This window comes from Podarcis filfolensis (assembly GCF_964270895.1).
Source record: "Podarcis filfolensis genome assembly, chromosome: 9".
NCBI classification, from domain to species: domain Eukaryota; kingdom Metazoa; phylum Chordata; class Lepidosauria; order Squamata; family Lacertidae; genus Podarcis; species Podarcis filfolensis.
The window spans coordinates 74,489,047-74,632,255 of record NC_139610.1 but is presented as its reverse complement, the minus strand read 5'-3'; the positions used below and the strand labels follow the sequence as shown (position 1 = coordinate 74,632,255).

Below are 143,209 nucleotides of genomic sequence, written 5' to 3'. Positions count from 1 at the left end.
GATAGATTCCTATTCAAGATATGTTTGGGTCTATGTGTTGCAGAAGAAATCTGAAGCTTTCACTAAATTTCACCAATTTTGTGCATGGCTCAGGAATGTACACAATGAGAACATACATTGTTTGTTTACTGACATGGGTGGAGATTTTTGTTCAAAAGAATTTGAGAGTTTTCTTACTGAACAGGGCATAGAGCATATGACTGCCCCGCCCGGATCTCCCTGGCAAAATGGTTTGTGTGAATGAGTGAACCAAACCTTGCAACAAGGTATAAGAACTCTGTTGCACGATTCGGGCCTACCCAATCCCTTTTGGGCCGAAGCTCTTTCCTGTTTTTCTTATGTGTACAATCGTTTATATCAGTCCGCTATTGATTGCACCCCGTACGAAATGCTTCACAAAAGGAAGTCATATGTAAAACATTTCAAAATTTTTGGTTCAGCGGTATGGGTTCACACTTTGCAGGATAACAAACTGAGCAAACGTGGTGAACACGGTATTTTTCTGGGATATGAGAAGGGTTCCTATTGTGTATTAATCACTGACACGAAAGCAATCAGGTTGACCAGAAGCATGGATTGTAATCCAAAATGGGAAAGAGTTGGCATTTTTCAATGTCATCCCATTTCTGATGATGATGGTGCAAAAGCAGTTAAGAAAGAGGCAGATTCTGTTGTGGCTGTTGATAATGCTGATGCCAAATAGAACACATGTTATCCTCAAAACAGACTCTATAATTATCAGCAACAAGAGCGGCGATGGATAGCAATGCGCAGGACAGTCCAGGAACAACAAACGCCTGTATTGAATCCTGTAAGAAAGAACAAAATAGTAAGCCAGTCTGCGTCAGAGCACACTTAGTCCCATCTGCCAAACAGATTTTCCAGAGACTACAGAGGTGCAGTTCCCCAGAAAACCACCAGAGGGCACGAGATGATGCGACGCTCCTCAATCTGTCACAAAAGACGGCACAGTGTCCTGTTTACAGCTCTGGAATGTTGCCATAGAAGCTGCTAAATGTTTATGTTCAGGGCCGTCTCTGCCAGCTGCCTTCGGCTTTGGTTTCCCACATTTCGAAGAGCTCTTTATCTGGTTGCTCTGGGAGATGACCTTGGGCTGTTCCTGCACCTCCACTGCACAGTCTCTCACGAGATGGGAGGGGGAGCCACAGCGATAACAACGACGTGAAGCGAAAGCTCTCACAGTCTCCCCTCCAGCTCTTCCTGCATTCCCTGCACCCCCACCTTTGGGAGCACAGCCTGGGCCTGCAGCTTGCACCCTAGCTCTCTGTCTGCGAGCCTCCTCATCACAAAGACGCCCCGCAACATAATCCAGACTTAGTTGGTCAGCCGGCATAGCCTCCAAGGTCAAACACAACGTCTCATAGCTCCTGTCCAATGAGCTCAGGAGAATGTACACTTTGAGCTCCTCAGAGAGAGGGACTTGCAGCTGTTGAAGCTTATTAAACGTGGCCAGCATCTGGGTTATATGCTCTCTCATTGAACCACCCGGCATAAGCTTCATCTCAAAAAGACTCCTAGTGGTATGGATCTTGGCCCCAGCAGTCGTTCTCTGATGGACACGCTCCAAAGCGTCCCAGATGGCTTTCACAGTCTTTAAACCGTCAACATGAGGGAGTTGGGAGGAATCCAAGGCAAGGATTAAAAGCCCCAACATTCTTTGGTCCCTTCTCAGTGCAGTAGCTGCCTGCACCCTCGCTGATTCATCAGCACCAGCAGCTGCGGGGTAGGTTCGCGCTGAACACAGTTCCACAGGCCTGAAGGAGCCTTTTTAAAGGCTTCGGAGCGGGGGACGGGGTGAGCGGCGCAGTGCTGAGAGTTGACTGCTTCTCCTGCGGAGTGAAGCTGCATTGCCATGGTCGGAAAGCGCTGACTTCTTTTTGTGAACAATTGGACTTTAAAGCAACAACCCGTGAGTAGTACGGAAATTGGAAAGAAATTTTTTTTTTTTTTTGAATTAGGCACAATCAGGGAAGGCACAAACAGGAAGTCCGTCTCCCCGTCTTGTAAATAATTTAAAGCAAGGACCTGCTAACTAAGGTCGAGAGAACCCTTTCTTTTTTACTTGGTAAAAGACATTAATTTCACGATTTGGCAAGATAAGTAATCTTACTGGAGGATAAAGAGCTAATCTTGGGAGCTGAAGTGCCACCCCCCTGGACCCGGGAGTGCTCCGCGAGAGAGCCTGCTGATGAGGTATTGAAGAGTTTGACAGCTGTCAAATTTAGCTGTCAAGACGGGAAAAGAGAACTTTGTTTCTGTTGTTTCTGCTGGCTATATTTGTTACAATTTGGTTACAATTTGTTGAAAACAAGGAAGAACTGTTACAAACTAACTGTGGAGTGCTGTGTCCCATTTTGGGCACCACAGTTTAAGAAGGATGTTGACAAGCTGGAATGCGTGCAGAGGAGGGCAACCAAGATGATCAAGGGGCTGGAAATCATGCCTTATGAGGACTGACAGAGGGAATTGGGAATATTTAGCATTGGAAAGAGGAGCCATCTTCAAAAACCTCCAGGGTTGTCACAAGAAAGGTGAGACCACTTCCAGAGGGAAGGACACAAACCTACGGTTTCATGTTACAAGAAAGAAGATTCCAACTAAACATTTTTCTGACACTAGGAGCGGTTTGGCAGTGGAACAGTCTCCCTTGGGAGGTTGTGGACTCCTTTAATGGAGGTTTTTAAGCAGAGGTGAGATGGCAATCTGTCCTCAACACAGACCAAGCCATTATTCACACCTTGTAAAGGTCTGATTCAGGACAGCAGAGTCTAGTTGGTTACTTAACTCAGTTGACGGCCACTGTGCATTGGAGCGAACTTCAAGAGGTAGAGTCCCCAATAAAATATTTTAGGGGGCCTCCTCCCCAAAGTTCATGGGCATTGCCATTCAAATGATGTGTGTGCACTGTCTTGTGATCAATTATGCAGGGGGGAGCTTACCAGCTCCACCTCCAATATTTTATTTAAGTTGGCACCCCTGCACCCATGAATGCCATGAAAGCAGCCCCCTGCCAAGTTCTGAAGAAATCAAGGGCAGTTCACAGTGTTTGTTGCCCAATATTAGCCCTATATGAGAATAAGGGCGCTGGAATTTCCCAGTGATAAGGCCAAAATTGTATTTGTGATTAGTCTGCTAGAAGGGGACACCAAACGCTGGGTGGCCCCCATTCTCATTGCCTGGCATGCATGGTTGTTCTTATGTGCCTTGTAAGGTAGCGACCATGGAGATCAGAAGGGGCAATGGAACATCAAACACACAGAATAAGGAAACAAATATTGGTATGCATTGCAAATAAATACATTAAACAGAAAACAAGCTATGACTGGACCCTTCCATTCTTTATTTTCATAGCCATCTACGTTTGAGCTTGCAGAATAAGGTCTTTTCAAGGTGTTTTTGAGTGCTGGTGCCAAAGAGTCCTATAATCTAGATGGCAGAGTGTCGATTGTGCACTAAAACAGTGAGGTGAGGTGATCTCTTGTTTTTGTTTTTGTGTAGTGATCATGCGATCCAGTTTCTTTCATTCTAAATGTCTTCTTAGAGCCAGGTATCATCAGGCACCTTCTTACAAATGTACCCTATGCGTTGCTCACAGTGTAATGCTATCCAGCAATGCATTCCGCAATCAAGGCCTATTGCAGCACAATGGTTTCTGTCTTCGTTTTTAGGCTCACCCGTTTTCCAGTACCTGAAAAGAAAAGAGCAGCACTGATCAATCAGGATTGGATGTCTACTTCCTCACACGCTCCCTATGCCTTCTACCATTAAAAAGATGTTCAGCTCTTTCTCTCTTAACATCCACCCACAACTGGGATGGATTTTTCTCCCCAGATTTTAGAATTCTAACCATGTAAGGAAAACAACAACAACAACTGTGGGTCAAGACTGCTTCTTTTCTTTTCACATGAAGTGATTTCACATAGGAAACTACAAAAAGTGAGGGTGTCACTTTGGAAGGCTCAGAGGTACACACAAGAACTTTCAGTCAATTTAGTTTGGGCAGTATCCAATGCAGTACTTCTGCTATTGCCAGGATTTCCATTTCTGCAAAGGAACTGGCCCTCTCTCCTTTCCATATGCACCCACATCCTCCTCAGATCTGCTTTGGACTCTTGTGGGTGTTGACAGATCCTTACTCTCAAGTAGCAGAGTTAGCACAGTAGTGATTGTTCTGAGCATATTAAAACCATGTTAGATTTGCATCCGCCTTCATCCACCTCATCTCACATCCATCACCCACTCCATGCATGAGGAGAGCAATGACACTATACAGAAACAAAAATAGCTATGTCTTCAAATGAATTACAAAATTCTATAACCACAAAGCCATTATAGGGTTGATTGAAATGACATATCTCTCAAATATATATCTTATCTAAATCTTACATGCTGATTCTAAGTTTACTTTAATCAATTACCCATAGTTGACAAAGGTATCACCCAAGCCTCACTCTTATTGTCACTTGCATTCTCCAGTGTCCATTGTATCCTGAATCAAGTCCCACTACACAGCACTAAAATTTTGTGATAAGCTCATTCTGTGATAACTTCCTCATTTTTAGCTCAATGTAAATCTATTAAATTTATATTACTAGTAATAGTAGGTGTTTTTTACTCCCATGAGATGTTTGGGTGATCAAGTCTAAGATCACATACAGTAGTGGCTCCCAATTGGTGGTCCACGGACCACCCACCCAGGGGTTTCATGGTGTCATTCACATAACTAAAACTAAAACACAGAGATATCAAAATGTTCAAAGGTATGGTGGCCCATGGCGTGGCTTTTGAAAATGAAGGGGTCTGCAGTACTTAGCTAACTGGGAATCGCTGGCATACAGGGTTTAATTTCCCAGCTAGTATTATACAACCCCACTGCCTGTTTGTAAAGTTTATTCAATACCTTTGTCAAAAAGGATTCGTGGTTGGTATTGGGCGCATCAATGAAGATGAATGTCATTGGATTTTGTTCCAGGAGACCTTGCAAAATTGAAAGCAGCCCCCTGTTAATGCAGCCTTGGTAATAAATGCCAGACCAGTTCTCTGTTCTACTACCAAGCTGTGGGTGAGTGAGATCTTACTCTGACCTTGTACATCCATCCACACAAGCTGAAAAGAGTTGTTAGATACAGTGGTGCCTCGCAAGACGAAATTAATCCGTTCCGCAAGTCTCTTCGTCTTGTGATTTTTTCGTCTTGCGAAGCACGGCTATTAGCGGCTTAGCGGCTATTAACGGCTTAGCGGCTATTAATGACTTAGCGGCTTTAAGAAAAAGGAAACAAACCTGCAAGAACTCGCAAGACGTTTTGTCTTGCGAAGCAAGCCCATAGGGAAATTCGTCTTGCGAAGCACCTCAAAAAACAAAAAACCCTTTCGTCTAGCGGGTTTTTCGTCTTGCGAGGCATTCGTCTTGCGGGGCACCACTGTACTTAAAGGGAACCATGAAGTGTCTTAAACTGCCAGCTGGCAGTGTTGCTCAGCTTTAGGTTCCTGCAAGTCCTTTTGAAGCTGAGCTAATCAGCACAAACCATTTAAAAGAATGCCTTCAGCCTCTTCCGAAACACCACATTCACTAGGTTAGAGAAGCAGGAAGAGTAGCCTTCCTGCCTCTCTAACCTAGTGAGAAGCAGCAGCCACTCATCTGGGCAATGATGTGGAGAAGTACATATGTAGATCTTTGGTAGTAGAGAAAATTGCATAGCAAAATATATTTGGAAAGGGAAAGAATGAATTATGTAAACAGAATCTGCAACTTTTGGGAATGCATGCCATTAACATATGTTTCTGCAGAAACTTACGTGATTATAGCCTCTATTCCTGACAGCCATCTCCATTTCTTTGCCTTGTCTTTAAAGACTCCAAACCAAAAAAACTTGTTACGCTTTTGTACTTCCGCGTTGATAAAATTCTAGGGTAGGGGTGTTGAGAAAGAACAAATAAAATCTTTTAAAACAGTGTCCCTTTCTCTGGGAGACTATAGCCCCTTACAGAAATTCAACAGGCATAAAACAAGCACATTTTAAAAGAAGAAGGTATCACATTTGAAGACCCAATCCAAATTTTGGCGGGAAAGTGATCAAAACTATACATTGTATTCCCATCACCAATAATAATTTCATATACTGGATGTGGTATTGTCCCCCTGATCAAAATTATGATGCTGATGGTGATGATGATGATGATGATGAATGATGAAGATGATGGTGATGGAATCAAGGAAGCACCCCTAAGAGGAAATATTGTAGTGAAGGGGAACTTCACCTGCCCTCACCGAGTCTGGCTACATATGTCTTCCAGTCATGACACAGAGTTATAATTTCCAGATACTGTAAATGACTGTGCCAGAGAACAGTTGGTCTTGGAACCACCTAGCAGGACAGTGACCTGTGTGTCAAATACTCCAATTTCTGCATCCATGTTTGATGGTTGGTTCCAGAGACACTGGAATCAGTCCGGTTGTGGTATGCTTGATGGCATGATGATGAGATCTCACCTATGTCTGTGCCCTGCAGCACCCCAGTAGCCCCTCTGCCAGAGCTAAAGGGCTGGGAAAAGGATATACCTTGCAAGCTCCTCTAGAGTCATCTCCATGATACTCTCCTGCCAGAAGCTTAGCGTGGTGAGGGAAACGTTTGTTTCTAAGCACTCAATACATCTCAAAGAGCAGAGGAAGAATTTACAGAGAATCCAAGAGATACCCGGTAGATGCCTCTGAAGTATCTCCTCCTCCTCCTCCTCCTCCTCCTCCTCCTCCTTGACTGCCAGCTTCATTCTATTAGAGCTCAGCAGCTCCAAGAAACCTTACTGAGTCCCAGAGGGTAGCAGCTCTCCCTGCCCCTCCCACCCCTTGGCTTGACTGATGGAGTTGCTGTCTTGGCTGCATACAGGTAGATGTAACCTTCCTAAATGGATAGTCATGATAGGAGCCCTTTGGCTCAAGAAGATCCCCTGCCTTTCCTATACTTAGCTTTGATGCTCACCTGTTCTTGATATGTTTCCATAGAAAGGAGCTGGGCACCTTCCCTCTCACATTTTTTTTTGGAATCTGCCCATGAGTCTTGGTCACGAGAAAGCAAATACATTGTCCTTTGATATATAAACCAACCCTCATTAAAGTTTTCAATAAGGTGCTCTTCGAGTCAAGCCAGATATGCAGGAAGATCAGAAAAAGAAAACAAGATGGGGAATTTAAGGGGAACCACTTTTTATGCCTGTGCAGATTTCAATTATTTTTGTTAAGTTCATTTCTGTCGCCGCATGGTAACATGTATTCATCTAGGAAGCTCAGAAATCTTAAAACAAGAAAAACATTCACTCTTCAACCCATGTTGATGGTGCAGTAAATACCTGGGTGGGCATAGCTGGAACAGGGAGTGCAGTCAAGAACCTCACCTACTTGTTTCCACCTGGATACTTAGGGCAACATCAGGGCAGACTTGAAGGTTGGGAAGGGGGAGTAGTTTATCAAAATTCTCTTTCTCTCTACAGGCTCTCTGTCCAGTTGAGGGGGGGAGGGAGAATCTAGTGTGTGTGTTGCTGGCATTGGGCAACTGGGACAGATGAGGGATTCTGCTGGTTTACCACCCAGTTTGCTGCCAAGCATTCTCCCTGCCGGAGCTGACAGGATGGATCTAGTGGGCTTCCAAATCCAGTGGGCTTCCAAATGGCTCTGGGGGATTTTCCAGCTGATCTGACAGGTGCTACTGCTGAGTTTTGGCTGATCTCTGGAACAACCAAATAACAACAACAACAACAACAACAACAACAACAAAGGATATGCTGCCCATCTGACTGGGTCCCCCCCCCCAACCACTCTGGGCTACTTCCAAAAAATTAAAACACAATCAACTATTTAAAACATCCCTGAACAGGGCTGCCTTCAGATGTCTTCTGAGAGTCAGATAGTAGTTTTCTTCCCCTTGACATCTGGGGGGAGGGAGTGCCACAAGGTGGGCACAGCTACCCAGAAGACCCTTGGCTTGGGCCATGGACACAATTGGCCCTGAGTACCCTCTCCCACTTCATACAGCCTGTTTTGCCCCCTAGTATACTGCAGAGGAGAGGGCGAAAAAAGAAGTTGGGAGATGGCTTGAACGCAAGTGGAGGAAAAATCTGGTTGAATGCATTCAACTACGGGTGAGGGTTCATCCTCGAACCTTCCAAGTGGCAGTGAAGGATACAAAGAAGCCTTGCTTTGCTTCCTCCATTGTGCTATCCAGCAGAGCTTTCCTTCCCAGGTAGTGTGGGGCCTGCTACAGTCTGGCCCAAAGGAGATGATACAACTGAAAGCAGCTTTCTGTGACTTGCTTGCAAAGCATTTGTGGATAAAATTGCTTGCATCCCCTGGCATCTTGACACACCCTGCTATTACAGCAGACAAATCTCTAAGAATGTCCAGAGCAGAGTCTGTTTCCATTGTGTTGGGCATGTTTCAGTCGGTAAGGTTTGGTGGTTATAGGGTTAACCTCTATGTATCCTGCATCTGGGGAGGAGCTTCCTGCATCCAGGAGCTGAGTTCTTTGCCTGTGAAGTTACTTTCACTTCTCAATGGAGAAGAGTCAGAGATGCATGCTGCGGCTCCGGTCTCTGATGGGATTGTTTGTTTTATCTGTCTGTGTAAATGAAGCTGTTTAGATTAGGCACAAACAGCGTTTGGACTCTCTCTTCACTCACACATCAAGCACACACTGCTGCTCTGCTGCCGGCCGGGATTTCTGGCACAGGGAAACGTGCCGGACCCGGGCAGTTATCCAACAAGGTTCAAGAATGTGGACAAGGTCCTTGGATCGGTCAGGACAACCACCTGCACACTGGACCCTGCCCCTTGTGGCTGATACAAACTAGCAGGGAGGGGACAGCTGGCTGGACTAGAAAGGTGATTAATGCCTCTTTATAAGAGGGGCTGGTTCCAACCTGCTTGAAGGCAGGAGTGGTAAAACCACTCCTTAAGAAATCTTCCTTGTGCTCAGAAAATCTAAGTAACTGCCTGCCGGTTGCTAATCTCCCCTTCCTGGGCAAGGTTCTTGAGAGGGTGGTTGTGGACCAGATCCAGATGCTCTTGGAGAAAACTACTTTTCTAGATCCATGTCAATCAGGATTTAGACCTGGTTTTGGAACAATGTCTTTAAAAGCAATCATATTTCCAAAGGTCAAAGAGAAAGAGGGGAAATGGCATTATACGACTCTCACAAAATGTGTGTTTTGGTGCTGAACACCTTTAGCTTGCTTTTTATGTACAAGTGATGTGATATGCATTCATTCCCATTCTTTGCTCTCGCATCTAAAGCTTTATAGACAATTTTATAATCACTTTACACTTTGTGATGATGGGCTTGTGAAACAGGAGAGAGATTTTACTGTTGCACCAACCACCCCACTGCCCAGCAGTCTCTCTGACCAATTTGGCGGAAGTGCTGCTCATGAATCTCTCTCTTTCAGTTGACCTCTTTTGATTGTCTCTGCAGAGGTGGGGCTCTCATGAGTGAAAATAATAAAGGACAGGTCTTTCAGCTGACCTGTTTTGATTGTCTCTGTTATAGCAAAGAATGGCAAAGTCTTTTCTTTCCTAACCATAGAGGCTAAGTCAATTCAAAAGTTCAGGAGAGCTGAACTGAGTGTCTCTGATGTTTCCCTAGGGTGGCCAGGTGCAAAGGAGGGCAGCACTCTGCTCTGGCTCTAAGAGTATTCAGCTAGAGGAGGGGCTTTTAGCTGGGGCAGAATCAGGGCAGGTTCCCACTGTACTACAATTCTTCAGCATCACAGGGTAGCTTACCAATTACTTTTTGCAGTTCATCATTTTTGTTGGCAAGATACCGCATTTCCTCTGATTTGTTTTGTGCTACAGCAAGTATTCCGAAGTCTAAAAGATTTGAAATAGTTCAAGGCAAAAGAGTATCTGAAATAACAATCTGCAAATATTAAGAAACCATTTTCAAACATTCTCAAGCACTCTAGCCTGAAACAAGAAGCAGAGCTGCAGGATCGGGTTCTTATGAATATGAGGACAGACTTGATTCTCTGTGGCTGAGATCACCAATGAAAAGCCTCAGAAGAATCCTGCAGCTGGATCAGACCAAAGACCCATGCAATCCACTATCCTATTCTCATATTAAAACTGCCTCATGAAGTATCTCTAATGTTCCTCTCCTATGTCCTCCTTTTCTGCTGGGAATCACTGGGTCACAAAACAATTCCCACCTCGAGTTCCACAGTAAAGCCGTATATACAAAGAATACTTTGCAGTTTTCTGTTATGCTTTGTGAGATCTAAGAAAATAGAGGCGCCAAAACTCTTTTTCTGATGAATATTGTGTTGCATTCCACATAACTCTAAGGAGGACATTATGTCAGTGCAGGAATTTCTCCTTGTGCAATGCAATCTTACGTCCCTCTCCCTCCAATATGTTCCCCACCCTGGGGAGCAGTTTTGGTGATGGCATGCAGGGAGAAGTGGGGGCAAAGTTCCCTTGTGCTAGTGCTAAAATCTTGCAGCAGCACAAACATTGTGAATTACAGTTTGATGGGGAAGGACAGCATTTCTAGTGGGGGGATGTGAGAATCACAACCATCTGCTTTTCTTCCTGCTGAGCAATGAAACAGTGATAAAAAAATGCTTACCATCCTTGTCTTCATGGATTGTATCAAGCCCAACAACAAAGGTCCGAATCATATCCATTGCCATTTGAAACTCATCTCTTTTTTTTACTTCCTTGTGATCTAAGGATGAAGTAGGTAGAAAAGAAATGATTAAAATGTCTGACTACCTGGGGGAGGGGATACTTGGTTTCAAACTGCTTTTAATATTGAATTTAAATTGATGACTTGTAACGCAGATAAGAAATCAAATCAACAAAACCATGAATATGACTTCTATTAATATTTCCTGCTCTCAGCTCTTGGTAGGACTTCAGACCAGCAGGGCAGCCGCTGTTTCAATTTGGCCTGTTACTTCTGTCATCAGATGGTTTGGCCTTCCTTTGAGAGCTTTAGATTTTTGGTTGTCTAGATAGACCTTTCCTCTTGGTCCTACAGTCTTGCATTTGCCAGGCTGCCTCATGCTCTGCCACATGCTTAAACTATGCAAATTCTTGGATCATTTGATTCCCTCCACTCGAGATTTGCTTACTTTTGACTGCCCTTTAAAAATGAATTAGGTGTGCAAATAGGTCAAGGGCTCATCTATCCAGTGCTATTTTTCTACAAAAAGAGGTGCTGGAACTCAGCATGAATGCCTCCCTTCTTCTCTTAAAATGGCCACAACGCCCATCTGAGAGGGGCCAGAACAGGGTCCTGATGAATTCCAGCTGAAAAAAGCCCTGCATATATCTAGATATTTAGGTAGGCTCTGGACCCACCCACTTTGGCCATGGCCTTATCCTCTGCAGCCTGTTTCCCCCAAGCACTTTCCTTCAAGGGACTGGAGCCCTGGCAGAGGGCAGGGTGGCGAGGATCAGGAATGGGGGCTCTTCCAAATCAAATGAGGATTAGTTGGGAAAGGAGCAAAGAATTGCAACTGGGAAAGGGAATTGCCCAGGGTGTCCCAGGGACTTGTGTTAGCCTGTGCTTCTGTTCCAAGTGCTGGAACTCACTTATTCAGGGAGAACAAAACAGTGTCATTGCTTTCAATGGGTAACAGCTGTAACTCCCTCCCTGATATCAAAGAGAGCGGATAAATGGGGTAAATGGAAACTGGATCCTACCATCTCTTTTTGGAAATGCTATTGGCATTCAAGCAAAGCCCAGGACAGTAGTAGCAAAGTAGGCCAATTATGTACTTACATAGCAGGAAAAGCAGCAGTGTCAACGCAGTAAAGAGGATAATCAGAAATACGACAACGTATTCACCCGTGGGAGATTTCATGAAGGTTACAAACTTCTGAAAACCAGATGCTTGAAGAAAGACAATTCTGCTTTAGCCATCAGTAGCCAACATATCATTGCCACCCCAGAAAAAAGGATTTTCATACACTGTGGTAGCCATTAGCCAGAGACATTCAGTGGTTCAGGAGGTGGGTCCTTGGGATGCTAAGCAGATGGAGAAAGCAAGGCGAGATGCCTTGCTGCGTGACGAAACTTTTCCATCTTTTTTCTTTTTAAAAAAGTTTTAATCGATACTTTTCAAGTTTATAGATTTCATTAGTTTTACAATCATTTTAACATTTCAAAGTTTGACTTCCTTTCTCCTCTTTCTGTGGTTCCTTAAATTTATTTTTTTAATATCTTCTGCATATCCCAATTTATTTAACTTGCTCATTTAATTATCTACTTTAAATACCTGTATATATTCTTATGAAACTGCACATTATTACCATAATCCACCTAATGTTTTTATCTGTTTTCAACTTATCTGTAAATATTCAATAAACCATTTCCATTCCTTTATAAAAAGTTTCTTATCTCGATTTCTTATTCTTCCCGTAACTTTGGCCATTTATGTATATTGTTAGTATTGTAATGTCTCATTCTCACATTGCACAATGTTGCAGGTTGCCTTTAATTACTTAATTGATGTAGGAGTATGGGAACTATTTAAATGTCTCCTCCCTCTCTCTGCTCTCTCTCTCTCTGCTCCTCTGCTGAAGAAGATGGATGTGAGTGTCCTCTTGTTGTTTTGTTATTTGCTTTACAAATAAAACCTTTGGTGTTACTATTCCAACCACAGTTGCTTCTTCTGCATTCTGCTGTAAAGGACTGAATTTACTATCTGCAAATGGGCATTTAATGCTCACATATATTCCATACGTTTTTATAGCCGTTTCTCCTTTCCTGAGACTTCTGCTTCTTTCCACTTTGGGGCAAGTAGCATTCTTCCTGCTGTAGTAGCATACATAAATGAATTTCTATACAATTTGGGTAGTTCTGTCCCCATAATTCCCAAAAGAAAAGCTTCAAAAGGCGAAAGATTTATATGATCTGAGGTGAAACATTGGCACCCGACCCCACCTGACTCACCATTCCCCCCTTCACCTCTTACCCCCTTTTCTTCCTAATGCAACACTAATGTCTCAACAAATGAAACTGATCTGTAGAAAGTGTAACTTGAAAAATAAGAGACATTGCACATACTTTAGTTAACCAAGAAATCTTTAATAAAAATATATATTTGAAAGAAAGAAAGAAAGAAAGAAAGAAAGAAAGAAAGAAAGAAAGAAAGAAAGAAAGAAAGAAAAGCTTCTGGGTTTTTTTTTACAAAAGTTATTTTGATCATCCTTTTCAATTAATTGTAGATCATTTCCAAGTAAGCTTTAACCTTACTACAAGACCACCACATATGATAATAAGAACCTTCTTTCTCGTTACATTGCCAGCACTTGTTGGCAGATTTATACATGTTTACCAGTTTACTCACTGTTAGATACCAACAAGATGTCATTTTCATATAATTTTCTCTTAAACCATAGCATGCTGTGAATTTTATATCCATACTCCACAAGCATTCCCATGCTTCCATGTCTATATTATGACTGATATCAGTTGTCCAGTGTATTACTGAGTATTTTACTTGCTCATCCTTTTTACTTGCTCATCCAATCTGTTACCTCCGAGGATGTGGACAGGCTGCTTGGACGAGTGAAACCAACCACCTGTCTCCTTGATCCTTGCCCATCCTGGCTCATAAAAGTGAGCCGGGAAGGGCTGGGCAATGGGCTCCGTGGGGTGGTGAATGCTTCTCTCTGTGAGGGAGCCTTCTCAGACCCACTGAAAGAGGCAGTTATTAAATCACTTCTTTTAAAAAAATTCTTTAGACTCCTCTACTTGCATCCCATACCACTTTCAAATTGTCTCCTGATTCAGATTGATTTCAAACAATCTCTTAATATTCCCCCCTTTTCTACTATCTCTTGATTAATAAATTCTCATTTAGTCTGAATCAGCAATTTTGCTCTGTTCTTAATTCCATAATAATAGCATTGTGATCTGATAATGTCCTGGGTAAAAATTCTACCTTCTTTACCTTAGTGTACAAATTTCTAGAAGTCCATACAGAGTTGTTCAACTCGCTGAATTATTCTCAGACAAGTAAAATGTAAATTGTCTGTCCAGTGGGTGTTTCTCTCTCCACATGTCAATTAGTCTTAAATATTCTGTCATCTGAAAAAGGCCTTAGGTATCTTCCCTTCTTTTGCATCACTTCCTCTTATAGTGCTGTCCCATTCCAGCAAAGCTACACCATTCATGTCTATCATCAAAATTATCTTTTCATTCGTATATTCAAATAAGATTTCCTTGTCTCTTTTAAAAGTCAGATTTTTTGTCATTTGGTGCATCTACATCTATTAATATTCTTTTTTTCTCTCTCCTTATGATGTTATCTATATTATCAGTATTCTTCCTTACTCATCTTTAAATAATTGTTTTGGATCTAATTCTGGTTTTTGTATACATTACTATGCCTCTTTTCTTTGTACAGTCAGAGGTCACAAAGTCCTTTCAATAATCTTTTATTGATCAGAATTCTTCTGTGTTTCATTGCAATATGCATTTCCTGAGAGCAAATCATGTTCAAATTTATTTATTTTTACCACATGTTCAATCCCAATCCTTGTTGTTTTATTATTGAGTCCATTTACATTCCACATTAAGATTATCAATGCCATTTTGTCCTTTCTTCATTTATCTCTCTTCTCCCCCTCTGTTGATTCTTCTTCATGTTGTGGCTCCAAACCAAATGCTCTTTCTCCTGCTAATTCTTTTCCATATTTTCTCCAGAATTTATCTGCTTCTGTGGGATCTCTACATCTCTACTTTCACCTTTTAAATATAAAGGAGACTCCATCAGGGTATTCCCAATGAAAAGTGATTTTGTTTTATCACGGTGTGTCCATCAGATATTTGTAATTTGCTCCTTTCTGAAGTAGTCCCATCAGGATTTCTTTCAAAATTATTATTCTCTGGTCATCATCCTGAGATTTTTCTGATAGTGCTTCTGTATTATTCTGTCTTTAAATCTCTTTGAATTTTAAAAAAACCAATCACCCGACAGATTTTTTGCTTTAGCATATCTTGATTTTACATGAAAAGATCTATCCACTGCCACTTTAACAGTTTCTTCACCCATTTCAATCAAATTCTCAAGTTCTTTCATTATTTTTTCACTTAATTCCACTGCCGTATCTTCTGGCAAATCTCAAACTAAGAATCAAATCTTTTAGATGTACTTCCAAAACTGTGATCTCATCCAGAGTCTGTTCATAAAGCAATCTGATTGCTTCAGCATCCCCCCTCATTCTTTCTTGCTCCTCTTTGTTTCTCTTACCTCCCCTTCTACTTTCTTAAATGATTCCTCCAAGCTGGATGTTTTCACCTTTAAATCCTGTACGGTTTTCTCTACTTCTGAAGTTTTATGTGACAGTTCTGCAATTTCTGCTGATAAGTTTTGGACTGCCTGCGCATTAAAATCAGCCTTCTGTCCCAGTCTCTGTATACCCTCCCCCATCTCTTTTCTCATTGCTAATGAAATTCTAATGTCAAATCAGTCTTTTTGTCTCCTTCTACAATTGAACCTTTTCTCTGACTTGGTGTTGTGATGGGCCTGGAGGTGGTTTCCTGCCGACTTTAGCCATAGCCATATCATAATGTCACTAGATGGTGATCTTTCCTTTATTATAGGGAAATACTTAAAAAGGAAATAAAAAAGACCCTGCAATTAGTTTTTGGGCCGCACTGTGTCACTATATCACTATATTTCCACCCTTTGTCACCATTTAGTATCTAACCCCATCAGATCCCAATAAAAAAATTGTAAAAATGCACAGAGTGAATAAAAATAATAGTTAATCCTTAGTTTATGTATTACCAAAAAAATAATAATTAAAAAATCAGCAATCCACAAAGTAATTCAGATGAAATTCAGTCTCACAATGTCCATCTCCTTTGGGTTATCAAAAGGAGGCAAAGAAAAATATATATATACAAAATATGTATTTTTAAAAGAGAAAAAGGAAAAAGAAAGGAAAACACAAAGTCCCTCTTTCCTCTCTTCCATTCCACAACATTTAAAGATCTTTGTGATTTGACCCGCTTGCTGGAAGATATTTATAAAGTCACAAAAATTCTGCATCCAGAGATTTAGAGAAATCACAAGTTAATCAAAATTCTTCGCCTGGAATGCTTTTAAAAATAATCACTAGACTGTACTTCTCATTCTCATTCTTAATTCAGTCCCTGCATATTTTTTCCATGCAGATCAACACCCACATCCGGGGGGGGGGGGGAATCCTCTTTGCCACCCTAGTTTACTGACACTACCTTAAATTCTTTTTCTTGCCTTGTTGAATTGGTCTGAATTCCTTTGTTTGGAGATGTCACTGCTTCAACAGAGGCACAAGAAGCAGCTCGCTGTGGGTCTTCGATTGTACCATGTGTTTGAGCTCAATCTGGGATCTTTCTCAGCTCCCTATGGAGCTTTGCGAGAATCCAGAGAGCATGTTTGGACACCACTGGACCCTTCAGAAACTGAACTTTTCCTTCAGGCTCTTTTTGAGAAGGTGCTTTGCCTGAGCCCCATTCTGTGATCCTCACGGCAATCAGGCTGCTCAGAGCGAGCAGTCTCTGTCATCCTCCATTATCCGTATCCAGCAGGAAGTTCTGGAGGAAACTTTTCTGATAACTAGCAAATAAAAATGCTAGCAGAACTAAAGTAAATTCAGCAGCATATAATTAAGTTGGGAGAAAGTGGGAAATAATTTATATGGAGTAAGTTATACTTAAATGGAGTAACATAAGGGGTCTCTATAGTATAGTGTATTTTAAAATGGGGTTTCAGAGTTTTTAGAGCTTTTTGAACATTTTATGTAGTTTTTATGTAGTTTTATGTAGTTTTTATGTAGTTTTGTAGTAGCTTTATGTAGTTTTTCAATTTCATTGTTCTGCATGGGACAATGACAATAAAGATATTGTATATTGTATATCGTATCATTTATATGGAGTAATTAGAATATGCAGTAGCAGGAGGATAATAATTAAAAGGAACCATGGGAGGGGGGAAAGGGTGTTTATGAATAAATGTATTTGGCTGTTTTCTTTTTGTAAATGTGGAAATTTGTATAAGTGTGGCATAGGGCAGGGAGGAGGAGGCAGAGCAAAGGAGGCGATTTTTGCCCTCGCTCATCCCAGCCCCTTCCCGGTTGCCAGGATACCAGGCAGAGGCTGGGAGGAATGAAGGCAAAGATCGTTCTCACTTGCCCCAGGCCCCTCTCGACTCCTGGACTGCCGGGGAGAGTTTGGGGGGAGAGAAGGTGAAAATCCCCTTGCTTGTCCCAGCCCCCTCCTGGCTCCTTGTCTCCCAGCAAGGGTTGGGGTGCACACATAGGGTGCCCAGTGATGGTGGGGGGTGTTAGCCCCTCAGTATTGCAGGAGTTGGGACCCAGGCCTCAACATGTTTACATGGCTGAAGTCCCTTGCACCTCCTATACCCAACGCCCTGGACAAGATACTCCCTCTGTACAAGATATACCTCCTATACCCAACGCCATGGACAAGATACTCCCTCTGCCAAGAGTGTGCTGAATCCTGGGGTTTCTATGGGGCTTAGTGGATCGCTGGCACCCAAAGATCTGTATGGGCTTTTCCCTGCATTCTTCCCTGGCACAACATGTCTGGTTCCACTTTCTACCTGTCTCCCCATCAACTTCCCTTTCCCGTGCATTCCTCTGCTTTAAGAGACACCTCATCCCATATGACTGTGCTGTATACAGACCACCAGTTCCTGGTTGTTCTGCTCCTTCTGGAGCTGCAGCCTTTGCAGGCGCTGCTGGCGCTGCTGGCTTTGCGGGCTTTGCGGGCGCTGGCTTCCCCATCCTCTCAGTCTTGTATGTGAAACAACAAGCTAGAATGAGACAACAACAAATGGAGATTAAGACTATGAGCACGTTAGGTATAGAACGGTGACTGTCAGTCGGGTCGGGACTGCTGATTCTCTTAGATCTGTCAGCAGCCTTCAACATGGTCGATCATGAACTTTTGAACCACTGCCTTGCCGACATGGGGATTCAGGGCACAGTCCAACAATGGCTGTGTTACTTTATCTCAGGTCGGGTACAGAGGGTGGCACTAGGGAGGGTGTTGTGGAGTCCCACAGGGCGCAATCCTTTCCCCAATGCTTTTCAATATCTTTATGTGCCCCCTTGCCCAGATTGTCCAGAGCTTTGGGCTGGGTTGTCATCAATATGTTGATGACACCCAGCTTTATCTTTTGATGGACGGCTGCCCTGAATCAGCCCTGGACACACTGACCAGATGCTTGGAAGCTGTGGCTGGATGGCTGCGTGGGAGCCAGTTGAAGTTAAATCCTTTCAAGACAGAGGTCCTCTGGCTGGGTTGGGACGACATGGGGTTGGGGAGCCAACTCCCATCTTTTGCGGAGGCTCAGTGACTGCTAGTGCCTTCTGTCAAGAGCTTGGGTGTAACCTTCGATGCCTCCCTTTCCATGGAGGCGCAGGTTGCAGCCACAGCAAAGGTGGCATTTTTCCATCTCCGCCGTATTAAGCAGTTGGTCCCTTACTTTCTCGTCCTGATCTGGCCACAGTGATCCATGCGACGGTCACCTCCAGGCTTGATTATTGTAACTCGCTCTACGCGGGGTTGCAGTACCGGCCCCAACTTGTTGGAATGCTCTGTCACAAGAGACTAGGGCCCTGCAGCACTTGACATCTTTCCACAGGGCCTACAAGACAGAGCTGTTCCGCGTGGCCTTTGGTCTGGACTCAGTCTGACCCTTATGTTTCCCTCCCCTTATGGTTTTGATCTATGGGCTACTATTAAAGTGAGGCTGCATTTTAGATTGTATTTTACCCTGGATTTTAAATTTGTGTCCCCCCCACCCTCATGTTTTTATTGTAATTTTACTGGTGCTAGCCGCCCTGAGCCCAGATCTGGCCGGGGAGGGCCGGGTATAAATAAAAAAGTAGTAGTAGTAGTAGTAGTAGACAATCCAACATAAAGTTGTTGTTGAGTCCAATATAACTGAAATGTCTTCCATTTTCTTTTACTGGATCAATCTCAGTTTTAAACCAAAAGAGATGTTCCATATGGATTCCAAGACATTTTTAAAAATTGTTTTAGGTAATATACCACATTCTCATTTTGCAGCCTATCCCTCTCCCTTAACTCCTGGACATTTAGCTTACAGGACTCCAGTACGATGTTCCCCATTTAATAGATAGTGTGGGACCTATGAGGTCTTCAGATGTTTCTGGGTGTCCCTCCATCACAGGACCACATCTTCCCCACCTTTAATGGAAGGTATATTCATTTAATTATATAACTACCTCCTGGTCATCAGAAAAGATGGAGTACTAGATCCGGTCTCAGTTGGACGCATATAAATCCAATTGAATCTAACAAGACTTTGGAGATCATGTGTTGGTCCTGGAAAAGAAGCAGAGGGAAACTGTTACACAGGCTCTCCAGGTGTGTCATTTTGTGTGTTTTTTGCAAAGACGCAGCCTGACATCTGATGCTGTGGCTTCAAGAAAGAATAGAACTGTTGTCTAATCCCATTTCAAAGCCATCTGATCTAGCAGCCCTTGATATGCTAGGAAATGAGTTTTTTCAAGAACTGTATTTTCTGGATCATGATCTGGATCTGGATTTACAACCTGGGACCATGAGTCAGAGCAGGGCACCTGTACACAGCCCTAGAATATACCACCACTCAGTTTCATTGGATGACCCTGGATTCTAGTATTCAAAAGATAAAAACTATCTGAAGTTTTATAAACCTGCTTATCATTTTCCCTCTTAGTGACCTTTTGGCCCTGGAATGAGACCCTGCAAATATCATAGCTTGTAAGGAAAGTAGTCCACCGATCAGACTTATTTCTGTTTGAATACCTTGGTGTTGTCATGGAACAATCTTTTCTCTCCTTTAATTTCTTCTTAAGGTTGTTTCATCCTCCCACTGGCTAAGAACCACCTCCCTTGTGATGTCAGGCATTCCAGAACTCCTCCCCTTTAGGCTATACCATTTCCTGATTGGCTGCTCATCATATCCAATCAGCATGCCACATAAAGCATAAACCCAGAAAAATGTTTATTTCAGATCTTGTATACTACTTATTTTTCCCCAAAAGTTATTACTGTTTTATTTTTGAACCTTTAAAAACTTATCTAGAAGTACATCTAATGGTCATTGTTTTATTCCATTTTTGGAAGGTGTGTCTTTTTCTAATGCCTCTAATTGACCTACTGTGTTTGGTAGACACTCAAGCATTGCTGTATCCCAGTTTTTATTTTCTCATTTGTTCAGGGATATTTCTTTTCTTTTAATAATAATTTTTATTACTTTGCAATTACAATCCAATAATAGCCTCATTATAATAATACCAATTTATAATGAAATTATTAATACCAATCGTTCAAATACCTAATTATATAATTTATATAAAATGGCCCCCGTGTGCTAGAATGTGTCATGGACAGGACTTCCCACAGTCAAGATGAGCAGTCCGCGTGGGTGAGGGGGCAGTCAGTCAAAAGAGGCAGAGAAAGACTTGCATTTTCCACAGCCATCCGAAAGCATTGGGCTAAAACGCCCCTTCTCAGGAGAAGAGAATGTATCTTATCAGCGCAGTGAGAGCGGCCTAGATGAAGGTCAACTCTCTGAGGAGCAGCCGCTAGTGTGCGCGGCTCCGAGGTTAATGACTGTATGCAATAAATCTTCTTGTAATTACAACCACTACATGCTGATTACCTAAGCCAGTGTGCTGTAGTGGTTAAGAGCGGTAGACTCCTAATCTGGTGAACCAGGTTTGCGTCTCCGCTCCTCCACATGCAGCTGCTGGGTGACCTTGGGTTAGTCACACTTCTTTGAAGTCTCTCAGCCCCACTCACCTCACAGAGTGTTTGTTGTGGGGGAGGAAGGGAAAGGAGAATGTTAGCCGCTTTGAGACTCCTTCGGGTAGTGATAAAGTGGGATATCAAATCCAAACTCTTCTCTTCTAAGCCGGCAGTCTGCCAGATCTTGACAGAATTGATGGATTTATTATTTGTTTTATTTCTGCATTTCAAAACCTTTTAAATATCCATTACATTCTGGTCATTATAATAGACCCTTGTACAACGACTGCAATATTAATAACTTCTAGTTGTGTTGACACAGTAAATGATTTATAAAAGGACAAGTGAGCAACTCAAACTATATATTTGTTCTTCCTGTGTGTGGCAATTATTCCGTCTCATGTAAGAATCTATACACAAAGCTTTAAAAATATTCATTGAACGATTGCCCTTTTTTGTAATAATTTGTCCCACATAGTTCTGTAATTTATTTTGCCAATCTTCTTTATCTTCTTTGGCCAAGGCTTCTTCCTTCCATAGTGGTTGGCTGTTGAAGTTTGTGGGTCGTAAATCCTTTGACCCATGGAGTCTGCTGCCTCGGCACTAATTAGTCTCATTTACGAGCACTCTGACACTTTTATGGCGCCCACAAGCTTCCACTGCACGCTGCACTCTCTTCTCAGTTGTCGGACTTTAGCAGAGTTTATACGCAGCATAAAATGGCTTTGTCTGTGTCAACATGGTGTCTTCAATAACTCGACACCAGTGTGTCTATTCTATCAACTGTTTATTTAGAAGCTTACAAAAACAAAAGAAAGCCTACAGAATCTAGCTGCATGTTTGCAGCGTTATGTCTCTACAAAACAAAACTACCGTATTTTTCGCTCTATAGGGTGCACCTGACCATGGGGCTCACCTAGTTTTCAGAGGGGGGAATCAAGGAAAAAATATGGACCCCCCCCCCAGCTCTGGGAGCAGCGGACAGGCTGCACGCAGCCTATGCACTTCTCCCAGACCTTCTCCATGCTATTGCAGGAAGTGGGGGAATTCCCCCATCTCCAGCAAAAGCCCACAGGAGGGAGAAGGGACTGACTCGGCCAGTCAGTCCCTTCTCTCTCCATGGGGAAAAGACCCCAAGAGCGGCAAGCTCTTTAAAGGCTTTTGCTTGCTTTTGCAGGAGGTGGGGGAATTCCCCCATCGCCCGCAAAAGCCCGCAGGAGGGGCTCTGTGAGGAGTAATTTAAGAAATATTGTAAAAATGGAAAGGAAGAAATTATTTGTTAGAAAATGTGAAGGCAATATTAAGAATTGCAGGAGAAATAATTAAGACGGAAGGCTATCAGAGATGCTGAAGGAAGTCCAAATAAGGATATATGTAAAATAATTTGTGTGGTATGTCTAAATTTTTTGTATGTTAAAATTAATAATAATAATAAAAATTTTAAAAGCCCACAGGAGGGAGAAGGGACTGACTCGGCCAGTCAGTCCCTTCTCCCTCCTTGGGGAAAAGCCCCCAAGAGCGGCGTGCTCTTTAAAGGCTCTCACACTTTTTTTTTTTAATCCACCCATGAGTTTTGCTCATGAGAAAAGAAATAGAATGTCCTTTCATATATAACCCAACCATCATTCAAGTTTCCAATAAGGTGGTCTTTGAGTCAAGCCAGATATGGAGGAAGAATAGAAAAAGAAAACAAGATAGGGAATTTAATGGGATAATCTCAAAGGGTGTCCAGAGCAGAGTCTGTTTCCATTGTGTTGGGTGTGTTTCAGTCTGTAAGGTTCAAGAATGCGGACAAGATCATCAGATTGGTCAGGACATCTGGAACTATGGGGATGGCCCTGCCTGGATTCCCTCCACTCTTACCAGGGTGACTGGGCCAGTCTCCTACAAGGCTAACATACTGGAAGTTCAGGTCCACCACCGGCATGTGGTCCAAATGCGCTGCCACCTGGCTAATGCCCCAGCTCCAGCCACTGCTACCACACCAGACCACAGGGACAAGGTGAACGATCAGCCTGGCTCACCAATGAAAAGCCTCAGAAGAATCCTGCAGCTGGATCAGACCAAAGACCCATGCAATACATGCAGCCAGTGTGGTGTAGTGGTTAAGAGCGGTAGACTTGTAATCTGGGGAACTGGGTTTCCTTCCCCGCTCCTCCACGTGCAGCTGCTGGGTGACCTTGGGCTAGTCACACTTCTCTGAAGTCTCTCAGCCTCACTCACCTCACAGAGTGTTTGTTGTGGGGGAGGAAGGGAAAGGAGAATGTTAGCCCCTTTGAGACTCTTTCGCATAGTGACAAAGCGGGATATCAAATCCAAACTCTTCTATCCTATTCTCATATTAAAACTGGCTCATGAAGTATCTCTTATGTTCCCCTCCTATGTCCTCCTTTTCTGCTGGGAATCCCAGGGTCAAAAACCAATTCCCCCCTGAGTCACACAGTAAAGCCAAATATACAAAGAATACTTTGCAGTTTTCAATTATGCTTTGTGAGAGCTAATAAAATAGAGGTGCCCAAACTCTTTTTTGGATGAATTCTGGGTTGCATTTCACATAGAGCTAAGTAGGACATAATGTCAGTGCAGGAATTTCTCCTTGTTCGATGCAATTTTCAGCCCCTTTCCCTGCAATCTGTTCTGAAGTTTTCCCACAACCTGGAGAGCAGTTTTGGTGATGGCATTGTGGTGGGGCAAGGTTCCCTTGTGCCAGCTAAAATCTTGCAGTAGCACAAACATTGTGAATTACAGTGTGATTGGGGAAGACTGCATTTCTAGTGGGGAGATGTGAAAATCACAACTATCTGCTTTTCTTCTTGCTTCCTTCATTCTGCCACTCTGTTGGGTGATGTCAGAGACCAGGCTGTGGAATTTCTCTGATGAGGAATGGTGGGAGCCTCTGCCTCCACCTTCCGATGCTCCTGACCAGGATCTGAACCTGCCCAGGAGCAGTGGAGCAGTATAGATTTGGAGCAGTGGTTTGCAGAAGGGCATAGTTCTGAAGACAAAAGTTGAGAATAACTGGGGTGAACAACAAGGTGAAGAAGAACTGGAAGAGAGAGAGAGCTAACAAACTCTCTCTCTCTCTCTCTCTCTCTCTCTCTCTCTCTCTCTCTCTCTCTCTCAAAAGTGTTGAGCCTATCAGTCCAAGGTCACGTAGAGCTGATAAGGTGGCTACACAAAAAGCAGGTTGCCAGGTCAGGTTGCTAGACATGGAATTGACTAGGGGGGAAGTGGGTGGAAACCTAAATTGGGAACACCTTCATTCCAAGAATGGCTGCTTTGTTCTTTTGCTGTGATCATTAAAGACTCTTTAAATGCTAAGTGACTCTTTTTGCTTTTGTCCTGCAAATCTATGGCTAAAGAGGAGGAGGAAGCTGAATCTCCGCAGCCTGACAGGTTATGAGTTTCATTGAATATATTTATATTTATTGCGTACACAATATGAATCCCAAAGTAAACTACAGAAATTGAAATCTGTTTAAATTAAACATGGGTTTTGAGCCCAGGATATCAATTGTTTTTTATAAAAGTCTGCCATAATTCCATCTAATCCTGGGGATTTCTTACTTTTAAATGATTTATCTACTTTCTCTATTTCTTCCAAAGAAATTTTCTCCTTCAGTCTTAATCTATCACTTTCTTCAATTTTAAACCCTAAACTTTCCCTACTAATATTTTTATTTTCTTCTTTATATAAAGATTGATAGAATTCTGCAGATTTTCTCCTTATTTCTCTAGAGCTTTGTGTAAGTATTTTCCTTCGGGTCTTAATGGCCTTCACCCTCTGTTTAATCCCTTCTTTAAATAGTTTGCCAGTCTCTTATATGATCCTATTGAGGTTCTCTGAAAATCATTTTTGATCATATTATCTCTCTTCCACACTGCAACTATATCCAGCTCATCCAATTCCTGTTTTAACTTTCTTAACTGCTCCTGTCTGCTCCTTAGAAATTGAACCTGTTGCTGTTGCAAAATTTCAGTCTCTTAAATTTTTTCCTGTCTCCACAAGTATCAATCCTTCTTAATCACAATCTCTTTCAGTATACAATGTCCTCTTATAACAGCTTTGAATGTGTCCTATACTACTGGGATCTCGGCCAAACCATTGTTCTCTTTAAAATACCAACCAATTTGTTTTCTGATATATTCCCTGTCAATCTCTTTTGCCATTATTAGGTTATTGTACCGCCATCTCCTGCTTTTTCCATTCTCTTCCAGTCCCAGCTCCACAAATAGTGGAGCATGGTCTGAAATCCATATTCCCATAGTCTTTGCCGTTCTAACACTGATTTCATTCCCTTATTTACTTAGCACACAGTCATTATAAGAGAAAGTCTTATGTCTGTTGGAGAAGAAGGTAGGTTTGGTGTTGGGGTTTCCCCTCTCAAAAACATCCTTTAATCCCCATTTAGATAATCTGAAAGTACTGTCGTTCTTTATATTCCAATTAAAGTCTGCTGTAACGATAGCTTCCCCTTCAACGTAAAGCTGCAGTCTATTCAAGGTTTTCTTTATAACTTTTTTTCTGTCTTGTGTTAGGGCTGTATATATTAGCTATTGTAAAGATTTTTTGTGACACTTTAATTTTTAAGAATATAAATCTACCATCATTATCTTTTTTCCGGCTCAGAACCTCCAGCCTAAGATTTGCAATACATAGTACAGCGACCTTGTATAGCGAGCTTGTAGGGCAGCAGCTGAAGAAGGAACAAAAAGGGTTTTCTTGTGCGTGTTTCTTGTGGCTGATTAGCTGCTCTCCCTGTGCAAAGGTCAGAGGGGGCAGGGCTTCTCTTGAAGTAGGTGATTAGCTGTGGGAGGAGCTTATCAGAGCTTGTAGGGCAGCAGCTGAAGAAGGAACAAAAAGGGTTTTCTTGTGCGTGTTTCTTGTGGCTGATTAGCTGCTCTCCCTGTGCAAAGGTCAGAGGGGGCAGGGCTTCTCTTAAAGTAGGTGATTAGCTGTGGGAGGAGCTTATCAGAGCTTGTAGGGCAGCAGCTGAAGAAGGAACAAAAAGGGTTTTCTTGTGCGTGTTTCTTGTGGCTGATTAGCTGCTCTCCCTGTGCAAAGGTCAGAGGGGGCAGGGCTTCTCTTGAAGTAGGTGATTAGCTATGGGAGGAGCTTATCAAAGCTTGTAGGGCAGCAGCTGAAGAAGGAACAAAAAGGGCTTTCTTGTGCGTGTTTCTTGTGGCTGATTAGCTGCTCTCCCTGTGCAAAGGTCAGAAGTAGGTGATTAGCTGTGGGAGGAGCTTATCAGAGCTTGTAGGGCAGCGGCGCGCGCCTAGCGGCGCGTGCAGTTTGATCCATCTTTTAGATTTAGGGGAGCTAGTCTTAAACGTTTGTTGGGGGAGACCTAGGTTTTTTTGGGGAGGCTTTATTTGGCCTGTCTTCACGCTTTTTATGATGGAGGACCGCTGTAGTCAGCCCCAACGACACGTTCTCAAGATGGAGGGTGAGGGAACAGCTGCAGTCGCCTGTGGTTCCTGTGCAATGTTTGCCATCTTGCCAAAGGTTGCAGGCAGCTTTACCTGCAGCAATTGCATGTTGATTGCCCTCTTAAAAGACAAAGTCCAGCAACTGGAGGAACGTGTAGCTACGCTCCAAAGAATTAGAGAGCTGGAGCTCTTCTTGGAAGCAACAGAGCACACCGTCTCCACCAAGGAGGAGACAGGGGACTCCCCTGAGAAGGAGGCTAGTTCACCAACACAGGAGCCAGATATATGGAGAAACGTGACTCAAAGAAGTAGGAGGCCCAGGGTTCGCGCTGATTGTTTAGAAATACACAATCGCTTTGAGGTCCTCTCCCCTAGCATGGAAGACGAAGAGCAGACTCCATTTGAGGATCTCTCCCTCATTACAGTCGATCAGGTATATGAAGACGAGCAGCAAAGTCAGCCCTCAGGGAATGTGCAGGTGACCTTGGAATGGACAGCTCACAGAAGAACCCCGACCAGACCTAAGAGGAGGCGTGTAGTGGTGATAGGGGATTCCCTACTGAGGGGAACAGAAGCAGTGATCTGTGGGCCTGACAAGATGTCTCGGGAAGTGTGCTGTCTCCCCGGGGCTAAGATCCAAGATGTAACTGAACGACTGCAAGGAATCATAAAACCCACTGACAAATACCCCTTCCTCTTGGTTCATGTGGGAACCAATGACACTGCAAGCAATAGCCTCCAGAAGATCAAAAGAGACTACGAGGCTCTGGGCAGGAAATTGAAGCAATTAAATGCACAAATTGTCATCTCATCTGTCCTCCCAGTTGAACGACGTGGCCCAGGGAGAGAGGGAAAAATAGTGGAAGTGAACAACTGGCTTCGCAAATGGTGTAAACAGGAACGGTTTGGATTCTTAGATCACGGAATGCAGTTTCTTGAAGATGGACTTCTGGCAAGCGATGGGCGGCACCTCACAACGGTTGGGAGGAATGTTTTTGCCAAAAATCTCAGAAACCTCATCAGGAGGGCTTTAAACTGACTAATGTGGGGGAGGGAGACAGTACTCCTGAAGGTAGGAGTCTATCAATTGATGAAGATGATCATCCAAATGTCATAGACCGAATGGAGCAAACAGCACGCAGACCTAGTGGTGGGAGGAAAAAATCCTTAAATAAGAGACACGGGGGAATGATTAATGGACTTCAATGTCTGTACACTAATGCGCAAAGCATGGGAAATAAACAAGATGAGCTTGAGCTCTTGGTACAGCAAACTAAATATGACATAATAGGAATCACTGAAACCTGGTGGGATAAGTCCCACGATTGGAATGTAATAATGGAGGGATACAATCTATTTCAGAGAAACAGACCAGACAAGAAAGGAGGAGGAGTGGCGTTATATGTCAGGGATGTGTATACCTGTGAAGAGATCCAAGATTTAGAACCTCAAAGCCAAAGTGAGAGCATTTGGGTCAAAATTAAGGGAGAGAAGAATAACAGTGACCTCATTGTGGGAGTTTACTATAGATCCCCAAGCCAAACGGAGGACATAGATGATGCCTTCCTGGAACAGATGGCCAAGCATGCAAAAGGAAGGGAGATAGCAGTAATGGGGGACTTCAATTACCCGGATATTTGTTGGATGTCAAACTCAGCCAAGAGCATAAGGTCAAACAGATTCCTCACTGGCCTTGCAGACAACTTCATTGTCCAGAAAGTGGGAGAAGCAACAAGAGGAACAGCCATTTTAGATCTGGTCCTAACCAATGTTGATGACCTGGTTAGTGGGGTAGAACTGGAAGGATCATTAGGCGCGAGTGATCATGCTCTTCTGAAGTTTACTATACAGTGGAAAGGAGCAGCCAAGCATACTAGGACTCAATTTCTCAACTTTAAGAAAGCCGACTTCATAAAACTTAGGGAAGTGCTGGGTGAGATCCCATGGACAGTAATACTAAAAGGAAAGGGAGTTCATGATGGCTGGGAGTTTGTTAAGAGGGAGATAGTAAAAGCACAACTTCAGGCAATACCAATGAGACGGAAACATGGAAGGTGCCTAAAGAAGCCAGGGTGGCTATCTAAAGAACTTTTAACTGAGTTAAGATTAAAAAAGGATGTGTACAAAAAATGGAAAAGGGGGGAAACCACCAAAGAGGAATTCAAACAAATAGCCAGCACGTGTAGACACAAAGTCAGAAAAGCTAAAGCACAGAATGAACTCAGGCTTGCTAGAGAGGTTAAAAGCAACAAAAAAGGCTTTTATGGGTATGTTCGTAGCAAAAGGAAGAACAAAGAAACAGTGGGGTCACTCAGAGGAGAAGATGGTGAAATGCAAACAGGGGACACAGAAAGGGCTGAACTCCTCAATACCTTCTTTGCCTCAGTCTTCTCCGATAAAGAAAACAATGCCCGACCTGAAGAATTTGGAGCAAATGATTCAGCAGAGGAAACACAGCCCAGAATAACTAAGGAGATAGTACAAGAATACTTGGCTAGTCTAGATGTATTCAAGTCTCCAGGGCCAGATGAACTGCATCCAAGAGTATTAAAAGAACTGGCAGATGTGATTTCAGAACCACTGGCAGTCATCTTTGAGAATTCCTGGAGAACAGGCGAAGTCCCGGCAGACTGGAGGAGGGCAAATGTTGTCCCTATTTTCAAAAAGGGGAAAAGAGAGGACCCAAATAATTACCGCCCAGTCAGTCTGACATCAATACCAGGGAAGATTCTGGAGCAGATCATTAAGCAAACAGTCTGTGAGCACCTAGAAAGGAATGCTGTGATCACCAATAGTCAGCATGGATTTCTGAAAAATAAGTCATGTCAGACTAACCTGATCTCGTTTTTTGACAGAATTACAAGCCTGGTAGATGAAGGGAACGCAGTGGATGTAGCCTACCTTGATTTCAGCAAGGCATTTGACAAGGTGCCCCATGATATTCTTGTAAAGAAGTTGGTAAAATGCGGTCTTGACTATGCTACCACTCAGTGGATTTGTAACTAGCTGACTGACCGAACCCAAAGGGTGCTCATCAATGGTTCCTCTTCATCCTGGAGAAGAGTGACTAGTGGGGTGCCACAGGGTTCTGTCTTGGGCCCGGTCTTATTCAACATCTTTATCAACGACTTGGATGATGGACTCAAGGGCATCCTGATCAAATTTGCAGATGACACCAAACTGGGAGGGGTGGCTAACACCCCAGAGGACAGGATCACACTTCAAAATGACCTTGACAGATTAGAGAACTGGGCCAAAACAAACAAGATGAATTTTAACAGGGAGAAATGTAAAGTATTGCACTTGGGCAAAAAAAATGAGAGGCACAAATACAAGATGGGTGACACCTGGCTTGAGAGCAGTACATGTGAAAAGGATCTAGGAGTCTTGGTTGACCACAAACTTGACATGAGCCAACAGTGTGACGTGGCAGCTAAAAAAGCCAATGCAATTCTGGGCTGCATCAATAGGAGTATAGCATCTAGATCAAGGGAAGTAATAGTGCCACTGTATTCTGCTCTGGTCAGACCTCACCTGGAGTACTGTGTCCAGTTCTGGGCACCACAGTTCAAGAAGGACACTGACAAATTGGAACGTGTCCAGAGGAGGGCAACCAAAATGGTCAAAGGCCTGGAAACGATGCCTTATGAGGAACGGCTAAAGGAGCTGGGCATGTTTAGCCTGGAGAAGAGGAGGTTAAGGGGTGATATGATAGCCATGTTCAAATATATAAAAGGATGTCACATAGAGGGAGAAAGGTTGTTTTCTGCTGCTCCAGAGAAGCGGACAAGGAGCAATGGATCCAAACTACAAGAAAGAAGATTCCACCTAAACATTAGGAAGAACTTCCTGACAGTAAGAGCTGTTCGACAGTGGAATTTCCTGCCAAGGAGTGTGGTGGAGTCTCCTTCTTTGGAGGTCTTTAAGCAGAGGCTTGACAACCATATGTCAGGAGTGCTCTGATGGTGTTTCCTGCTTGGCAGGGGGTTGGACTCGATGGCCCTTGTGGTCTCTTCCAACTCTATGATTCTGTGATTCTGTGATTCTGTGACCCCTCTAGCCTTGCTCGTCACTTTTGATTCTGTTATTAGGCCCCAGTGCTGAGAGCATAACAAAGGTCTATTGTTTGCTTTAGCTCTATGTGCCTCCTGAAGGCATACTATATCCACTTTCATTTTCTTTGCCAGTGTCAGTACCCTGTAGCGTTTGGTGTTTGAGGCCAGCCCGTTAACATTTAAAGATAAAACTTTTAAAGATCTATCCATTATCCCGACTACTGTTTATTTTAATGAATCCCTCTGTGTACATATATTATATTTTTAATTCTGGCCCATTCAACCCCCCTCCCCCTTCCCCCCTGAGACTCAGTTAGGGATCTCCAAGATCCCTGTCTCATGGTATCTTGGAGAACCACACTCCTCTCCCTTCGCTCTTGGAAAGTTTATATCAGAATAAAGCAACATATATATATTTACAAAAGCCTATTTTAGATGTCTCTAGTATATATTATTTCTTGCTGTTTCCTTCCTCTCTCGACTTCCGTCTTCTTTTATTCTCTTGTCTCTGCACTGGAGATTCTTGAGATTCTTCACTCGACTCTCCCTGTTGGTCTACCTGTAATTCTTCCGAACTTGAGAGTTCTTGCTCGGTCTGTCCTTGTATTCCAACTCCTAAATGCTTCACCAGGGTTCTTAGCTTAATATTTCCTGTCGTCTTTAAAAACCAGCAGTGTAGCAGGGTAGGCCTAGGTAAAGAGGATTTTATGATTGTAGAGAGCTTGTGCAAACTGCTGCATGCGTTTCCTGTCTTGAAGCGTTTCCTGAGAAAAGTCTCACCTTTTGCTGTTTAAACTGCAGGTCTGCTTTCTGCTGGAGTGATTTATAAATTTGATCTCTTAACTTCTCTCTTGTGAATGCCATAATTACATCCCTGGGAAATCCAGAGCCTCCTCGTGATGTGAACACCCGGTGCACTCTCTCAATTGCATTCTGCTCAATTTCAATTCCTTGCTCTTTGAGCCATTCTAACACCTCCTTTTCCAGGTCCTTATTCCCAATGTCTTCAGAAATACCAGAGAATTTTAAATTCCTTTGTGCTGTCTGTCATTCATTTGTGAAATTCTTTTTGTCAGAGATTTTATTTTGTTTATGTTTGCACCAGCTACCTCTTTTGCATGTTCTGATATTTTTGTAACTTTTTCTACTGTAGCAGTCATTCTTCTCATCTCTCCTTTCAAGTCTTGCATATCAGTGTGGACATTTGCTTCCGAACACTGAATCATTTCACCCAGCTCCTTCAAAGACTTGGCCATCTTAAGTCTTTCTCAAGTCTTTCCCAAATAAATAGATAAACCACCGTTTTAGCCACTAACTCACCACAATCCAGGACTTGGACCTAAGCCCAGTTTTCGGTGAGTTATCTCAGCTATCAGTTTGCAGAGAGTTATTTGTTTTTCAGGCTTTTAATTAGTAAAGTTCCAAGAGCAAGACGGGTGTGCGTCTACCCACGCTGATGCATGCGCAGTTCTCCCCCCCCCCCACCCACTGCCCTTATGACTGCAAGATAGAGTTGGTGCCAGGGGCCCAGATACCCACCAGTCACCTCTATTCCATGTCAGAGACAGAACTAGCTGAGATGAGGGAGTTCTTGCAGAAGAATTTGGCAAGGGGTTTTATTTGGCCACAGTGATCCATGCGACGGTCATCTCCAGGCTTGACTACTGTAATTTGCTCTACGCAGGGCTGCCCTTGAAGCTGACCCAGAAACTCCAGAGGGTGCAGAATGCTGCAGCGAGGCTCCTCACGGGGTCTCTGCCATGGGAGCATATTCACCCAGTGCTTTTCAAGCTGCACTGCCTCCCGGTGGAGTACAGGGTCAGATTTAAGGTGCTGCTTTTGACCTTTAAAGCCCTTCACGGCCTAGGACCCTTCTACCTATGAGACCGCCTCTCCCGTTATGCCCCGCGGAGAGCCTCAAGGTCCATAAATAGCAACACCCTGGTGGTCCCGAGCCCTAAGGAAGTTAGATTGGCTCAACCAGAGCCAGGGCCTTTTCAACTCTGGCTCCGGCCTGGTGAAAAGCTCTGCCTCATGAGACCAGGGCCCTGCAGGATCTGATTTCTTTCCGCAGGGCCTGTAAGACAGAGTTGTTCCGCCTGGCCTTTGGCTTGGAGCCAATTTGATTCCCTCCCTCTCTTTCTTTTTTTCTTTCCTTCTCCTCCTGCGATGAGGTTACATTTTAATATTTTAATGTTCAATATTTTAATGTTGTATTTTAATTTTGTTTTTAAGTTGTAATCATTCAACTTGTTTTTATTATTGCTTGTAAGCTGCTCTGAGCCTGGCCTTGGCTGGGAAGGGCGGGGTATAAATTATTATTATTATTATTATTATTATTATTATTATTATTATCTGACCAACGAAGGCACCAGGGGGAGCCCCAGTTTTCTTTGTAAGCAAGAGGGACACCCCAGAAAAAAGGCTCGTTGTGGATTATAGGAAGACCAACAAGCTCATGATTCCCAGCCGATATCCCTTGCCACGTATTGGGGCTCTGCTGGAGAGGTTGAGATCAGCGAAAATTTTCACCAAGTTGGACCTGAGGGTGGGCTACAACCTGATACATGTGAGGGAAGGTGGCGAGTGGAAGACGGCCTTTAATACAAAATATGGGGCCTTTGAGTACCTACTGATGCTGTTTGGGTTGCAATCGGGCACAGCCATCTTCCAGGCCTTCATCAATCATGTTTTGGCAGACTTGCTAGACAGGAACGTACTATCTTACCTCGATGATCTTTTGATATACTCAGAAAGTCCTGAAGAGCATTTGCGATATGTAAGAGAGGTGTTGCAACGGCTGAGGGTGCATAGACTCTACGCCAAGTTGGAGAAGTGCCAGTTCCATGTGACAGAGGTGGAATTTTGGGGGTATCACGTGTTTCCTGGTGGGGTGCATATGGATGCAATGAAGGTGAGGCGGTGTTGGAGTAGCAGAAGCCTAAGACAAAAAAGGACTTGTAGAGGTTCTTGGGCTTCTCTAACTACTACAGGAAGTTCATGCCTAACTACTCACAACTCACCCCACCTCTGTGAGACTGCTTGAGGGGCAAGAAGCTATTTGTCTGGATGGAGGAGGCTCAGTGAGTGTTTGAGAGGCTCAAGGATATGTTTGCCGTGGAGGAGTACCTGCACCACACAGACTGCAAGACAACTGAAACAGAGACAAATCAGGTGGTCACAGTTTTTTGCTTGCTTCATTTTCCGCTTACAATATGTACCGGGTCACCTGAACTAGGCCCAGGAGTATGTCAGAGCATGTGACACTTGCCAACGAGCAAAAACACCTATAGCAGCACCAGCGGGTCTTCTGCAACCGCTTCTGACTCCGCAAGGACCTTGGGAGGCGATCACGATGGATTTTATCATAGACTTGCCATCTTCTCAAAAGCAGACAATGAACTGGGTCATGGTGGACTTGTTCACGAAAATGGCACACTTCTTGCCATGCCCAAAGCTGCCATTGGCACAGGAAATGGCCCAGATGTTTGTAGACCACATGTTCAAACTGCATGGGCTGCCGTCGCGAGTGATTTCAGACAGAGGAACACAGTTTACCTCACAGTTTTGGAGGAAGCTGATGCAGCTTTTGGAAGTCAAAATATGTCTGACATCAGTGAGACACCCTCAAACCAACGGAGGGTCAGAGAGGACCAATGCTATATTCCAGCAATACCTTCGTTGCTACATGAACTACCAACAAGAGGACTGGTGGACAAATTGGGACTAGCAGAATTCGCGTATAACAAAGCGGTACACGTGTCTACCCAACAAACACTGTTTTTGGACAACTATGAACGGCATCCGAGGGCGTTACCAGAACCAGAGGACACCTTGTTGGTGCTGGCAGCAGAACAGTTCATAGGGGAGATGCAGGCGTTTCATGAACTACTGAGAGAAAAGCTGGACGCAGCTAAAAACACATATAAGAGGAATGCTGATGAACGTAGACAGCAGGGAAAAGAGATCAAGGTGGGGGACAAGGTGTAGTTGTTGGCCAAGGACTTACCAACAAAGGGGAGGTGCAAGAAGTTAGAGGCAAGGCAGTTGGGACCATTTGAAGTGGTAGAACAGGTAAACCCTGTAGCGTTCAAACTGAGATTGCATGCCTCGATGAAGATACACCCTGTATTTCACAGGGCTCTCCTGTCACCATCCGTTCCTGCACATCCCTACCAGGAACCTTAACAGACACCTCCTCCCCCAGTCATGGTGAAGGATCAGGAGGAGTTTGAGATCCAACAGATTTTAGATTCGAGACTGTGTAGAAGACAGTTACAGTATTTCGTGTCATGGAAAGGTTATGGACCTGAAGAAAACTCCTGGGTAAAGGTAAAGGTAAAGGGACCCCTGACCATTAGGTCCAGTCGTGAACGACTCTGGGGTTGCGGTGCTCATCTCGCTTTATTGGCCGAGGGAGCCGGCATACAGCTTCCGGGTAATGTGGCCAGCATGACAAAGCCGCTTCTGGCGAACCAGAGCAGCCCATGGAAATGCAGTTTACCTTCCCACCGGAGCGGTACCTATTTATCTACTTGCACTTTGACGTGCTTTCGAACTGCTAGGTTGGCAGGAGCAGGGACCGAGCAACGGGAGCTCACCCCGTTGCCGGGATTCGAACCGCCGATCTTCTGATCGGCAAGTCCTAGCTCTGTGGTTTAACCCACAGCGCCACCCGCGTCCCAAAACTCCTGGGTAGGAAGCCAGAATTTACACGCCCCAGACCTGCAGTGGCAGTTCCACCTTAGGTTCCCCCACAAGCCCACAAGGTTCCACAAGGAGGAAGAGGACGACCTTAGCGAAGAAGAAGCTGAGGAGAGTGGCACATGGTAGGCACCAGAGCAGAAAGAGCCCTCCGAGACAGGCAACGAAGCCGAGGAGGAGGAAGGGGGTCTTAGAGGAAGGGGTTATGTCAGCTTCGTTCCGGAGCTGACAGAGGCTGAGAATGAGAACAGACAAAGAGAGATAAGGACACTGGAATGTGAGCTAGAATGCGAGAGGGAGGAGGGGCAGCCTAGCGCATGGCTTCAGAGAACAGAGAGCAGGCAGCAGATAGCAATGGTAATTTGATCCCTGAGCATAGTGACCAAGGAAGGGGGAGCCAGAGCAGAGATACACAAAATACCAATCTTAGCTCAGAAACAGATGGAGAGAGGCCAGGAATAGCCAGAGCCAACCCCTAGAGGTAGAGGCCCCAATAAAATATTTTAGGGGGCCGCCTCACCCAAGTTTATGGGCATTGCCATTCAAATGATGTGTGTACACTGTCTTGTGATCAGTTATGCAGGGGGGAGCTTACCTGCTCCACCCCCAAAACTTTATTCAATTTGACACCCCTGCCGCCATGAGTGCCATGAAAGCAGCAGCACATGACTGGTATTGGCCCCAGTCTTGCCCCCTGCCAAGTTCTGAAGAAATTGTCAGGGAGAGGCAAACGGGGAAAGATTTAAGGGGAGAAACCAGCACTTATAGAGAGCCGAAAGAGATCATTAGCAGTCTGTCGTCTGACAGCGAGCCAGAGGCAGGGAGGGAGGAGGATGAGCCTGGAACCAGTCATTTTGTAAACAGAGGAAGTCAGGGGCGTGGTTTCCGCAGACTTGCATGTTGGGTAAAAAAAAGGGGGGGGAAAGCAGACGCGGGAACTGTGCTGGAAGGGTCGGACGTGATTTGAAACACTGGAGATGTACTTTTGAACTTTGTCAATAAATCAAATAGATTGGAACTGCCGTGAGCCCGGAGTTTTATCTATGCCGGCTTGACAGCATAAAGCCTCTGACAGAAATCAAGAGCAGTTCATTCTGTTTGTTGCCCAATGTTATCTCTATATGAGAGTCATGGGTCTGGAATTTCCCAGTGATAAAGCCAAAATTATATTTGTGATTAGTCTGCTAGAAGGGGACACCAGGTGCTGGGTGGCCCCCATTCTCATTGGCTGGCATGCAGGGTTTATGGAGAGAGTCAGAACTTACAGGGTTAAGAAGTTCTGAGTGACGTCTCACATTCTTGGAGGCGTGTTTAGAACTCTGAGAAGTGGGAGTGTTCTGTGTCTCAGAGAGAGACAGAGAATGAGCACAGCTCCGGTTAGGAGCACAGCCGAAATGAGTTGCGTGTCGCCGGGAGATTTATGATCTGTTGATTTGTACGAGATTAAAGCTCTTTGTAAGATAAGGAAGACACCGAGCGTCTGACTGATTTACTGCACAAGGCATCATCGCATTGCTTCTACCGCTGTGTACTTAACTCTGCTAACTGCAGCTGGAGGCCCGGAGCGACAGAGACACGCAGGCGGAAGCGTGTGGGCTCCGTGGGCAAGCAAAGCTGCCAGTCAATTTCACCAAAGGTTATGGGAGGTCAGCTGACGCTGTGAAGCAAGCCAAGTCCGTGCCGGTGTGTGCGTGCTGCAATCTCCTGCCAGGAAGGGCAGTGGAGAAAAGCTGAAAGCCAAGACGCTGGAAAGAAAAGCTGAAAAGACGCTGGAGAGCTGAAGCCAGCTGGGAGCTGTCCCTCGGTCGGGAGGCAAAGGAGCTCACTGGGAAGCAGCTGTGCTGGAACCGGGTGCCGGGAGAAGCTACTACTGTTCGTAAGTAAGCTGGGCCCCGGGGGAGAAGATGGCAGACAGCCATGAATCATGTGCAGTCCCTTTTGAAGAGGTGGACGGGAAGGAGCCCTGGGTCGCGTGGCAGGCACTGAAGATAGTGGGAGCCAGACCAGAAGTGGGGGCCAGATGCTGCACAGAAGCACCGTGTCCAGGAGGGGCTGTGGAAAGCCCGAATAGCCCAGTGGGGGCTGGAGCAGTGTTTGGAAGCCGATGCGATGCTTCAACACGCCAGAGCGATGGGCCGTGTGCTGGAAAGCGGCTGAGAGCTGGGAAGAGGAAAGCAGTGGCTAGCTGTTCCTCTGGAAGCTATGCACCCAGGAATGGTGGTGCAGGCCGGATGGGCCAGTCAAAGGGTCTTGAAAGTGCCCCGGCTGTTTGGCAGGAGCTGGAGAAGGTTTGCAGAGAAACCACCGAGCTGGAAGCCAAAAGCCGCATCCCCAAGTGCAGAAAAGCCTCAAGGAGTGCTGCTGGCAAGAGTGGGGGGGCACAGCAGCCCAAAGGCAAGTTTGTAAAGTTTTCCACTCGTCGTTGTTTTGTTTGCGGTTCCCCTGAGCATCTGCGCAGCTGCTGCCCACAGAGAGCGATGGAGACAGGGCAGGAAAGTCCCAAGGACATTTCCCATGGGAACCAGCCAGGTTTCCATGGCAGCCAGCCCGGCAGGAGAGGCCAGCGTGGGAAGGCGCAGGGACGGCCAGAAGGGGAAGGAGGTGCTTATCAGCTGTCTGCTTCAATGGCTGTTTTGAAAGACACCTGCAAAGGCCCCAAAGAGGGGGGCAGAAGGAACTCTGTTGCTAAGGCAACGAAGGACAGAGTGCTGTGTTGGATAATTGACTCTGCTGCAAATAGACATCTCGTGCCTGAGACACCTGGTGTCCAGATAAAGAACTGCAGAGCTGTTTCAGCTGGGAAATCAGTGTGTTTTGCTGATGGGTCACAGAGGCTTGTAACAAAAGCTGGGAATGTTTTTGTTTCTCTTTTGCAGGCGCAGCTGGAAGTCTATGTGGCGCCGGGAATGAATTGTTGTCTTTTATCTGTACCGTGTCTTTTACAGGAGGGGTATATGGTTTGTTTTGAGAACGATGTCTGTACAATTTCCAGAGGGGGGAAGCAACTGGTACGTGTTGAGAAAAATCAGAACAACCTCTTTGTTCTAGAAACACCTCTGGAAGTGGGAGTGGGGAATGCTGGGAAAGCTAACATTCACACTCATGTTTCATGTGCATGCGTGTGGCACAAGAGGATTGCACATGGGTCTTGTGATGACTTGCAGATGTTATCAGAATGCACCAAAGGGTGCAAGGTAAGAGAATGTGGTGAAACTCTAAATTGCAGGGCTTGCAGGAAAGCCAAGAACAAGGGATACAGTTATCCCAGGGTGGAGAGAGTAACCACAAAGCCTTTTGAGCTTGTGCACGCAGACCTGTTTGGGCCTATGCCTCAGCCAAGTCTGGGCAAAGCCAGGTTTCTGCTGACATTGTTAGATGATTTCAGTCAGAACTCTTGGGCTTTTTCGCTGAGAACGCAGGAGGAAGCAACGCAACTGATCAGGGATTGGGTTGCAGAGGTGGAACAGAGGTTCTCCACCAAGGTGCAGGGATTCAAGTGTGACCGTGGTTCAGAGGTCACTGGGTCTGCTCTAAAGAGTTTCTTTCGCCAGAGGGGGATACGTCACAAGGTGACTTCGCCTCAGGAGAGTGGCGTGGCAGAGCTGAGGAGTAAAGCTCTGGTTCAAGCATCAGAGGTCCTACTGTGTGACTCTGGGTTGCCTCACAGTTTCTGGGGGGAGGCAGTAAAAACGGCCAATTTCACGATGAACAGGTGCTACAATTCAGTGGTAGGTGACACCCCGTATTTCTTGCTCAACGGACAGAAACCACAGGTGCATTTCTTCCGTTCGTTTGGTTGCAGAGCCATGGTGCCTGTACCAAAGTGTTTGCAGCAAGAGGGTGGTCCAAGGTACCAGGAAATGATCTTCTGTGGGTATGAGCCTACGACAAAGGGGTGGAGATTTGCATACCCAGAAGGTGATCAGACCAAGCTTCTGATCAGTAAACATGCTGAGTTCAATGAGCAGCAGGAAAGTAGGGCAAGGCGCAAAATGAGCCATGACGTTGTCTCAGATTGTCTGTCCGAATCTGAGGAGGAGGGAGAGCCAGGTAATGGTGATCTGATCGATGATCAGGATCAGCACCAAGGGGAGGCGTCTCCACAGGTTGTGAAAGGAGTGTCCAAGAGTGAGCCCTCATCTCCTGTTAGAGTAACGGAGAAGGCTCACAGACGGGTCAAGTCAGAGGGGGAGTCGTCTGATGAGAAAGACGCACTTGCTGGCCCCAGTGGGTCAGAAGAAGCACCCCAGTTTGTGCCCAGGCGGTCTTCTCGGGCAACAAAGGGAATTCCACCTGAGAGGTTTCGAGTCACAAATGCGTGGGTTGGTCTCGCACAGTGCGAACCTGAGATTTGTGAGGAGACTCAACAGGCAGGTGGGAAGGTGTGGAACACACAGAGGTCTGTAAAGGTGTGTTCACAAGTCCTCTCAGAATGTGATACGAGAGGGGGTATGGAGAGAGTCAGAACTTACAGGGTTAAGAAGTTCTGAGTGACGTCTCACATTCTTGGAGGCGTGTTTAGAACACTGAGAAGTGGGAGTGTTCTGTGTCTCAGAGAGAGACAGAGAGTGAGCTCAGCTCCGGTTAGGAGCACAGCCGAAATGAGTTGCGTGTCGCCGGGAGATTTATGATCTGTTGATTTGTAAGAGATTAAAGCTCTTTGTAAGATAAGGAAGACACCGAGCGTCTGACTGATTTACTGCACAAGGCATCATCGCATTGCTTCTACCGCTGTGTACTTAACTCTGCTAACTGCAGCTGGAGGCCCGGAGCGACAGAGACACGCAGGCGGAAGCGTGTGGGCTCCGTGGGCAAGCGAAGCTGCCAGTCAATTTCACCAAAGGGTTGTCCTTATGTGCCTTGTAAGGTAGCGACGATGGAGATCAGAAGAGGCAATGGGGCATCAAACACACAAAGTAAGGAAACAAATATTGGTATGCATTGCAAATAAATACATTAAACAGAAAACAGGCTATGACTGGATGCTTCCATTCTTTATTTTTGTAGCCATCTATGTTTGAGTTTGCAGAATAATTTCTTTTCAAGGTGTTTTTGAGTGCTGATGCCAAAGAGTCCTATAATCTAGATGGCAGAGTGTGGATTGTGCATTAAAACAGTGAGGTGGGGTGATCTCTTGTTTTTGTTTTTGTGTAGTGATCATGAGATCCAGTTTCGTTCATCTTAAAGTGTCTTCTTAGAGCCAAGCATCATTTGGCACCTTCTTACAAATGTACCCTATGCGTTGCTCACAGTGTAATGCCATCCAGCAATCCAAGTCACAATCAAGGCCTATTGCAGCACAGTGGTTTTGGTGTGGATGTTTAGGCTCACCTTTTTTCCAGTACCTGAAAAGAAAAGAGCAGCACTGAGCAATCAAGATTGGATGTCTACTTCCTCATGTGCTCCCCGTGCCTTCTACCATTAAAAAGATGTCCAGCTCTTTCTCTCTTAACATCCACCCACAATTGGGATGGATTTTTCTCCCCAGATTTTAGAATTCTAACCATGTAAGGAAAACAACAACAACAACTGTGGGTCAAGACTGTCTCTTTTCTTTTCACATGAAGTGGTTTCTCATAGGAAACTACAAAAAGTGAGGGTGTCACTTTGAAAGGCTCAGTGGTACACACAAGAACTGTCAGTCAGTTTAGTTTGGGCAGTATCCAATGCAGTACTTCTGCTATTGCCAGGGTTTCCATTTCTGCAACAGAACTGGCCCTCTCTCCTTTCCATATGCACCCACATCCTCCTCAGATCTGCTCTGGATCGTTGTGAGTGTTGAGAGATCCTTACTCTCAAGTAGCTGAGTTAGCACAGTAGTGATTGTTCTGAGCATATTAAAACCTTGTTAGATTTGCATCTGTCTTCATCCACCTCATCTCACATCCATCACCCACCCCATGCATGAGGCGAGCAATGACACTATACAGAAACAAAAATGGCTATGTCCTCAAATGAATTAAAAAATTAATTCTATAACCACAGAGGAAGTCAGGGGCGTGGTTTCCGCAGACTTGCATGTTGGGTAAAAAAAAGGAAAAAGAAAGCAGACGCGGCAACTGTGTCGGAAGGGTCGGACGTGATTTGAAACACTGGAGATGTACTTTTGAACTTTGTCAATAAATCAAATAGATTGGAACTGGCCGTGAGCCCGGAGTTTTATCTATGCCGGCTTGACAGCATAAAGCCTCTGACAGCTTGCCGCATCTCAAATTGCTGCTGGAAAGCTGGTGGAATAAGGAATAAGCCTCAGAATGGAAAAGGAGGTGTTGGAGCTGAAAAAGCGAAATGTCGCTCTGGAACAAAGATCGGCCGACCTGCAGAGCCGTCTGGAGGAAGCCAGGGCTGCTCAGAGAGGAACCCCAGGTGGGCTATCGGCAGATGGGGGCAAGCCAGTGTGGGTTGAATGGTTCCATGGGGATCCGGAAAGTTACTTGGATTTCAAGACCGAGATGCAATATTTTTTAGAGCTTGAATCAGCCAAGTTTGGGAACGATGCCCAGAGAGTTGCTCACATCATTAGACACCTGGCGGGAGGGGCTAGAAGCTGGATCAGGCCGTTAATAGCCTCGGGGAATGAAGCCCTCAGAAATGAGGCCAAATTTTGGCAAGCTATGGACTTTATCTATGCAGATCAAAGTTTAATTGACAAAATGCAGGAGGAGCTGCTGGCTTTGAAACAAGGCAAATCCACGGTACGCAGTTACTGGTCCGAATTTGCTATGCTCGTGCAGAAACTGGGTTGGGATTTAGAGACTGAACCTGTACAAGCGTTGTTTAAAAATGGACTTAACCCAGAAATTAAGGATGAGCTTGCAAGGGGGCCACGACCTAAAAATATGGATGAATTAACAAAGGCTGCTCTTGGGGTGGGTTTGAGACAGGAAGCCAGATGGCGGGAAAGGAAGCAAGGCAGAGAGCGGAGTTTCCATGGTGACCGCATTTTTGAGATGCCTGCAGCTGCCTCAGAACGTCAACAAGAGCAGGAGCCTATGGAGATAGGCACAGCACGTGCGCAGGAGAGTTTTAAAGGCCAACGTTCGGGCGGGAAGGAGAAAAAAGACTGGCAAGCGGCAAAAAGATGTTTTGTGTGTCAGAAGACTGGGCACTTTGCCAGAGTGTGTCCAGAGCATCGTAACTGGAAGGGAATGGTGGGGGCCACCCAGCAGGCAGAGGCAGAGGAGCCCCAGCCTTCGGGAAATGAATAAGCCTGGCTGGTGGTGAACCGGGGCAACAGCCAGGCGGGAGCAACACAGAAAGTCCTCGGCTTGGGCACCCCAAAGCAAGCATAATGTTGAAGGTGGTCCTAGAACTCCCAAATGGACAGATGGTGGAGGAGTTGGCACTCGTTGATTCTGGTGCTTCAGCATCCATTTTTAGCAAGGAGTTTGCTGCGCAGCACCAACTGAACCTGAGACCTTTGGATTTTCCGCTGCAAGTGATCACAATTGATGGAAGAGAACTGCTGGGAGGTGAAGTGACGCATCGAACACCTCCAATGCGAATGCGTGTGGCTACCCACTCAGAGGTCATCGCCTTTCACGTGGCCACACTGGCGGGTCCGCCTATCATATTGGGCATGAGCTGGTTGGCGTTGCACGATCCGGTGGTTTCCTGGCACCAACGGTCCCTGACGCTCTCCCGGAAACCCGAGTATATGATGGGGGAAGGTCCTCTGGTGGCAAGACTGATGTTCCCTGAGAGCAAATGGATGTGCGGGGGGACGTCAGTCAAGGACAACGAACTGATGCAACTGCTCAGAGACGATGTCTTTGCCAGACAAAAAATGGGGGAGTTAAGAGAAAAAGGGGGTGCCGAGGGGGTTTTTGAAGTGAAAGGGGGGCTACTGTACCATAAAGGGGCCTTGTATGTTCCAGGAGAAAACCTTTGGGGCAGAATTCTCAAGCAACTCCATGACAGCTGCACGGCAGGGCATTTTGGACAGCATAAGACCATGCTACTGGTCACACGGGAATTTTGGTGGCCAAGGGTGAGAGAGGATGTAAAGGAATATGTGCGAGGGTGCGACACATGCCAGAGGGCCAAAGGGGAAAGGGCGGCGCCAGCAGGGTTGCTGGAACTGTTGCCCACACCAGGGAAGCCATGGGAGGTGGTAGGGGTGGATTTTATCACTGATCTGGCCAGATGTAAGGGTAAGACCGCGGTCATGGTGGTGGTGGATCTCCTGACCAAAATGTGCCATTTCGTGCCCTGTTCACATGCAGTGACGGCGGAAGAAACAGCCAAGCTGTTCGTAGAGCATGTGTTTAGGTTGCATGGGATACCTGCACAGGTGGTTTCAGACCAGGGGGCTCAATTTACCTCACAATTTTGGCGCAAACTCATGAGGCTGCTCCCTCCAGGTGGAAGTGAGTTTCACTACGGCTAGGCACCCCGAGACCAATGGGCAAGCGAAGAGGGCGAATGCTGTTTTACAACAGTATTTGCAGTGTTTTGTAAGTCAGAAACAGAACGATTGGGTGGACAAACTAGCCCTGGCAGAGTTTGCTTACAATAACGTGGAGAATGTATCCACTGGGATGACTCCGTTCTTTGCCAATCACGGGCGTCATCCCAGGGCTTTCCCTGGAAGGGGGGAGGAGTCGTGGAGTGTTCCCACAGCCAAACAGTTTGTGGAGGAGATAGAGGCGATCCACAGACAGCTGCAGTTGAATTTGGAAAGGGCTAAGGAGTTATACAAGAAGGAAGGCGGCCGGGGGAGGTCATCAGGGTTGGGGACAAGGTGTGGTTGTCCACACAAGGGTTGCCTTGGAGAGGGGGCTGCAAAAAGCTCAAGCCCAGGAAGGTGGGGGCTTTTGAAGTTATCCAACAAATAAATCCAGTGGCGTTTAAGCTTAGGTTGCCAGAGAGCATGAGAATCCATCCGGTGTTCCACAGGTCACTGCTGTTCCCCTACAGGGAGGAGGGAAGGAGGCAGGGTAGTGGGGAAGGGGAAAGCCCACCACCTGAAATGGAGGAAAGGGAGCAGTGCAACGAGGTTATGGAAATACTGGACTCTCGTTGGAGAAGGGGGAATCTGGAATATTTGGTGGCTTGGGAAGGGGCCCCGACATCAGAGAATACCCGGAAGACAGTATTTCCGACAAGGAACTGGTGGTGGAGTTCCACAGTTTTTTCCCTGACAAACCCAAAAGCAAGGGTAGGTCTTTTCAACAGGTGCTCGAAACAACAGACGACAAAGAGGAATTCGAAGGTTTCCCAGCATCGGACGAGGAGGAGGAAAAAGATGAAGGCGTAGACTGGGGAACACCAGGAAATGGGGGTTGGAGGGGGGTGTTCGAAGAGACGGATGAGGAAGAGGGTAGTTTTGCTGGCTTCTCCCCTACCAACCCAGAGGAAAGAGATATGGGTACAGTCGGGTCTCCTGAGCGGGAGGGTGAAGGAAAGTCTTGATTCTGCACAAGACTGTGACATGTTTGGGAAAGTCTTGCTCTCACGCTTCGCTCCTGCACATAATGCTGCACAAACCGTCCTAATACTAAAACATTCCTAGAATGTTCAGTTCACATTGAGTTCGTACCTGACTTGTTCTTAATGCGTAGTTGACCACATCTACGGATGAATGCTATATCAATCACTAGTACAAGTTTAATAAGGAGGTTTTCATGCCTGTCCAATTCTGTGTTCCCTTTCCCACCCCTTAATCCATTGGTGATTAATGTAACCTTTGCTTTGTACTTGTGTTAACCAATCAGCAATAAGCACATATGTGGCAATGCTGTAATACTCAATAAAAGAGGCTCCTTGAGACTTGCTCAGGAGATGCCTCCCAGATGACACTCGCTACCTGTCTGTCGTTATTTCAACCCAACAGGAGGGGGCCTTTGAGGAGGGGGTGGATGTCAGGGAGAGGCAAACGGGGAAAGATTTAAGGGGAGAAACCAGCACTTATAGAGAGCCGAAAGAGATCATTAGCAGTCTGTCGTCTGACAGCGAGCCAGAGGCAGGGAGGGAGGAGGATGAGCCTGGAACCAGTCATTTTGTAAACAGAGGAAGTCAGGGGCGTGGTTTCCGCAGACTTGCATGTTGGGTAAAAAAAAGGGGGGGAAAGCAGACGCGGCAACTGTGCTGGAAGGGTCGGACGTGATTTGAAACACTGGAGATGTACTTTTGAACTTTGTCAATAAATCAAATAGATTGGAACTGCCGTGAGCCCGGAGTTTTATCTATGCCGGCTTGACAGCATAAAGCCTCTGACAGAAATCAAGAGCAGTTCATTCTGTTTGTTGCCCAATGTTATCTCTATATGAGAGTCATGGGTCTGGAATTTCCCAGTGATAAAGCCAAAATTATATTTGTGATTAGTCTGCTAGAAGGGGACACCAGGTGCTGGGTGGCCCCCATTCTCATTGGCTGGCATGCAGGGTTGTCCTTAGGTGCCTTGTAAGGTAGCGACCATGGAGATCAGAAGAGGCAATGGGGCATCAAACACACAAAGTAAGGAAACAAATATTGGTATGCATTGCAAATAAATACATTAAACAGAAAACAGGCTATGACTGGACCCTTCCATTCTTTATTTTTGTAGCCATCTACGTTTGAGTTTGCAGAATAATTTCTTTTCAAGGTGTTTTTGAGTGCTGATGCCAAAGAGTCCTATAATCTAGATGGCAGTGTGGATTGTGCATTAAAACAGTGAGGTGGGGTGATCTCTTGTTTTTGTTTTTGTGTAGTGATCATGAGATCCAGTTTCGTTCATCTTAAATTGTCTTCTTAGAGCCAAGCATCATTTGGCACCTTCTTACAAATGTACCCTATGCGTTGCTCACAGTGTAATGCCATCCAGCAATCCAAGTCGCAATTAAGGCCTATTGCAGCACAGTGGTTTTGGTGTGGATGTTTAGGCTCACCTTTTTTCCAGTACCTGAAAAGAAAAGAGCAGCACTGCGCAATCAAGATTGGATGTCTACTTCCTCATGTGCTCCCCATGCCTTCTACCATTAAAAAGATGTTCAGCTCTTTCTCTCTTAACATCCACCCACAATTGGGATGGATTTTTCTCCCCAGATTTTAGAATTCTAACCATGTAAGGAAAACAACAACAACAACTGTGGGTCAAGACTGTCTCTTTTCTTTTCACATGAAGTGGTTTCTCATAGGAAACTACAAAAAGTGAGGGTGTCACTTTGGAAGGCTCAGTGGTACACACAAGAACTGTCAGTCAGTTTAGTTTGGGCAGTATCCAATGCAGTACTTCTGCTATTGCCAGGGTTTCCATTTCTGCAACAGAACTGGCCCTCTCTCCTTTCCATATGCACCCACATCCTCCTCAGATCTCCTCTGGATCGTTGTGAGTGTTGAGAGATCCTTACTCTCAAGTAGCTGAGTTAGCACAGTAGTGATTTTTTCTGAGCATATTAAAACCTTGTTAGATTTGCATCCGTCTTCATCCACCTCATCTCACATCCATCACCCACCCCATGCATGAGGCAAGCAATGACACTATACAGAAACAAAAATGGCTATGTCCTCAAATGAATTACAAAATTAATTCTATAACCACAAAGCCATTATAGGGTTGATTGAAATGACATATCTCTCAAATATATATCTTATCTAAATCTGACATAATGGTTCTAAGTTTACTTTAATCAATTACCCATAGTTGACAAAGGTATTGCCCTAGCCTCACACTTATTGTCACTTGCATTCTCCAGTGTCCATTGTGTACTGAATCAAGTCCCACTACACAGCACTAAAATTCTGTGATAAATGTATTCTATAACTCCCTCATTTTTAGCTCTCTGTGAATCTATTAAATTGATATTACTAGTAATGGTGTAGTAGGTGGTTGTTGTTTTTTACTCCCATGAGATGTTTGGGTGAGATTTGCCCTTTGATCAAGTCTAAGATCACAAACAGCAGTGGTTCCCAATTGGTGGTCCACGGACAACCCACCCAGGGGCTCCATGGTGTCATTCACATAACAAAAACTACTACAGAGATATCAAAATGTTCAAAGGTACGGTGTGGCTTTTGAAAACGAAGGGGTCTGCAGTACTTAGTTAACTCGGAACCGCTGGCATACAGGGTTTAATTTCCCAGCTTGTATTATACAACCCCACGGCCCGTTTGTAAAGTTTACTCAATACCTTTGCCAAAAAGGATTAGTGGTTGGTATTGGGTGCATCAATAGAGAGTCAATGGATTTTATACCAGGAGACATTGCACAAATAGAAGGTGACCCTCTGTTAATCCGGACTACCTGTTCTACTACCAAACTGTGGATGAGCGAGATCTTCTCTGACCTTATCAATGCATCAACACAAGCTGAAAAGAGTTGTTAGATACTTAAAGGGAACCATGAACTATCTTAAACTGCCAGCTGACAGTGTTGCTCAGCTTTAGGTTCCTGCAAGTCCTTTTGAAGCTGAACTAAGCAGCACAAACCATTTAAAAGCCTGCCTTCAGCCTCTTCCGAACCACCACATTCATTAGGTTAGAGAAGCAGGAAGAGTAGCCTTTCTGCCTCTGCAGCCTATTGAAAAGCACCAGTCACTCACCTGGACAATGATGTGGAGGAGTACATATGTAGATCTTTGGTAGTAGAGAAAATTGCATGGCAAAAGATATTTGGAAAGGGAAAGAATCAATTATGTAAACTGAATCTGCAACTTTTTGGAATGCATGCCATTAACAAATGTTTCTGCAGAAACTTACGTGATTATAGCCTCTATTCCTGACAGCCATCTCCATTTCTTTGCCTTGTCTTTAAAGACTCCAAACCAAAAAAACTTGTTACGCTTTTGTACTTGCCTGTTTATAAAATACTAGGGTAGGGGTGTTGAGAAAGAACAAATAAAATATTTTAAGACAATGTCCCTTTCTCTGGGAGACTATAGCCCTTTACAGAAATTCAACAGGCATAAAACAAACACATTTTAAAAGGAGAAGGTATCACATTTGAAGACGCAATCCAAATTTTGGGGGGAAAGTGATCAAAACTATACATTGTATTCCCATCACCAATAATAATTTTGCATAGTGGTTGTGATATTCTCCCCTTAATATAAATTATGATGCTGATGGTAATGACGATAATGATGGATGTTGATGGTGATGGAATCAAGGAAGAATCCCAAAGAGGAAATATTGTAGTGAAGGGGAACTTCACCTGCCCTCACCGAGTCTGGCTACATATGTGTTCCAGTCATGACACAGAGTTATAATTTCCAGATACTTTAAATGACTGTGCCAGAGAACAGTTGGTCTTGGAACCACCTAGCAGGACAGTGACCTGTGTGTCAAATACTCCAATTTCTGCATCCATGTTTGATGGTTGGTTCCAGAGACACTGGAATCAGTCCAGTTGTGGTATGCTTGATGGCATGATGATGGGATCTCACACATGTCTGTGCCTTGCAGCACCCCAGTAGCCCCTCTGCCAGGGCTAAGGGGCTGGGAGAGGGATATACCTTGCAAGCTCCTCTAGAGTCATCTCCATGATACTCTCCTGCCATGTTAGCGTGGTGAGGGAAGCCATTTTTTTCTGAGCACTCAATACATCTCAAAAAGCAGAGGAAGAATTTACAGAGAATCCAAGAGATACATGCCTCCGAAGTATCTACACCTCCTCCTCCTCCTCCTCCTCCTTGAAGATCTCCATCCGGACTGCCATTTTCATTCTATTAGAGCTCAGCAGCTCCAAGAAACCTTAGTTAGCCCCAGATGGTAGCAGCTGCTCCCTGCCCCACCCACCCTTGGCTTGACTGATGGAGTTGCTGTCTTGGCTGCATACAGGTAGATGTAACCTTCTTAATTGGATAGTGATGATAAGAACCCTTTGACTCAAGGAGATCCCCTACCTTTTCAATACTTGGCTTTGATGCTCACCTGTTCTTGATATGTTTCCATAGAAAGGAGCTGGGCGCCTTCCCTCTCACATTTTTTTTTGGAATCTGCCCATGAATCTTGGTCAAGAGAAAGGAAATACATTGTCCTTTGATATACAAACCAACCCTCATTCAAGTTTTCAGTAAGGTGCTCTTCGAGTCAAGCCAGATATGCAGGGAGATCAGAAAAAGAAAACAAGATAGGGAATTTAATGGGAACCACCTTGTATGTCTGTGCAGATTTCAATTATTTTTGTTAAATTCATTTCTGTCGCCGCATGGTAACATATATTCATCTAGGAAGCTCAGAAATCTTAAAACAAGAAAAACATTAACTCTTCAACCCATGTTGATGCTGCAGTAAATACCTGGGTGGTCATAGCTGGAACAGGGAGCACAGTCAAGAACCTCACCTACTTGTTTCCACCTGGATACTTAGGGCAGCATCAGGGCAGACTTGAAGGTTGGGAAGGGGGAGTAGCTGTGGTTTATCAAAATTCTCTTTCTCTCTACAGGCTCTCTGTCCAGTTGTGGGGGGGGGGGCGGGAATCTAGAGTGTGTGTTCCTGGCATTGGGCAACTGGGACAGAGGAGGGATTCTGCTGGTTTACCACCCGCTATGCTGCCAAGCAGTCTCCCTGCCTGAGCTGACAGGATGGATCCAGTGGGCTTCCATATCCAGTGGGCTTCCAAATGGCTCTGGGGGATTTTCCAACTGCTCTGACAGGTGCTCCTGCTGAGCTTTGGCTGATCTCTGGAACATCCGAATAATAATAATAATAATAATAATAATAATAATAATAATAATATGCTGCCTGTTGTTGTTGTTGTTGTTAATATGCTGCCCATCTCACTGGGTTGCCCCCAACCACTCTGGGTGAATTTCAAAAAATTAAAACACAATTGAACACCAACCATTTAAAACTTGCCTGAACAGGGCTGCCTTCAGATGTCTTCTGAGAGTAAGATAGTTCTTTCCCCCCCTTGACATCTGGTGGGAGGGAGTGCCATAAGAAGAGCGCAACCACCCAGAAGGCCCCCTGCCTTGGCTTGGGCCATGGACACAATTGGCCCTGAGTGCCCTTTCGGTTGACCTCTTTTGATTGTCTCTGCAAAGGCGGGGCTCTCATGGGTGAATATAATAAAGGACAGGTCTTTTAGCTGACCTGTTTTGATTGTCTCTATTATAGCAATGAATGACGAAGTCTTTTCTTTCCTCCTTATAGAACTAAATCAATTCAAAAGGTCAGGAGAACTGAACTGAATATATCTGAAGTTTCAGCACTTCCGGTGGAGTGCGATCCTCCCGCAAGCGGGGATTTTGCCAGGAGGCAAATCCTGTGCTATTTCGGACAAGGAAAGGGTGCTACAGGGCGCAGTAGCCCCTAAATTTAATCTCTGGAGGGTGTCCAGAGAGTCAGGTTCCCGGCGACGCCAAAAGCTACCCGCCCGGCCGTCAGGTAACTCCAAAAAGGAGCAAAGAGTACGGCGGAGCGGGGATAGCGGGCTAAGGGAAGCCATTGTCTACAGCCGAATAGCGAAGCCCCGAGCTTGCAGGGAAAGCGCTCCGCTCTCAAATATAAGAAATTCGGACCTAAAAATTACAGATTGGATGGTGGTTAATAAAGGAAGGATTCGGGGAAAAAAGAGAGAAGATTACGGAGTTCAGCTGTCATCTGGAATCAGCTCAGACGCAGCGCTTTACACAGAGCTGGGAAAAGGAAAGTGAGTTGCCGCTAGCAGTTACTGTTGCTTTCTATCCTTTAACTTGTTTCTTTTTAAAAGTATCTCCTTAAGGAGCTACAAAGAAATAAAAGACTAAGTTAAAGGGGGAACAGAGAGATACTATTTTGAAAATTGGCAGTCTTTTGATGTAACAGAGGGTAAAAGAAAGATCGAAGCTCCTGCTTACTTTTGGTTTTAAAAGACAAAGAATTGCGTAGCGGAAAAGGAGCTTCTGACGCCACTGGCATTTTTAAAAGTAGTGACAAAGACAAAAGACAGAACGGTGATGGTAGTGGATAAAAGTTGTTTATCTGGCTTTTCTTTCTTTCTTTTTTTTTTTTTACTTTGAGTTTTATTGACACAATAGATATTAGGGACCCTAGCCAAACAAAATTACTGTTATTTGGACTTGGGAAAACTCTTATTTGGAGTATTTTTAACGTGTCTCAGATTTGGATTTATGACCCCTAGTGGATGGAAAACATCACTACAATTTATTTTTTTTCTAAGATCTTCTCATTGAAAGACTGATTATAATTGGAAAGAGACTTTGGCTCCTGTTTACATTTGGAATTTCCTGTTTTCTTCCTACATTGGCGATTTTGGAGTTTCGCTCTGGGAATTTTGGTTCGATACTTGGATTGATTTTGGAATATGGATCTAATGCAGACTTAAACTTCTGAATTGGCTTTCGGATCATTTGTTTATGTCAGGGAACTGCCATCGGAACTAGAGAAGGAGGCGAGGCTCCACAGCGATGCTGGAGAGGGGCCAAGCAGGAAGAGAGGCAGGTCTCCGGCTGGGGAAGAAAATCAGCACAACACCAGGGATAGAGGGGGGCTGATGGGGGAAGCAGAGAGGAGGCTCCAGGACTCTTCGCAGGAGACCAGCGAGGAGAGCACAGGTCCTCCGCTGCCCACACCCGCCCTGCGCAGAAGACTTCCGCGCAGGGAAAGTAGGCGGCGACTTGGCGTCAAAGAACTTCTTTGCTGGAAGAGGTTCAAGAAATGCCCACTGATGGATTCTGCTAGCGACTGAACAGCCACGGAGTGGATGGCTGTCCAGACAGAAACGGTTTAACCAGGCAACCTAGCCCAGAGCGGCGGTAACTTACGCACAAGCAACCCCTAAAGCCATTACAGTTTATTACCAGTTTATTATTATTATTATTATTATTATTATTATTATTATTATTTATTTCACTTTTACTGAAGACTAACTGTTGGGTTTGGGGACTTTCTGGATTAATTTGGAGGGAGTGCTTTGCTCTCTTTCTTCTTTTTTTGAGGGAATTTTTGTGCTTGCCAAACGTATAACTAAAATATAATTGGATTACAAACGGTACAAAGGAATTTCAGAAGATTAGCTGAATAAGGATTTAGCCTAATTGGTGGCAAGAAGATTGGTCATATTCTGGCCCCTGTTTTGGTCCTCTACTCCTTTTAAATAGTTTTGCTTTTTTACTGCTTTTCAATAGTTAAATTTACTGTTGGGCTGAAAATAGAAAATAGACAATTTACAAACTATAAACTACAAATCAGAAACCTGAACAAAAGATAAAATTGGACTTGACCAATATTTAGAAACTGAATTTCTGTAATTTGGGACATTTGTTGGATTTGTTTTTAGGGTGGCTGGTGGTGTTATAAAACGGTGTTGTGGAGAATTTGTCTGATAATGTTTATAAGATGACACACCAGCAGAAGAAAGGGATAGAAGGGGGGTCCACAACAGATAGGAGGGCTTCTAAACAAGAAGCAGATTTCAAAGCAGAAATTTTGAAAATGTTTGCTGAAAGTAAGCAAAGTGAAAAGAATTTAGAAACTAAATTAGAACAAGTTGATAATAAGATTGGGAAAATGGACAAAAAAATTGATGAGACAGTTAATGAACTTAAAGGGCAAATAAAAGAGGTATCTAAGAGAACACTATCTTTAGAGGAGGGGATGAAGAAGACAAAATTGGAAATGAAGGAAGTGAAGCGAGAGGAAGAGAGGATCAGGGTGGAGATGTCGGAACTAAATAAATCACAGGAAGAAATTAAAGATGCGATTGCCATGAACGAACTGAGACAGAGGGAAGTTAATCTGAGGCTGAGAGCCGTGCCAGAGATTCAGACGGAAAATATCAAAGAAAGATTGATAACAGAATTAGCACAGTGGCTGGAGTTACCAATAGAAGAGGTCTCAAAAACAGTACAAAGTGCATTCAGAATGAGAGTTAGAACAACCAAAGCAAGAAAATTTCCAGATGACTGCTTAATAACTTTCAAGGATAGAGAAATGAGAAATCTGATATTGCAGAACAGAGAGAAAAGATTGAATATAGATGGAAACTACATAATTATCTTTAAAGAGATACCAATAAGATTGCTGAAATGAAGGGACCCATACAAGCCACTGGTGCAGATTTTAAAGAAAAATAACATTGATTTTAAATGGGAATTTCCAGAGGGAATTTCGTTTTTTTACAAAAGTAAAAAGCACAGACTGACGAGCCCAGAAGAAACAGGGAAATTTCTGAGAAGGTACAAGGAATTGAAAGTAGAGAAGGAAGAAGTTAAAGGAGCAGAAGGAGGAGCAGGAGCCAGAGGAGAGTTGGAATCAGGGGAAGAAGAAGAAGAGAATGGAAGGAAAACAGATGAAGAAGAAGAAGAAGAAGAAGAAGAGGTAGAAAGGTTATAGAAAAGTAAACCAAACTTATTTAAGCGGAATTACCATGGCGTTAAAATGATGGAATTGGAATATAAATGGAATGAATGAGAAGAAAAAACGGAATAAAATTGAACAATTTCTAAAAAAGAAAAATTTGGACATTATATGTTTACAAGAGACACATGTGGCAAGAAAACATAGAAAAATCTTGACTAACAAAAGATTAGGAAATGAATTTGTATCTTCGGATAAAGAGAAAAAAAGAGGGGTAGTTTTATATATTAAAAGCAAAATCGAATCTCAACAAATCTTCAAAGATGAAGAAGGGAGGATCATAGCAGTCCAGATCAGATGGCAAGGGGAAAATTTGATAATTGTCAGGATCTATGCACCTAATGGAAACAGGACTGATTTTTACAAAACTTTGGAAGAAAAACTATTTGAGTATATGGATCAGAAAATCATAATAATGGGAGATATGAATGGAGTGGTTTCATTGGAAATGGACAGACTAAGAGATGGAACGAGTAAAGAAGGAAAATTACCTAAGACTTTCTTTTCAATGATTAAGAACTGTAATTTGACTGATATTTGGAGACTTAGACACCCATTGGAGAAACAATTCACTTTCTTTTCTGAACCAAATCAGTCAATGTCAAGAATAGATCAAATATGGGTTTCAAATGAATTGACGCCAAGAATTCTACAAATTGAAATTCAACCTAAAGTAATTTCCGATCATAATCCAATAAAATTGGAACTAAAAGGCTTTGAGGAAAGAACTTTTAGATGGAAAATTAACGATTATCTTCTAGACGACCAAAGAATTGCGGAAAAAGCACAAAAGAAATTAACTGAATATTTTGTTGATAACATCAATAAAGGTACAAAGATGAGTGTAGTATGGGACGCAAGCAAGGCAGTGATGAGAGGTTTCTTTATTCAGCAGAATTCATTGAGGAATAAAAATAGAGAAAAAGGGAAAAAAGAAATTTTAAAGCAAATAATGGACAACGAACAAAAATTAATTAAAAAACCAAATAATTCAAAAATAAAACAAGAAATTAAAACTTTGCAAACTCAATTTGCAATGATAATAGAGAAGTGGAATGGAATATCAAAAAGTTAAGACAGAAAAACTTTGAATTCGCTAACAAATCAGGTAAATGGCTTGCCTGGCAAATCAAAAAGAGAAAGGAACAGAATGCGATTAGTAAAATTACCATGAATGGCGAAGAGATAGATAATCCAAAAGGAATTAGAAAAGGATTATTGGACTTTTACAGACAACTATATAATAACAGAGAAAGGAAGAACATGTGGAAAATAGAGAGATTTTTAAAAGAAAAAAAGGTGCAGAAGATCCCGGCAGAGAAAAAAGACCAACTGAATGCCCCTATGGAATGCGAGGAGATAAAAGAGACTATAAAGGAATTGAAGAGGGGAAAGGCCCCGGGACCAGACAGATTTACATCAAGTTACTATAAAGAACTGAGAGATGTTTTGACGATCCCATTGAAAGAAGTTATGAATAATATTCTGAAAGAAAGAGATGTTCCGGAAACGTGGAAAGAAGCATATATCACATTTATCCCCAAACAGGACTTGGATTTAACACAGGTCAAAAACTATAGGCCTATTTCATTGCTGAATACAGATTATAAAATATTTGCTGGGATTTTAGCGAGAAGATTGAAAAGGATATTATTAGAAATTATTCATAAAGACCAAGTGGGTTTCCTTCCAGGCAGACAGATGAAGAACAATATAAGGAATACAATTAACATTTTGGAATATCTGACTGCCAGGAATGAGAAACAAGCTATATTAATGTTTGTGGATGCAGAAAAGGCCTTTGATAATATAACATGGGACTTTATGTTGAAGAATCTGGAGCATATGGAGGTAGGGAAAGAGTTATATAAGGAATAAAGGCAATATATACAGAGCAGAGAGCTAAATTGATTGTAAATAATGTGACTACGGAAGACATAAAAATATCTAAAGGAACTAGACAGGGATGTCCGCTCTCGCCATTGTTATTTATAATGGTCCTGGAGGTCTTTCTAAATGCGATTAGACAAAATGAATTAATAAAAGGGGTAACAGTTGGCCAGAATGAATATAAAGTTAAAGCCTTTGCTGATGATCTGGTAATAATGATTGAAGAACCAACAGAAAGTGTAAAAGAAGTATTGGAGGAAATTGAACAATTTGGAAATGTGGCAGGGTTCAGATTAAATAAGAAGAAAACTAAAATAATTGCAAAAAATATGGAGCAAAGTATGATAGAAATAATGCAACAACGAACAGAGATAGAGGTGGTGAAAAAGGTAAAATATTTAGGAATTTGGTTAACTCCTAAAAATATTGATTTGTTTCAGAATAATTATATACCGGTCTGGAATGGAATAAGGAAAGATCTGGAGGTGTGGGGTAGAATGAAACTATCCTTCTGGGGTAGAATTTCTACGATAAAGATGAGCGTTCTTCCAAAGATGTTATTTTTATTTCAGACTATCCCCATACTAAAGGGGGTAACGATTTTTAAAGAGTGGCGAAGAGTGATTTCAAGGTATATCTGGCAGGGCAAAAAACCAAGAATTAAATTTAAGTTACTAATGGATGCAAAAGAAAGAGGTGGTTTTGCTCTGCCAGATTTGAAATTATATTATGAAGCAGCATGTCTTTGCTGGGTGAAAGAATGGATAAAATTAGAAAATAAGGAGTTACTAGATTTAGAAGGTTTTGATAACAGATTTGGATGGTATGCATACTTATGGTGTGAGAAGAAGAAAATACCATATTTTTTGCACCATAACACTCACTTTTTTCCTCCTAGAAAGTAAGGGGAAATGTCTGTGCGTGTTATGGAGAGAATGCCTACGGGTGGCATGCCTACGGATTTTCCTCCTCTAAAAACTACGTGTGTGTTATGGTCGGGTGCGTGTTATAGAGCAAAAAATACGGTACATAAAGGCTTTGGGAACCACATCTTCAGGAGTTTGTTAATAGAAATATGGGATAGGTATAAAAACCTATTAGAACCAAGAGTTCCACACTGGTTATCTCCGTTAGAAGTTATGACTGTAAAGACAATTAATATGAGAGGTAAATGGATTACATATGGTGAATTGATAATTAAAGAAGGAGGAAAATGGAAATTAAAACCATATGAACAAGTTAGAGAACATGTTTATGATTGGTTGCATTACTTTCAGGTTAATGAAATGTTTAAAAAAGATTTTAAAGAAAGTGGTTATGTAGAAAAAGACTCAAAGTTTCAAACAGAGATAATAAACAATGACTGTAAAATTCTGTCAAAAATGTATAAGATATTGTTGGAATGGCACACGAAAGATGAAGAACTTAAATCGGTAATGGTACAATGGGCCAAGGACTTTGGTTATAAGACGTGTAATAAGTGCTGGAAATGTAAAGAAAAAGAAGGAACGTTTTATCATATGTGGTGGGATTGTAAGAAAGTGAAAGGTTTCTGGGAGATGATATATAATGAATTGAAAAAGATGTTTAAATATACATTTGTAAAGAAACCAGAAGCTTTTCTTTTAGGGATTACAGGAAAGGAAATAAGAAGAAAGGACTGTAAACTTTTCCATTGTGCAGTTACAGCAGCAAGAATTTTATTGGCCCAGAAATGGAAACAAGAGGAAATACCGACGATAGAAGAATGGAGAATGAAACTGACAGACTATGCAGAGTTGGATAAGTTAACTGGGAAAATTAGATATTGTTGAGACCAAAAGTTCATCGAAGACTGGGGAAAATTTGTAGAATATCTGAAAAATATATGTGATGTGCAAACAACACTATCAGGGTTCCAAGAAGCACTGTGAAATTTGAGATGTATTGTTAAAAGAAATAGAAGCGGGAGGGAAAACTAATGGCAATACTAAACAGAAGAAATGCGTAATTGAGAGGTAAATATGGATGATTGGCAGAGAAGCTGAAGGAAGTCCAAAAAGAGATAATTTGTGAAAATTTGGATAAAATTTTATATTTGTGTTGAAAATTAATAAAAATCATTTCAAAATAATAATAAATATCTCTAATGTTTCTCTAGGGTGACCCCATGCAACAGACTGCAGCACTCTGTTCTGGCTCTAAGAGTATTCAGCTAGAGGAGGGGCTTTCAGCTGGGGCAGAATCAGGGCAGGTTCTCACTGCACTACAATTCTTCATCTTACCAATTTCTTTTTGCAGTTCATCATTTTTGTTGGCAAGATACCGCATTTCCTCTGATTTGTTTAGTGCTACAGCGAGTATTCCAAAGTCTAAAAGATTTGAAATAGTTCAAGTCAAAAGAGTATCTGAAATAACAATCTGCAAATATTAAGAAACCATTTTCAAACATTTTTAAACACTCTAGCCTGAAACAAGAAGCAGAGCTCAAGGATCGGGTTCTTATGAATAGGAGGACAGACTTGATTCTCTGTGGCTGAGATCACCAATGAAAAGCCTCAGAAGAATCCTGCAGCTGGATCAGACCAAAGACCCATGCAATCCACTATCCTATTCTCATATTATAAGTGGCTCATGAAGTATCTCTAATGTTCCTCTCCTATGTCCTCCTTTTCTGCTGGGAATCACAGGGTCACAAAACAATATTGCACTGAGTCACACAGTAAAACCAAAAATACAAAAATATTTTTAAGTTTTCTATTATGCTTTGTGAGATCTAAGAAAATAGAGGCGCCCAAACTCTTTTTTGGATGAATTCTGGGTTGCATTTCACATGGAGCTAAGTAGGACATAATGTCAGTGCAGGAATTTCTCCTTGTGCAATACAATCTTCAGCCCCTTTCCCTCCAACCTGTTCTGACATTTTCCCCCACCCTGGAGAGCAGCTTTGGTGATGGCATGCAGGGAGAAGTGGGGGCAAAGTTCCCTTGTGCTAGTGCTAAATCTTGTGTCTCACCATGTTTGCTGCTAATATCATTATGTACTTTTTGAACTTTGAATAAAGATGTGAAAAAAACAAAACAAAACAAACAACTGTCTGCTTTTCTTCCTGTTGAGGAATGAAATAGTGATGAACTCTGTTGGGTGGTGAGTTTCATTTCCTATATGTATCGCTCACACAATATGAAAGTGGATAAAAGGAATTGAAATATGTTTACATTAAAAATGTTCTAGCAAACATGAGGACGTGCATATAAAATGCTTACCATCCTTGTCCTCATAGAATGAATCAATCCCAACAACAAAGTTTCGAATCATGGTCATTGCCACTTGAAACTCCTCTCTGTTTTTCACTTCCTTCTGATCTAAGGAGGAGGTAGGTAGAAAAGAAATGAAGAAATTGTTTTCTAGCACCCTGGTCTGATGACCTGGGGGAGGGGATACTTGGTTTCAAACTGCTTTTAATATTGAATTTAAATTGCTGACTTTTCATGTGCCCCAGGACCTTAGAGAGAAGGGTGAATAAAAAAATCAAATCAACAAAAACATAAATATGATTTCTATTAATATTTTCTTCTCCCCACCCTTAAATTGATGTTTCCTATGCCTTGATTGCGGCTGCCCTGCTGGTCTGTTTTCATTTAGCCTGTTTTTCATTTCATTTTCATTTAGCTAAATGTATTTCATTTAGTCTGTTTCCATTTCAAGTCCTGTTTTCATTTAGCCTGTTGCTTCTGTCATCAGATGCTTTGGCCTTCCTTTGAGAGCTTTAGATTTTTGGGTGTCCAGATACCCGTGTCCTCTTTGTCCTGTGGACTTGCATTTGCCAGGCTGCCAAATGAGCTGCAGTAATGCAAATTCTTGGATCATTTGGTTCCCTCCCCCTGAGCTTTGCTTACTTTGAGTGCCCCTTAAAAATGAATTAGCTATGAAAATAGGCCATTTGTTCATCTATCCACTGCTATCCACTACTCTTTTTCTGATGAATACTGGGTTGCATTCCACATAATTCTAAGAAGGACATTATGTCAGTGCAGGAATTTCTCCTTGCGCAATGCAATCTTCCGCCCCTCTCCCTCCAATCTGTTCACCACCCTGCAGAGCAGCTTTGGTGATGGCATGCAGGGAGAAGGGGGGGGGGCAAAGTTCCCTTGTGCTAGTGCTAAAAGCTTGCAGTAGCACAAATCTTGCAATAGCACAAACATTGTGAATTACAGTTTGATGGGGAAGGACAGCATTTCTAGTGGGGGGATGTGAGAATCACAACCATCTGCTTTTCTTCCTGCTGAGCAGTGAAATGTGATAAACTCTATTGGGTGATGAGTTTCATTGAATAAATGTATTGCTTACACAATATGAATCCCAAAGTGAACTACAGGAATTGAAGCCTGTTTAAATTAAACAAGGTCTAGCAAAAGTGAGGATGTGCATAAAAAAAATGCTTACCATCCTTGTCTTCATGGATTGTATCAAGCCCAACAACAAAGGTCCGAATGATATCCATTGCCATTTGAACCTCCGCTCTACTGTTTGCTTCCTTTTGATCTGAGGAGGAGGTGGGTAGAAAAGAAATGATTAAAATGTCTGACTGTCTGGGGGAGGGGATACTTGGTTTCAAACTGCTTTTAATATTGAATTTAAATTGCTGACTTGTAAGGCAGATAAGAAATCAAATCAACAAAACTATGTCTATGATTTTTATTAATATTTTCTCAGCCCTTGATAGCGGCTGTCCTGCTGGTCTGAAGTCCTGTTTCCATTTAGCCTGTTGCTTCTGTCATCAGATGCTTTGGCCTTCCTTTGAGAGCTTTAGATTTTTGGGTGTCCAGATACCCGTGTCCTCTTTGTCCTGTGGACTTGCATTTGCCAGGCTGCGAAATGCCCTACTGTATGCAAATTCTTAGATCATTTGGTTCCCTCCCCCTGAGCTTTGCTTACTTTGAGTGCCCTTTAAATATGAATTAGCTATGAATATAGGCCATTTGTTCATCTATCCAGTGCTATTTTTCTAAAAAAAGAGGCACTGGAACTCAGCATGAATACCTCCCTTGTTCCCTTAGATTGGCAACGGAGCCCACCTGAGAGGGCCTGGAACTGATGAATTTCAGCTGAAAAAGGTCCTGCATATATCTCGATATTTAGGTAGGCTCTGGACTCACCCACTTTGGCCATGGCCTTTTCCTTTGCAGCCTGTTTTCCCCAAGCATTTTCCTTCAGGGGACTGGAGCCCTGGCAGAAGGCAGGGTGGCGAGGATCAGGAATGGGGGCTCTCCCCCAGCAAATGAGGATTAGTTGGGAAAGGAGCAGAGAATGGCAACTGGGAAAGGGAATTGCCCAGGGTGTCCCAGGGACTTGTGCAAGCCTGTGCTTCTGTTCCAAGTGCTGGAACTCACTTATAAATTGTAAGCAAAACAGTGCCATTGCTCTCAATGGGTGACAGCTGCAACTCCCTCCCTGAAATCAAAGACGGATCAAAGGGATAAATGGAAGGTGGATCCTGCCATCTCTTTTTGGAAATGCTATTGGCATTGAAGGAACGCCCGTGACATTAGTTGCAAAGTATGCTAATTATGTACTTACATAGAATGTAAATCAGCAGTGTCATGACAGTAAGGATGAAAATCTCAAGTATGATCAATCTTTCACCCGTTGGAGACTGGAAGAAGATAACCAATTCCTGAAAAAGAGATGCTTGAAGAAAGACAATTCTACTTTAGCCATCAGGAGCCAACATACCATTCCCAGCCCAGGAAAAAGGGTTTCCATATTATGTGGCAGCCATCAGCCAGAGACAGTCAATTGTTCAGGGGGTGGGCACTTGGGAGGATAAGCAGGTGGAGGAAGCAAGGTGAGATGTCTTGCTGCTTGAGGAAACTTTTCTTACAAATGTCTGGATCAGAAGACAGGAGCCTTTGATATTACTTTCTCCCCCCCCCCCCCCGCCCCGACAAATGACAAGATGCCCCCTCCATACACATAATTCCACATACAGAAGCTGGGCTGGACTGGCCATTGGCTCTTATTTTGATGCTGCTGATGGGACAGCAGACTAACTGAGGAGGTGCAGTGCAGCTTGTGTGGTCTACCCATCTCTGCCCACCCCAGCACCTGCTACCTGAGGCAACTGCCTCATTCTGCCTAATGATGGAGCCATTCCTGGCTGCACACAGTAAAGGAACACCACAGCCAGCAGCAAAGAGTGGGCTGAATCTTGGGGTTTCTGTGGGGCTTAGTGGATCTCTGGCACCCAAATGCTGTGTGTGCTACTCTCTGCACTCCTCCCTAGCACAACATGACTGGCTCCACTCCCTGCCTGTCTCTCCATCAACTTCCCTTTCCCATGCATTCCTCTACTTTATGAGAAACCTCATCCCATATGACGGTGCTGTATACAGACCACCAGTTTCTTTTGCTGCTGCTTTACGCTTTCTGAGCGCTAGCTGTCTTCTGGACATTGCATGTCTTCTGGATGCTGCACTCTTTGCAGGCGTTAGCTTCCCCATCCTCTCAGTTTTGTCTGTGAAACAACAAGCTATTATAACATGGAGTATAAGACTATGAACACATTGGTTGGATGGTGGGTGTTTAACCTTCCAAACGCAGAGTATAAGTCTCTTGTCTAGCATCAAAGCTCACAGTATTTGCTTTTGTTGTCCTGCACTTAATCTCCCTATTACAGGAACATAAATTTTAAAGTAGATGCACACCTACAAATGTAAAGGATTTTCTTGGTACAAAGTTGAAATGCACAACAACTTAAAGTAAAAAATGGGTCTCAAGGGGCATTTCCAATATTACACTTTGGTGTCTATCAGTATTAGACAATCCTTTCCTATAAAGACATTTTTGAAACGTCTTTCTTTTTCTTCTGCTGGATCAATCTCAGTTTTAAACCGAAAAGATGTTCCATATGGATTCCAAGGAATTTAAAAAATGTTTTAGGTAATATAGCACATTCTCATTTTGCATTCTATTTCTTTCTAAACTGCTGGACATCTAGTTTCTAGAAGTTCAGTAAGCATTTGCAAACAACAGTTATGGGTTTGATCCATATGTTCACTCTATATTTATTTTACGGGGTAAATCAAATTTGGGGCAATTTTCTTTGTGAATGAAATGGGTTGATCTGTCCATCAGCTGATAAGATCAGATGGAGTGTTTTCAGTTCTGCTAATATTTCAGCTGAAATCTCAGTTACTGGTGTGTGCTAAAAAGAAATATCTTGCTTTGCAACATTCATTGGTGTTTATTTAGAGGCTATCTGCTTATGTCAAGATTACTTATTGTGCCAAATTACCATGCCTAAAGGTCCAAATGCCTTTCAATTTTGTGTTTGTCCCTTCTGTAGCAGCAACTAGAGCTGCTTTCATCAAGATACCAGCCCTCAGGCTGAAAGTGGCTTCCCCATAATACATTGCCAGATGTTCACCATTTCATAGATCGTGTGGGATCTATGAGGTCTTCAGATGTTCCTCGGCGCCAACTCCCTCCATCACAGGCATCATGGTCAATGGTTGGGGATGACGGGAGTTGTAGACCAGTAACATCTGGAGGGCCACATGTTCCTCACCCTTTAAGGAAGGTGTATACATTTATTTATATAACTACCTCCTGATCATCAGAAAAGATGGAGTACTAGATCTGGTCTCAGTTGGATGCATATAAATCCAATTGAGTCTATAAAGGAAAAAAGAAAGAAAGAAGAGGGCAGTTGTCTCATTCCGTTTTGAAGCTATCTGAGATAGTAGCCCTTGATATGCTAGTAAATTAGTTTTTCAAAGATTTGTATTTTCTGGATCATGAACTAGATCTGGATTTACAAACTGGGCCCATGAATCAGAGCAGCACACCTGTATTGCCAGGGAATAAAACAGAATGTGATGCTCCTGGTTTGCAATGTAGCTGGAGCTTTAATATAAGGAACATGGCTGTTGGAGAAGAAGTGAAAGCAACTTCATGGCTTGACCAGCTATCAAACACCTGACTGCATGGGGGATGGATTGAGGAATCTTCGGTTGGGGAGACATGAAGAACTAAACCTATTCTATCTGTATTATGACTATTGTTGCCTAAGATCTTTTGCATAATAATAATAATAATAATAATAATAATAATAATAATAATAATAAATATTTATACCCCTCCCATCTGGCTGGGTTTCCCCAGCCACTCTGGACGGCTTCCAACAAAAGATTAAAAATACATTAAAACATCAGTCATTATAAACTTCCCTAAACAGGGCTGCCTGCTTATAGATTACATTATTGGCTTTACAGCTTATTCAAGTTGCTGCTGGTTTTCTGTTAGACTGTATTCTACGTTGCTGATCAATTTCTTTGCTAATGTTTACCAATTAATAAAAGTTTGTCTCTACCTAAGAGTCTCCGTCCAGTGGAATCCAAAGTACCTCTTGGTTGCCTGGTGGTTGCTTTTGGCCAATACAGTGATACAACTGGTAATACAGCACCTGTACACAGCCCTCAAATGTTCCACCACTCTGTTTCATTGGATGACCCTGAGGTCTAGTATTTAAAAGAGAAAGACCACCTGTAGTTTCTAAAAGCTCCTTATCATTTAGCCTCTTAGTGACCTTTTGGCCCTGGAATGAGACCCTGCAAATATCAAAGCTTGTAAGGAAAGTGTTCCACCCATCAGACCTCTTTCTGTTTGGATACCTTGGTGTTGTCATGAAACAATCTTTTCACTAATTTCTTCCTAAGGTTGTTTCATCCTCCCACTGGCTAAGAACCACCTCCCTTGTGATGTCAGGCATTCCAGAACTCCTCCCATTTAGGCTATACCATTTCCTGATTGGCTGCTCATTATATCCAATCAGCATTCCACATAAAGCATAAACCCAGGCAAATGTTGGTTTCAGAGTTGATATCCTACTTATTTTTTTCCAAAAGTTATTAGTTTTATTTTTTATTTAGGCTGGGTACATGCTTCACCTTCAAAGCATATCCCCCAGAAGAATCCTTACTCCTCATAAACTCTGCTAGTAATATTGGAAAGCTTCCTGTCTCAACACTTGTACCAGGAAATATGGCAAAGCGCATTAGTGTAAATCTTCATTTGAAAAGTTAAAGCACAAAGAAAAGGAACAGAAGCAGTCAAATTTCAATATGTTTGGTCTACATTTATTGAATGTATCATCATCAAAACATACATGCCACCAGTGCTATTTTTCCACACTCAAAGGGTACTGGAACCTACCATGAACACCTCCCTTGCTCTCTCACAATGGTGTCCACCTGAGAGGTGTCAGAACTGAGGTCAAGTGAGTTCCAGATGCAAAAAAGCCCTGCATGCAACTGACCTTCAACCAATGGCAACTCATCGAGAACTGTACTTGGAAAGAAAGATAGATCTGCACAAACTCTGAGCTGGACTCTGATAAGCTTCATATGCTAGAAATCCCTCATAACTATGTACCCTTTTTCCTGTTATTGCTCATTATGTTTTTGTATGTTTATATATCACTACCAATAAAAATATTGTTCAAAAATGATTTCTGTCATTCATATCCTGCCCTTCTGTATAAAGATACAAGAATCATATAACACTGGTCCTATCTCCAGTGGCTCCCAGTATATTTCTGAGCACAATTCAACATGTTGGTGCTGACCTTTAATCCTCTAAATGGCCTCAGCCCTGTGTACCTGAAGGAGCATCTCCACCCCCATAGTCCAGCCTGGACACTAAAGTCCAGCTCCAAGGGCCTTCTTCTGGCTCCCTCACTATGAGAAGTGAGGTTGCAGCGAACCAGGCAGAGGGAAGGTGGCAGTAGCACCTTCCCTGTGGAACACCCTTCCATCAGATGTCAAGGAGATTAAGAACTACACAACTTTTAGAAGACATCTGAAGGCAGCCCTGTATCGGGAAGTTTTTAACACCAGAAGCAGAGAGACCAGTAGATTCAGAGGCTGCTCAATTGGGGGAAGAGCTGGACAGTTTTGAGATAGTAGCTAGGCAACCAGGAGGGAGGGAGCCTTTAGGAGATTCTTCATTTGAGTGTGGCAGGGAAGTCCTTCCCTCCCCTAGAACTTGGATGACTGAAAGGGTCCAGGAACAACAGAAGCACTGAGGAAGGACAGGTGGCTGGTGGCACACTTCTTGCTATGGAAGAGAAGGGGACTCAGAGTGAGCAACTGCCATCTGTGGGAAGGGCGGCTTGATGCTGTGCTCAGTATGTTGTTGTAAATAAAACGGACTATAAACCTGCCAAAGGCTTGTTATTTCTTATTGGAAGCTACCGGAGGGAGAGGGAAACTCCCTTGCCAGCCAGTGTATTTGACATCCCCTGAAACAGCCTTGGCTATTTTGCCTCCCCTATTGGGCACTGGTAAAAGCATCTGGTACAGATAAAGAGCTCCCTTAACTGCCTCGCTTGCAATTACTGGGAAATGTAGGAGGGTGGCAACATGAAATAAAAGATTGCAGCTGGTTGTGCTTCTGCCTGTGCTAGGTTCCCAGGTCTGCTCTAAGGGATCCAGCAGAGAGAGACAGCTCTGGCAGGGTTGTGGGATGGGGGCGCAATGGACTTGCCTTGCACATGCACATTCTCTGGCTGGGAAGGAAAGCTCCCAGACACACTGCTTCCTGGGACACAGGTGTTCTATGTCACACTCCTAGAATGGCAGTTCCCAAGCGCAAATATGCTCCTTTGGGGCTTGTCTTGGTACCAAAGAAGAAAAAGAAAACCCCACGGAAATTTTGGCAAATTCTAAAAATCCTCGAGGATGGGGATGTAGGCCCCGAAAAAGAGGACAAGTCCGAGAAAACCAGGATGTATGGCAACCCTATTACAGGGTGGAGCCCAAGTCTATGTTCAAAGATAGGAGGGCTAAGGCAGGATTTGGAGAAAGAAGTAACACCCTCTATAGAAGTGCCTTTGCCTTTTTGGATGGTTTATTTCATGTATACATTAAAAATAATTCTATTATATGAATATCTTTATCTTTATTTTTTATTTTTTTTAGGTTTTCACATAATACATCTTAGGAACACCATATGTTTACTATTCTCATTTTTCTGTGGCTTCCCATATCGCTTGATAAGATTTTATACCACCACTCTCTGAAATGCCCATTTGTTTCTAACATTACACAATGTATAAAATATAAACCTGAAGACTTCCAGTCTGCAATGATGGAAAGGGAAATATGGCTCAAAGTAAATCAGCTGCTTTGGGGGGGGGGAGTTTGGGGGCAGCTGGGAGGCAACAAGCACCCCAAAGAAGGTCAACCAGGACATCGAGGGTTCCTGCAGAGATCAAAAGCAAGCTCCCAATGGTTCTGCACAGTCCCATCTGATGATGTCTGGGCTCAGTGGTAGAGCTTCTGATTTTGGTTCGCACTCCAGCAGTATGATGCCTCATAATTCCGTCTCCACGAGTTGCAGATTTCCCTGAAAATAAAACCAAAGGAAAGGATTTTGTCTTTACAAAGTGCTTTTAGCACTTGGAGTACTTAGGTGATTTCCCTTGGAGAACAAAGAGAGAGTCGTCTCTGGAAATGGCTTTTATCTGGCTTGGGAACGAGCTGGCTGAAGCTTTTAAGGTAATACAGAAAGTCTGCCAGTGGCAATAAAAGGAGGGGGTTAACAGGATAAGACCCAGTTGAACTGGTGAAGGACTTCTTCCTGCTTGAGATCTAAAGAAGCTTCTGGAAATTGTACTGGCTGGGCAAGATACCCAGCGAAATGATGCAGTGGATATAAAGTAGTCTCATATGAATAACATTTATAACATTCACAGTGATACCGTGAGATACCGCTGGGATATTGTTGTGCCGCAGTCAGTTCTTCTCCTCTTTGCCTCTCTGTTTGTTCCTGCAGCTGTTCGTTCCTAGCCCTTTGCTGCAGAGCATTCCAGAACTTTTCTTGTTCAGGTTCTGCTTCTCCCTGATTGGGCACAACAAGCAGCCAATCAAGATTCCACACAGAGCATATACCTAGGAAAGCTATCTTATGGAATTATTATTATTATTATTATTATTAAAATTCCTTATGATTTCAGGCAGCAGTAGCTGTGTGAGCCAACAGCAAGGAGGACTGATCCGAAAGTGTTTTTGGTTGTATTTCTATTTTAAAATTCTAGTTGCTAATTCACTTGAATTCCAAACGTGGTCGATTCTTGCGCCCCATTGGTTAGGTTCTGAGAAGAAAGTGAATTGTTTATCTATTGGATGTCTTAATCTCCATATGTCCACCAAATTACAACTTTCTACTAAAGAGAAAAAAGTCTTGCGTAGTTTCCCTTCTTTGGAATCCATTTTCCTTCCTGATCTGTCCATTTCTAGGGAAACTACCCTGTTTAAGTCCCCCATTATGTTAATCTTTTGATCCATGAAGTCAAATAGTTTCTCTTCTAAAAGCTTGTACAATTCTTTTTTACTACCATTTGGTGTGCAAATGGTACCTCTAGTTACGAACGTAATTCGTTCTGGAGGTTCGTTCTTAACCTGGAACTGTTCTTAACCAGAGGTGTGCTTTCACTAATGGGGCTTCTTGCTGCTGCTGTGCCTTTGGCACACAATTTCCATTCTCATTCTCATCCTGGGGCGAAGTTCTCAACTCAAGGTAAGTCTTCCAGGTTAGCGGAGTTTGTAACCTGAAGCGTTTGTAATCTGAGGCGTTTGTAACTCGAGGTAGCACTGTATTATTATTTTCTCGCCTTGGGTTGTAACCTGAACAGTGATCATCCTTCCTTCCTCATCCTTGAAGCTCTGCTGTGCTTCATATTTGTTTTTGATGTACAATACCATGCCTCTCTTTTTGCTTTTGTCTGATGAAATAAATTTGTTTCCTAATTTTTTGTTGACAAAAATCTTCTATGTTTTCTTGCCACGTGAGCTTCTTGTAAACAAATAATATCCAAATTTTCTTTGACAAAATATGCTCAATTTTATTCCTTTAAATTTTATTATTGTCCATTAACATTCCATGTCCATGTTCAATGCCATTTTTGTTTCTTGTTACTGTTTTGCTATAAAAGTCTTTAAGGTTCCTCCTCCTCCTCTTCTCCTTGTCCTGGTATTGCAGCAGCTTCTTCTTTACCCAGTTCCTTTGCATAATTTCTCCAAAATTTGTTGGTCTCCTGAATGCTTCTAAATTTGAATTTTTTCTCTTTGTAATAAAAAGAGAACTCCTCAGGAAATTCCCATTTGAAATTGATTTCGTTCTTCCAAAGAGTATCAGTTAATGTCTTGTAAGGTTCATGTTTTTTTCAGGAGCCTCATGGCAATTTTAAAAAAAATCACTGTGAAGACACCATCTTTGCAAAGTCTTTTCTGTCTGTTCTTTTGTAAAATTATGCTTCTCATTTCTTTGTTCTTAAAAATAATCAAACAGTCCCCTGGAATGTTTTTTAGCTTTGGTTGATTTTGCTTTGATTCTGAATGCACTTTGCATTGCATTAGCTATTTCTTCTTGTTGCATATTTAACCATTGTGCAATTTCAGAAATCAATTTATTTTTAATGTCCTCTCCTAGGGTCTCTGGCACTGATCTAAAACACAGATTTGATTCCCTTTGTTTCATTCCATTCATTGCATAGCGTCCCATAATTCCTCCAGTGCTTTGTTTAAGTCTGATACCTCTCCTTTAAATTTCTCTTCTTCCTTTCTTACGTCCCTCAAATCCTTCTGGGGTTCTTGAAGTTCATGGTGTTCTTGACTTTTCCCTCCCTTGTATATAGTTCCTGTTTTGTCTAGCCCTCTGCCTTTTTCCTCCTTCTCAAAACAAGCGCCCTTCTTTACTTTTGTTTCCTTAGTTCCAATACGTCTAGTAAACAATACTGAAGGACACTACAACTAACAGTCAAAGATTCTCACAGTCAAAAAGCCACAGCAATGAAAACAATACGGGAAGGAGAAGAGGAATCTAGTCTATTACAACCAGCCTAATAAATCCAAATTAAGGTGATCTCTTAAAGTTTTAAAATTAAAGGTTTTAAGTAGAATCAAAGGGCAAGGACAAACTCTTCAGCCACTTGCTTGGCTTAATCCATACTTATGCCAGACTTGGAGAGGAAGTAACCATTAAAATAAATCTGAACGACAAACAAACAATCATTTCTGCCACTTGCTGGCTTAATCCACATATAGGAGGGTAGGAAAAAATAAAAAATGAAATGAAATGAAAAGCGGCAGCCAGGCTAATCTTAAACGCAAGGCAATGTGTTCTTTCATGCACAGCACCTGCCCCCCCCCAACCTGGGAGGCTAGATGATCTTGAAAGTTTTAAGGTGGTACAATATGTGAAATATTGCTCAGGGAACAGGTCCTGCGGGCTCCCATTGCGCACACTGCTATTCCCGGACCTCTGAGCTTGGCAGAGCAAAACACAGCGTATAAAGCCTTTTAGCCTTCTGTCCTCTGTGCTAGAAGCGTTTATTACAGCAGCATAAATCATCCAGTATTGGGCAGATAGAAAGACATGTCTGCGCCGGACAAAAACGAAACCAAAATAACAGAACAAAGAAAGCAGGTCCCAGATGTGTGATGCAGGATCTCTCCGCCACCTCAGAAGACAGGACGCACACACTGAGCTGTTTAACCCTGTAAGCTCAGGTTCTCCTCACACAACACCCCTCTTGTCCTGCACTGCTGGGGGGCGTGTAAGTATCACCACTTACCCCAATACCAAACCTCCACAGAACTCCCCATGACGTTGGAAGCTCAAAGGTTTCGTTAATCCATCTGCCAGGTTGTTGTGGCTTGGACAGTACTGCAGCCGCACCAATCCTGACTGAACACTGACACACATTTTGGAAACGTATGTCTAGATGTTTGGTTCTGGCCTTAAACTGCCCAGACTCTGCCAACTTCAGACAGGGTTGATTGTCCTCCCAGACAGTGATGGGCAAGCAACTATCCTCATAGATTTCTTGAACCAGACACCTATAGAACTCCAGTTCCCGGCACAGCTCCGACAGTGCGCTGAACTCAGCCTCAGTAGAGGACAGCGCAATGAGACATTGCTTCTGGGAGCTCCACCCAACTAGAGATTCCCCAAACTTTATTACCATCCCAGATACAGACTTCCTGTCGTGCAGATTCACCCAGTTGCTATCTGCCCAGTGCATCAGTTTGATGTCACCCTTGGCTGACAGCTTGAAACAGAAGTCTTTGGTATCTTGCAGGTAACACAGCACCCGCTTAATACCATTCCAGGCCTGTATGCTTGGGTTTGTAGCTTCCTGGGTGAACAGATTGCAAGCAAAAGCAATGTCTGGCCTGCTCCATTGGGACAGATACAACAGACTACCCAGAGCTGACTGAAAGAGCTCAGCGTTTTCGAACTCAGCACTTTCTGCTAGCTGACTGTCTTTCACGTACCTTGTCTCCATGGGAGTCCTAACCCCTGCACAATCAGACATTCTGAACTCCTCAAGCAACTGCTCAATCTTGCCTTTCTGACTGAGCAAGAAGCTTCCATCTTCAGACGTGTCTATCTGTACACCTAGGTAAATCTTTACTGCACCAGGGATTTGAGCTGAAAACTCTTTCCAAGCTCTTTGGCAAACTTAGGCACCTGTTTGTTTGGCCTTGAGACATGAATAATGTCATCTACAAAGACCAGCACTATTTCATGTGACTCTTGACCCTTTAAGGTACAGGCAGCTGTCAGCAAGACTCTTCCTGAAACCTAGCTTCTCTAAGGCTTCAGGCAAAAGTTCCAATTCCAGCCGATTGCTTTAAGCCATAAATGGACTTATGAAGTTTCCACACAGTATTTGGCCCATTGCCCTCAAACCCTGGAGGAGGAAACATGTACAGATCCTCCTGGAGGTCTGAGTTCAAATAGGCCACATCCACATCAAAGTGATGCTTCAAACCTCTTTGTGCAGCAATGGCTAAGAGCATGCGTAGAGTTTCACTTCTGGAAGTAGGAGCATTTACCTCAGTATAATGCAGCCCCTTCCGCTGCATGAACCCTCTGGCTACTAGCCTAGCCTTGTACTGTGGTTCTCCAGTTGCTGTGGGTTTAAGATGGTAAACCCAGTGGCTGCCCACAGCCTGTTTGCCTGCTGGCAACGCTGTGAGGGAGAACACACCTAGAGACTCCATTGAGCTCATCTCCTTCTGCATTGCCTCATGCCATTTCCTGGCTTCTTCCTGAGGCAGTTTCTGAACATCCTCAAAACTCTCAGGTTCACACTGTGCCATACCTACCCACACGTCTGTGACTGCAAACCTGTCAGGAGGTTTACCTTTTGTTGTGTGAGCTGAACGTCTCAGCGCAGTTTCAGTTACCCACTAGAACCAGCAAGAATGTCCTTGGCATCAGAGAGCTCCCCCTCTGACTTACTGCACCATCTAGACGTCTCAGCTGGCCCTGTGGGCGAGGAAGGAGCACTTCTCTGTTCAAGCTTCACAGCTTTCAGAGAAGTCCTTCCCCTTTCCTGCTCTGGGTCGGGACTCTGTGCCTCAGCAGCAGGTTCAACCTCTATCTCTTCCTCATCAGCAGAGTCAAGCAGACTCTCTGAAAGAACATCAGGGTTCCCATGTATGCGTGTCCACCCATTCTGCTCACAGAATTCAGCACTACTGCTGAGCAGAATCCTGGACTGATTGCCTGCTGGATAGGCAAATCTCCACCCCTTGGTCCCTGGCTCAGACCCACAGAAAATCATCTTTTGGGACCTAGGGCCACCCTTTCTGCACTTGGCCTTTGGCACAAGGACTCAAGCCTCACAGCCAAATACACTGAAGAAATGCAGCTTGTTGTAGGGTGTGTCCCCTACAACAGAATTGAACGAACGGTTCAATGTGAACACAGAAGTCTTCCAGGCTTCAGCCCAAAAGTGTTGGGAAAGCCCAGCATCAAACAACAAAGCTGCGGACATCTCCTGAAGCATTCTGTTCCTGCATTCTGCAATGCCATTCTGTTGGGGACTTTGTGGAACTCTCAACCTGTGACATATTCCCTTCTGGCAGAAGAAACTGCAGCACAGACCTGGTGAATTCCCCATCGCAGTCGGTCTGAAAGCTCTTCACGTGTGTGGAGTATTGCAGTTCAACTGCTGCAATCCAATCTCTTCTCAGCGGCGTAGCCTCATTCTTGTGTTTGATTGAGAAAAGCCAGCCATTTCTCGAAAAATCATCCACCAGAGAAAGAGCAATTTTGGCCCCGCCTAGACTGGCTACAGGCATAGGGCCACAAAAATCTGCATGCACCAGCTCAAAAGGTCTGGTGGTCACTCTTTCAGACCTAGGGTAGGAGCACGTTTTCACTTTCGCCTGCTTACAAGCCCTGCAATCAAGAAATTTAGCACATGATTTCATTTTGCACCCCACAGTGCACTCTGGGATCTTCTTCACGTAACCCCAAGACACGTGACCCATTCACCTGTGCCAAAGATGATGGCACGCATCATGGACTGGAATGTTGGCACATTGCACTTCAGCTGCCTCAGTGGTACCTAGACCTGCAAGAGAGGTTTCTAGCACGAACAGCCTATCTTCCACATTCCACACTGACCAGTTGTCACCCACCCCTGGAAATGAAACACATGTTATTCTCAAAACACACTCTGTAGCCATCAAAAACAAGAGTGGCAACAGATAGCAGACAGCATGACAATCCGGGGACGACATACACCTGAAGTTCCGTCTGTAAGCAATCACAGAACATTGAGCCAGACTGAGTTAAAGCACATTTGGTTCCATTTGCAAGACAAACAGATTTCCCAGATTTCCCAGAGGTGCAGTTCCACAAAAGACCACAAGATGGCACAATGTGGTGCGATGCTCCACTGTTGATCACAAAGGTCAGTACAGTGCTCTGTTCACAGTCCTTTACTGTTGCCATGGAAGCTGCTAAGTGCCTTTGTTCTGAGCCATCCCTGCCAGTCCCTCTTTGTTTCTGCTTACCACGTTTCGCAGACGCAACTGTACTGCTTCTTATCTGCTTGCTACGGGAGACGACCTTGCCTCCTTCCGTTGCCTCCACAAGACAGTCTCTCACGATATGGTAGGGGGACCCGCATCTGTAGCAGCATTTTGAAACAAAAGCTCTCCCCACCACTCCTTCCTGTGTTCCCTGCACCCCCACCCTTGGGTGCAGGACAGCCTTGGCCTGTAGCTTGAACCCCAGCTCTCTGTCTATGAACCTCTTCATCACATGGCCTCCCAGAGACAAAGTAGCAGCTCCTAGCTGTGATTTCAGGAACATGGCCCTCAACTCTCTCACATCCCTCAGCTCCCGCTGTGGTTACACAAACCCTCTCCAGTGCCTGCCAAGCAGCCTGAGCTGTCTTCAGACCCTCAAGGTGGAGCAACAGCAAAGCATCCATGCTTGCCCTCAGCATACACAGCACCCTCTGCTCTCTTCTCAGAGCAGCCTCCACGTCTGCTGCAGCAGCTTCAGCAGCAGCCTGGATTGGTGGGGCTTGCATGCAATGCCAGAGCCCTGTGGCCAAAAACCAATCCCTTGCTCTTCTGGACCAGCACTCCCAGTTCTGCCCGTTGAGCCTTTCAAATGGGATGTTCAACATCTCCTGGAGCTCTGCCATCTCCTCCCCCGGCGCTCAGTACTCATGCGTGCCAGCTGTCTTCCAAGGAGAGACCTCCAGCTTCTTCCTTGCTAGCTCTCTCTGTGTGCTCCAAGCACACAGCTTCGCAGCAGCTTCAGCCGGCTTCTCCTTTCACCAGAGAGCTCAAACTGCCTCTGCTCTCAGCACAGCAGCAGGCAGGATCTCAGAGCACACAGACACAGCACAGACATGGAAAGCTTCCTTGCCGTTACAGCGTGACTTTCTGGCCACAACCTGTGAAATGTTGCTAAGGGGACAGGTCCTGCAGGCTTCCGTTGCGCACACTGCTTTCCTGGACCTTTGAGCTTAGCAGAGCAAAACACAGCGTATAAAGCCTTTTAGCCTTCTGTCCTCTGTGCGTGCCGTTAGTGTGCATAAATGAAGAGTCCACGTAGCTTCTCTAAGCTAGAAGCATTTATTACATCAGCATAAATCATCCAGTATTGGGCAGAAAGAAAGACGTCTGCTCCGGACAAAAACGAAACCAGAATAACAGAACAAAGAAAGCAGATCCCAGATGTCTGACACAGGATCTCTCCACCCCCTCAGAAGGCAGGACGCACACACTGAGCTGTTTAACCCTGTAAACTCGGTTCTCCTCACACAACACCCCTCTCTTCAGATAGTTTGTAGGCTCAGTAAAATAATAGTAATAATATGACACTCTCTGTTATGTACTGAGTTGAATAGGATCCAAACTGCAGCAGTCTGATTGGTCCTAGAACAATAGGATCCAAAAGGCAGCAGCCTGATTGGTCCTAGAACAATAGGATTCAGAATGCAGCAGTCTGATTGGTCCTAGAACAATGCAGCAGTATGATTGGTTGGCAGGAACTACCCAATCATGCTCCAGATAGAAGTGAATCCACAACCTGATTGGCTTACAGTAGAATTCCGGAATTAGCCAATCATGTGCAGCCCATTGTGTAAATAATGTATATAAAGCAGATACTTTGAGGGGACTTTCATTCATTCCTCCTCACCACTATGAGCTGAATAAAGAGCATGAAATCACTTCGCGACTCTGAGTATATTTCACTGGCGACGAAGGTGGGATCCCGCTGAGCTGACTGCCACACACAGCACCGCAGCACCGCCACCTGCCGCACCGCTGCCTCGCACCGTGTATCCAGGCTTCAGCTCCGGGACACAAGGAACTCAGAATGGCAACCGACAACAGCTTCTCGCCATTCAACCCAGCATCTGGAGACTGGGAAGCGTACGCCTCCCGTTTCACCTTCCTCCTAGAAGCCAAAGGGGTCACCGACGAAGAAGACGCCAAGAAGAGGGCGATATTCTTCAGCGTCTGCGGAGAGGAGACGTTTGAAATCTCCCGGGCCCTCCTTGCGCCTGAAGACGTCGCTACTGTTCCATACAAAACAATAATGGAACAGCTGAAGGGGCACTTTTCGCCGCAGCCCTCAGTGGTGGCTTGTCGAAATGCCTTCTACGCAAAGCGGCAAGCCCCTGGGGAAACCATAACTGGGTTTGTGACCTCTCTCCGCCAAGCCGCCAGGTTCTGCAACTTCTCAGAGCTGGAGAACATGCTTCGTGACCGCCTCGTCGGTGGCCTGAAGGATGAGAAGCTGCAACGACACCTCTACGCTAAGAAGGACCTAACGTTCCAGGTCGCTCTGGAGGAGGCCCTGGCAACGGGAGCTGCCGAGAGGTCGACGCAAGAGGCACGGCTGAGCCAGCTGTCCCAACCGAGGGTCCACCACGAAGACCTCACCGACGACTCAGGATCCAACAGGGAGGAGGTGCACCGAGTACAGCAGCGCACTCAAGCAGCCCACATACCACAGCTGCCTCGACGAGAAGGAGGGAACTGCGCAAGCTGTGGAGAAAGTCACGAGAGGAGGACCTGCCGTTTCCGCAACGCAGAGTGCAGGCAGTGCAGAAAATGGGGACACATCGCCCGGGTGTGTCGGGCTCGGCCCACCCGACGCCAGGCATCAGATGACCAATCCAAGAGCCCCAGGTCCCGTGGCCCAACGCACCAAGGCAACTCGACAGAGCTCACGGACTTCCAGGTATACCAGTTGCCCCACCCCAACGTAGAGAAAATGTATGTTGACGTACAGATAGAGGGGGCCCCATGCCGCATGGAGCTTGACACGGGTTCAACTCTATCCATAATCTCGGCAAGGACCTTAAGGAAACTGTGTCCTACTGGGGGTCCCAAACTCAGGCCGGCCCCATTCACCCTCCGGGACTTCCAAAAACGTAAGGTCCCCACAATGGGGGTGGGGACCTTCAGGGTGCAATACCGAGGGCGGACGCGGCAACTGGACTTGCTTGTGGTCAAGGGCCCCTACATTAGCTTACTGGGATTGGCATGGTTTGGACCACTGGGGCTAGCCGTCACCGGGGTGAACCACACTAGCTTACAAGTGGACGTGGACGCCATATGCAAGGAATTTCCGGGGGTTTTCGATGGGAAATTGGGACAGTATACGGGCCCCCCCATTGCTCTACAGCTTGACCCCGCAGTACGACCGGTCAGGCTCAAGGCCCGCCGGGTCCCGTTCGCCCTGAAACCCCGTATAGACGAGGAATTGGACCGGCTCGTGGAGCAAGGAGTGCTGGAGCCGGTGCCTAATGCCCCCTGGGAAACCCCAATCGTCACGCCCGTCAAGCCTAATGGTTCAGTCCGCATCTGCGCAGACTACAAATGTACCATAAACAAGGCCCTCACGGCCCATGCATACCCAGTGCCAGTGGTCAGCCATCTTCTTGCCACCCTGGCTGGGTCGAAAATTTTTGGCAAGCTGGACTTGGCCCAAGCATATCAACAGCTGCCAGTAGATGAGGCCACAGCAGAGGCACAGACGATTGTGACGCACAGAGGAGCATTCAGGGTAAAGCGGCTGCAATTCGGTGTCAGCGTGGCACCAGGCATATTCCAGAATCTAATGGACTCTCTACTTAAAGGGATTCCTGGCGTCACCCCCTTCTTCGATGATGTGTTGATTGCCGGGCCCACACCAGAGGAGTTTGAGGACCGCCTCCGCACCGTTCTGCACCGTTTCCAGACGGCGGGTCTCAAGGTGAAGCGGGAAAAATGTCTACTAGGAGTGCCTCAGGTGGACTTTCTGGGATTTATGGTGGACGCAGAAGGGGTCCACCCGACTGGGGACAAGGTACGGGCCATTTGTGATGCCCCAGCGCCCAAGAACAAGACTGAACTTCAGGCCTTCTTGGGACTATTGAACTTTTACCATTCCTTCCTTCCCCACAAGGCGGCGGTAGCAGAGCCCCTACACAGACTCCTGGACAAGCGGGCCCCTTGGGTGTGGGGCCAGCGCCAGGAAGCCGCATTCCAGGCAGTCAAGGACTTGCTTGTCTCAAACTCGGTCTTGACACACTTCGACGAGAGGCTGCCGGTGGTGCTAGCATGCGATGCCTCGCCCTATGGAATTGGCGCTGTCCTGGGACACCAACTCCCGGATGGAAGAGAGGTACCGGTGGCATACTTTTCCCAGACACTCAACGCAACCGAGCGGAACTACTCGCAAATCGACAAGGAGGGTCTGGCAATCGTGAAGGGAGTAAAAAAATTCCATGATTTCTTGTACGGGCGGCCCTTCACCGTGGTGACTGACCACAAGCCGTTGCTTGGCTTATTTGCCCCTGAAAAGCAGACCCCCCAAGTGCTGTCTCCTCGCGTCCTCAGGTGGTCAATTTTCCTTGCCAGCTACCAGTATGCACTGATTCACCGTCTGGGGAAGGCAATGGGCCATGCGGATGCCCTCAGCAGGCTACCACTACCGGAAACAGGCCCCGACCCAGCACCTGCACAAGAGGTTATGAGCCTGGAGCTGCTTCCCGACCGCCCCATTCAGGCACAAGAAGTTGCACACCATTCCAAGAAAGATAGGGTCATCTCCCGGGTCCTGGACTGGGTGGGGAGGGGATGGCCCAGCAGCAGCCCCGGGCCAGAATTCGCCGGCTACACAACCCGCAAACATGAACTGTCGGCCCACAAGGGGTGCCTGTTATGGGGAAGCAGGGTCGTTGTTCCCCAGCCCCTCCGCAAAAGGGTCCTCACAGCCCTACACGAGACACACCCAGGGGTAGTAAGAATGAAGGCCCTTGCCAGGAGTTATGTGTGGTGGCCGGGGATCGACGGAGAGATAGAGGCCTGGGTCAAACACTGCCAGGCCTGCCAAGAATCCCGCCCAGATCCCCCAAGGGCCCCAGTCCAGTCCTGGGAGTCCGCCCGAGCACCATGGTCACGCCTGCATGTGGACTTCGCTGGCCCCTTTCAGGGGAAAACATTCTTCATAGTGGTGGACTCCTACACCAAATGGCTGGAAGTCGCACTGGTACCATCCACTTCTACGTCCGCAGCCATCCGGGTACTACGCAGGCTGTTTGCAACCCACGGGCTCCCTGACACTCTCGTCTCAGACAACGGGACTGCATTTACGTCAGGAGAATTCCAAACCTTCACAGCGCAGAACGCCATCCGCCACATCCATTCGGCGCCATTCCATCCTGCCACCAATGGCCAAGCAGAACGCATGGTGCGGACCACCAAGGACACCCTTCGCCGCATGACGCAAGGGGATTGGGAGTACCGCCTTGCCACATTCCTTCTAGCACAGCACCCCCAGCTCAACAACTGGCCGGAGCCCCGCTGAACTACTAATGGGTCGGCGCCTTGCAATCAGATTGGACCGCATTCACCCCGATAGAGCTCAGGATGAGGTAGTGGTGGGGGAAGGCAGGAACCCCCGGACCTTCGAGGCCCAGGACCCAGTGTACGCAAAGAATTTTGGGGCAGGCCCAGCATGGGTACCCGCCACAGTCACCAGGGTCACTGGCCCCGTGTCGTACGAGGTGCTAACAGATGGGGGGCAATGCTGGCGCCGCCACTGCGACCAGATACGGCGACGATTCCCGGGAGAAAACCAGGAGGAGGAAAGGTCAGAGGAGTCCCAAGGGAACAGAGGGGCAGTGAGGCCCATAGAGCACGAGGGGCCAGCAGGAGAGGCAGAATCAGTAAATACAGAGAGGACCTGCGAGGCCGAAAGGACACCGGAACCAGAACCACGACTGAGCGAGCCGGTTGCGCCAGACCAAATAGCCCCATCACAGCCAGTATCCTTGGAACACGAGCCAGAACCTGAACCCCGGACCAGGGAACACCCCAGGCCGCAACGCACACGTAGGCCGCCAGCGGACCTTGAGGACTATGAATGCGACTTCCCGGGCAGGACTGGAACTTAGAGGGGAGGGGTGTTATGTACTGAGTTGAATAGGATCCAAACTGCAGCAGTCTGATTGGTCCTAGAACAATAGGATCCAAAAGGCAGCAGTCTGATTGGTCCTAGAACAATAGGATTCAGAATGCAGCAGTCTGATTGGTCCTAGAACAATGCAGCAGTATGATTGGTTGGCAGGAACTACCCAATCATGCTCCAGATAGAAGTGAATCCACAACCTGATTGGCTTACAGTAGAATTCCGGAATTAGCCAATCATGTGCAGCCCATTGTGTAAATAATGTATATAAAGCAGATACTTTGAGGGGACTTTCATTCACTCCTCCTCACCACTATGAGCTGAATAAAGAGCATGAAATCACTTCGCGACTCTGAGTATATTTCACTCTCTTTTGTTACAAAATGCAGCAGAGTAATTTAAAATGTTGCCTTAGTTTGCGAAAAATTATAGAAGAGAAAGAAACAAAAACAATGTAACAGTCTGAAAACTCTTCCCCAGCCGATCAGAGAGTCCCAAAAGAGGGGAAATAGACGTATGGAGCCAAGCTGGAGGGAGTATTTCTAATCCCACCCCCTGTAGTTCATATAGCAAATAAAGGGGGGGGGGCAATTGTAATATTTCAAATTATAAATCCTGCTGCAGGAAGGTCCACTTGCAAAAACAACACATTTTTTCAAGAAAGTCATGCACTTTTAAATTGTGCCACAGTCGGGGTTGACCTCCTTATTTTCACCCTGCTGCCCTCCAAATCATCCAAATTAAATTACAGACACCCCTACGGCCATGAATGCCATGTAAGGAGCAGCACATGCTGCCAGTACTGGGTCCACACTGGTGTGGGCCCAGGTCTTGCCCCCTGCCAAGTTCTGAAGAAATCAAGAGCAGTTCAATGTGTTTGTTGTGGAATGTTGGCTCCTTATCAGAGTAAGGGCGCTGGAATTACCCAGTGATAAAGCCAAAGTTGTATTTGTGATTAGTCTGCTAGAAGGGGACACCAAATGCTGGGTTGTCCCAATTCTCACTGCCTGGCATGCATGGTTGTCCTTATGTGCCTTGTAAGGTAGCAACCATGGAGCTCAGAAGGGGCAATGGGGCATCAAACACACAGAGAAAGGAAACAAATATTGGTATGCATTGCAAATAAATACATTAAACAGAAAACAGGCTATGACTGGATGCTTCCATTCTTTATTTTTGTAGCCATCTATGTTTGACTTTGCAGAATAATTTCTTTTCAAGGTGTTTTTGAGTGCTGATGCCAAAGAGTCATATAATCTAGATGGCAGAGTGTGGATTGTGCATTAAAACAGTGAGGTTTTGTTTGATCTCCTGGTTTTGTTTTTGTGTAGTGATCATGAGATCCAGTTTCGTTCATCTTAAAGTGTCTTCTTAGAGCCAAGCATCACTAGGCACCTTCTTACAAATGTACCCTATGCGTTGCTCACAGTGTAATGCTATCCAGCAATCCTTGTCGCAATCAAGGCCTATTGCAGCACAATGGTTTCTGTCTTCGTTTTTAGGCTCATCTTTTTTCCAGTACCTGAAAAGAAAAGAGCAGCACTGATCAATCAAGATTGGATGTCTACTTCCTCATGTGCTCCCCATGCCTTCTACCATTAAAAAGATGTCCAGCTCTTTCTCAACATCTACCCACAATTGGGATGGATTTTTCTCCCCAGATTTTAGAATTCTAACCATGTAAGGAAAACAACAACAACTGTGGGTCAAGACTGCCTCTTTTCTTTTCACATGAAGTGATTTCTCATAGGAAACTACAAAAAGTGAGGGTGTCACTTTGGAATGCTCAGTGGTACACACAAGAACTGTCAGTCAGTTTAGTTTGGGCAGTATCCAATGCAGTACTTCTGCTATTGCCAGGATTTCCATTTCTGCAAAGGAACTGGCCCTCTCTCCTTTCCATATGCACCCACATCCTCCTCAGATCTGCTTTGGACTCTTGTGGGTGTTGAGAGATCCTTACTCTCTCATAGCAGAGTTAGCACAGTAGTGATTGTTCTGAGCATATTAAAACCATGTTAGATTTGCATCCGTCTTCATCCACCTCATCTCACATCCATCACCCACCTCATGAATGAAGAGAGCAATGACACTATACAGAAACAAAAATGGCTATGTCCTCAAATGAATTACAAAATTAATTCTATAACCACAAAGCCATTATAGTGTTGATTGAAATGAAATGATATTTCTCACATATATATCTTATCTAAATCTAACATGATGGTTCTAAGTTTACTTTAATCAATTACCCATAGTTGACAAAGGTATCACCCTAGCCTCACTCTTATTGTCACTTGCATTCTCCAGTGTCCATTGTGTACTGAATCAAGTCCCACTATACAGCACTAAAATTCTGTAATAAATGTATTCTATAACTCCCTCATTTTTAGCTCTCTGTGAATCTATTAAATTGATATTACTAGTAATGCTGTAGTAGGTGGTTGTTGTTTTTTACTCCCATGAGATGTTTGGGTGAGAGCATTTGGGTCAAAATTAAGGGAGAGAAGAATAACAGAGACCTCATTGTGGGAGTTTATATAGATCCCCAAGCCAAACGGAGGACATAGATGATGCCTTCCTGGAACAGATGGCCAAGCATGCAAAAGGAAGGGAGATAGTAGTAATGGGGGACTTCAATTACCCGGATATTTGTTGGATGTCAAACTCAGCCAAGAGCATAAGGTCAAACAGATTCCTCACTGGCCTTGCAGACAACTTCATTGTCCAGAAAGTGGGAGAAGCAACAAGAGGAACAGCCATTTTAGATCTGGTCCTAACCAATGTTGATGACCTGGTTAGTGGGGTAGAACTGGAAGGATCATTAGGCGCGAGTGATCATGCTCTTCTGAAGTTTACTATACAGTGGAAAGGAGCAGCCAAGCATACTAGGACTCAATTTCTTGACTTTAAGAAAGCCGACTTCATAAAACTAAGGGAAGTGCTGGGTGAGATCCCATGGAGAGTAATACTAAAAGGAAAGGAAGTTCATGATGGCTGGGAGTTTGTTAAGAGGGAGATAGTAAAAGCACAACGTCAGGCAATACCAATGAGACGGAAACATGGAAGGTGCCTAAAGAAGCCAGGGTGGCTATCTAAAGAACTTTTAACTGAGTTAAGATTAAAAAAGGATGTGTACAAAAAATGGAAAAGGGGGGAAACCACCAAAGAGGAATTCAAACAAATAGCCAGCACGTGTAGACACAAAGTCAGAAAAGCTAGAGCACAGAATGAGCTCAGGCTTGCTAGAGAGGTTAAAAGCAACAAAAAAGGCTTTTATGGGTATGTTCGTAGCAAAAGGAAGAATAAAGAAACAGTGGGGTCACTCAGAGGAGAAGATGGTGAAATGCAAACAGGGGACACAGAAAGGGCTGAACTCCTCAATGCCTTCTTTGCCTCAGTCTTCTCCGATAAAGAAAACAATGCCCGACATGAAGAATTTGGAGCAAATGATTCAGCAGAGGAAACACAGCCCAGAATAACTAAGGAGATAGTACAAGAATACTTGGCTAGTTTAGATGTATTCAAGTCTCCAGGGCCAGATGAAATGCATCCAAGAGTATTAAAAGAACTGGCAGATGTGATCTCAGAACCACTGGCAGTCATCTTTGAGAATTCCTGGAGAACAGGCAAAGTCCTGGCAGACTGGAGGAGGGCAAATGTTGTCCCTATTTTCAAAAAGGGGAAAAGAGAGGACCCAAATAATTACCGCCCAGTCAGTCTGACATCAATACCAGGCAAGATTCTGGAGCAGATCATTAAGCAAACAGTCTGTGAGCACCTAGAAAGGAATGCTGTGATCACCAATAGTCAGCATTGATTTCTGAAAAATAAGTCATGTCAGACTAACCTGATCTCGTTTTTTGACAGAATTACAACCCTGGTAGATGAAGGGAACGCAGTGGATGTAGCCTACCTTGATTTCAGCAAGGCATTTGACAAGGTGTCCCATGATATTCTTGTAAAGAAGCTGGTAAAATGCGGTCTTGACTATGCTATCACTCAATGGATTTGTAACTGGCTGACTGACCGAACCCAAAGGGTGCTCATCAATGGTTCCTCTTCATCCTGGAGAAGAGTGACTAGTGGGGTGCCACAGGGTTCTGTCTTGGGCCCGGTCTTATTCAACATCTTTATCAACGACTTGGATGATGGACTCAAGGGCATCCTGATCAAATTTGCAGATGACACCAAACTGGGAGGGGTGGCTAACACCCCAGAGGACAGGATCACACTTCAAAACGACCTTGACAGATTAGAGAACTGGGCCAAAACAAACAAGATGAATTTTAACAGGGAGAAATGTAAAGTATTGCACTTGGGCAAAAAAAAATGAGAGGCACAAATACAAGATGGGTGACACCTGGCTTGAGAGCAGTACATGTGAAAAGGATCTAGGAGTCTTGGTTGACCACAAACTTGACATGAGCCAACAGTGTGACGCGGCAGCTAAAAAAGCCAATGCAATTCTGGGCTGCATCAATAGGAGTATAGCATCTAGATCAAGGGAAGTAATAGTGCCACTGTATTCTGCTCTGGTCAAACCTCACCTGGAGTACTGTGTCCAGTTCTGGGCACCACAGTTCAAGAAGGACACTGACAAACTGGAACGTGACCAGAGGAGGGCAACCAAAATGGTCAAAGGCCTGGAAACGATGCCTTATGAGGAACGGCTAAGGGAGCTGGGCATGTTTAGCCTGGAGAAGAGGAGGTTAAGGGGTGATATGATAGCCATGTTCAAATATATAAAAGGATGTCACATAGAGGAGGGAGAAAGGTTGTTTTCTGCTGCTCCAGAGAAGCGGACACGGAGCAATGGATCCAAACTACAAGAAAGAAGATTCCACCTAAACATTAGGAAGAACTTCCTGACAGTAAGAGCTGTTCGACAGTGGAATTTGCTGCCAAGGAGTGTGGTGGAGTCTCCTTCTTTGGAGGTCTTTAAGCAGAGGCTTGACAACCATATGTCAGGAGTGCTCTGATGGTGTTTCCTGCTTGGCAGGGGGTTGGACTCGATGGCCCTTGTGGTCTATTCCAACTCTATGATTCTATGAGATTTGCCCTTTGATCAAGTCTAAGATCACAAACAGCAGTGGTTCCCAATTGGTGGTCCACGGACAACCCACCCAGGGGCTCCATCATGTCATTCCATCTCTGGTCGGGGACAGAGGGTGGCGCTTGGGGGGGAATTGTCATCGCGCCACTCCTTGGTGTGTGGAGTACCTCAGGGTGCGATACTCTCCCCAATGCTTTTCAACATCTTTATGCGCCCCCTCGCCCAGCTTGTCCGGAGTTTTGGGCTGGGTTGCCATCAGTATGCCGATGACACCCAACTCTATCTGTTGATGGATGGCCATCCTGACTCGGCCCCAGACACACTGACCAGATGTCTGGAAGCTGTGGCTGGATGGTTACGTGGGAGCCGGTTGAAGCTAAATCCTTCGAAGACAGAGGTCCTGTGGCTGGGACGGGACGATATGGGATTGGGGGGGCAACTCCCATCTCTTGCGGGGGCGCAGTTAGTGCCAGCACCGTCCGTTAAGAGTTTGGGTGTAATCTTCGACACCTCCCTTTCCATGGAGGCGCAGATTGCAGCTATAACAAAGGCGGCATTTTTCCATCTCCGCCAAGCTAAGCAGTTGGCTCCTTACCTCTCTCGCCCTGACCTAGCCACTGTGATCCACGCGACGGTCACCTCCAGACTGGATTATTGTAACTCGCTCTACGTGGGGCTGCCCTTAAGACTGACCCAGAAACTCCAGCGGGTGCAGAATGCTGCAGCGAGACTCCTTACGGGGTCTTCGCTGCGAGATCACATTCATCCGGTGCTATATCAACTGCACTGGCTCCCGGTGGAGTACAGGATCAGGTTTAAGGTGCTGGTTTTAACCTTTAAAGCCCTATACGGCCTTGGACCCTCGTACCTACGGGACCGCCTCTCCTGGTATGCCCCACAGAGAAACTTACGGTCTTCAAATAAAAATATCTTGAAGGTCCCAGGCCACAGAGAAGTTAGGCTGGCCTCAACTAGAGCCAGGGCTTTTTCGGCTGTGGCTCCGACCTGGTGGAACACTCTGTCACAAGAGACTAGGGCCCTGCAGGACTTGACATCTTTCCGCAGGGCCTGCAAGACAGAGCTGTTCCGCCAGGCCTTTGGCCAGGGCACAGCCTGACTCCCTCCCTCGGCAATCTTCGCGGAGCTCTGGCCCAATAGTGGCCAGTGGCTTGAATTTAAGTAATTTTATAATGAATGATTTTAGAGTGTTGTTTGTGTTGTACTTTTGTATTGTTTTATTGTTGTTAGCCGCCCTGAGCCCAGCTTCGGCTGGGGAGGGCGGGATATAAATAAAATTTATTATTATTATTATTATTTATTATTCACATAACAAAAACTGCTACAGAGATATCAAAATGTTGAATGGTACGGTGTGGCTTTTGAAAACGAAGGGGTCTGCAGTACTTAGCTAACTGGGAACCGCTGGCATACAGGGTTTAATTTCCCAGCTAGTATTATACAACCCCACGGCCCGTTTGTAAAGTTTACTCAATACCTTTGCCAAAAAGGATTAGTGGTTGGTATTGGGTGCATCAATAGAGATGAATGTCAATGGATTTTATACCAGGAGACATTGCACAAATAGAAGGTGACCCTCTGTTAATCCGGACTACCTGTTCTACTACCAAACTGTGGATGAGCGAGATCTTCTCTGACCTTATCAATGCATCAACACAAGCTGAAAAGAGTTGTTAGATACTTAAAGGGAACCATGAACTATCTTAAACTGCCAGCTGACAGTGTTGCTCAGCTTTAGGTTCCTGCAAGTCCTTTTGAAGCTGAACTTGTTGTTGTTGTTGTTTAGTCGTTTAGTCGTGTCCAACTCTTCGTGACCCCATGGACCAGAGCACGCCAGGCACCTCTGTCCTCCACTACCTCCCACAGTTTGGTCAAATTCATGCTGGTAACCTCGAAAACACTATCCAACCATCTCGTCCTCTGTCGCCCCCTTCTCCTTGTGCCCTCCATCTTTCCCAGCATCAGTGTCTTCTCCAGGGAGTCTTCTCTTCTCATGAGGTGGCCAAAGTACTGGAGCCTCAGCTTCACAATCTGTCCTTCCAGTGAGCACTCAGGGCTGATTTCCTTAAGAATGGATGCGTTTGATCTTCTTGCAGTCCATGGGACTCTCCAGAGTCTCCTCCAGCACCAGAATTCAAAAGCATCAATTCTTCGGCGATCAGCCTTCTTTATGGTCCAGCTCTCACTTCCATACATCACTACTGGGAAAACCATGGCTTTAACTATACGGACCTTTGTTGGCAAGGTGACGTCTCTACTTCTCAAGATGCTGTCTAGGCCTGTCATTGCCCTTCTCCCAAGAAGCAGGCGTCTTTTAATTTCGTGGCTGCTGTCACCATCTGCAGTGATCATGGAGCCCAAGAAAGTAAAATCTCTCACTGCCTCCATTTCTTCCCCTTCTATTTGCCAGGAGGTGATAGGACCAGTGGCCATGATCTTTGTTTTTTTTATGTTGAGCTTCAGACCATATTTTGTGCTCTCCTCTTTCACCCACATTAAAAGGTTCTTTAATTCCTCCTCACTTTCTGCCATCAAGGTTGTGTCATCTGCATATCTGAGGTTAATGATATTTCTTTCAGCAATCTTAATTCTAGTTTGGGATTCATCCAGCCCAGCCTTTCGCATGATGCATTCTGCATAAAAATTAAATAAGCAGGGAGACAAAATACAGCCTTGTCATACTCCTTTTCCAATTTTGAACCAATCAGTTGTTCCATATCCAGTTCTAACTGTAGCTTCTTGTCCCACATAGAGATTTCTCAGGAGACAGATGAGGTGATCAGGCACTCCCATTTCTTTAAGAACTTGCCATAGTTTGCTGTGGTCGACACAGTCAAAGGCTTTTGCATAGTCAATGAAGCAGAAGTAGATGTCTTTCTGGAACTCCTTAGCTTTCTCCATAATCCAGTGCATGTTTGCAATTTGGTCTCTGGTTCCTCTGCCTCTTCTAAATCCAGCTTGCACTTCTGGGAGTTCTCGATCCACATACTGCTTGAGCCTTCCTTGTAGAATTTTAAGCATAACCTTGCTAGCGTGTGAAATGAGTGCAATTGTGCAGTAGTTGGAGCATTCTTTGGCACTGCCCTTCTTTGGGATTGGGATGTAGACTGATCTTCTCCGATCTTCTGGCCACTGCTGAGTTTTCCAAATTTGCTGGCATATTGAGTGTAGCACCTTAACAGCATAATCTTTTAAAATTTTAAATAGTTCAGCTGGAATACCATCACTTCCACTGGCCTTGTTATTTGCAGTGCTTTCTAAGGCCCATTTGACTTCACTTTCCAGGATGTCTGGCTCAAGGTCAGCAACCACACTACCTGGGGTGTACCAGACATCCATATCTTTCTGGTATAATTCCTCTGTGTATTCTTGCCACCTCTTCTTGATGTCTTCTGCTTCTGTTAGGTCCTTACCACTTTTGTCCTTTATTATGGTAATCTTTGTACGAAATGTTCCTTTCATATCTCCAATTTTCTTGAACAGATCTCTGGTTCTTCCCATTCTGTTGTTTTCCTCTATTTGTTTGCATTGCTCGTTTAAGAAGGCCTTCTTGTCTCTCCTTGCTATTCTTTGGAAATCTGCATTCAATTTCCTGTATCTTTCACTATCTCCCTCGCATTTTGCTTGCCTTCTCTCCCCCGCTATTTGTAAGGCCTCGTTGGACAGCCACTTTGCTTTCTTGCATTTCCTTTTCATTGGGATGGTTTTCGTTGCTGCCTCCTGTACAATGTTACAAGCCTCCATCCATAGTTCTTCAGGCAGTCTGTCCACCAAATCGAAATCCTTAAACCTGTTCGTCACTTCCACTGTGTATTCATAAGGGATTTGACTTAGATTGTATCTTACTGGCCCAGTGGTTTTTCCTACTTTCTTCAGTTTAAGCTTGAATTTTGCTATAAGAAGCTGATGATCTGAGCCACAGTCAGCTCCAGGTCTTGTTTTTGCTGACTGTATAGAGCTTCTCCATCTTTGGCTGCAGAGAATATAATCAATCTGATTTCGATGCTGCCCATCTGGTGATGTCCCTGTGTAGAGTCGTCTCTTGTGTTGGAAAAGCGTGTTTGTGATGACCAGCTTGTTCTCTTGACAGAACTCTATTAGCCTTTGCCCTGCTTTGTTTTGATCTCCAAGGCCAAACTTGCCAGTTGTTCCTTTTATCTCTTGCCTCCCTACTTTAGCATTCCAATCCCCTATAATGAGAAGAAAATCCTTCTTTGGTGTCACTTTTATAAGGTGTTGTAAGTCTTCATAGAATTGGTCAATTTCAGTTTCTTCAGCACCAGTAGTTGGTGCATAAACTTGGATTACTGTGATGTTAAAAGGTCTGCCTTGGATTCATATCGAGATCATTCTATCATTTTTGAGATTGCATCCCAGTACAGCTTTCGCCACTCTTTTGTTGACTATGAGGGCCACTCCATTTCTTTTACGGGTTTCTTGCCCACAGTAGTAGATGTGATGGTCATCCGAACTGAATTCACCCATTCCCATCCATTTTAGTTCACTGATGCCCAGGATGTCAATATTTATTCTTGCCATCTCATTTTTGACCACCTCCAACTTACCCAGGTTCATGGTTCTTACATTCCAGGTTCCTATGCAATATTTTTCTTTACAGCATTGGACTTAGCACAAACCATTTAAAAGCATGCCTTCAGCCTCTTCCAAATCACCACATTCACTAGGTTAGAGAAGCAGGAAGAGGAGCCTTCCTGCCTCTCCAACCTAGTGAGAAGCAGCAGCCGCTCATCTGGGCAATGATGTGGAGGAGTACATATGTAGGTCTTTGGTAGTAGAGAAAAGTGCATGGCAAAATATATCTGGAGAGGGAAAGGATCAATTACGTAAACAGAATCTGCAACTTCTTGGAATGCATGCCATTAACAAATGTTTCTGCAGAAACTTACGTGACTAAAGCCTCTATTCCTGCCAGCCATCTCCATTTCTTTGTTGCCGAGTCTTTAAAGACTCCAAACCAATAAAACTTGTTACGGTTTCGTACTTGCCTGTTTATAAAATACTAGGGTAGGGGTGTTGAGAAAGAACAAATAAAATATTTTAAGACAATGTCCCTTTCTCTGGGAGACTATAGCCCTTTACAGAAATTCAACAGGCATAAAACAAACACATTTTAAAAGGAGTAGGTATCACATTTGAAGACGCAATCCAAATTTTGGGGGGAAAGTGATCAAAACTATACATTGCATTCCCATCACCAATAATAATTTCGTATAGTGGTTGTGGTATTGTCCCCCTGATCAAAATTATGATGCTGATGGTGATGATGATGATGATGAATGACGAAGATGATGGTGATGGAATCAAGGAAGCATCCCTAAGAGGAAATATTGTAGTGAAGGGTAACTTCACCTGCCCTCACCGAGTCTGGCTACATATGTCTTCCAGTCATGACACAGAGTTATAATTTCCAGATACTGTAAATGACTGTGCCAGAGAACAGTTGGTCTTGGAACCACCTAGCAGGACAGTGACCTGTGTGTAAAATACTCCAATTTCTGCATCCATGTTTGATTGTTGGTTCCAGAGACACTGGAATCAGTCTGGTTGTGGTATGCTTGATGGCATGATGATGAGATCTCACCTATGTCTGTGCCCTGCAGCACCCCAGTAGCCCCTGTGCCAGAGCTAAAGGGCTGGGAAAAGGATATACCTTGCAAGCTCCTCTAGAGTCATCTCCATGATACTCTCCTGCCAGAAGCTTAGCGTGGTGAGGGAAGCCATTTTTTTCTAAGCACTCAATACATCTCAAAGAGCAGAGGAAGAATTTACAGAGAATCCAAGAGATAGATGCCTCTGAAGTATCTACACCTCCTCCTCCTCCTCCTTGAAGATCTCATTCCTGACTGCCATTTTCATTCTATTAGAGCTCCAAGAAACCTTACTGAGTCCCAGATGGTAGCAGCTCTCCCTGCCCCTCCCACCCCTTGGCTTGACTGATGGAATTGCTGTCTTGGCTGCATACAGGTACATGTAACCTTCCTAAATGGATAGTGATGATAGGAGCCCTTTGGCTCAAGAAGATCCCCTGCCTTAACTATACTTAGCTTTGATGCTCACCTGTTCTTCCCTTGTTTCCATAGACATGAGCTTGGCGCCTTCCCTCTCACATTTTTTTTTTGAATCTGCCCATGAGTCTTGGTCACGAGAAAGGAAATACATTGTCCTTTGATATATAATCCAACCATCATTAAAGTTTTCAATAAGGTGCTCTTCGAGTCAAGCCAGATATGCAGGAAGAACAGAAAAAGAAAACAAGATAGGGAATTTAAGGGGAACCACCTTGTATGCCTGTGCAGATTTCAATTATTTTTGTTAAATTCATTTCTGTCGCCGCATGATAACATATATTCATCTAGGAAGCTCAGAAATCTTAAAACAAGAAAAACATTCACTCTTCAACCCATGTTGATGCTGCAGTAAATACCTGGGTGGGCATAGCTGGAACAGGGAGTGCAGTCAAGAGCCTCACCTACTTGTTTCCACCTGGATTCTTAGGGCAGCATCAGGGCAGACTTGAAGGTTGGGAAGGGGAGAGGTCGAAATTAGAAACAGAGCTTTTGGAACCCAGTACTAAGAATTTGTCAAGAATGTATAACTTGCTGTTGAAATGGAACACACAGGACGAGATGGTTAAATCAGCTATGATTAAATGGGCACAAGACATTGGACATGACATTATGTTTGCTGACTGGGAACAGTTATGGACCACCAGTATAAAGTTGACGGCATGTAATGCCTTAAGAGAGAATATTATGAAAATGATTTATAGGTGGTACATGACCCCAGTCAAGCTTGCAAACATTTATCATTTGCCCAATAACAAATGCTGGAAATGTAATGAAACTGAAGGTACTTTTTATCACCTTTGGTGGACGTGCCCAAAGATTAAGGCTTTCTGGGAAAGGATTTATAATGAAATGAAAAAGGTGCTTAAATGCACTTTTGTGAAGAAACCAGAAGCCTTTCTCCTGGGCATGGTGGGCCAATTGGTGTCAAAGAAAGATAGGACGTTTTTTATGTATGCGACAACAGCAGCAAGAGTACTTTTAGCAAAGTACTGGAAGACACAAGAACTACCCACACTGGAAGAATGGCAGACGAAGGTGATTGACTACATGGGACTGGCTGAGATGACCGGCAGAATCCGCGACCAAGGGAAAGAGACGGTGGAAGAAGATTGGAAGAAATTTAAAGTTTATCTTAAGAACTGTTGTAAAATTACTGAGTGCTAAAATGTTTTGAGTAATGTAAAATAGAATTGCAGCGATAAACAATTGGACATGAGAAAAAGGATTTAAAGGAAGCGTTATAAGTAACTAAAATTAGGGGTTGCTGGAAAGATTTAAAACAGGGATGCAGAAAAAGGAGGTATGGGGAAGTCGCTGAAAGAAGGCTTAAGGAAAAGAAGGTTAAGAAATTATACGTGTTTATATGTTTGTTTGTTTATGTATTGTTTTGTATTGTCTTTTAATATGTGTTGGAAAATTAATAAAAAATTTATTAAAAAAAAAAAAGAAGGTTGGGAAGGGGGAGTAGCTGTGGTTTATCAAAATTCTCTTTCTCTCTACAGGCTCTCTGTCCAGTTGCGGGGAGGGGGGGAATCTAGAGTGTGTGTTCCTGGCATTGGGCAACTGGGACAGATGAGGGATTCTGCTGGTTTACCACCTGCTATGCTGCCAAGCAGTCTCCCTGCCTGAGCTGACAGGATGGATCCAGTGGGCTTCCAAATGGCTCTGGGGGATTTTCCAACTGCTCTGACAGGTGCTCCTGCTGAGCTTTGGCTGATTTCTGGAACATCCGAATAATAATAATAATAATAATAATAATAATAATAATAATAATAATAATAATAATAATAATATGCCCATCTCACTGGGTTGCCCCCAACCACTCTGGGTGAATTTCAAAAAAATAAAACACAATTGAACACCAACCATTTAAAACTTGCCTGAACAGGGCTGCCTTCAGATGTCTTCTGCGAGTAAGATAGTTCTTTTCCCCCCTTGACATCTGGTGGCAGGGAGTGCCATAAGAAGAGCGCAACCACCCAGAAGACCCCCTGCCTTGGCTTGGGCCATGGACACAATTGGCCCTGAGTGCCCTTTCAGTTGCCCTCTTTTGATTGTCTTTGCAGAGGCGGGGCTCTCATGGGTGAAAATAATAAAGGACAGGTCTTTTAGCTGACCTGTTTTGATTGTCTCTCTTACAGCAAAGAATGGCAAAATCTTTTCTTTCCTCCCTATAGAACTAAATCAATTCAAAAGGTCAGGAGAGTTGAACTGAATATCTCTGTTTTCCTAGGGTGGCTGGATGCAAAGGACGGCAGCTCTCTGCTCTGGCTCTAAGAGTTTTCAGCTAGAGGAGGGGCTTTCAGCTGGGGCAGAATCAGGGCAGGTTCCCACTGTACTACAATTCTTCAGCATTGTAAGGTATCTTACCAATTTCTTTTTGCAGTTCATCATTTTTGTTGGCAAGATACCGCATTTCCTCTGATTTGTTTTGAGCCACAGCAAGTATTCCGAAGTCTAAAAGATTTGAAATAGTTCAAGGCAAAAGAGTATCTGAAATAACAATCTGCAAATATTAAGAAACCATTTTCAAACATTTTTAAACACTCTAGCCTGAAACAAGAAGCAGAGCTCAAGGATCGGGTTCTTATGAATATGAGGACAGACTTGATTCTCTGTGGCTGAGATCACCAATGAAAAGCCTCAGAAGAATCCTGCAGCTGGATCAGACCAAAGACCCATGCAATCCACTATCCTATTCTCATATTATAAGTGGCTCATGAAGTATCTCTAATGTTCCTCTCCTATGTCCTCCTTTTCTGCTGGGAATCACAGGGTCACAAAACAATTCCCACCTCGAGTTCCACAGTAAAGCCGTATATACAAAGAATACTTTGCAGTTTTCTATTATGCTTTGTGAGATCTAAGAAAATAGAGGCACCAAAACGCTTTTTCTGATGAATACTGGGTTGCATTCCACATAATTCTAAGGAGGACATTATGTCAGTGCAGGAATTTCTCCTTGTGCAATGCAATCTTCAGCCCCTTTCCCTCCAATCTGTTCCTCACCCTGGAGAGCAGCTTTGGTGATGGCATGCAGGGAGAAGTGGGGGCAAAGTTCCCTTGTGCTAGTGCTAAAAGCTTGCAGCAGCACAAACATTGTGAATTACAGTTTGATGGGAAAGGACAGCATTTCTAGTGGGGGGATGTGAGGATCACAACCATCTGCTTTTCTTCCTGCTGAGCAATGAAACAGTGATAAACTCTATTGGGTGATGAGTTTCATTGAATATATGTATTGCTTACACAATATGAATCCCAAAGTGAACTAAAGGAATTGAGGCCTGCTTAAATTAAACAGGGTCTAGCAAAAGTGAGGATGTGCATAAAAAAATGCTTACCATCCTTGTCTTCATGGATTGTATCAAGCCCAACAACAAAGGTCCGAATCATATCCATTGCCATTTGAAACTCCATCCTTTTTTTAAGTTCCTTTTGATCTAAGGAGGAGGTAGGCAGAAAAGAAATGATTAAATTGTCTGACTACCTGGGGGAGGGGATAATTGGTTTCAAACTGCTTTTAATATTGAATTTAAATTGCTGACTTGTAACGCAGATAAGAAATAAAATCAACAAAAACATGAATATGACATTTATTATTATTTTCTGCTCTCTGCCCTTGACAGCGGCTGCCCTGCTGATCTGAAGTCCTGTTTCAATTTGGCCTGTTACTTCTGTCACCAGATGGTTTGGCCTTCCTTTGAGAGCTTTAGCTTTTTGGTTGTCTAGATAGACCTGTCCTCTTTGTCCTACAGTCTTGCATTTGCCAGGCTGCCTCATGCTCTGCCACATGCTTTAAATATGCAAAATGTTGGATCATTTGATTCCCTCCACCTGAGATTTGCTTACTTTTGAGTGCCCTTTGAAAATGAATTAGGTGTGCAAATAGGTCAAGGGCTCATCTATCCAGTGCTATTTTTCTACAAAAAGAGGTGCTGGAACTCAGCATGAATGCCTCCCTTCTTCTCTTAAAATGGCAACAACACCCACCTGAGAGGGGCCAGAAGAGAGTCCTGATGAATTCCAGCTGAAAAAGGCCCTGCATATATCTAGATATTTAGGTAGGCTCTGGACCCTCCCACTTTGGCCATGGCCTTATCCTCTGCAGCCTGTATTCCCCAAGCACTTTCCTTCAGGGGACTGGAGCCCTAGCAGAGGGCAGGCTGGCGAGGATCAGGAATGGGGGCTCTCCCCCAGCAAATGAGGATTAGTTGGGAAAGGAGCAGAGAATGGCAACTGGGAAAGGGAATTGCCCAGGGTGTCCCAGGGACTTGTGTTAGCCTGTGCTTCTGTTCCAAGTGCTGGAACTCACTTATTCAGGGAGAACAAAACAGTGCCATTGCTTTCAATGGGTGACAGCTGTAACTTCCTCCCTGATATCAAAGAGAGCAGGTAAATGGAGTAAATGGAAACTGGATCCTACCATCTCTTTTTGGAAATGCTATTGGCATTCAAGCAAAGCCCAGGACAGTAGTAGCAAAGTAGGCAGTTATGTACTTACATAGCAGGAAAAGCAGCAGTGTCAACGCAGTAAAGAGGATCATCAGAAATACGACAATGTATTCACCCGTGGGAGATTTCACGAAGGTTACAAACTTCTGAAAACCAGATGCTTGAAGAAAGACAATTCTGCTTTAGCCATCAGTAGCCAACATATCATTGCCACCCCAGAAAAATGGATTTTCATACACTGTGGTAGCCATTAGCCAGAGACATTCAGTGGTTCAGGAGGTGGGTCCTTGGGATGCTAAGCAGATGGAGAAAGCAAGGCGAGATGCCTTGCTACTTGAGGAAACTTCTCTATCTCCCTGTTCCCTTTTCAAACGACACCAAATTAGATGAGGAATTTGGCGCCTCCGACATTTCTATGGCAACAACACCTAAAGAACACTATGTTGCTGACAATCTGGAGATATCCAGCACCAACTCTACATCTGGACCTTTGCCTAATGTTCCAAATACTTATCAGAATGATCAGCCTTCTCTACTGTACTCCTGGCGAGACAGGATGGACAGATCTTCCGAATTCGAATCTGGCTCTTTGTTGGCCAGTGATCCACATTTTATAACACATACCTCATTAATACTTCCACAGCCACAGATAGAACCAACAATCCTCCAATTAACCCAGGAGGGAGAGGGGGATTGACAGTTAATGAAACACCACGGGACTGTCCCCCCCCCGCTTGGGGTGCGGTTGGTTGGGTTTTATCTTCTAGGGATTCTTACCCTATCAGACCTCCACCTCTTTCCCATACCATTTTGACCCAGGAGTCCTGGCCCAAGGATGACTTGTTATTGAGGGGATGTTACCCATCTATTGGGGAGGCTAGTATGGGATCTAGGATTTCCACAATTGAAGGGCTAGGGAGGAATGGCGGTGGGGCTAGATATCTCTATTGGCGAAGGGTTTCAAGATGCAGTGATCCTCGAACCCCTTCCAATCTACGCCCCATCCCAAGGGATGAGGGTAGGGAGAGCAAGGATTACACACCTCCGTCATTGGTGCTGTGCAATGCCAGGTCCATAGGCAACAAAACTGCCACCATGCGTGACTTTTTTGTCTCACAGGGGATTGACCTGGCTTGCGTGACGGAGACCTGGGTACGGGAAGTAGTCTCCCTACATGAGATAACACCCCCAGGTTTCTCTGTCCTCCATCAATCGCGGACTGTGGGTCGGGGGGGAGGAGTAGCATTGTTATTCCGGGAGGATTGCTCTTTCAGAGCTCTGACATCACCGGCGATCTCCGGCATTGAATGTGTTGGTCTCGTGTGGGGCACCAAGGAGAGCTTGGCTGTCTGGCTGGTGTACTGACCACCCAGCACACCTGCAGCCACCCTGTCAGACCTGCTAGAGGTGGTGGTGGGCTGGGCCTTGGAGTTCCCAAACCTACTGGTTTTGGGAGACTTCAACGTCCATGCCGATGCCGCTCCCTCCTCACAGGCTCTAGACCTAGTGACTTCCATGGCAACACTAGGGCTCTCCCAGTTTGTTTTGGGCCCCACTCATCAAGCAGGCCACACACTGGATCTGATCTTTGGGGCTGGCATAGATGTGATCATGCTCCCCGCTATGGAAGTGCCATGGTCTGATCACTACGCTTTGAAAGCCAAGATTGACTTCCCGCTCCTCCCCGGCTCGGGTGGCGAACCTATTTGGGCTCGTCTGCGAAAACTGATGGATCCTGATAGATTCCGACAAGCCTTGCGGAACCCTGCTCCTCCTGGCGACTCATTAGATGACCTTGTTGAGGACTGGAATAACCGGCTCTTGGCAGCCATTGATGAGATCGCGCCTAAGCGCCCTCTGCGACCCCGCCGAAACCGGGCCCCTTGGTTTACTGAGGAGCTCTGGAAAATGAAGCGGGATCTCAGACAGCTAGAGCGAGTATGGCGACGGACTCGTGACGGAGCCTCAAGAACATCTTATAGGACGCTTATGAAAGCCTATGAGATGGCTATGAAAGCTGCTAAGAAATCTTACTTTGCAGCTTCCATTGCATCCGCTAGCTCTCGCCCGGCACAACTTTTTAGAATAATTAGGTCAATAACGTCCTTAGGAGGACAACCAAATTTAAGCACAAATTCGACCCACAGCTGTGAGGCATTCGCGAGCTTTTTTGCGGAGAAAGTCTTGTTGCTCCGCCGTTACCTCCCTGCCAATTTAGATACAGTGACTGAACTGGAGGCCCCTCGACTGACTTCAGGTCCAGTGTTGGACCATTTTGATCGGATACTCCCTACTGATGTGGATAGATTCCTCCAAGTTGGTAGGCCCACCACCTGCCTCCTTGATCCGTGCCCGTCTTGGCTGATTAGGGAGTGTCCAGATGTTGCGCGGACCCCCCTGGTTGAAATTATCAATTTGTCCCTTGACACGGGGACATTCCCAGGGGAACTGAAGGAAGCAGTGGTGTGTCCACTCTTATTTTTTTTTAAAAGATATTTATTAAAATTTTCAATTTTTATACAAACAAAAAACAAACAAAAAAATTAAAAAGACATATAGTTCGTAATACTTAATTTTCAATAACATATTTCTCTGACCTCCTCATACCTCCCCTTCTTGTAGTCCAATTCAAATTATTTGTTCAGCAAATCCTTATCTCAAAGCATTACAGCTTATAAAAACACCTTATTTTCTATCCAACATCTTAAGTTATTATAACCTTAAATTTTTACTTATAAAGAACCATTTTTTCGTATTCCTTTATACCATTACAGCTAGAAACCACTTAATTTCAATCCAGCATCATTCAACATTCCTTAGTTTTACAATATTTCTGTAAGTAGTCCTTAAATTTTTTCCAATCTTCTTCTGCCGACTCTTCTCCCTGGTCACGGATTCTGCCAGTCATTTCTGCCAATCCCATACAGTCAATCAGCTTCATCTGCCATTCTTCCAGAGTGGGTAAATCTTGCGTCTTCCAATACTTTGCGATGAGTATTCTTGCTGCTGTCGTGGCATACATAAAAAACGTTCTATCCTTCTTTGACACCATTGGCCGACCATGCCCAGGAGAAAGGCCTCTGGTTTCTTAAAGAAGGTATATTTAAATACCTTTTTCAACTCATTATATATCATTTCCCAAAAAGCCTTAATCCTAGGGCACGTCCACCAAAGGTGAAAGAATGTACCTTCATTTTCTTTACATTTCCAACATTTATTATCGGGCAAATGATAGATTTTTGCAAGCTTGACTGGGGTCATATACCACCTATACATCATTTTCATAATATTCTCTCTTAAGGCATTGCATGCCATAAATTTAATCCCAGTGGTCCATAACTGTTCCCAGTCAGCAAACATAATATTATGTCCAACGTCTTGTGCCCATTTAATCATTACAGATGTAACCGTCTCATCCTGAGTATTCCATTTCAACAGCAAATTATACATTTTTGACAAAGTTTTAGTTTTGGGTTCTAACAATTCTGTTTCCAATTTAGATTTTTCCACCTGGAAACCAACTTTCTTATCCAAATTGTAAGCCTCCATTATCTGATAATAATGAAGCCAGTCTCGCACTTTATCTTTTAATTTCTCAAAACTCTGCAATTTCAGTCTGTCCCCTTCTTGCTCCAAAATTTCCCAATATTTTGGTCATTTGGCCTCCATGTTAAGTTTTTTCTGAGCCTTAGCCTCCATTGGTGACAACCACCTTGGGGTTTTATTTTCCAATAGATCCTTATATCTAATCCAAACATTAAACAATGCTTTCCTGACAATATGGTTTTTAAATGCTTTATGTGCTTTAACCTTGTCGTACCACAAATATGCATGCCACCCAAAAACGTTGTTAAAACCTTCTAAATCCAAAATGTCTGTATTCTCAAGAAGCAGCCAGTCTTTCAACCAGCAGAATGCTGCTGATTCATAATAGAGTTTGAAGTCTGGCAAGGCAAATCCACCCCTTTCCTTTACATCAGTTAATATATTAAATTTTATTCTAGGCTTCTTCCCCTGCCAGACAAATTTAGAAATGTCTTTCTGCGGTGTGTCCACTCTTAAAGAAAACTTCATTAGATCCCTTAGACCTATCCAATTACCGCCCAGTTTCAAATCTTCCATACCTGGGTAAGGTAATTGAGAGAGCGGTTGCTGAACAGCTTGGTAGGTTTCTGGAGGAAACATCGGCATTAGATCCATTTCAGTCCGGTTTCCGTCCTGGTTTTGGGACGGAGACGGCTCTGGTTGCCCTAACAGATGATATCCGTAGACAACTGGATCGAGGCGGGTCAGGACTGCTGATCCTTTTAGATTTGTCAGCAGCCTTTGACATGGTCGATCATGATCTTCTGGACCACCGCCTCGCAGACGTGGGGATACTGCCAGGGAGATAAAGTCCATCTGAGCCCCCAAGCTCGGTGCCGGACGATCCATCGACCTCCCGTAGTCACGCAGTACCAGCAATTTAGCGACACTAAGCCTCAGGCTTAGTGCACACTCTAACAGCAGAATTCACACAGCAAAAGTTGCACAGCATGAGAGCGGAACAGCATATTTACAGTTTATTCAGCGTGGGGCAGAACATGAGAAGACATGACCGTCTGCTCCGACTGCTCAGGCAAAACAGCAGAAAACGAAAGGAACAGACAACATAAACATCCTGTGAGACAGGAAACGCGCAGGCTGTTATACAAACATCCTGCTCCCTTTTAAGGTGGAACGGAAATATCCTAACATCCTCCCCCTTTCCGTGTAACCTGTAGTACCTGTGGTTCAACCCAATTGCAACCTTTGTACGTAAACCTTAAGTTGTTCTCTGTTAACAACCTTAGACAACAGATCAGCAGGAATTTCATTTCCTGGCATGTAGGACACCTGAATGAGTCCTTTCTGAATACACTCTCTTGCACGATGTAGCTTAATCTGCAAGTACTTGGTCCTTTGCTTGCAACTCTCCGAGTTCAGCAAAGCCAAACAAGATCTATTGTCTTGATACACTTGTATAGGACATTTCACAGAAACCCCAATGTCCTTAAACAGTTGCATCAACCATTCACAATCCATGAGTGAAAATGACAGAGCATTGAGTTCTGCTTCACAGGAACTTAGGCTCACTGTTGTCTGCTTTTTGCACAACCAGTCAAACAGGCAGTGGTTGTACATGTAGCATACTCCAGAAGTGCTTGTACCATCCGTGGTGTCACTTCCAAAACTTGCATCTGCAAAGATTTCAAGACCTCCAGTCTTCTGACTGGTGAACCTCAGCCTGTAGTGCATAGTCCCTTTCAAATACCGGGCTATGCGCTTCAGAGCTTTCCAATCCTGAACAGTAGGATTGTTAGCATGTCTGCTCAGCAGGTTAGTGCTTACAGCAATGTCAGGTCTCGAACATCTAGCAATGAAATTCAACTTGCCTAGAATGCATCTGTACAGCGTTGTGTCAGAAAACGCTTCAGCAGTACTATCTACCTGGTAACCTGTCACCATCGGTGTGTCTGCTGGGTTTGCATCAACCAAATTCAACCTGGTTAATACATCAGTAATTTTCTGTGTTTGGTGTACCAGAAAATTACCTGCTTGGTCCCTCTCCACCTGCAGAGAAAGATAGTTGGATACCTCACCAAGATCCTTCATGTCAAAGTGCTCCTTCAGCTGAGCTAGGGTGCTTTGGTAAAAAGCCTGATTCTTCCAAAACATCAGAAGATCATCAACAAAACATAAACAATACAGTTTGTTTTGCCCCTCCTCCTTGACAAACACACATGGGTCAGCTTTGCCCTGGTGAAAACCTAGAGAGAGCAATGTCTCAGTGAGTTTTGTGTTCCAACACCTGGCACTCTGCTTGAGACTATATAAGGATTTCCGCAGTTTACAGACCATTCCCTTCTGTATCTGCATTCCATCAGGTGGAAGCATGTACAGCTGCTCGTTCAAAATCCCGTACAAAAAAGCTGTATTAATGTCATGATGGGAAACATGCAGTTTCTCCTCCGCAGCGATCTTGAGCATCAGCCGAATGCTCTCATATTTGACCGTGGGTGAGTAGGTCTCGTGGTAATCCTGCCCTGGTACCTGTGAAAAACCTCTGGCAACCAATCTGGCTTTGTGTCTGACAACCTTGCCATTCTGGTCTGTCTTGGCCTTGAAGACCCATTTGCTGCCAACCAGTCTCATCCCTGGGACTACCGGTACCAGTTCCCAAGTTTGGTTCCTGTTCAAGGAATCAACTTCAGCCTTCATGGCATTAAGCCAAGGCTCAGCATCTTTAGAGGTTAACTCCTGAACCTCTTTGAAGCTTGAAGGTTCCTACACCTTCTCTGAGCTACTAAGAACAGCAGTTGCCGTCTTAGCAAACTCATCAGCAAATCTCTTCGGAGGTTTGCCTTTGGTCGCCCTTTCAGACCTGCGAACCAGACGCAAGTCTTCTTGACTCATCTCCTCCTTCTTAGGAGAAAAGTGACCAATGGTGAACAGTGGTTCTTCCAGTTCATTGTCAGACTCATCAGACGTTCTGACTGAGGCCTTTGCGCTTTTGTAGTCTGCTGTGTCATCACTGTCACTGACACCAGCAGCAGCGCCGCCCACTGAACTGGAATCTGAACTCTGATCATCATCATCATCATCATCATCATCATCATCATCATCATCCTCAGTTTCCTCAGCTTTCTCAGCATGATCTGCTTTCTTCACATCACCTTCATCCTCCTCTGGGTAACTCTGGAAAATTCCCATATTTTCCCCCCACTTAGGATTGTACTCAACACTCCTTGTGAACTTTATGGATTTAGAGTTAGTCATCCATACCCTGTATGCACCTTTTTCGTACCCCATGAACAAACCATGTGCCCCACGCTTCCCAAGCTTGTTGCTCTGTGGGGTGTGTACCCACATGTCAGAACCAAAGATTCTCAAGTGCTTGGTGTTAGGTTTCTTACCAAACATTTTCTCATAGGGAGTGCAGCCAATAGGTGATGACAGTCTGCGATTAAAAGTGTAAACAAAATTCGCCAAAGCCTCCCCCCAAAACTTCTCAGGGAGGTTGGCATCATGCAACAAGGTTTTTATTCCTTGCAGCAACGTTTGATTTGCTCTCTCCGCAAGCCCATTCATCCATGGCGATCTAGGCGTTGACAAGTCATGCTGGATTCCCTTCTCAGTCAGGAAAGCTTCAAACTGCTGAGAAGTGAACTCCCCGCCTCGATCAGTAAACAGACAGCCGATATGTTTACCGTGAGCATTCTCCAACCAAGCACAGAATGCCTTGAACCTAGGAAATGCTTGCGATTTCTGCTCGAGCATAAACACATGAATGTACCTGGAAAAAGAATCAATTAGAACCATGAAGTACCTTGCTCCTCCCAAAGAGGGCGCTAGAGGACCCACCAGGTCTGCGTGAACTAGCTGGTAGGGTTTGGAAGCCTGCCTGCTAGACTCCTTGCCTTTTGGAGCAACCTTCACCTTGTTCTCTGCACAAGATACACATTTCATGTGAAATTTACAGGGTTTGATGTCCAAACCTTCAACCAACCCAGGCATCTTGGCTAGCACTTGCCAAGATAAGTGACAAAATCTTCTATGTGCATCATGAATACATCCTGCATGAAGAACCTTGTTAGTTTGTGCAACACAACAAGTATCAGCATTAGATATAACAGCATTGTCATCATAAGTTAGACAGAACAAACCATCCATCAACTTTGCATGCCACATGTCCTCTTTGCCTTTTCTGATGACACAGACAGTCCTCTTGAAGGAAACCTCAAAACCACGCCCAGTCAGCTGTGGGACACTAATCAAATTGTCCGCAGCTCCTGGAACAAAAAGTACATTTCTGATGGTAGTGTGCAGACTTGCAAGTTTCACAGTCCCAACTCCTGCAATTTGCAAAGTCCTTCCATCAGCCAGGTGGATCTCTCCATCTTGAGGTGTGAAGGAGATAAACAGATGGCGGTCCTTCGCGAGATGGCGACTGGCCCCAGAGTCAATAACAAACCTGGCCTTTGCCTTCGAAGCAGATTTGCTGGCAAACAAAACCTTGTTTTCCACCAGCGTGGGCTTTTGCAGCTTGCCCCCCTGCTCCTGGCCATCAGACGTGCCTTTAGCCTTTGGTGGAGCTGTGCCAGCAAACATAGCCTTGTTTTCCACTGGCGTGGGCTTTTGCAACTTGCCCCCCCGCTCCTGGTCATCTGCAGGCTTTATCCTTTGTTTACATCTGGCCTTCCGGCCTCTGCAAAGGCTTTGACCTTGGTTCTCACGAGAAACAGAGCTCTCAGCAGCCGACTCTTTGGCTCCCTCTGGAGGCTGGAATGCTGCCTGGGATGATGTGGCAGTCTGCTCCCCCTGCAGCTTGCAACCGGTGCCCTCAGCATCCCTGCATTCACTAGCATTCTGGGAAACAGCCAGGACCTCCGATGCATTCAAACCCTGGGCTGGGGTGATTGGCAGGTGGGCCTTTTTCAAAGCATCCCACATGTCACGTGCCGTGAGATTTCCAGCAAGCGTCTTTATTTCCTCCAGAGAGACGGATAAGACTATTATATCAATGGCCTTCAAATTCTGGCCCTGCCATTTCTCTGTCCGAGGAACTGGAGTGGCTTCAGATACAGTATGCCAGACTCCAAACTGACACAGCAAACTCTCACACCATTCTACCCAGGTCTGATAATTGTGCCGATTTAACTTTGGGCACTCAGTGGCCTCCAAAGCTTGGAAAATCTCCATTCCAGCTTTTTACGTGAGCCGTTATGCCTTCAAAAATGGCTTATCTCGGCAGCCCATAAATCACGATGCCTCTGGCTCGGCTCCCAGGCCAATTAGTCTTTGCCGGACATCAAAGACGTATTCCGCGGCAAACAGAAAAGCCTCTGCTTTCGCTTTTCCAACATACCTTTCAGCAGTCTGTCGCTGTCTTACTCTCCTGCAAGTGCCGTGAATCTGGGCCTGAAACCTGTTGTTGGGATACTGCCAGGGAGATAAAGTCCATCTGAGCCCCCAAGCTCGGTGCCGGACGATCCATCGACCTCCCGTAGTCACGCAGTACCAGCAATTTAGCAACACTAAGCCTCAGGCTTAGTGCACACTCTAACAGCAGAATTCACACAGCAAAAGTTGCACAGCATGAGAGCAGAACAGCATATTTACAGTTTATTCAGCGTGGGTCAGAACATGAGAAGACATGACCGTCTGCTCCGACTGCTCAGGCAAAACAGCAGAAAACGAAAGGAACAGACAACATAAACATCCTGTGAGACAGGAAACGCGCAGGCTGTTATACAAACATCCTGCTCCCTTTTAAGGTGGAACGGAAATATCTAACATACAGGGCATAGCCCATAACTGGTTGTGCTCTTTTATCTCTGGTCGGGGACAGAGGGTGGCACTAGGGAGGGAAATGTCGTCGCGCCACTCCTTGGTGTGTGGAGTGCCGCAGGGCGCAATTCTCTCCCTGATGCTTTTTAACATCTTTATGCCCCTCCTTGCCCAGATTATCCGGAGCTTTGGGCTGGGCTGTCACCAATATGCTAATGACACTCAGCTCTATCTGCTGATGGATGGCCACACCGACTCGGCCCCGAACACACTGACCAGATGCATGGAAGCTGTGGCTGGATGGTTTCGTGGGAGCTGATTGAAACTAAATCCTTCGAAGACAGAGGTCCTATGGCTAGGTCAGGATGGCATGGGGATGAGGGACCAACTCCCTTCTCTTGCAGGGGCCCAATTAGTGCCATTGCCTTCCGTTAAGAGTTTGGGTGTAATCCTTAACGCCTCCCTTTCCATGGAGGCGCAAGTTACAGCAACAGCCAAGGCAACATTTTTCCACCTTCGCCGCATCAAGCAGTTGGTCCCTTACCTCTCCCGCCCCGACCTGGCCACAGTGATCCATGCGACGGTCATCTCCAGGCTTGACTACTGTAATTCGCTCTACGCGGGGCTGCCCTTGAAGCTGTCCCAGAAACTCCAGCGGGTACAGAATGCTGCAGCGAGGCTCCTCACGGGGTCTTTGCCATGGGAGCATATTCACCCAGTGCTTTTCAAGCTGCACTGGCTCCCGGTGGAGTACAGGGTCAGCTTTAAGGTGCTGCTTTTGACCTTTAAAGCCCTTCACGGCCTAGGACCCTCGTACCTATGGGACCGCCTCTCCTGGTATGCCCCACGGAGAGCCTCAAGGTCCATAAATAACAACACCCTAGTGGTCCCAGGCCCTAAGGAAGTTAGATTGGCTTCAACCAGAGCCAGGGCCTTTTCAACTCTGGCTCCGGCCTGGTGGAACGCTCTGCCTCATGAGACCAGGGCCCTGCAGGATCTGATTTCTTTCTGCAGGGCCTGTAAGACAGAGTTGTTCCGCCTGGCCTTTGGCTTGGAGCCAGTTGGATTCCCTCCCTCCCTCACTTTCTTTTTTCTTTTCCTTCTCCTCCTGCAATGAGGCTGAGACCCTATCTGCCTGCAGACTGTCTCACCAGAGTGGTGCATGCTCTGGTTATCTCCTGCTTGGACTACTGCAATGCACTCTACGTGGGGCTACCTTTGAAGGTGACTCGGAAACTACAACTAATCCAGAATGCAGCAGCTAGACTGGTGACTGGGGGCGGCCGCCGAGACCATATAACACCGGTCTTGAAAGACCTACATTGGCTCCCAGTACGTTTCCGAGCACAATTCAAAGTGTTGGTGCTGACCTTTAAAGCCCTAAATGGCCTCGGTCCAGTATACGTGAAGGAGCGTCTCCACCCCCATCATTCTGCCCGGACGCTGAGGTCCAGCGCCGAGGGCCTTCTGGCGGTTCCCTCATTGCGAGAAGCAAAGCTACAGGGAACCAGGCAGAGGGCCTTCTCGGTAGTGGCGCCCGCCCTGTGGAACGCCCTTCCAGCAGATGTCAAAGCGATAAACAACTACCTGACATTCAGAAGACATCTTAAGGCAGCCCTGTTCAGGGAAGTTTTTAACGTGTGATATTTTACTGTATTTTTGGTTTCTATGGAAGCCGCCCAGAGTGGCTGGGGAGGCCCAGCCAGATGGGCGGGGTATAAATAATAAATTATTATTATTATTATTATTATTATTCAGAACCTGAACTTTTCCTTTAGGCTCTTTTTGAGAAGGTGCTTTGCCGGAGCCCCATTGTTCGATCCTCACGGCAATCAGGCTGCTCAGAGCGAGCAGTCTCTGTCATCCTCCATTATCCATATCCAGCAGGATGTTCTGGAGGAAACTTTTCTGATAACTAGCAAATAAAAATGCTAGTAGAATTAAAGTAAATTCAGCAGTATATAATTAAGTTGGGAGAAAGTAGGAAATAAATTATATGGAGTAAGCTATACTTAAATGGAGTAACTTATATGGAGTAATTAGAATATGCAGTAGTAGGAGGTTAATAATTAGAAGGAACCCTGGAAGGGGGGAAAGGAAGTTGAAGAATAAATGTATTTGGGTGTTTTCTTTTTGTAAATGTGGAAATTTGTATAAGTGTGGCATAGGGCAGGGAGGAGGAGGCAGAGCAAAGAAGGCGATTTTTGCCCTCGCTCGTCCCAGCCCCTTCCCGGCTGCCAGGATACCAGACAGAGGCTGGGAGGAGTGAAGGCACTTGTCCCAGGCCCCTCTCGACTCCTGGATTGCCAGGTGGAGTTTGGGAGGAGAGAAGGTGAAGATCTCCTCGCTTGTCCCAGCCTCCTCTTGACTCTTGGTCTTCTGGGCAGGGGTGGGGCACACAAAGGGTGCCCATCGATGGTTGGGGATGTGAGCCCCTCAATATTGCAGCTTGTTTGGACCTCTGCCTCAACATGTTTACATGGCTGAAGCCCCTTGAACCTCCTATACCCAATGCCCCTGGACAAGATACTCCCTCTGTACATATAATTCTGTTAGGTTTCAGTTATGCCACTGTGCAGTTCTTGGAGTCACAAGACTCTGTTGACATTCCAGACTGTTGGAAGTCTCACGGGAGACGGATGTTGATGTTACTGGTTTCCTGTTTCTTTGACCTTTCCTTTTTTTCTGTCTCTCATGGAGAGCAGACACATATTCTTTTCTGTCTTGCGTAGTTAGAAATAAAGTAGCAATGTAGCATATATTTCTGGCTGCTTCTGCTGCTGTCTGGGTACTCTGTGCAATGGAGTGCATGCCTGAAGTCTCATTCAAAGGCTTAGGTCGTTAATCACCATCAGAGGAGAGCCTGGATGGGTTCCGAAGATACGTTGGAGGAGCAACCATCACAGCTGGGTCGTATGGGGCTCCAACAAATTCCACATACAGAAGCTTTACTGGGCTGGCCATGGGCTCTGTTTTGATGCTGCTGATGGGGCAGCAGGCTAACTGAGGAGGTGCAGTGCAGCTTGTGTGGTCTTCATATCTCTACCCACCCCAGCACCTGCTACCTGAGTCAACTGCCTCATTCTGCCTAATGGTAGAGCCATTCTGGACTGCACACAGTAAAGGATCACCACAGCCAGCAGCCAAGAGTGGGCTGAATCCTGGGGTTTCTATGGCACAACATGTCTGGTTCCACTTTCTACCTGTCTCCCCATCAACTTCCCTTTCCCGTGCATTCCTCTGCTTTAAGAGACACCTCATCCCATATGACTGTGCTGTATACAGACCACCAGTTCCTGGTTGTTCTGCTCCTTCTGGAGCTGCAGCCTTTGCAGGCGCTGCTGGCTTTGCGGGCTTTGCGGGCGCTGGCTTCCCCATCCTCTCAGTCTTGTATGTGAAACAACAAGCTAGAATGAGACAACAACAAATGGAGATTAAGACTATGAGCACGTTAGGTACAGAGCGGTGACTGTCAGTCGGGTCGGGACTGCTGATTCTCTTAGATCTGTCAGCAGCCTTCAACATGGTCGATCATGAACTTTTGAACCACTGCCTTGCCGACATGGGGATTCAGGGCACAGTCCAACAATGGCTGTGTTACTTTATCTCAGGTCGGGTACAGAGGGTGGCACTAGGGAGGGTGTTGTGGAGTCCCACAGGGCGCAATCCTTTCCCCAATGCTTTTCAATATCTTTATGTGCCCCCTTGCCTAGATTGTCCGGACTTTGGGCTGGGTTGTCATCAATATGTTGATGACACCCAGCTTTATCTTTTGATGGACGGCTGCCCTGAATCAGCCCCGGACACACTGACCAGATGCTTGGAAGCTGTGGCTGGATGGCTGCGTGGGAGCCGGTTGAAGTTAAATCCTTTCAAGACAGAGGTCCTCTGGCTGGGTTGGGACGACATGGGGTTGGGGAGCCAACTCCCATCTTTTGCGGAAGCTCAGTGACTGCTAGTGCCTTCTGTCAAGAGCTTGGGTGTAACCTTCGATGCCTCCCTTTCCATGGAGGCGCAGGTTGCAGCCACAGCAAAGGTGGCATTTTTCCATCTCCGCCGTATTAAGCAGTTGGTCCCTTACTTTCTCGTCCTGATCAGGCCACAGTGATCCATGCGACGGTCACCTCCAGGCTTGATTATTGTAACTCGCTCTACGTGGGATTGCAGTACCGGCCCCAACTTGTTGGAATGCTCTGTCACAAGAGACTAGGGCCCTGCGGGACTTGACATCTTTCCACAGGGCCTACAAGACAGAGCTGTTCCACGTGGCCTTTGGTTTGGACTCAGTCTGACCCTTATGTTTCCCTCCCCTTATGGTTTTGATCTATGGGCTACTATTAAAGTGAGGCTGCATTTTATATTGTATTTTACCCTGGATTTTAAATTTGTGTCCCCCCCACCCTTATGTTTTTATTGTAATTTTACTGGTGCTAGCCGCCCTGAGCCCAGATCTGGCCGGGGAGGGCCGGGTATAAATAAAAAAATAGTAGTAGTAGTAGTAGTAGTAGTAGTAGTAGACAATCCAACATAAAGTTGTTGTTGAGTCCAATATAACTGAAATGTCTTCCATTTTCTTTTACTGGATCAATCTCAGTTTTAAACCAAAAGAGATGTTCCATATGGATTCCAAGACATTTTTAAAAATTGTTTTAGGTAATATACCACATTCTCATTTTGCAGCCTATCCCTCTCCCTTAACTCCTGGACATTTAGCTTACAGGACTCCAGTAAGATGTTCCCCATTTAATAGATAGTGTGGGACCTATGAGGTCTTCAGATGTTCCTGGGTGTCAACTCCCTCCATCACAGGGCCACATCTTCCCCAGCCTTAATAGAAGGTATATTCATTTAATTATATAACTACCTCCTGGTCATCAGAAAAGATGGAGTACTAGATCTGGTCTCAGTTGGACGCATATAGATCCAATTGAATCTAACAAGACTTTGGAGATCATGTGTTGGTCCTGGAAAAGAAGCAGAGGGAAACTGTTACACAGGCTCTCCAGGTGTGTCATTTTGTGTGTTTTTTGCAAAGACGCAGCCTGACATCTGATGCTGTGGCTTCAAGAAAGAATAGAACTGTTGTCTAATCCCATTTCAAAGCCATCTGATCTAGCAGCCCTTGATATGCTAGGAAATGAGTTTTTTCAAGAACTGTATTTTCTGGATCATGATCTGGATCTGGATTTGCAGAGCAGGGCACCTGTACACAGCCCTAGAATATACCACCACTCAGTTTCATTGGATGACCCTGGATTCTAGTATTCAAAAGAGAAAAACTATCTGAAGTTTTATAAACCTGCTTATCATTTTCCCTCTTAGTGACCTTTTGGCCCTGGAATGAGACCCTGCAAATATCATAGCTTGTAAGGAAAGTAGTCCACTCATCAGACTTATTTCTGTTTGGATACCTTGGTGTTGTCATGGAACAATCTTTTCTCTCCTTTAATTTCTTCTTAAGGTTGTTTCATCCTCCCACTGGCTAAGAACCACCTCCCTTGTGATGTCAGGCATTCCAGAACTCCTCCCCTTTAGGCTATACCATTTCCTGATTGGCTGCTCATCATATCCAATCAGCATGCCACATAAAGCATAAACCCAGAAAAATGTTTATTTCAGATCTTGTATACTACTTATTTTTCCCCAAAAGTTATTACTGTTTTATTTTTGAACCTTTAAAACCTTATCTAGAAGTACATCTAATGGTCATTGTTTTATTCCATTTTTGGAAGGTGTGTCTTTTTCTAATGCCTCTAATTGACCTACTGTGTTTGGTAGACACTCAAGCATTGCTGTATCCCAGTTTTTATTTTCTCATTTGTTCAGGGATATTTCTTTTCTTTTAATAATAATTTTTATTACTTTGCAATTACAATCCAATAATAGCCTCATTATAACAATACCAATTTATAATGAAATTATTAATACCAATCGTTCAAATACCTAATTATATAATTTATATAAAATGGCCCCCGTGTGCTAGAATTTGTCATGGACAGGACTTCCCACAGTCAAGATGAGCAGTCCGCGTGGGTGAGGGGGCAGTCAGTCAAAAGAGGCAGAGAAAGACTTGCATTTTCCACAGCCATCCGAAAACATTGGGCTAAAACGCCCCTTCTCAGGAGAAGAGAATGTATCTTATCAGCGCAGTGAGAGCGGCCTAGATGAAGGTCAACTCTCTGAGGAGCAGCCGCTAGTGTGCGCGGCTCCGAGGTTAATGACTGTATGCAATAAATCTTCTTGTAATTACAACCACTACATGCTGATTACCTAAGCCAGTGTGCTGTAGTGGTTAAGAGCGGTAGACTCCTAATCTGGTGAACCAGGTTTGCGTCTCCGCTCCTCCACATGCAGCTGCTGGGTGACCTTGGGTTAGTCACACTTCTTTGAAGTCTCTCAGCCCCACTCACCTCACAGAGTGTTTGTTGTGGGGAGGAAGGGAAAGGAGAATGTTAGCCGCTTTGAGACTCCTTCGGGTAGTGATAAAGTGCGATATCAAATCCAAACTCTTCTCTTCTAAGCCGGCAGTCTGCCAGATCTTGACAGAATTCATGGATTGATTATTTGTTTTATTTCTGCAATATTAATAACTTCTAGTTGTGTTGACACAGTAAATGATTTATAAAAGGATAAGTGAGCAACTCAAACTATATATTTGTTCTTCCTGTGTGTGGCAATTATTCCGTCTCATGTAAGAATCTATACACAAAGCTTTAAAAATATTCATTGAACGGACTTCCGGTCAGCGCCAGCAACCGTAATGGCGGATTTCCTCTAAACTCCGGAGGAAATCGGCTTCGTGGAGCTGGGGTTCTACCGCTACGGTGAAGCGGGGACCCGAAAAAAATCACAGATGGGGAACCTGTGAACTGAAGGCTCGGCGGGCTCCATTTGCGCTCCCCCCCGCTGCAAAGGAGCCTTTTTAAAGGCTCCGGAACGGACCGGGGGTGAGGGGTGCGGAGCTGAGAGCTGTCTACCCGTCTCCACGAAGTGAAGCCGCACAGCCAGGGTTGGAGAGCGCTGATTTCTTTTCTGGCTAATTGGACTCGAAAACAACTACCCGTGAGTAGGAATTTGACATATATTGGGAAGAAAACTATTAAAGAATTCAGCCGAAACGGGAAAGGTAAAAACAGGAAGTCTGCCTTCCCGGACTGTTAACAGATCAAAGTAAAGAGACTGTAAAGCTGGGACTTAGAAAGATGAGTTCTTGGGAGGATTAAAATCCAGCATCTGAAGAGGAAAACTACCCCACTGTTAGCAGGAACAGTGGGGAGATATTTGAAAGACTTTTGACCTGCAAGGAAAGGAAATTTTAAAATACATCTGCTGACTTTAAAACCTGGGAATGGACTGCCTATGATAGGGAAGCCGATCAGAGGGAACTGTCAATCGGAGAGTGGAAATAAAAGCAAAGCTCTGCAAAGGATACAGTGTGGAAATATCTGGGAAAGGAAAGTAACATTTTGGGACTAAAAATTTGATACTAAGATACTGGGACTTTATTAGAATATCATTCGTTATAAAGTTGCAATAAGAAGTTGGATTTGTGACCCCTAGAGGCAACTATGTTGCAATGACATTCTAGACAACAAGTACTGCTGTGGGAAAATTTCTACTTTACCTAAACAAACTCTCCAAGCGTGTGACTGACCTTGGGAGTGTATGTGAGTGTTATGGTAGATAAAGCAGAGTTGACACAGGAAAAAACTACCAGGTCTGGAAGACAATACAAAGTTGACACTACAAGAAGGCCTTCAACAGGGGGTGTAGTGGGCACAGCAGGAGCTGCTGCCCCACAGGCAAAATTAAAGGTTATGTCAACTGATGAACTGTTGGCCCAAGCATTGGGTAAAATTGATGCATCTTTGGAGAAGTTGGCCAACAGGGTCGAGGAGACAAATAAACAAGTAGCAGAGGCTTGCGCAAAAATTGAAGCGAATACCGCAAGCATTAATTTGAATACTTCAAGTATCAATGAACTAGGGAAAAAGGTGAACTCCAATACACAGTCTATTGAAAAATTATTGGAAGAATCAGCTTCAACTAGAAAATTGGCTGAAGAGGCCAAGGAAATTGCAACTGCTGTTCAGGAACAGATTCCACCGGTACATAAGAAGTTTGAAGAGTATGATTTGACGCTGTCCATGATAGACCTTGAAAGAAAAGCGAGAAATCTAAGAATAAGAGGCGTGCCGGAAAGTGAGAAAGAGAACTTGGCAGAATTCCTCACAAAAGAATTGTCACAATTTTGGCAGAAGGACCTGGGGGAGGAAGAATTTACTATTGTGAGTGCTTTTAGACTTGGTAGAAGACAAGGAAAGAATAAAGCAAGAGACTGTTTGATAACTTTGAAAACAAAGGAAGAAAGGGATAAAATATTGAATCTACATTATCAAAGAACCCTGGAAATTGAGGATACCTTTGTGGAAATCTTCAAAGACATACCTAAACACATTTTGGAGGTAAGGGCCTACTACAGAGATCTGGTTGCCTTGCTGAGGAAAAACAAAATAATTTTCAGGTGGGAATTCCCCCAAGGCCTATCTTTTAAATATAGAGGAAAGAAAATAAGAATAAGGACAGTAAATGACAAGGACAAGTTTTTGAAAGATCACGAAGAGGACCTACAGAAGGAAGTGGATTCTGCTGAGGATGTATTGATGCCAGGACAAGGACTTTTGGAGATTGCAAATTTGATATCTGGACGCTCCGGCCCAAGGAGAGATAAGCCACCGACAGAAGAAGAACAACAACTTGGTGCAGTAGGAGGGAAAACTAACTAACTAATCATGTCTCTGCAACTTTTAAGTTGGAATTGTAATGGACTTAATTCCCCTAGAAAGAGAAAAGAGATCTTTCATATATTAAAGAAAGAACATTTGGACTTGATTTGTTTACAAGAGACTCATGTTATCAGGCTACACAGGAAAATACTTGTTAATAAAAGATTAGGGCAAGAATTTATTTTGTCTGATAAAGTTAAAAAAGAGGAGTGGTGATTTACGCAAAGGAGAAACTTCTACCGAAATTTATCCTCAAAGATGAAGAAGGAAGATATTTGGCTATTGAAATTCAGTTTCAAGGGGAGAAATTTTTGATAGTAGGTGTGTATGCACCAAATGAGGGGAAGTCGGAATTCTTCAAGAAGTTGCATGAGACTTTGATGGACTTTATGGACTACAATATAATCTTGATGGGAGATATGAATGGAGTTGTATCTACCAATATGGACAAGGCGCAAAAACAGGTAGTCACCAAAGATGGTAGACTACCAAAAACTTTCTTTGAAATGACTGATAATATGGACTTGATCGATATTTGGAGAACTAAGAACCCCTTGGAGAGAGAGGGAACATTCTTCTCTGAAGCCAAGATGACATGGACCAGGATTGACCAAATTTGGATTACTAGAGGAATGGCACCAAAGATAAAAAAAGTGGAGATCTGCCCTAAAACTTGCTCTGACCATAATGCTGTAAAGATGGAGTTGAAGCAAACAACAACCGGCACCTTCAGATGGAGGATGAATGACACCTTATTTAGAGATGAAGAAGTATACAACAAGGCCCAAAAGACTCTAAGAGACTATTTTGAATTAAATTTGCCAACAAATGTGGAAAAAAGAGTAATCTGGGATGCAAGTAAAGCTGTGATGAGAGGGTTTCTGATACAACAGAATGCATTAAAAAAAGAGAAGGCAAAATGAGAAAAAAGATAAAATTTTGGAGAAAATTAAAGAAGGTGAGAAAAAATTGAGAGCCAAGCCGAAGTCACAAGAGATTCTGAGAGAAATAAAGATCTACCAAACACAATACATGGAATTGATGAATCAGGAAATAGAATGGAAAATTAAACAAATGAGATAGAAGACATTTGAATCGGCGGACAAATGTGGGAAATTATTGGCTTGGCAACTGAAAAAAAGACAAAAATTAAATACAATTACAAACCTGGAAGTAGAAGGAAAAGACATAAACAATCCTGTGATGGGATGTTGAGCTGCTTGTGCGTAAAGTTCCTAATCCCTCAGTGTTTGGCTAAGTCCACAAACCACTGTCTGTTACGGAGCCCCATAAACATGGCTCCGTCAGTCGCTGGCAGAATCCGACAGTGGGCGTTTACGGAATTTCTTCCAGCATAAAAGCTCCTTAACGGAAACACGTCTTCTGGACTCTCTGCGTGACAGTTTCCGGCGAGGAGTGGGTGTCCCTATAGGAGGTCCTGAAACCTCCTCGCTGTTCTCGCTGGAATTGTCTCTGAGTCCTCCTTCCGACTCACTATCCCTTGGAACTGCCTCTCTCCCCCTGCTGGTTCCCTCATCAGCTGACAAGTCTCTGCCAGCCTCTGTGAGCCTCTTCCTCTCCAGTTCTCCCGATGGCAGTTCCCTGACATCCACCTCCCCTCCAGGGCCCCCTTCACCCCCTCCCCTCCCTTCCTCTGCGGGAGGCGAGGGAGCAAAACCCCTGAAAGAACTTCCCTCATCTTCCGAAGTCTCGAACATTTTCCTCCACCGGTTGCTGTTTCGGGTTTCTGAGTACTCATCCTCATCGGAATCTACTCCTTCTTCCAACTCAGACCCCGTGAATCCTTCCAATTCCTCCTCCTCGTCGGTGGTGCCAAAGTACTCCCTCCGGAACCTCGCTACTGACTGAGGTTTCCTGGGGAACCTTTGATGGAACGCTTCAATCAAGACCTCGTCATTGACTTCCTCTGCCGTTACCCAGGTGTTTTCTGACTCCGGTTCCCCTTCCCACGCTACCAAATACTCCACCTGATGACCCTTCCACCTGGAGTCGAGGATTTCCGCCACATGGTTGCTGCTTTCCCTCTCTTCTAAGACTGGTCCCCGTGGGAAAACCCCTTCATTTCCCCCCCTATACGGTGACAGCAATGACCTGTGGAATACTGGGTGCAGTTTCATGTGGTTAGGTAACCGGAGTCTGAAAGCCACTGGGTTAACCTGTTGAATGACCTCAAATGGTCCCAATCTTTGGGGTCTCAATTTCTTACAACCCCCCTTGAACGGCAATCCTTGGGTTGACAGCCACACCTGATCCCCCATCCTTATGGTTTCACCTTCCCTTCTGTTCTTGTCTGCCTGCTTCTTATATTGTTCCTTGGCCCTTTCTAAGTTGAGTTGGAGTTGACGATGGATCGCTTCCATTTCTTCTACAAACTGTTCGGCGGCTGGGACGCTCCATCTCTCCCCTCCTCCCCCTGGAAATGCCCTGGAGTGGCACCCATAATTAGCCAAAAAGGGGCTCATCCCGGTGGACACATTCTCCGCATTATTGTAGGCAAATTCCGCCAGCGCCAACTTTTCCACCCAATCGTTCTCTCTGTCATTGACATAACACCTCAGGTATTGTTGGAGGATACCGTTTGCTCTTTCCGCCTGCCCGTTGGTTTCTGGGTGCCGGGCAGTCGAAAAATTGACCTCCACGTGCAGTAAGCTCATGAGCTTCCTCCAGAACCTGGACGTGAATTGTTTGCCCCGGTCTGAGATCAACCTCAAGGGGGCGCCATGCAGTCTAAAAATATGTTCTACAAACAATTTAGCTGTCTCTTCCACCGTGACTGCATGTGAGCACGCTACAAAGTGGCCCATCTTAGTTAACAGGTCTACTACGACCAGTATGGCGGTTTTCCCCTTGGATTTCGGCAGATCAGTCATAAAATCTATCGATACCGCCTCCCATGGCCTTTCTGGTGTGGGCAACGGTTCTAATAACCCCGCCGGCGCCCGCCTTTCCCCCTTGGCTCGCTGGCATTGGTCACACCCTCTTACATACTCCCTTACATCTTCCCTCACCCTGGGCCACCAAAATTCCCTAGTAACCAACCACATGGTTTTGTGTTGCCCAAAATGCCCTGCTGTGGGGCTGTCGTGCAGCTGTTTGAGTACTCTCCCTCTCAATTCCCCTTCGGGTATATATAGTGCCCCTTTGTAATACAATGCCCCGTTTCTTTCTTCAAAACCTCCGGAGTTTTCTCCCTCCCTCCTTAGACCTCGGAGTTTATTCTGGGCGTATTCATCATTCTGCGTCTCCTCTACCAGTTCCCTTTGCCCCACCAACGCCGCCCCACACACCCAGCGGTCCTCTGGGATGATATGTCTCTCTTCGGGTGCTCCCTCCCCCTCCAAATACTCTGGTTAGTGTGAGAGAGCGTATGCCCTGACGTTTTCTGGGCCTGGCACATAGCAAATTTCAAAATAAAATTTGGAGAACTCCTGTGCCCATCTCACTTGCCGTTGGTTGAGCACTCGTGCCGTTCTCCAGTACTCTAAATTCTTGTGGTCTGTGCATACTTGCACCTTGTGTTGTGCACCAATTAGTAAGTGTCTCCATTTCCGGAACGCTTCGTGAATGGCGAGTAGTTCTCGGTCATATACCGTGTAGTTCCTCTCGGATTTGTTTAACTTCCACGAGAAGAAGGCACACGGTCTCCACTCCGACTTATCCTTCCCCGGCTGAAGAAGCACCGCCCCCACCGCCCGGTCTGATGCGTCAGTTTCCACTCTCATGGGTTTTTGTAAATCCACATGCAGGAGCTGTTCTTCCGAAGCGAAGGCCTTTTTCAATTCTTCGAATGCTTGCTCCACTTCCGCCGTCCAAACAAACTTCTTCTTGCTGCTGAGACAGTCCGTGATGGGAGCCGTTAAGTGGGCAAAGTTCTTGATGAACTTCCGATAAAAGTTCCCAAACCCTAAGAATCTTTGCACATCTTTTTTTGTTTTCGGTGTCTTCCATTCCAGTACCGCTTGGACCTTGCCTGGATCCATGGCTAATCCCTTGTCTGTCAAGCGGTACCCCAGGAATTCCACCTCCTTGGTGTGAAACTGACACTTCTCTAATTTCACCCACAGTTGGTTTGCTTGCAGTCGGCTCAACACTTCTCTGACGTCCTTTACATGCTGCTCCTCATTCTCTGAATAGACTAATACGTCATCTAGGAAGGCCACACAATTCTTGTAGAGCAGAGGTCCCAGGACGTGGTTCATGAACGATTGAAAACATGCTGAGCCTGCTTGTAATCCAAAAGGCATAACGACATATTCGAAAGCCCCTAGAGGGGTGAACATTGTTGTCTTCCATTCATCCCCCTCCCTTATCCGTATCAGGTTGTATGCCCCCCTCAGGTCCAGTTTAGTGAAAATCTTTCCCTTCCTCACCCTGGTCAAAATGTCATCAATCCTGGGCATAGGGAAAGCCACTGGTTCCGACACGGCATTTAGGGCCCGGTAGTCCACGACCAATCTCGGTTTATCCGTGTTTTTTTTGTCCACAAAAAACACTGGGCTGCCCCCCACCGCTCTGGACTCTCTGATGAAACCTCTCTTCAGGTTTTTGTCAATAAACTCCCTCAACTCCTGCATTTCCCTGTCTGACATGGCATACAGCTTGCCCACAGGGAGCTGGGCTCCAGGGACTAGATTGATCTGGCAGTCAAAGGGTCTATGCGGTGGTAGTTTGTCTGCTTCCCTTTCGCTGAAGACATGGCTCAGGTCAGCGTATTGTTTGGGAACCTTTCTTTTGTCCGTTACTTCTGTTCCTACTAGAAAGGCTCTTGCCCCTTCTGGAGCCTTGCCCTCTTTGCAATGTTCTAGGCAATGTGCTGACCCAAAGGAGACCACTCTCTGATGCCAACCCACTAGCGGATCATGCAACGCTAGCCAGCTCATCCCCAAAATAATGGGAGCCCCTCCCAAGGTGGCCACATTGAACGCTATTCTTTCGGTGTGCCTGGCTACCCTCATTACCATTGGGACGGTCTGTAAGCTGACTTCTCCTCCCAACAGCTCTCTCCCATCGATCGTGGTCACCTGCAAGGGGTTGCTTAAAGGGATAGTCTGTATCTGGTGTTCTGCTGCAAACTCCTTGCTCATAAAATTACAGGAGCTGCCTGAGTCCAATAGCGCCCTTATCTTTAAGGGATGTCCGTTTGGCAGCTCTAGCAACACCTCTATCACTAGGGCTGGTCTCGGAGCACTTTTACTGCTCCTTCGCCTGACTGCTGTGCCCTGATGGTGGCAGTCAGGTGCTGGCTTTTACTTGGTCCTGCCCTTCCTCCTCCTTCCCCCCAACAGCTCCTGCCATCCCTTGCCATTCCTTTCTTTGTGGACAGACCCTGGCAAAATGACCTGGCTGCTGGCAGAGATAACATTTCTTGGGGCTCTTCCCCTCCTTCTTCCGCCCTTCACTGGGATTTGAAACTGCCCGCGCGCGCGCTGTTCCAACTTCCATCGGCTCTGCGGGCGGGAAAGTTGGCTCCGGAATCTCTGGAATGCGGAAATCCCTCCAACGCTCCCCTTTCCCTTCCCGCTTCTCCAAGGCTCTAGCCTCCTGGCGTGCTCCAATGGTCAGCGCTGATTTGGTCAGCTGGTCCATAGACTCCGCCCTGGGCGCCCGGGAAAGTTCATCTTTCACAGCCGAAGAAAGTCCCTCTTCAAAAAGCATTTGAATGGGTTCCGCTGACAGATCCCACCCCAATTTGTGTATCAGCATAGTAAACTCAGTCCAGTACTCACGGACAGATCGGCTCCCCTGTTTACAAGCCATCAACTGTCTGCGCACCACTCCCTGTTCAATCTCGCTGGAAAACATCAGGTCCATGGCGCGAAAAAACTTCCGTGCGTCTTTCAAGACTTCATCATGCCTTGCCATCAGGGGTCTAACCCAGTCTCTCGCCCCTCCTTCGAGATGGCTAACCACAAACCCCACTCGCGATTCCTCGTCAGGAAAGTCATCAAACTGCAGATTAAGAGCATACTGCATCTCTGTCCTAAAGGCTTGATAGTTCCTGGGATCCCCCCCCAAACTTCTGCACCAATCCTGGCATCTTTCTTCCTTGTGGGGGGGCCTTTGCCCTTTCTGCATCCTGAGCCCTCCTCTCATCGAGCCTCGCCGTTTGCAGCGCTAGCTGGACCTCCAACACCCGGTACCTTTCTTCCAGGCTTGGACCGGCTCCAGCTCCTCCTGCAGCTCCGGTTCCGGCTGGGTTGCTCATGATGCTTTCTCTGCACAAGCTGCTTTCAGGGACTGTCGGATTGCTGTGATGGGATGTTGAGCTGCTTGTGCGTAAAGTTCCTAATCCCTCAGTGTTTGGCTAAGTCCACAAACCACTGTCTGTAACGGAGCCCCATAAACATGGCTCCGTCAGTCGCTGGCAGAATCCGACAGTGGGCGTTTACGGAATTTCTTCTAGCATAAAAGCTCCTTAACGGAAACACGTCTTCTGGACTCTCTGCGTGACAGTTTCCGGCGAGGAGTGGGTGTCCCTATAGGAGGTCCTGAAACCTCCTCGCTGTTCTCGCTGGAATTGTCTCTGAGTCCTCCTTCTGACTCACTATCCCTTGGAACTGCCTCTCTCCCCCTGCTGGTTCCCTCATCAGCTGACAAGTCTCTGCCAGCCTCTGTGAGCCTCTTCCTCTCCAGTTCTCCCGATGGCAGTTCCCTGACAAATCCAAATGAGATTAGAAACTGTTTCCAGAAGTACTTCAAGCAATTATATGCACAAGGGCCACAGAATGAAAGGGACATTGATGGATTTTTGAAAACAAATGGATTACAAAAAATTTCACAGGAAAGTAAAATACTGTTGAAATGTAAAATAACAGACCAGGAGATAGAAGGTGCCATTTTAAATATGCAATTGGGCAAATCTCCGGGACCGGATGGGTTGACTTCCAGATACTATAGATCTTTGAAGGACTGGTTAATCCAACCTCTGAAGGAAGTCTGCAATAAGATTTTGGAAGGGAAAAGGGCACCAGAATCGTGGAAAGAGGCCTACATTACACTTATACCGAAAACAGAGACTGAAAAGACTCAACTTAAAACCACCGTCCCATATCCTTACTAAATGTGGATTACAAAATTTTTGCTGATATTTTGGCCAAGAGACTGAAAAGAGTATTGATTGAAGAGATACATAAGGACCAAGCGGGCTTTCTACCGGGAAGACATATATCTGATAACTTGAGGAATGTAATTGACATTTTGGAAAAGTTAGATGTGAACATAAACACTAAAGCTGTTCTGATATTTGTGGACGCGGAGAAAGCCTTTGACAACATTTCTTGGAGTTTTATGAAAAAGAATTTACAGGGTATGGGGGTAGGCCAAGGTTTTGAAAATGGTATAGGTGCAATATATTCTGAACAAAAGGCTAAACTAATTGTAAATAATGTGGTTACGGAACAATTTCAGATTGAAAAAGGGACACAACAAGGGTGCCCAATTTCCCCTTTACTTTTTATATCGGTCCTGGAGGTTTTGCTGAATATGATTAGAAGGGACCGGTTGGTTAAAGGTATACAGGTCGGAGCCAAACAGTATAAACTGAGAGCATTTGCAGATGATCTAGTTTTGACGTTACAGGAGCCAGAATCTAGTACCAAAAGAGTCTTAGAATTAATTCAATAATTTGGTCAGGTGACAGGATTTAAACTGAATAAGACCAAAACTAAGGTTTTAGAGAAAAACATGACATTGTTTGAAAAAGAGAAATTTCAGAATGAAACAGGTCTGTCTGTGGTGAAGAAGGTGAAATACCTGGGGATTAACATGACATCTAAAAATGGGAATTTATTTAAAAATAATTATGAGAAATGCTGGTCAGAAGTGAAAAAAGATCTCGAAATATGGTCAAATTTGAAGCTTTCCTTGATGGGTCGAATAGCAGCTATAAAGATGAATGTATAATAATAATAATAATAATAATAATAATAATAATAATAATAATAATAATTTATTATTTATACCCCGCCCATCTGGCTGGGCCTCCCCAGCCACTCTGGGCGGCTTCCATAAAAACCAAAAATACAATAAAATATCACACGTTAAAAACTTCCCTGAACAGGGCTGCCTTAAGATGTCTTCTGAATGTCAGGTAGTTGTTTATCGCTTTGACATCTGCTGGAAGGGCGTTCCACAGGGCGGGCGCCACTACCGAGAAGGCCCTCTGCCTGGTTCCCTGTAGCTTTGCTTCTCGCAATGAGGGAACTGCCAGAAGGCTCTCGGCGCTGGACCTCAGTGTCCGGGCAGAATGATGGGGGTGGAGACGCTCCTTCAGGTATACTGGACCGAGGCCGTTTAGGGCTTTAAAGGTCAGCACCAACACTTTGAATTGTGCTCGGAAACGTACTGGGAGCCAATGTAGGTCTTTCAAGACCGGTGTTATATGGTCTCGGCGGCCGCCCCCAGTCACCAGTCTAGCTGCCGCATTCTGGATTAGTTGTAGTTTCCGAGTCACCTTCAAAGGTAGCCCCACGTAGAGTGCATTGCAGTAGTCCAAGCGGGAGATAACCAGAGCATGCACCACTCTGGCGAGACAGTCCGCAGGCAGATAGGGTCTCAGCCTACGTACCAGATGGAGCTGGTAAACAGCTGCCCTGGACACAGATTTGACCTGTGCCTCCATGGACAGCTGTGAGTCCAAAATGACTCCCAGGCTGCGCACCTGGTCCTTCAGGGGCACAGTTACCCCATTCAGGACCAGGGAATCCTCCACACCTGCCCGCCTCCTGTCCCCCAAAAACAGTACTTCTGTCTTGTCAGGATTCAACCTCAATCTGTTAGCCGCCATCCATCCTCCAACCGCTTCCAGACACTCACACAGGACCTTCACCGCCCTCACTGGTTCTGATTTAAAAGAGAGGTAGAGCTGGGTATCATCCGCATACTGATGAACACCCAGCCCAAACCTCCTGATGATCTCTCCCAGCGGCTGCATGTAAATGTTGAAAAGCATGGGGGAGAGGACAGAACCCTGAGGCACCCCACAAGTGAGAGCCCAGGGGTCTGAACACTCATCCCCCACCACCACTTTCTGAACACGGCCCAGGAGGAAGGAGCGGAACCACTGTATGACAGTGCCTCCAGCTCCCAGCCCCTGAAGACGGTCCAGAAGGATGTTATGGTCGATGGTATCAAACGCCGCTGAGAGATCCAGCAGAACTAGGAAACAGCTCTCACCTTTGTCCCTAGCCCGCCGGAGATCATCAACCAGTGCGACCAAAGCAGTTTCAGTCCCATGATGAGGCCTGAATCCCGACTGGAAGGGATCCAAATGGTCCGCTTCTTCCAGGCGTGCCTGGAGTTGTTCGGCAACCGCTCGCTCAATCACCTTGCCCAAGAATGGAAGATTTGAGACTGGGCGATAGTTGGCCATCGTGGCCGCATCTAAAGATGGTTTTTTAAGAAGCGGTTTAATAACCGCCTCTTTCAGCGGGTCTGGGAAGGCTCCCTCATGGAGGGAAGCATTCACCACCCCACGAAGCCCATCGCCCAGTCCTTCCTGGCTAGCTTTTATAAGCCAGGATGGGCAAGGATCCAGGAGACAGGTGGTTGGTTTCACTCGTCCAAGCAGCCTGTCCACATCCTCGGAGGTAACAGATTGGAACTGATCCCACTCAACTTGACTAGACAGAACTCTAGCACTCTCCCGCCCCGGCCCTGCTCCCACGGTGGAGTCTACTTCTTCCCGAATCTGAGCGATTTTATCTGCAAAAAACTTTGCAAAATCATTGCAGGAGAACATGTGGCCCGTACTGGGCCCCGATGTTGCAGGTGGTTCCGCTAAATTGTGAACCACCTGAAAAAGTCTCCTGCTGCTGTTTTCTGCAGATGCAATAGAGGCGGCGAAGAAATTCTTCTTCGCCGTCGCTATCGCCACTTGGTAGGCTCGACGTTGAGCTCTAACCTGTGTCCGGTCAGATTCGGAATGAGTTATCCGCCACCGGCGCTCTAGCCGTCTCAACGATTGTTTCATTGCCCTCAGATCCGTGGAAAACCACGGGGCTGTCCGGGCTCCATGCAATCGGAGAGGGCGCTTCGGAGCCAAACAGTCAATAGCCCTGGTTAGCTCCACATTCCAGCGGGCCACCAGGGAATCAGCTGAAAGGCCATCAACATGGGATAAAGCATCCCCTACCACTCTCTGGAAACCATTTGGATCCATTAAGTGGCGGGGGCGGACCATCCGAATTGGTCCCACCTCCCTGCAGAGGGGATGGGTCGCAGAGAAGTCCAGTTGCACCAGGAAGTGATCTGACCATGGCACTTCTTTCATTTCGCTTTTACTTAGTGTCAGATCACCAACATCCATAGAGGTAAACACCAGATCCAAGGCATGTCCGCGGCTATGGGTTGGGCCAGACTTATTCAGGGACAGCCCCATGGAGGCCATGCTTTCCACGAAGTCCCGAGCGGCCCCTTGTAAGGTCATGTCGGCATGGATGTTAAAATCCCCTAGGACGACCAAGCTAGGTGTCTCCAGGAGAACATCCGCCACGACCTGAAGCAGCTCAGGCAAGGAATCCTTGGTGCAGCGGGGAGGTCGGTACACCAAAAGGAATCCTGTACTGCCCCTATTCCCCAACTTCCAGAACATGCACTCGGAAAACTGGGTCTTCCCAATAGGACGCCTGGTGCAAACTAATGACTTCCTAAAAATCACTGCAACCCCCCCTCCCCGCCCACATGACCTGAGTTGCTGTGCGTAAGAGAAACCTGGTGGACAAGCAGCGGCAAGGACAGGCCCATCTGCTTCATCCAACCAAGTCTCTGTTACACATGCCAGGTCAAGTCCTCCATCCATGATCAAGTCATGGATGGCAGTGGTCTTATGAATCATTGACCTGGCATTGCACAGCAGCACCTTCAGGTCATGTGGGTATCCCTTGCTGATTCTAGTATCCATCCGGTCAAGACCAGACCCGGAGGCAGGAATAGTCCTCAGACAACGACTAAACCTGCCCCCTCTGTAATGACATGGTCTAGTCTTAGCGTAACTCCTCCTCCTACCCGTGATCACTGAGATCGGTTGCCCCAGTGCATCCCCCCCTGCGGGACATGCCCCAGCCATTTTGTGGGCTGGGGCCCACTCCCCGGCAGCCCTGACCCCTCCCCCTAACAACAAAATAACACCTTAAACAAAGAAACCCAATAAAACAATACAAACAAAAAAAGTAAAAATTACAAAAACATCAAAATAAAAAATAATTCCCCAAGCCCGACCAAACATCCATCCCACCCCCACCCCCCACATACAAAAAATCCAAAAGAATTTTTGTTAAAAACATTTAAAAATCTTTTGCCTAATGTATTGCCTAAAATGTTATTTTTGTTTCAAACATTACAAATTGTGGACAAGATGGGCTGTTTTAAGAAGTGGCAGAAAGATATTTCTAAATTTGTCTGGCAGGGCAAGAAGCCCAGGATAAAATATAAGATTTTAACTGACGCAAAAGAAAGGGGTGGCTTTGCCCTGCCAGACTTCAGACTGTACTATGAATCAGCAGCATTCTGCTGGTTGAAAGATTGGCTGCTTCTTGAAAACACGGACATTTTGGATTTAGAAGGTTTTAACAATGTTTTTGGATGGCATGCATATTTGTGGTATGATAAGGTTAAAGCTCACAAAGCATTTAAAAATCATATTGTTAGGAGATCTTTGTTTAATGTCTGGATCAGATACAAGGATTTACTGGAAAATAAGACCCCAAGGTGGTTGTCACCAATGGAAGCGAAAGCTCAGAAAAAGCTCAATATGGAGGCCAGTTGGCCAAAATATTGGGAAATTTTGGAGCAAGAAGGAGATAGACTGAAACTGCAGAGCTTTGAGAAATTAAAAAACAAAGTCCGAGACTGGCTTCATTATTTTCAGATAATGGAGGCTTACAATTTGGACAGGAAAATTGGCTTCCAGGTGGAAAAATCTAAATTAGAAACAGAAGTGCTAGAACCTAAAACTAAAATTATGTCAAAAATGTATAACTTGCTGCTGAAATGGAATACACAGGATGAAACGGTTAAGTCAGCCATGATTAAATGGGCACAAGATCTTGGACACAACATCATGTTTGCTGACTGGGAACAGTTATGGACCACAGGTATGAAATTTACGGCATGTAATGCCTTAAGAGAGAATGTTATGAAAATGATATACAGGTGGTACATGACCCCAGTCAAGCTTGCAAAAATATATCACTTGCCCGATAATAAATGCTGGAAATGTAAGGAGGTTGAAGGTACATTCTTTCACCTTTGGTGGACGTGCCCAAAGATTAAGGCTTTCTGGGAAATGATTTATAATGAAATGAAAAAGGTATTTAAGTATACCTTCTTGAAAAAACCAGAGGCTTTTCTCTTGGGCATAGTCGGCCATTTGGTGCCAAAGAAGGACAGAACTTTTTTTATGTATGCTACAACAGCAGCAAGAATACTTATAGCAAAGCACTGGAAGACTCAAGATCTACCCACTCTGGAAGAATGGCAGATGAAGTTGATTGACTGTATGGGACTGGCAGAAATGACCGGCAGAATCCGCGACCAGGGAGAAAAGTCAGCAGAAGAAGATTGGAAGAAATTTAAGGACTATTTACAGAAATACTATAAAATTAATGAACTTTGAAAAGATGTTGGTTTGAGTTTTGGTGGTCTCTAGCTGTTATGATAAAGATAATGGGGATTAAGATTGTTTAAGTTATTATTTTAAAAAAAAGTGGAATGAAAATAAGGCTTATTTTAAAAGGAATGTTAAGAGATTAGGATTTGCTGAATTAACAGGTTGAACTAGAAAACAAGAAGGGGAGGTATGAGGAAGTCAAAGAAATATGTTATTGAAAGATTGTTATTGAAATTGATTTGTTTTTAATATTTTTCTTTTTCTTTTTCTTTTTGTGTTTATATAAAATTGGAAAATCTAATAAATATTTATATAAAAAAATAAAAATATTCATTGAACGATTGCCCTTTTTTGTAATAATTTGTCCCACATAGTTCTGTAATTTATTTTGCCAATCTTCTTTATCTTCTTTGGCCAAGGCTTCTTCCTACCATAGTGGTTGGCTGTTGAAGTTTGTGGGTCGTAAATCCTTTGACCCACGGAGTCTGCTTCCTCGGCACTGTAATTAGTCTCATTTACGAGCACTCTGACACTTTTATGGCGCCCACAAGCTTCCACTGCACGCTGCACTCTCTTCTCAGTTGTCGGACTTTAGCAGAGTTTATACGCAGCATAAAATGGCTTTGTCTGTGTCAACATGGTGTCTTCAATAACTCGACACCAGTGTGTCTATTCTATCAACTGTTTATTTAGAAGCTTACAAAAACAAAAGAAAGCCTACAGAATCTAGCTGCATGTTTGCAGCGTTCTGTCTCTACAAAACAAAACTACAGTATTTTTCGCTCTATAGGGCGCACCTGACCATGGGGCGCACCTAGTTTTCAGAAGGGGGAATCAAGGAAAAAATATGACCCCCCCCCAGCTCTGGGAGCAGCGGACAGGCTGCATGCAGCCTATGCACTTCTCCCAGACCTTCTCCATGCTATTGCAGGAAGTGGGGGAATTCCCCCATCTCCAGCAAAAGCCCATAGGAGGGAGAAGGGACTGACTCAGCCAGTCAGTCCCTTCTCTCTCCATGGGGAAAAGACCCCAAGAGCGGCAAGCTCTTTAAAGGCTTTTGCTTGCTTTTGCAGGAGGTGGGGGAATTCCCCCATCGCCCGCAAAAGCCCGCAGGAGGGGCTCTGTGAGGAGTAATTTAAGAAATATTGTAAAAATGGAAAGGAAGAAATTATTTGTTAGAAAATGTGAAGGCAATATTAAGAATTGCAGGAGAAATAATTAAGACGGAAGGCTATCAGAGATTCTGAAGGAAGTCCAAATAAGGATATATGTAAAATAATTTGTGTGGTATGTCTAAATTTTTTGTATGTTAAAATTAATTAAAAAAAAATTAAAAAAAAGCCCACAGGAGGGAGAAGGGACTGACTCGGCCAGTCAGTCCCTTCTCCCTCCTTGGGGAAAAGCCCCCAAGAGCGGCGTGCTCTTTAAAGGCTCTCACACTTTTTTTTTTAATCCACCCATGAGTTTTGCTCATGAGAAAAGAAATAGAATGTCCTTTCATATATAACCCAACCATCATTCAAGTTTCCAATAAGGTGGTCTTTGAGTCAAGCCAGATATGGAGGAAGAATAGAAAAAGAAAACAAGATAGGGAATTTAATGGGATAATCTCAAAGGGTGTCCAGAGCAGAGTCTGTTTCCATTGTGTTGGGTGTGTTTCAGTCTGTAAGGTTCAAGAATGCGGACAAGATCATCGGATTGGTCAGGACATCTGGAACTATGGGGATGGCCCTGCCTGGATTCCCTCCACTCTTACCAGGGTGACTGGGCCAGTCTCCTACAAGGCTAACATACTGGAAGTTCAGGTCCACCACCGGCATGTGGTCCAAATGCGCTGCCACCTGGCTGATGCCCCAGCTCCAGCCACTGCTACCACACCAGACCACAGGGACAAGGTGAACGATCAGCCTGGCTCACCAATGAAAAGCCTCAGAAGAATCCTGCAGCTGGATCAGACCAAAGACCCATGCAATACATGCAGCCAGTGTGGTGTAGTGGTTAAGAGCGGTAGACTTGTAATCTGGGGAACTGGGTTTCCTTCCCCGCTCCTCCACATGCAGCTGCTGGGTGACCTTGGGCTAGTCACACTTCTCTGAAGTCTCTCAGCCTCACTCACCTCACATAGTGTTTGTTGTGGGGGAGGAAGGGAAAGGAGAATGTTAGCCCCTTTGAGACTCTTTCGCATAGTGATAAAGCGGGATATCAAATCCAAACTCTTCTATCCTATTCTCATATTAAAACTGGCTCATGAAGTATCTCTTATGTTCCCCTCCTATGTCCTCCTTTTCTGCTGGGAATCCCAGGGTCAAAAACCAATTCCCCCCTGAGTCACACAGTAAAGCCAAATATACAAAGATGGCAAATAAGATGGCGGCGCGTGTAGATGCAGTGGCTGGTTGCTCCTTAACTCAGAATTTGGCTTTTTTGTCCTGCCAAAATAGACTTGTTTATAGTCAGCAGGACATGTTATCTATTCGGCTACGGAGTGAGTGCTGCACAAATTGTGAGTGTCTCCGCGTCTGCAAGGAAGATTTTTTGACTTCAAAGAACTGGGGAGTAAAGAGACACAGGAGAGACCGTAAACAGAAGAGAGGCTGCAGAGGAGGAAGGCGATTAAGGCAATTAAGGCTAAAGACACAACATTATAACTTACCGCTTCCCAGCATTTTCTATGCGAACGTGAGATCTTTGGGGAATAAGCTGGAGGAGTGGAAATTGTGGATAGCAACGGAGAAAACTGTGAGTGAATGCTGTCTTCTGCTGCTTACAGAAACTTGGCTGACACCAATTACTCCTGACTCAGCCATAGAACTAACGGGCTATACAGTGTTCCGCCATGATAGAACAGAGGACTCTGGTAAAAGAAGGGGGGGAGGTTTGTGTGCATACGTAAATAACAGCTGGTGCACAAACCACGCTGTGATAGCTAGCCACTGCTCTCCAGCTGTGGAATTTATGACGCTTAAATGCAGACCTATATATATCCCCCGAGAATTTACAGCAGTACTGATAACTATAGTATACATTGCACCTGATGCGAACACCAAAGAGGCAATGGGTCTTCTGCATGATGCCATTAGCAGACAACAAGGCAAGTATCCCGAGGCTGCATTTCTTGTATGCGGGGATTTCAACCAGGCAGATTTGAAAGTGGTTCTACCTAAATTCTATCAACACATAAAGTGTGCAACCAGGGGAGAAAAGACTCTGGACAGGCTGTATACAAATGTCAAACAGGCCTATAAGGCTGAACCATTGGCACATCTAGGCCAATCTGATCATGTGTCCCTGCTCCTGACTCCTGAATATATTCCATTGAGGAAACGGACTCCAGCTATAAAGAGGGATATTACAATATGGCCAGCTGAAGCATCCCAACAACTACAAGACTGTTTTCATGACACCGATTGGGAGGTATTCGCCCAACAGGATATAGAGACTCATACTGAGCAAGTGTTGGACTATATCAGGTTCTGCACTGACAATGTAACACAGAGGCGCCGGATAAAGATCTACCCAAACAGGAAGCCCTGGATGACAAGGGAGGTCCAGGTTGCTAAAGGCAAGAAATACTGCTTTCAGAAGTGGAAATAAGTCGCTGTACAGCTTAGCTAGAGCGGATCTAAAGAGAGGTATCCGTGTAGCAAAGGAGGCTTATAGACAGCGGCTGGAGAATCATCTACAAAGTAACAACACCAGGCAGGTGTGGCAAGGTGTACAAGAATTAACAGGGTATAAATCCAAGGATTCCCTGGCAGACGAGGGAGGGGCATCCCTCGCAGAGGATTTGAATGCCTTTTTTGCCCGTTTTGAAGTAACATCTGCAGCAACACCTGCTGAGGCTTTACCACCACCACCACCACTCCCTGGGAAGGCTTTGCCATCATCACTACCATCACTATCATCAGTACAAAGGAATGTGGCAGTCTCTGTGGAAAAAGAAGAGATGAGGAAGGTGTTGAAGGGAATCAACCCAAGGAAGGCCACAGGGCCAGATGGGGTAGCTGGAAGGGTATTGAGAGACTGTGCAGATCAACTAGCAGGAGTTTTCACTGGGATTTTAAATCGATCCCTAACCCAGGCTATTGTTCCATCCTGCCTAAAGTCCTCTATTATCGTTCCAATAGCAAAAAAACCTAACCCGGAAGATCTGAATGACTTTCGTCCAGTAGCACTCACACCTATAATCATGAAGTGCTTTGAAAAGCTGGTACGAAATCATGTCATTGCCTGCCTACCAGAGGGACTGGACACATTCCAATTTGCTTATAAAACAAAAAGATCGACAGAGGACGCTGTGGCGATTGCCCTCCATGCCGTCCTTGCACATTTGGAGCAGCGGGGGGGTTATGCCAGACTGCTTTTTTTAGATTTCAGCTCGGCATTTAATACCATTCTACCACAACGTCTGATGTCTAAACTGGAAGATCTGGGGCTTCCGTTATCACTTTGTGGGTGGATACTGGACTTTTTGTCAGACCGCTCCCAGAGGGTTCGGTTGGGCCCTTATACCTCTAAAATGCTTAAGACTAACATAGGAACACCACAGGGATGCGTACTCAGTCCGCTCCTTTATATTCTCTACACGTACGATTGTGTCGCTGCTCACCCTAGTAATAGGGTTGTCAAATTTGCAGATGACACAACCGTGATTGGGCTCATCCCTGAAAGGGAGGGTGAAACGGACTATAGAGATGAGGTGGAGCGGCTGACAGAGTGGTGCAGAGCTAACAACTTGCTCATAAATACAAGGAAGACAAAGGAGCTTGTGGTGGACTTCAGGAGACAGAAGAGCAATATCCAGCCACTTTTGATTGATGGGGTCTATGTGGAGAGGGTAACAACGTTCAGATTTTTGGGCATTGAATTACAAGAGGATCTGTCCTGGTGTGTCAACACAAGGGGGCTTGTGAAGAAGGCGCAGCAGAGACTGTACTTTTTGAGAATTCTAAGGAAAAACCATCTTCCGCAGAAACTGCTGCTTGCCTTCTATCACTGTGCCATTGAGAGCGTGCTCACTTATGGCTTATGTGTGTGGTACGGAAGCTGTACTACCCAGGACAGGATGGGGTTGTGCAGAGTTGTTAAGGCAGCAGAGAGCATTGTTGGCTGCCCACTCTCCACCTTAGAGCAGATTTATGCCACAAGGTGCCATAGGAAGGCACTGGACATAGTAAAAGATCCATCGCATCCTGGTCACTGTCTCTTCGAGCTCCTGCCGTCGGGACGGAGATACAGGACGATGAAGACAAGAACGAGCCGTCTTAAGAACAGCTTCTTCTCCAGAGCGATCTCAGCCCTGAATGGGAAGCCTGGACTTTGAAAGTCATCTAATCTTCCTTGCTGTACTATACTGTATTGTTTTAATTAGTGTTTTTATGGAGCAGTCAAGTAATTTCGTTGTCCCTGAGAGGGGGCAATGACAATAAAGTTATTATTATTATTATTATTATTATTATTATTACTTTGCCGTTTTCAATTATGCTTTGTGAGAGCTAATAAAATAGAGGTGCCCAAACTCTTTTTTGGATGAATTCTGGGTTGCATTTCACATAGAGCTAAGTAGGACATAATGTCAGTGCAGGAATTTCTCCTTGTTCGATGCAATTTTCAGCCCCTTTCCCTGCAATCTGTTCTGAAGTTTTCCCACAACCTGGAGAGCAGTTTTGGTGATGGCATTGTGGTGGGGCAAGGTTCCCTTGTGCCAGCTAAAATCTTGCAGAAGCACAAACATTGTGAATTACAGTGTGATTGGGGAAGACTGCATTTCTAGTGGGGAGATGTGAAAATCACAACTATCTGCTTTTCTTCTTGCTTCCTTCATTCTGCCACTCTGTTGGGTGATGTCAGAGACCAGGCTGTGGAATTTCTCTGATGAGGAATGGTGGGAGCCTCTGCCTCCACCTTCCGATGCTCCTGACCAGGATCTGAACCTGCCCAGGAGCAGTGGAGCAGTATAGATTTAGAGCAGTGGTTTGCAGAAGGGCATAGTTCTGAAGACAAAAGTTGAGAATAATTGGGGTGAACAACAAGGTGAAGAAGAACTGGAAGAGAGAGAGAGCTAACAAACTCTCTCTCTCTCTCTCTCTCTCTCTCTCTCTCTCTCTCTCTCTCTCAAAAGTGTTGAGCCTATCAGTCCAAGGTCACGTAGAGCTGATAAGGTGGCTACACAAAAAGCAGGTTGCCAGGTCAGGTTGCTAGACATGGAATTGACTAGGGGGGAAGTGGGTGGAAACCTAAATTGGGAACACCTTCATTCCAAGAATGGCTGCTTTGTTCTTTTGCTGTGATCATTAAAGACTCTTTAAATGCTAAGTGACTCTTTTTGCTTTTGTCCTGCAAATCTATGGCTAAAGAGGAGGAGGAAGCTGAATCTCCGCAGCCTGACAGGTTATGAGTTTCATTGAATATATTTATATTTATTGCGTACACAATATGAATCCCAAAGTAAACTACAGAAATTGAAGTCTGTTTAAATTAAACATGGGTTCTGAGCCCAGGATATCAATTGTTTTTTATAAAAGTCTGCCATAATTCCATCTAATCCTGGGGATTTCTTACTTTTAAATGATTTATCTACTTTCTCTATTTCTTCCAAAGAAATTTTCTCCTTCAGTCTTAATCTATCACTTTCTTCAATTTTAAACCCTAAACTTTCCCTACTAATATTTTTATTTTCTTCTTTATATAAAGATTGATAGAATTCTGCAGATTTTCTCCTTATTTCTCTAGAGCTTTGTGTAAGTATTTTCCTTCTGGTCTTAATGGCCTTCACCCTCTGTTTAATCCCTTCTTTAAATAGTTTGCCAGTCTCTTATATGATCCTATTGAGGTTCTCTGAAAATCATTTTTGATCATATTATCTCTCTTCCACACTGCAACTATATCCAGCTCATCCAATTCCTGTTTTAACTTTCTTAACTGCTCCTGTCTGCTCCTTAGAAATTGAACCTGTTGCTGTTGCAAAATTTCAATCTCTTAAATTTTTTCCTGTCTCCACGAGTATCAATCCTTCTTAATCACAATCTCTTTCAGTATACAATGTCCTCTTATAACAGCTTTGAATGTGTCCTATACTACTGGGATCTCGGCCAAACCATTGTTCTCTTTAAAATACCAACCAATTTGTTTTCTGATATATTCCCTGTCAATCTCTTTTGCCATTATTAGGTTATTGTACCGCCATCTCCTGCTTTTTCCATCCTCTTCCAGTCCCAGCTCCACAAATAGTGGAGCATGGTCTGAAATCCATATTCCCATAGTCTTTGCCGTTCTAACACTGATTTCATTCCCTTATTTAATTAGCACACAGTCAATATAAGAGAAAGTCTTATGCCTGTTGGAGAAGAAGGTAGGTTTGGTGTTGGGGTTTCCCCTCTCAAAAACATCCTTTAATCCCCATTTAGATAATCTGAAAGTACTGTCGTTCTTTATATTCCAATTAAAGTCTGCTGTAACGATAGCTTCCCCTTCAACGTAAAGCTGCAGTCTATTCAAGGTTTTCTTTATAACTTTTTTTCTGTCTTGTATTAAGGCTGTATATATTAGCTATTGTAAAGATTTTTTGTGACACTTTAATTTTTAAGAATATAAATCTACCATCATTATCTTTTTTCCGGCTCAGAACCTCCAGCCTAAGATTTGCATTACATAGTATAGCGACCCCTCTAGCCTTGCTCGTCACTTTTGATTCTGTTATTAGGCCCCATTGCTGAGAGCATAACAAAGGTCTATTGTTTGCTTTAGCTCTATGTGCCTCCTGAAGGCATACTATATCCACTTTCATTTTCTTTGCCAGTGTCAGTACCCTGTAGCGTTTGGTGTTTGAGGCCAGCCCGTTAACATTTAAAGATAAAACCTTTAAAGATCTATCCATTATCCCGACTACTGTTTATTTTAATGAATCCCTCTGTGTACATATATTATATTTTTAATTCTGGCCCATTCAACCCCCCTCCCCCTTCCCCCCTGAGACTCAGTTAGGAATCTCCAAGATCCCTGTCTCATGGTATCTTGGAGAACCACACTCCTCTCCCTTTGCTCTTGGAAAGTTTATATCAGAATAAAGCAACATATATATATTTACAAAAGCCTATTTTAGATGTCTCTAGTATATACTATTTCTTGCTGTTTCCTTCCTCTCTCGACTTCCGTCTTCTTTTATTCTCTTGTCTCTGCACTGGAGATTCTTGAGATTCTTCACTCGACTCTCCCTGTTGGTCTACCTGTAATTCTTCCGAACTTGAGAGTTCTTGCTCGGTCTGTCCTTGTATTCCAACTCCTAAATGCTTCACCAGGGTTCTTAGCTGAATATTTCCTGTCGTCTTTAAAAACCAGCAGTGTAGCAGGGTAGGCCTAGGTAAAGAGGATTTTATGATTGTAGAGAGCTTGTGCAAACTGCTGCATACGTTTCCTGTCTTGAAGCGTTTCCTGAGAAAAGTCTCACCTTTTGCTGTTTAAACTGCAGGTCTGCTTTCTGCTGGAGTGATTTATAAATTTGATCTCTTAACTTCTCTCTTGTGAATGCCATAATTACATCCCTGGGAAATCCAGAGCCTCCTCGTGATGTGAACACCCGGTACACTCTCTCAATTGCATTCTGCTCAATTTCAATTCCTTGTTCTTTGAGCCATTCTAACATCTCCTTTTCCAGGTCCTTATTCCCAATGTCTTCAGAAATACCAGAGAATTTTAAATTCCTTTGTGCTGTCTGTCATTCATTTGTGAAATTCTTTTTGTCAGAGATTTTATTTTGTTTATGTTTGCACCAGCTACCTCTTTTGCATGTTCTGATATTTTTGTAACTTTTTCTACTGTAGCAGTCATTCTTCTCATCTCTCCTTTCAAGTCTTGCATATCAGTGTGGACATTTGCTTCCGAACACTGAATCATTTCACCCAGCTCCTTCAAAGACTTGGCCATCTTAAGTCTTTCTCAAGTCTTTCCCAAATAAATAGATAAACCACCGTTTTAGCCACTAACTCACCACAATCCAGGACTTGGACCTAAGCCCAGTTTTCGGTGAGTTATCTCAGCTATCAGTTTGCAGAGAGTTATTTGTTTTTCAGGCTTTTAATTAGTAAAGTTCCAAGAGCGAGACGGGTGTGCGTCTACCCACGCTGATGCATGCGCAGTTCTCCCCCCCCCCCCGCCCACTGCCCTTATGACTGCAAGATAGAGTTGGTGCCAGGGGCCCAGATACCCACCAGTCACCTCTATTCCATGTCAGAGACAGAACTAGCCGAGACGAGGGAGTTCTTGCAGAAGAATTTGGCAAGGGGTTTTATTTGGCCACAGTGATCCATGTGACGGTCATCTCCAGGCTTGACTACTGTAATTTGCTCTACGCAGGGCTGCCCTTGAAGCTGACCCAGAAACTCCAGAGGGTGCAGAATGCTGCAGCGAGGCTCCTCACGGGGTCTCTGCCATGGGAGCATATTCACCCAGTGCTTTTCAAGCTGCACTGGCTCCCGGTGGAGTACAGGGTCAGATTTAAGGTGCTGCTTTTGACCTTTAAAGCCCTTCACGGCCTAGGACCCTTCTACCTATGAGACCGCCTCTCCCGTTATGCCCCGCGGAGAGCCTCAAGGTCCATAAATAGCAACACCCTAGTGGTCCCGAGCCCTAAGGAAGTTAGATTGGCTTCAACCAGAGCCAGGGCCTTTTCAACTCTGGCTCCGGCCTGGTGAAAAGCTCTGCCTCATGAGACCAGGGCCCTGCAGGATCTGATTTCTTTCCGCAGGGCCTGTAAGACAGAGTTGTTCCACCTGGCCTTTGGCTTGGAGCCAATTTGATTCCCTCCCTCTCTTTCTTTTTTCCTTTCCTTCTCCTCCTGCGATGAGGTTACATTTTAATATTTTAATGTTTCAATATTTTAATGTTGTATTTTAATTTTGTTTTTAAGTTGTAATCATTCAACTTGTTTTTATTATTGCTTGTAAGCTGCTGTGAGCCTGGCCTTGGCTGGGAAGGGCGGGGTATAAATAAAAATTATTATTATTATTATTATTATTATTATTATTATTATTATTATTATCTGACCAACGAAGGCACCAGGGGGAGCCCCAGTTTTCTTTGTAAGCAAGAGGGACACCCCAGAAAAAAGGCTCGTTGTGGATTATAGGAAGACCAACAAGCTCATGATTCCCAGCGGATATCCCTTGCCACGTATTGGGGCTCTGCTGGAGAGGTTGAGATCAGCGAAAATTTTCACCAAGTTGGACCTGAGGGTGGGCTACAACCTGATACATGTGAGGGAAGGTGGCGAGTGGAAGACGGCCTTTAATACAAAATATGGGACCTTTGAGTACCTACTGATGCTGTTTGGGTTGCAATCGGGCACAGCCATCTTCCAGGCCTTCATCAATCATGTTTTGGCAGACTTGCTAGACAGGAACGTACTATCTTACCTCGATGATCTTTTGATATACTCAGAAAGTCCTGAAGAGCATTTGCGATATGTAAGAGAGGTGTTGCAACGGCTAAGGGTGCATAGACTCTACGCCAAGTTGGAGAAGTGCCAGTTCCATGTGACAGAGGTGGAATTTTGGGGGTATCACGTGTCTCCTGGTGGGGTGCATATGGATCCAATGAAGGTGAGGCGGTGTTGGAGTGGCAGAAGCCTAAGACAAAAAAGGACTTGTAGAGGTTCTTGGGCTTCTCTAACTACTACAGGAAGTTCACGCCTAACTACTCACAACTCACCCCACCTCTCACTGACTGCTTGAGGGGCAAGAAGCTATTCGTCTGGATGGAGGAGGCTCAGTGAGTGTTTGAGAGGCTCAAGGATATGTTTGCCGTGGAGGAGTACCTGCACCACACAGACTGCAAGACAACTGAAACAGAGACAAATCAGGTGGTCACAGTTTTTTGCTCGCTTCATTTTCTGCTTACAATATGTACCGGGTCACCTGAACTAGGCCCAGGAGTATGTCAGAGCATGTGACACTTGCCAACGAGCAAAAACACCTATAGCAGCACCAGCGGGTCTTCTGCAACCGCTTCTGACTTCGCAAGGACCTTGGGAGGCGATCACGATGGATTTTATCACAGACTTGCCATCTTCTCAAAAGCAGACAATGAATTGGGTCATGGTGGACTTGTTCATGAAAATGGCACACTTCTTGCCATGCCCAAAGCTGCCATTGGCACAGGAAATGGCCCAGATGTTTGTAGACCACATGTTCAAACTGCATGGGCTGCTATCGCGAGTGATTTCAGACAGAGGAACACAGTTTACCTCACAGTTTTGGAGGAAGCTGATGCAGCTTTTGGAAGTCAAAATATGTCTGACATCAGTGAGACACCCTCAAACCAACGGAGAGTCAGAGAGGACCAATGCTATATTCCAGCAATACCTTCGTTGCTACATGAACTACCAGCAAGAGGACTGGTGGACAAATTGGGACTAGCAGAATTCGCGTATAACAAAGCGGTACACGTGTCTACCCAACAAACACTGTTTCTGGACAACTATGGACGACATCCGAGGGCGTTACCAGAACCAGAGGACACCTTGTTGGTGCTGGCAGCAGAACAGTTCATAGGGGAGATGCAGGCGTTTCATGAACTACTGAGAGAAAAGCTGGACGCAGCTAAAAACGCATATAAGAGGAATGCTGATGAACGTAGACAGCAGGGAAAAGAGATCAAGGTGGGGGACAAGGTGTGGTTGTTGGCCAAGGACTTACCAACAAAGGGGAGGTGCAAGAAGTTAGAGGCAAGGCAGTTGGGACCATTTGAAGTGGTAGAACAGGTAAACCCTGTAGCGTTCAAATTGAGATTGCATGCCTCGATGAAGATACACCCTGTATTTCACAGGGCTCTCCTGTCACCATCCGTTCCTGCACATCCCTACCAGGAACCTTAACAGACACCTCCTCCCCCAGTCATGGTGAAGGATCAGGAGGAGTTTGAGATCCAACAGATTTTAGATTCGAGACTGTGTAGAAGACAGTTACAGTATTTCGTGTCATGGAAAGGTTATGGACCTGAAGAAAACTCCTGGGTAAAGGTAAAGGTAAAGGGACCCCTGACCATTAGGTCCAGTCGTGACCGACTCTGGGGTTGCGGCGCTCATCTCGCTTTATTGGCCGAGGGAGCCGGCGTACAGCTTCCGGGTCATGTGGCCAGCATGACAAAGCCGCTTCTGGCGAACCAGAGCAGCCCACGGAAATGCAGTTTACCTTCCCACCGGAGCGGTACCTATTTATCTACTTGCACTTTGACGTGCTTTCGAACTCCTAGGTTGGCAGGAGCAGGGACCGAGCAACGGGAGCTCACCCCGTCGCCGGGATTCGAACCGCCGACCTTCTGATCGGCAAGTCCTAGCTCTGTGGTTTAACCCACAGCACCACCCGCGTCCCAAAACTCCTGGGTAGGAAGCCAGAATTTACACGCCCCAGACCTGCAGTGGCAGTTCCACCTTAGGTTCCCCCACAAGCCCACAAGGTTCCACAAGGAGGAAGAGGACGACCTTAGTGAAGAAGAAGCTGAGGAGAGTGGCACATGGTAGGCACCAGAGCAGAAAGAGCCCTCCGAGACAGGCAACGAAGCCGAGGAGGAGGAAGGGGGGCTTAGAGGAAGGGGTTATGTCAGCTTCGTTCCGGAGCTGACAGAGGCTGAGAATGAGAACAGACAAAGAGAGATAAGGACACTGGAATGTGAGCTAGAATGCAAGAGGGAGGAGGGGCAGCCTAGCGCATGGCTTCAGAGAACAGAGAGCAGGCAGCAGATAGCAATGGTAATCTGATCCCTGAGCATAGTGACCAAGGAAGGGGGAGCCAGAGCACAGATACACAAAATACCAATCTTAGCTCAGAAACAGATGGAGAGAGGCCAGGAATAGCCAGAGCCGACCCCTAGAGGTAGAGGCCCCAATAAAATATTTTAGGGGGCCGCCTCACCCAAGTTTATGGGCATTGCCATTCAAATGATGTGTGTACACTGTCTTGTGATCAGTTATGCAGGGGGGAGCTTACCTGCTCCACCCCCAAAACTTTATTCAATTTGACACCCCTGCTGCCATGAGTGCCATGAAAGCAGCAGCACATGACTGGTATCGGCCCCAATCTTGCCCCCTGCCAAGTTCTGAAGAAATTGTCAGGGAGAGGCAAACGGGGAAAGATTTAAGGGGAGAAACCAGCACTTATAGAGAGCCGAAAGAGATCATTAGCAGTCTGTCGTCTGACAGCGAGCCAGAGGCAGGGAGGGAGGAGGATGAGCCTGGAAACAGTCATTCTGTAAACAGAGGAAGTCAGGGGCGTGATTTCCACAGACAACTGTGTCGGAAGGGTCGGACGTGATTTGAAACACTGGAGATGTACTTTTGAACTTTGTCAATAAATCAAATAGATTGGAACTGGCCGTGAGCCCGGAGTTTTATCTATGCCGGCTTGACAGCATAAAGCCTCTGACAGCTTGCCGCATCTCAAATTGCTGCTGGAAAGCTGGTGGAATAAGGAATAAGCCTCAGAATGGAAAAGGAGGTGTTGGAGCTGAAAAAGCGAAATGTGGCTCTGGAACAAAGATCGGCCGACCTGCAGAGCCGTCTGGAGGAAGCCAGGGCTGCTCAGAGAGGAAACCCAGGTGGGCTATCGGCAGATGGGGGCAAGCCAGTGTAGGTTGAACGGTTCCATGGGGATCCGGAAAGTTACTTGGATTTCAAGACCGAGATGCGATATTTTTTAGAGCTTGAATCAGCCAAGTTTGGGAACGATGCCCAGAGAGTTGCTCACATCATTAGACACCTGGCAGGAGGGGCTAGAAGCTGGATCAGGCCGTTAATAGCCTTGGGGAATGAAGCCCTCAGAAATGAGGCCAAATTTTGGCAAGCTATGGACTTTATCTATGCAGATCAAAGTTTAATTGACAAAATGCATGAGGAGCTGCTGGCTTTGAAACAAGGCAAATCCATGGTACGCAGTTACTGGTCCGAATTTGCTATGCTCGTGCAGAAACTGGGTTGGGATTTAGAGACTGAACCTGTACAAGCGTTGTTTAAAAATGGACTTAACCCAGAAATTAAGGACGAGCTTGCAAGGGGGCCACGACCTAAAAATATGGATGAATTAAGAAAGGCTGCTCTTGGGGTGGGTTTGAGACAGGAAGCCAGATGGCGGGAAAGGAAGCAAGGCAGAGAGCGGAGTTTCCATGGTGACCACATTTTTGAGATGCCTGCAGCTGCCTCAGAACGTCAACAAGAGCAGGAGCCTATGGAGATAGGCACAGCCCGTGCGCAGGAGAGTTTTAAAGGCCAACGTTCGGGCGGGAAGGAGAAAAAAGACTGGCAAGCGGCAAAAAGATGTTTTGTGTGTCAGAAGACTGGGGACTTTGCCAGAGTGTGTCCAGAGCGTCGTAACTGGCAGGGAATGGTGGGGGCCACCCAGCAGGCAGAGACAGAGGAGCCCCAGCCTTCGGGAAATGAATAAGCCTGGCTGGTGGTGAACCGGGGCAACAGCCAGGCGGGAGCAACACAGAAAGTCCTCGGCTTGGGCACCCCAAAGCAAGCATAATGTTGAAGGTGGTCCTAGAACTCCCAAATGGACAGACGGTGGAGGAGTTGGCGCTCGTTGATTCTGGTGCTTCTGCATCCATTTTTAGCAAGGAGTTTGCTGCACAGCACCAACTGAACCTGAGACCTTTGGATTTTCCGCTGCAAGTGATCACAATTGATGGAAGAGAACTGCTGGGAGGTGAAGTGACGCATCGAACACCTCCAATGCGAATGCGTGTGGCTACCCACTCAGAGGTCATCGCCTTTCACGTGGCCACACTGGCGGGTCCGCCTATCATATTGGGCATGAGCTGGTTGGCGTTGCACGATCCGGTGGTTTCCTGGCACCAACGGTCCCTGACGTTCGGTTCGACGCACTCCATGGAGAACTGCCTGGCTCAAGGGCAACCTCGGCAAAGTGAGGGCAGGAGGGCAGCAGCATGCAGAGCGGAGACGAGCAGAATTCCATCGTGTTACGGGGATCTACAGGAGGTGTTCAGCGAGAAAGAGGCGGATGCGTTGCCACCACATCGACCATATGACTGTCAGATCAACCTGGTCCCGGGGGCCATGTTGCCGGTGGGGAAAACCTATTCCATGTCGGAGGGAGAGCTCAAGGACCTAAAGGAGTTTATTGAGAAAAACCTAAGAAGGGGGTTCATCCGGGAGTCCAAGGCGGCAGGGGGGAGCTCAGTGTTCTTCGTGAACAAGAATTCGACTAAAGAACGGAGACTTGTGGTGGACTTTAGAACCCTGAACAGCCTGACGGAACCGGTGGCTTTCCCAATGCTGAGGATCGATGACGTTTTGGCACGGGTGCGGAAGGGGAAGATTTTCACCAAACTGGACCTCCGGGGGGCTTACAACCTCATCCGAGTATGAGAGGGGGATGAGTGGAAGACCACCATGTTTACCCCGATGGGGGCGTTTGAGTATTTAGTCATTCCCTTCGGTTTACAGTGCAGAAGTCCTTGTTTCCAAGCCTTCATGCACCACGTACTAGGACCTTTGCTCTACAAGAACTGTGTTTGCTTTTTGGACGACTTGCTTGTGTACTCAGAAGACGAACAACAGCACGTGAAGGACGTACGTCAGGTACTGAGCAAACTCAAGGAGCACCGCTTGTGGGTCAAGCTGGAGAAATGTCAGTTCCACACAAAGGAAGTCAAATTCCTGGGGTACCGACTGTCGGACGAGGGGTTGGCCATGGATCCGGAGAAAGTGAAAGCAGTGGTGGAATGGGAGAGTCCCAAAACCAGGAAAGATGTTCAGCGTTTCCTGGGTTTCAGCAATTTCTACAGGAAATTCATAAAAATTTTCGCAAAATTAACGGCGCCCATAACGGACTGTCTCAGTGTCAAGAAGAGGTTTCAGTGGACGCAGGCGGCCCAAGAGGGGTTTGAGAAGCTTAAGAGGGCTTTCGCTTCGGAGGAGCAACTGATCCACGTTGACCCTGCTCAACCACTACTGGTGGAGACAGATGCGTCGGATCGGGCGATAAGGGCGGTACTGCTGCAGCCAGATCGAAAGGGGGAGTGGTGGTTGTGTGCTTTTTTTGCGGAAACTGAACAAATCGGAGCAGAACTACACTATCTATGATAAGGAATTGCTTTTGATCATGGCTGCTTTCTTACCACAAAAAAATTGGAGTACTGGCATACGGCACGGGTGCGGTGCCAGAGACAGATAAGATGGGCAGAGTTCTTTGCCAACTTCAACTTCAAGATCCAATATGTGCCGGGAGAGCAGAATGCAAGGGCGGATGCACTCTCCCGGAAACCCGAGTATATGATGGGGGAAGGTCCTCTGGTGGCAAGACTGATGTTCCCTGAGAGCAAATGGATGTGCGGGGGGACGTTAGTCAAGGACAACGAACTGATGCAACTGCTCAGAGACGATGTCTTTGCCAGACAAAAAATGGGGGAGTTAAGAGAAAAAGGGGGTGCCGAGGGGGTTTTTGAAGTGAAAGGGGGGCTACTGTACCATAAAGGGGCCTTGTATGTTCCAGGAGAAAACCTTCGGGGCAGAATTCTCAAGCAACTCCACAACAGCTGCACGGCAGGGCACCTTGGACAGCATAAGACCATGCTACTGGTCACACGGGAATTTTGGTGGCCAAGGGTGAGAGAGGATGTAAAGGAATATGTGTGAGGGTGCGACACATGCCAGAGGGCCAAAGGGGAACTGTTGCCCACACCAGGGAAGCCATGGGAGGTGGTAGGGGTGGATTTTATCACTGATCTGGCCAGATGTAAGGGTAAGACCGCGGTCATGGTGGTGGTGGATCTCCTGACCAAAATGTGCCATTTCGTGCCCTGTTCACATGCAGTGACGGCGGAAGAAACAGCCAAGCTGTTCGTAGAGCATGTGTTTAGGTCACATGGGGTACCTGCACAGGTGGTTTCAGACCGGGGGGCTCAATTTACCTCACGATTTTGGCGCAAACTCATGAGGCTGCTCCCTCCAGGTGGAAGTGAGTTTCACTACGGCTAGGCACCCCGAGACCAATGGGCAAGCGAAGAGGGCGAATGCTGTTTTACAACAGTATTTGCAGTGTTTTGTAAGTCAGAAACAGAACGATTGGGTGGACAAACTAGCCCTGGCAGAGTTTGCTTACAATAACGTGGAGAATGTATCCACTGGGATGACTCCGTTCTTTGCCAATCACGGGCGTCATCCCAGGGCTTTCCCTGGAAGGGGGGAGGAGTCGTGGAGTGTTCCCGCAGCCAAACAGTTTGTGGAGGAGATGGAAGCGATCCACAGACAGCTGCAGTTGAATTTGGAAAGGGCTAAGGAGTTATACAAGAAGGAAGCCGACAAACATCGGTGACCGGGGGAGGTTATCAGGGTTGAGGACAAGGTGTGGTTGTCCACGCAAGGATTGCCTTGGAAAGTGGGCTGCAAGAAACTCAAGCCCAGGAAGGTGGGGCCCTTTGAGGTTATCCAACATATAAATCCGGTGGCGTTTAAGCTCAGGTTGCCAGAGAGCATGAGAATCCACCCGGTGTTCCATAGGTCACTGCTGTTCCCCTACAGGGAGGGGGGAAGGAGGCAGGGTTGTGGGGAAGGGGAAAGCCCACCACCCGAAATGGAGGAAAGGGAGCAGTGCAACAAGGTTATGGAAATACTGGACTCTCGACAGACTCTCGACAGAGGGAGGAGGATGAGCCTGGAACCAATCATTCTGTAAACAGAGGAAGTCAGGGGCGTGGTTTCCGCAGACTTGCATGTTGGGTAAAAAAAAGGAAAAAGAAAGCAGACGCGGCAACTGTGCTGGAAGGGTCGGACGTGATTTGAAACACTGGAGATGCACTTTTGAACTTTGTCAATAAATCAAATAGATTGGAACTGGCCGTGAGCCCGGAGTTTTATCTATGCCGGCTTGACAGCATAAAGCCTCTGACAGAAATCAAGAGCAGTTCATTGTGTTTGTTGCCCAATGTTATCTC

At 45.2% G+C, this 143,209-nt stretch overlaps 3 protein-coding genes and 2 long non-coding RNA genes across 8 annotated transcripts; 1 reads left to right on the top strand and 4 right to left on the bottom strand.

Moving 5' to 3' along the window:
- Positions 1-3,338: 3,338 nt before the first annotated feature.
- Positions 3,339-19,972, bottom strand: LOC310742403 (CD209 antigen-like protein A). Of its 3 annotated transcripts, none has more exons than XM_083571886.1 (9): positions 19,851-19,972; positions 19,283-19,385; positions 17,716-17,844; positions 11,796-11,906; positions 10,635-10,733; positions 9,791-9,877; positions 6,999-7,150; positions 5,817-5,926; positions 3,339-3,709 (listed from the first exon to the last, which is right to left on the bottom strand). In XM_083571886.1, the coding sequence occupies exons 3-9, from the start codon at positions 17,813-17,815 to the stop codon at positions 3,559-3,561; spliced, it is 810 nt and encodes a 269-aa protein (XP_083428012.1). In that variant the 5' UTR covers positions 17,816-17,844; positions 19,283-19,385; positions 19,851-19,972; the 3' UTR covers positions 3,339-3,558. The 3 variants fall into 3 exon arrangements, with proteins under 3 accessions (XP_083428012.1, XP_083428011.1, XP_083428013.1); XM_083571885.1 differs by having other exon boundaries at positions 19,286-19,385; positions 19,851-19,971; XM_083571887.1 differs by lacking the exon at positions 3,339-3,709 and adding an exon at positions 4,163-4,286 and having other exon boundaries at positions 19,286-19,385.
- On the top strand, positions 17,513-23,704 carry LOC310742619. The gene is made up of 4 exons (XR_014538617.1): positions 17,513-20,472; positions 20,594-20,866; positions 20,921-21,899; positions 22,280-23,704. It is a non-coding gene; the product is annotated as an uncharacterized lncRNA (long non-coding RNA).
- A 21,795-nt stretch (positions 23,705-45,499) lies between these two features.
- Positions 45,500-63,912, bottom strand: LOC310742381 (uncharacterized protein). The gene is made up of 9 exons (XM_083571804.1): positions 63,814-63,912; positions 61,536-61,655; positions 60,719-60,829; positions 59,585-59,683; positions 58,405-58,503; positions 57,424-57,510; positions 48,839-48,990; positions 47,666-47,775; positions 45,500-45,869 (listed from the first exon to the last, which is right to left on the bottom strand). The coding sequence occupies exons 2-9, from the start codon at positions 61,639-61,641 to the stop codon at positions 45,719-45,721; spliced, it is 915 nt and encodes a 304-aa protein (XP_083427930.1). The 5' UTR covers positions 61,642-61,655; positions 63,814-63,912; the 3' UTR covers positions 45,500-45,718.
- Positions 63,913-66,031: 2,119 nt separating this feature from the next.
- On the bottom strand, positions 66,032-66,990 carry LOC310742653. Its single transcript, XR_014538638.1, has 2 exons — positions 66,903-66,990; positions 66,032-66,547 (listed from the first exon to the last, which is right to left on the bottom strand). It is a non-coding gene; the product is annotated as an uncharacterized lncRNA (long non-coding RNA).
- A 13,086-nt stretch (positions 66,991-80,076) lies between these two features.
- LOC310742406 (CD209 antigen-like protein 2) lies at positions 80,077-109,363 on the bottom strand. Of its 2 annotated transcripts, none has more exons than XM_083571893.1 (9): positions 109,264-109,363; positions 108,714-108,816; positions 107,140-107,259; positions 94,593-94,703; positions 93,433-93,531; positions 92,462-92,548; positions 90,081-90,232; positions 88,910-89,022; positions 80,077-80,450 (listed from the first exon to the last, which is right to left on the bottom strand). In XM_083571893.1, exons 3-9 carry the CDS (start codon positions 107,228-107,230, stop codon positions 80,300-80,302), a joined length of 804 nt encoding a protein of 267 aa, XP_083428019.1. In that variant the 5' UTR covers positions 107,231-107,259; positions 108,714-108,816; positions 109,264-109,363; the 3' UTR covers positions 80,077-80,299. The 2 variants fall into 2 exon arrangements, with proteins under 2 accessions (XP_083428019.1, XP_083428018.1); XM_083571892.1 differs by having other exon boundaries at positions 108,717-108,816.
- Positions 109,364-143,209: the final 33,846 nt, after the last annotated feature.

Coding starts and splice junctions, on each gene's coding strand:
- LOC310742403 (XM_083571886.1), bottom strand. CDS start 17,815: ATGGGGAAGCCAGCGCCCGCAAAGCCCGCAAAGCCAGCAGCGCCAGCA. Junction 10,734..11,795: donor ACTGCTGCTTTTCCTGCTAT/GTAAGTACATAA, acceptor CTTCATCCTTAG/ATCACAAGGAAGTAAAAAAA. Junction 5,927..6,998: donor TGGAAACATATCAAGAACAG/GTGAGCATCAAA, acceptor CCCCTACCCTAG/AATTTTATCAACGCGGAAGT.
- LOC310742381 (XM_083571804.1), bottom strand. CDS start 61,641: ATGGGGAAGCTAACGCCTGCAAAGAGTGCAGCATCCAGAAGACATGCA. Junction 59,684..60,718: donor ACTGCTGATTTACATTCTAT/GTAAGTACATAA, acceptor CCTCCTCCTCAG/ATCAAAAGGAAGCAAACAGT. Junction 47,776..48,838: donor TGGAAACATATCAAGAACAG/GTGAGCATCAAA, acceptor CCCCTACCCTAG/TATTTTATAAACAGGCAAGT.
- LOC310742406 (XM_083571893.1), bottom strand. CDS start 107,230: ATGGGGAAGCCAGCGCCCGCAAAGCCCGCAAAGCCAGCAGCGCCTGCA. Junction 92,549..93,432: donor AATCCATGAAGACAAGGATG/GTAAGCATTTTT, acceptor CAAATCTTTTAG/ACTTCGGAATACTTGCTGTG. Junction 89,023..90,080: donor TGGAAACAAGGGAAGAACAG/GTGAGCATCAAA, acceptor CCCCTACCCTAG/TATTTTATAAACAGGCAAGT.